This window comes from Solanum dulcamara, chromosome 10 (genome assembly GCF_947179165.1).
Source record: "Solanum dulcamara chromosome 10, daSolDulc1.2, whole genome shotgun sequence".
Classification (NCBI taxonomy): domain Eukaryota; kingdom Viridiplantae; phylum Streptophyta; class Magnoliopsida; order Solanales; family Solanaceae; genus Solanum; species Solanum dulcamara.
Window position 1 is genome coordinate 70,129,513 of NC_077246.1, and position 126,099 is coordinate 70,255,611.

The 126,099-nt window shown below is 34.2% G+C and overlaps 12 protein-coding genes across 24 annotated transcripts; 6 read left to right on the forward strand and 6 right to left on the reverse strand.

Annotated features, from left to right (window-relative positions):
• The first annotated feature begins 6,838 nt into the window (after nt 1–6,838).
• Nucleotides 6,839–13,836, forward strand: LOC129870649 (low-specificity L-threonine aldolase 1-like). Of its 5 annotated transcripts, none has more exons than XM_055945478.1 (11): nt 6,839–6,860; nt 7,496–7,556; nt 8,891–9,343; nt 9,817–9,928; nt 10,733–10,783; nt 11,002–11,073; nt 11,146–11,278; nt 11,356–11,414; nt 11,897–11,997; nt 13,432–13,498; nt 13,596–13,836. In XM_055945478.1, the coding sequence occupies exons 3-11, from the start codon at nt 8,901–8,903 to the stop codon at nt 13,635–13,637; spliced, it is 1,080 nt and encodes a 359-aa protein (XP_055801453.1). In that variant the 5' UTR covers nt 6,839–6,860; nt 7,496–7,556; nt 8,891–8,900; the 3' UTR covers nt 13,638–13,836. The 5 variants fall into 5 exon arrangements, with proteins under 5 accessions (XP_055801453.1, XP_055801452.1, XP_055801451.1 ...); XM_055945477.1 differs by lacking the exon at nt 6,839–6,860 and adding an exon at nt 6,902–7,049; XM_055945476.1 differs by lacking the exon at nt 6,839–6,860 and adding an exon at nt 7,184–7,413.
• A 2,465-nt stretch (nt 13,837–16,301) lies between these two features.
• Nucleotides 16,302–24,580, forward strand: LOC129870497 (uncharacterized). 2 transcript variants are annotated; one of them, XM_055945305.1, is made up of 6 exons: nt 16,302–16,655; nt 19,586–19,867; nt 21,602–22,253; nt 22,333–22,532; nt 22,620–22,864; nt 23,123–24,580. In XM_055945305.1, exons 2-6 carry the CDS (start codon nt 19,599–19,601, stop codon nt 23,914–23,916), a joined length of 2,160 nt encoding a protein of 719 aa, XP_055801280.1. In that variant the 5' UTR covers nt 16,302–16,655; nt 19,586–19,598; the 3' UTR covers nt 23,917–24,580. The 2 variants fall into 2 exon arrangements, with proteins under 2 accessions (XP_055801280.1, XP_055801281.1); XM_055945306.1 differs by having other exon boundaries at nt 16,302–16,517.
• Nucleotides 24,581–27,461: 2,881 nt separating this feature from the next.
• Nucleotides 27,462–29,340, forward strand: LOC129870764 (protein LIGHT-DEPENDENT SHORT HYPOCOTYLS 1-like). The gene is made up of 2 exons (XM_055945626.1): nt 27,462–27,958; nt 28,770–29,340. Exons 1-2 carry the CDS (start codon nt 27,777–27,779, stop codon nt 29,155–29,157), a joined length of 570 nt encoding a protein of 189 aa, XP_055801601.1. The 5' UTR covers nt 27,462–27,776; the 3' UTR covers nt 29,158–29,340.
• Nucleotides 29,341–33,545: 4,205 nt separating this feature from the next.
• Nucleotides 33,546–42,887, reverse strand: LOC129869990 (lysine-specific demethylase JMJ18). Of its 5 annotated transcripts, none has more exons than XM_055944546.1 (13): nt 42,803–42,887; nt 41,444–41,486; nt 39,989–40,287; nt 39,846–39,917; nt 39,438–39,515; nt 38,807–39,292; nt 38,484–38,705; nt 37,667–37,828; nt 36,954–37,322; nt 35,268–36,624; nt 35,079–35,182; nt 34,293–34,490; nt 33,546–34,114 (listed from the first exon to the last, which is right to left on the reverse strand). In XM_055944546.1, the coding sequence occupies exons 3-13, from the start codon at nt 40,277–40,279 to the stop codon at nt 33,824–33,826; spliced, it is 3,630 nt and encodes a 1,209-aa protein (XP_055800521.1). In that variant the 5' UTR covers nt 40,280–40,287; nt 41,444–41,486; nt 42,803–42,887; the 3' UTR covers nt 33,546–33,823. The 5 variants fall into 5 exon arrangements, with proteins under 5 accessions (XP_055800521.1, XP_055800522.1, XP_055800523.1 ...); XM_055944547.1 differs by lacking the exon at nt 42,803–42,887 and adding an exon at nt 42,150–42,196; XM_055944548.1 differs by lacking the exon at nt 42,803–42,887 and adding an exon at nt 42,080–42,147.
• A 6,040-nt stretch (nt 42,888–48,927) lies between these two features.
• On the forward strand, nt 48,928–54,417 carry LOC129871194 (uncharacterized). The gene is made up of 6 exons (XM_055946075.1): nt 48,928–49,221; nt 50,017–50,194; nt 50,979–51,076; nt 53,427–53,523; nt 54,005–54,090; nt 54,175–54,417. The coding sequence occupies exons 1-6, from the start codon at nt 49,009–49,011 to the stop codon at nt 54,226–54,228; spliced, it is 726 nt and encodes a 241-aa protein (XP_055802050.1). The 5' UTR covers nt 48,928–49,008; the 3' UTR covers nt 54,229–54,417.
• Nucleotides 54,418–62,797: 8,380 nt separating this feature from the next.
• LOC129871529 (anthocyanidin 3-O-glucoside 2'''-O-xylosyltransferase-like) lies at nt 62,798–65,507 on the forward strand. The gene is made up of 2 exons (XM_055946463.1): nt 62,798–63,680; nt 64,426–65,507. The coding sequence occupies exons 1-2, from the start codon at nt 63,176–63,178 to the stop codon at nt 65,298–65,300; spliced, it is 1,380 nt and encodes a 459-aa protein (XP_055802438.1). The 5' UTR covers nt 62,798–63,175; the 3' UTR covers nt 65,301–65,507.
• Nucleotides 65,508–67,365: 1,858 nt separating this feature from the next.
• On the reverse strand, nt 67,366–72,320 carry LOC129870420 (uncharacterized). 3 transcript variants are annotated; one of them, XM_055945209.1, is made up of 5 exons: nt 72,145–72,320; nt 71,741–71,852; nt 71,411–71,551; nt 69,124–71,312; nt 67,366–69,038 (listed from the first exon to the last, which is right to left on the reverse strand). In XM_055945209.1, the coding sequence occupies exons 3-5, from the start codon at nt 71,471–71,473 to the stop codon at nt 67,925–67,927; spliced, it is 3,366 nt and encodes a 1,121-aa protein (XP_055801184.1). In that variant the 5' UTR covers nt 71,474–71,551; nt 71,741–71,852; nt 72,145–72,320; the 3' UTR covers nt 67,366–67,924. The 3 variants fall into 3 exon arrangements, with proteins under 3 accessions (XP_055801184.1, XP_055801183.1, XP_055801185.1); XM_055945208.1 differs by having other exon boundaries at nt 71,735–71,852; XM_055945210.1 differs by having other exon boundaries at nt 67,366–68,996; nt 71,735–71,852; nt 72,145–72,318.
• Nucleotides 72,321–77,361: 5,041 nt separating this feature from the next.
• Nucleotides 77,362–82,604, reverse strand: LOC129871387 (transcription initiation factor TFIID subunit 9). The gene is made up of 3 exons (XM_055946295.1): nt 82,497–82,604; nt 80,840–81,117; nt 77,362–77,894 (listed from the first exon to the last, which is right to left on the reverse strand). Exons 2-3 carry the CDS (start codon nt 81,098–81,100, stop codon nt 77,604–77,606), a joined length of 552 nt encoding a protein of 183 aa, XP_055802270.1. The 5' UTR covers nt 81,101–81,117; nt 82,497–82,604; the 3' UTR covers nt 77,362–77,603.
• Nucleotides 82,605–83,905: 1,301 nt separating this feature from the next.
• LOC129870369 (diphthine--ammonia ligase) lies at nt 83,906–89,823 on the reverse strand. The gene is made up of 12 exons (XM_055945130.1): nt 89,484–89,823; nt 89,325–89,396; nt 88,678–88,757; nt 88,117–88,342; nt 87,988–88,020; nt 87,689–87,771; nt 87,539–87,611; nt 86,621–86,966; nt 86,136–86,467; nt 85,602–85,939; nt 85,003–85,339; nt 83,906–84,272 (listed from the first exon to the last, which is right to left on the reverse strand). The coding sequence occupies exons 1-12, from the start codon at nt 89,559–89,561 to the stop codon at nt 84,057–84,059; spliced, it is 2,214 nt and encodes a 737-aa protein (XP_055801105.1). The 5' UTR covers nt 89,562–89,823; the 3' UTR covers nt 83,906–84,056.
• Nucleotides 89,824–91,072: 1,249 nt separating this feature from the next.
• Nucleotides 91,073–107,426, reverse strand: LOC129904945 (serine/threonine protein phosphatase 2A regulatory subunit B''beta-like). The gene is made up of 13 exons (XM_055980354.1): nt 106,941–107,426; nt 102,534–102,776; nt 102,337–102,442; nt 98,504–98,603; nt 98,013–98,118; nt 97,633–97,723; nt 96,233–96,374; nt 95,424–95,571; nt 95,184–95,293; nt 93,340–93,496; nt 92,562–92,687; nt 92,315–92,479; nt 91,073–91,606 (listed from the first exon to the last, which is right to left on the reverse strand). Exons 1-12 carry the CDS (start codon nt 107,088–107,090, stop codon nt 92,339–92,341), a joined length of 1,620 nt encoding a protein of 539 aa, XP_055836329.1. The 5' UTR covers nt 107,091–107,426; the 3' UTR covers nt 91,073–91,606; nt 92,315–92,338.
• A 3,790-nt stretch (nt 107,427–111,216) lies between these two features.
• On the forward strand, nt 111,217–113,680 carry LOC129871379 (pentatricopeptide repeat-containing protein At3g04760, chloroplastic). Its single transcript, XM_055946279.1, has 2 exons — nt 111,217–111,302; nt 111,971–113,680. The coding sequence occupies exons 1-2, from the start codon at nt 111,260–111,262 to the stop codon at nt 113,485–113,487; spliced, it is 1,560 nt and encodes a 519-aa protein (XP_055802254.1). The 5' UTR covers nt 111,217–111,259; the 3' UTR covers nt 113,488–113,680.
• A 1,697-nt stretch (nt 113,681–115,377) lies between these two features.
• Nucleotides 115,378–122,923, reverse strand: LOC129870153 (pentatricopeptide repeat-containing protein At1g08610). 2 transcript variants are annotated; one of them, XM_055944778.1, is made up of 3 exons: nt 122,850–122,923; nt 122,229–122,271; nt 115,378–117,818 (listed from the first exon to the last, which is right to left on the reverse strand). In XM_055944778.1, the coding sequence occupies exon 3, from the start codon at nt 117,619–117,621 to the stop codon at nt 115,876–115,878; it is 1,746 nt and encodes a 581-aa protein (XP_055800753.1). In that variant the 5' UTR covers nt 117,622–117,818; nt 122,229–122,271; nt 122,850–122,923; the 3' UTR covers nt 115,378–115,875. The 2 variants fall into 2 exon arrangements, with proteins under 2 accessions (XP_055800753.1, XP_055800754.1); XM_055944779.1 differs by lacking the exon at nt 122,850–122,923 and adding an exon at nt 122,579–122,798.
• Between the last annotated feature and the right edge of the window lie 3,176 nt (nt 122,924–126,099).

Below are 126,099 nucleotides of genomic sequence, written 5' to 3' on the forward strand. Positions count from 1 at the left end.
GATATGTATGTTCTTGAAAATTAGAAACTTGTATAAGGTCATCTTTTAGTTGTAAGGGCAACATCCAAACGGACAGTTTAAAAGATCAAAATTAGGAACAGACTATTATAGAAGCTAGAGCCATGAGGTCTAAGGTGACATTTTCATTTTGTGTAAGCGTTGGCTGGTAAGTTGTCACGATTCAAAATTGGATGTGATGACACTCGTTCTATCCCATCGGGGCAAGTCAGCCTAAACCCAACAATTATAGGAAATGATGCGGAAATACTAAATATATCAAATAAGTAAAAGCGGAAGTATTAAATAAACTAGAATAACCCCCAATATTTTGTTGTCACGTGTACAAGCCATTAGTAAATACAGAACTGAAGATAATTACAAGTCTCGAATGTCTTTGTGTCTCAAATAGAACAAAGCATAGATAAAGGGACAAGGGAGATTGCAGGATGTCAATTAGCTACCTCTCAAAGTCACCTAGAAGCGTCAGATGAAAATGAAAAGACTCAAACTCACGGTTCGGGCTCAGAACCTACACAAGTGTAGAAGCAAAGAGTGAGTGCAAAACAACACAGTACCCAACAAGTCAATTACCAAAACTAGGCAAATCTAAATAGAATTTGGAAACTCCTCTCATCCTAACCGAACCTCCATAACTATAACCTGTATAGAAAACCAGCCCAACCTAGATTTCACAATACACTATTCAAATATGTTCCACAATCATAGTTAAGTCATCACAAGTATCAGAGAAATCAAATACGAGAGTCAATATACAACAAATAAGTATGCAAGAATACTTATACACAATCAATAATCGAGTATCAGTCATATTTCTCGGCAATGACCTCCACATCACACTCTCGCCGGAAATGACATCGGTATCATACTCTCACCGGAAATGACCTCGGTAACACACTCTCTCCAAAAATAACCTCGGCATCACACTCTCGCCGGAAATGACCTCGGTAACACACTCTCGTCGGCAATGACCTCGGCATCACACTATCGCTGGAAATGACTTCGACATCACACTCTCATCGAAAATTACCTCGACATCACATTCTCGTCAGAAATTACCTCGACATCACACTCTCGTCGAAAAAGACCTCGGCAACACAATCTCGCCGGAAAATACCTCCGCAACACAATCTCGCCGAAAAAGACCTCGGCATCACAAAATCTCCATCTCATCACAGTGTTCAAGAAAAAAAATACAATTGGCATGTTCACACAATAATGAAGAATGACAAGTTCAAAAAGTTCACAATCACAATAAAACTATCAAAGCATTTCATCAAATACACATTCATATCGAAATCAAGGCATTTCATACTTTCACATCACAAGATTAGAACACATTGCCTTTTTGTTAACTTTGTCTTTTAACTTAGATTAATTCATGTAAGAAACAACCCACGACCTCTTTTCCATTACTCCCAACACATACTAGAAAGGAAATTCGGAAATTCTACAAGATTTAACGGAATTTCAAAAGTTCACTTGCCTCAATTAATCGAATAATCATTTCGAGACTTGAGCCATCTCCTTCCGTTGGGCTTCCAAATCATTGCAATCTATTCAAATAAATAATTACGATAAGATTTCGAAACTAACAACACTCATATTACTATATGTCTAGCTTAGACACAAAAACTCACTTAAATCTATAATCAAGTTCTTATTCTTGATGCCAATTAATATGTCAACTCTCATGTTTTTTAAAATTCAAACCTAGGGTTAAGTTCCAATTTATCCAAATAACATAAATTTAAAGGAATTCATATAATGCAATATACCTAATATTTAATCATCTATCTCAGTATATCAAAAATTAAATCATAATATGATAACCATAAGAAAAATTCCAACCCCAAACCTATTAAGCCAACAATCTAATGTCCCCAACGATTAACTCATTATTGGCCATCATTAATTTTCTAGTTCAATAATTGTCATCATAACTTAACTACTGCAACTATTTAGTTCACTAAGTTTGGCCATAAATCAAACGTAACACCTATATGCTTTAGTATCTTTTCTAAAAGAAATAATATTATATTAATGTAGACATAGTATGATACAATTCATAAGAAGTTAAAGAAGATGGGGCATTAATTATTGCTTACAATTGCTTCATACAAGCATTGTGCTTCTCTTCTGTTGTCGAGAAATCGATCGCGGATTTCTATTCTCCCATCTCTTTCTTTTCTTTTCTTTATAAAATAATTATATAGTAAAAGTGACAAGTCCTATTAATTTATTTTAATAAATAAAGTGATATAGAATATTATATAAATTAACAATTTAATCCACCAATTAAATTAATTATCTAAATTATTCGTCAACTAATTTACGTAGTTACCGAATAGTCCAAAATATCCAATTTAAATTTACAAAAAGTATCTTTTATGAAAGAGAGATAACTCAATCTCAAAATAACCTAACGGATAGTTATATAAGTTATCCGGTACTTGTTAATCAAGTTACTTGATATATATATATTAATAGGAAAATAATAGGTATTCGACAGAATAATTGAGGAGACATAGTTGGTTCATGGTTGTCGATAAAGTTACCTGATGTTTATACTGATGGATGACTGTAAGCATCTGATGAAATTGAGGGTAATAGGTATCATTGGAATATATGATTGGGAGGTAGTAGGTAGTGGGTAGAGTTGTTCAATATGTAGAATGGTGGGGAAATAGCTAGTAAATATATCTTAGTGAAATAGTTGAGTTGATGCAATTGTAATAAGTGTCTAGTAGAATAGTTATAATGAGCGCAAACTAATGAAGTGATGAAGAGGTAGTATGTGTCCACTAAAATACTTGTGGTGAGTGTAAGTTGACGAGGTGATGAAGAGGTAGTAGGTAGGGTTACTTTTTTTTTTCCTAGAGTAGGTAGAGTTACTCCATCATTTCTGGATTGGATTACTCTATTTTATCTCTATCGTTCTCGTTATTTACTTTCTCATATATGCCTTATCTAACCTTTTTTATGCTTTTATGTTTTTATTGAGCCGAGGGTCTTTCGGAAACAGCCGTCCTACCTGGGTAAGAATCAGGTCTGCGTACACTTTATCTTTCCCAGATCCCACGGTGTGGGATTTCACTGAGTTGTTGTTGTTGTGGAAAAAATGTTAGGCAAAAGTTAGATTACGTTTTTATTCCTATATTAAATTTTAGATATTATAAACTATTTAATAAGTTAAATATTAAATAGTAAATTATCATATTAGTACATGAATCAACCACCATAAAGTCTCTTGAATATGTATTCTTTGTATTAATCTTTGTATTAATTCTGTGTTAAAGTTAATTCATGAATATTTTGTTTTGTTCATCTTCCAATTGGAAATATGAATGGTTATGTTTGTCCTTCTCAAAAAGAAAAAAATCATACATATCTATATTATATTCTTTTTTATATATATAAATATTTCTATTAATGGGAAGTACATTACATAAATTTTATTTTTACTTCAGAATCATATGATTCAGATACCTGACGATCAAGCCACCACTGTTTTTTGTCAAGCTTAATAGTGATGGTAGCTGTAGGAAGCTTCTCCTTTACTTTTTTAGAGCGGAACTAACAAGTCTATTAAAAAGTCGAATTAGCAATTTTTACACGAATTTCATTACATAAATTTTATTTTCACTAACTCTTCATTATGTAAATATACGTAACTCCCACTAATAATTATATTCATTATGGTTTTTACTCTCATCTCTCATCTATGATCTCAAATGGATTAATGTCATATTCATGACAACCCTTTGTGTTCTTCAATCCTATCCTATAAATAGAGACATTTGACACTATATTGTACAAACTTAAAATAGTTGAAAAAAATATATGAGAAAATCTCTATGCTCTCTTCTCTTATCTCTTTTTGTTTGTTTTGTTTACTGTTTATGTTTCGTATTTGTTTTAATTGTACAGATTTCTATTGTTTTGTTATTATTATTGAAAATTTACAATGGTTTGTTGTTTTGTATACATTAGCCTAACATGTAGTATTTTAGTATACTCATTTGAATATTGTATTTGTACAATAGTTAATTATTTTTACTTTACACATTTTTAATGAATTTTATAATTAAGGATGTATTCTTTTAATTAGAAAGATATATGTATTTTCTATCATAAAAATAATAGATTTTTTTTAGTAAATACCAATAGATTTAAAGGGGATAAAATATGTCATTTGCAATACAAAATTTATATGAAATATTTTGGATAAACGCACAACGCACGTTCCCAAGATTAGTATCTAAAATGGTGGGAAAATAGTACCTATATCAAATGAAATAGTTCAGGTGATAAAAATGTAATAAGGTGTCTAATAGAACAGTTATAGTGAGAGTAGCTAACGAGGTGACAAAGAGGTAGTATGTATCTAATTTCTCACATGACGAAGACATTTTTTACGTACGACATATTTTTAATTTAAGATTATAAAATTTAAAAATCCTTTTTACCAACTTTAATTCCATGTCAAATTAAAAAAACAGATAAATAAATTAAAACGAAATATTATATTTCCAAAATGACTCAAATCTTTCCCACTTGATTAAATTGAATGAAAAAAGACATGCACGATAGGCCATATACCAAGTGTTCATGAGTCATGACTAACCAATCCAAAATAAAAGACCACAGAATAAAAAAAAGCCTTTGAACAAATATTTTTCTAGTGGACAAGAAAGTCCTTACATACAAAACCAAACACGTCATTACGTACGTAACTCTAATGTTTTTTGGTCTAACCAAACTTCTCCATCTTTTGTACTTCTCCAAATTAATATATAAACGTGCTTTTTTTTTTAACCTGACATCACTTGAGATTTATGCCATTTATTTTTGAACGTGTATAAATAGACACTCAAAATTTATTTAAAATTAAATAAGTAAACACTTAAGTTTATCTAAGTTGAAGACACATGTACATTAAGTTCAGTTGACTACACATACAAATGATATTTTCACGTGTATATATATATATATATATATATATATATATAAACATTCAACTTTTAATTTTAAAACATATATATATATATATATATACGTATAACATTGGTCACACATACATTCAGGTTCTTCTTTGAAAACATAATATCACACACTTATATAACTAGCCACACATACATGGTACAATTATAATTACATATTATATCGGAGCGATTTCACTTAAAGATGAGATATTATATGCGTACGGATACAATGTATTTCAAATTATGCTTTTTTGTTTGTGGGCCCAAAAAGTGGAATGAAAAGCCCAAATCAAACTGATAATTCCAGATTCATTGGAAGTAGCTTCTTTCTTTATCTTCCACCTAAGGTTAGCATCATAAAGTTTTCAAAACATATCTTCTTACATGTTTTACACATTCCACCAGAAAAAAAAAACAATCAAATTGAATTATAGTATTACAAGTTGAAATTTTGAGGATTAATAAAAGAGTCATCGTAATCTAATTGAGCCCTTAATTAAAGCAAGCATTCTTATATAACCACTTAAAATTAAATTTTATAAAGAGGTCTTAAATTTTTTAAGAAAAAATATACAAGATTTTCTAGATGTGAATCATATTTTCTAGTTGAAATATTAAATGAATAAATTTTAATAACAAATCATAAGGAATATATAAATATGGAGTAAGAATATCAATAATAATAATTTTTTTAATGAACAAATATAATATCAAATTAGAATAGTAAAATCTGATTCAAGAATTTAGTAAGTTGATATATTGATATCAAAATAGTATATGTTGCTTTAATATAATAATTTGGTTGTTGCAATTTTTAAAATTTTGTAGAAGATAAGAGTAATTTAATAATAAAAGAATAAAAATAGTGAAACGAAAAATGAAAAAAAGATAAATTGAAGGAAAATGTGGGTTCATATTAGTTGTAACAAGGATATAAAACAGACAACAAAATAAGTATCCACGTAAAAAAAAATATTTCTTTTTTTCAATTATTATAACGGTCCCACAGTAAAAGATAAAACATTATTTTACTTTCTTCCCAAAAAAATTTCTTCAAATTTAACAATACATAAAATTTGTTTTGATAACTATATATATATATATATATATATATATATATATATATATATATATATATTAAAATGGGGCTTTTAAAAAATTGAAACAGCAAGTCATTGTTTTAGTGGTTTTATGTAGAACCGACTCTCACCAAACATAAGAATATTACTAACACACAAAAATATGTTTTCTCAATCCTCCCTAACCAATTAGCTTCTTTTTTTTTTGTGGGCAGGGTTAAATTTCAGAAATTTGACCTAACTAGTCGTTCACACAATTACTTAATATTAGAGATAGATAGATAGAAAAAACAAATATCGAATCGGCCTAATTTTTTTTCTCTTTTTCAAAACTAGGGTAGAGGGAAAGAAAATTGAGGAGATGATTATAAGATGGAGGATCGAACTTTCACCAACAAGATGAAAGTTCAAATGGTTAATTAACTGTACTACTAAGATTACCGTAACCGGGCTCAATTTCATATCTAGTCACACAAGGAAAAAAAAAGGAGTATTAAATAAGTTGTCATTGTGTTTATCCCTTGTAATATAGTATTGCGACTTGTTTATTGGGAACACGTTATTTTGAAATTAGTTATTTTAAAATTGTTGTTTCATCCTTAATAACACCACAATTTCAAAATAAGTTTTTTCGAGATAAATTTATTCTAAAATTAATTTTGAAATTAATTATCCATTATACAACGAGTCCTAAGAGACAAAATCAAAATGAGCAACTATAAATACGAAATAAGTGGAGAGAATATAATTACTAAACAGCCAATTCATTAAATTTAAGGTAAAACAAACCTGAAAAAGCTATAAACTTGCCATATGGATCTTTTTCTTTAGTAACAAAATCTTGTTTTTCCCCCCCTTCCATTCTTGCTTTTTAGTGACAAAATATTGATATGACCCCAAAAAAAATTAAAATTGCATGCATGTGATTAAATGTGCTTATTTGCTGTCTCATTTTCAGACGTTACAGGTGTTTGATGATGTTTTTGTTCATGTGATAGTACTTCTGTTTCACTGTTTTTTTCTGTTTTGTATCACTGCAATCAGTCCAAAAGTTGTTATGTTTAAAATTTTTCATCTTTTTGTAATTTTGGGGTTGTGGGGTTTGGTTTTTTGGGAAAAAGATTGAATTTTTATGCAAAATTCCAAATCTTGATTACTGGGTATTGTTGGTAATTGTTTGTATGTATGTGTACTAGTGCTATTTCTCTTTGATTCTTGAAATTTGTGGCTTAGAAGACAGACACCTATTGAGTTGGAAAGTGAAAAAAAATTGTTTCTTTTTTGTGGTTCTGGTTTTTTTTTTCCTTTGAAGGGGGAATGCTTCTTTGTATGTGAGTTTTTTTTTTTTTTGAAGGATTTGATGATTATTTTTTTTGTGGTTGTGGTGATTGACTTGTGGAATTTGGTTTGCAGTTGAGTGAATTGTCTCTTTAGCATTGCTATATTGAAGAAACAGAGCAGAGAAGCTTACAAAGTATGAACTTTTTCCGTATATCTATTTCCTTTAGCATTTATGTTTGTGTTAAACTGTATGATGTTATGAGTATCTGAAAGAGTTTTGAATTATATTACTCCCTCTGTTCCAAATTATGTGTCATTGTTCTCTTTTGGAGATTTAAACTATGTGAACATTGACCAACATTTTAAAATGTTTTTTTTTCCATCAAAATTGCAACTTATAATAGTTTTCGTATGGCTTTTGAATGTCAAAATTTTAATTTTAAAATACAACAACATACCCTGTGTAATTCTACTCGTGGGGTCTGGGGAGGATAGAGTGTACATAAATCCTATATTGAGTTGATTTAATTCAATTTAGTTTCGAAGATTAGTCAAATTGACCCTCGAAAAGGGAAAATAGACACTTATTTTGGGATGGAGGGAGTAGTAGTATATAATGTCCCTTATTCGTGTAAATAAGATTGAGGTTATCAAGATATTGAGCTCTCTATTCTTTAACTTTAGGATTTGAGTTAAATGCTCATATTGTTTGTGTGACCTAACTGTTACATCATTTATCTTTTTTTTTATATGTAAAGATAATGGAACTTAGTTTTATCTTGCTAATTTTAGAGAAGGTTATTCACACTAACATGGCTTATATTACTATAAGTTACCAGAGCAATTTGTTTTTCTTTTTGTGGGAATTTAAACACTGTTAGGGGTGTGCTTCCACACTATTAAAGATAATGAGCTTTTCCGGTTTATCTAGTTTGTAGATGATTTTAGTTGACTCCAATTAGTTTGGGATTGAGGCTTAGTGAATGACAGTTGATTGTAAAGTAGAGTATTCCTTTCCGTGGAAAAGCCACATTTTTCACTAAAGAGAGTCAAAATATAGAGGAGTAAACACACGAAGAAGCCAAGGGGATTCAACATAGTTTATATATCTATAAAAGTAATTTTACCGATCTACACAGTGTAACTTTCCAGCAAAAGGGTGCCAATTGACACTCCTTGGACAAGGGTAGCTCTGTCACTAATTCCTTTACCATTTGTATTCAAGTTTCTTCTTGAGACAGGTTTACTTATTGCATGGTGAGTGATAAACTATCTCTTTTTGTTAACTGGTGATCGTACTTCATCTGCCGTGTTGTTTGAGTGCCTATAGGTCTGTGTTTCCTAGACACTTTCTGAAATTCCAGCTAAGAATCTTTTTTGTCGGGTGTTGATGTTTTGCTGCTGAAAAAGTTGTTTGCAATTTATTTTATTTTTTTATTACATGGGCATACTAAAGCTAGATGAATGGTTCTTCAAGAATGAAATTATTTACTTATAGGGATATATTGATGTGTTTCTGTTTTCTAGTTCGGTGAAGATGGTGGTAAGAACTGTAGATCTTCGCTCAGACACAGTCACTAAACCAACTGAAGCCATGCGGAACGCAATGGCCAATGCTGAAGTGGATGATGATGTCTTGGGTTATGATCCAACAGCCCAACGCCTTGAATCTGAGATGGCAAGGATAACAGGCAAGGAAGCAGGATTATTTGTTCCTTCAGGCACTATGGGCAACCTTATTAGTGTGCTGACTCATTGCCAAATTAGGGGCAGTGAGATTATTCTTGGTGATTATTCCCATATCCATATTTATGAAAATGGAGGTATTTCCACCCTTGGAGGTGTTCATCCAAGGACAGTGAAGAACAATGAAGATGGTACCATGGATCTTGATCTGATTGAAGCTGCGATTCGAGATCCTAGATTTGAAATATGTTACCCGACCACTAGGCTGATCTGCTTGGAGAATTCACATGCTCAGTAAGAATATTCTCTCACCGTTAACTTTTTTTACGGCAACCCTCAAATTGGTGTATTATCTGGTAATGCTTTGGATTTGTGCTAGTTTTTGTTAGAGCTGTATATATCTAGCATATCGTGAACCATACAACAACAACTATGCTTCACTTCCAAGCAAGTTGGGATCGGTTAAATGAATCTTCACCGATCATGTCACTTTGTTTAAGCCCATATCAGTCCAATATTATAAAAGAACTAGTGCCTCTAGCATTATAAATTCTCTACGTTTCAATTGGCATAAACCTCTAGCAAGATTAAAAGACTCCTAGCAAATATTAGATACAAAACATGACTAAAATCTGTGTAGATCTTTTTCTTCAGATTGCTGTAGTCAGTTTGAGTATAGATCTTTTTCCTCAGATTGCTGTAGTCAGTTTGAGTATTGTCTCTCTTTATAATGCAAGTTCTTAATCAACAACATTCTATGAGTGCAGCTCAGGAGGCAGATGCCTTTCTGCGGAGTACACAGACAAAGTCGGAGAGCTAGCAAAGAAGTATGGTCTGAAGCTTCACATTGATGGAGCTCGTATATTCAATGCATCAGTTGTGAGTACACAATTTTTTTGCTTGTTAGGAAATAACCTTTTGTCTGGAGTCGGTAAATAATGCTACCCTGAATTGGATGGATCTTCAAAAATGAGTGATTTTCAGTAGTTTCTGGAAGAATATCCTAGTATTGTTGATTTTCAGTAGTTTCTGGAAGAATATCCTAGTATTGTTCAATGCTATGTGAAAACAAGTAGCACCTTTGTGAATTGAGATCTCATGGGACTTGAAAGATAATTAAAGAGCTACATTTGAACTAGGATATAGAATTGAAATTCTGAAGAATTGGAGTACCGTGTTGTTGGAATCAACTGATCATATTAATGGAATTTTCGGAAGGTTACAACAGAGTGAAACTTAATTTCCTCAATTAGACATAGAATAAGTTTTCTCGAGGACGGTTATTGAAGTTAAAAAGAAAAATTATGTATTTTATCGGCGTGCTGATTTAAGAAGATTAGCTTGTTTCACTTGGATGTTCAACTACAGGTAGTTCAATCTTTCTCTGCTAAACAACTACAAAATGATTGTGAGTGGTTAAAATGATAAATATTAGATTCAAAGCACATTTTTATTCTAGAAGCATACTTATGCACAATAGCTTAAGTGCCTGCTTTGACTTTTGACAGATCTAATAATCATCGTTCTTTTCTATGGACATATGACTTCATGGATTTTTGAGTTTTATAGGAGTCTAAATTGTAGAGTTGTCCATAATTACTTTTAAGGGCTTATACGCTTGTCTTTCTGTATGCCTTCTTTTTTTATGTTAATTCTGATTAACTGAATTAATCTGTCATTTAGGCACTTGGAGTGCCTGTTCATAGGCTTGTACAGGCTGCTGATTCAGTTTCGGTAAGTGATATTATCACCAAAAATCTAGATGACCTTTTCTCTTTATTGTCTCTAGTTGTTTCTGATCCACTTATTGAGTAACGAACAAATACATTTTATTCATAACATGGTATCCTAAAGGAGAAACAAAGAGATATTTCTATGCTTTATGTTGTAATGTATGACAAGTTTGTTAGTGTATTTTTCCCGAAGTTCTGCTCATTTAAGAGTCTGTGCAGATATGCTTATCAAAAGGTCTTGGTGCTCCAGTTGGATCTGTAGTTGTTGGTTCGAAGAGCTTCATTGCCAGGGTATGTATGCTTTTGCATAAAAAAAGTTATTTGTTCTTTGACACATAGCTCATTGTTTCCTTCGGTTTATAGGCCAAAATCCTGAGGAAGACTCTAGGTGGTGGAATGAGGCAAGTTGGTGTCCTTTGTGCTGCTGCTTTTACCGCTTTACAAGAGAATCTTGTTAAGCTGGAAGGAGATCACAGAAAGGCTAAGATTTTGGCCGGTAATATTTTCTCCATTCGATAAGAGTTTATTAACCAACTGTATTCATCTGTCTAATGATTCCCATTTGCTTCTCAGCTGAACTTAACAAAATCAAAGGGCTTAAAGTTGATGTTGCTACTGTAGAGACTAACATTGTAAGTTGAAACATCAGAAATGATGCTTAATTTTCTTTTAATTTAAAAGATGATGCTTACTTTTAAGTTTTAACAGCTGATAAGTGTTTTCGGAAATATGTGCAATTCAATCAGATGAACCATTGCTGCTCTGACATTGATTAAAAAAGCAGCCCGGTTAACCCTCTCTCCTCATAGACAACTACCTCACCTTGCTTGTAGCCCGACCTAGTTCAGACTTAATCACCTAAAATAGATAAATCCAGTGATACAAAACTTCTCATGAGCTAGTTACCATATTCACTAACTATTTTACATTCGAAAAAAGCTACCTGCATAAAGCTGAGATCTAAGTGCATGAAGGAAAAACTGGCTTCCGGGGAGGATTTCTTTCCTCTGAAAGGAATCTCTCCTCTCCAGTAGTCCACAGAGAGAGACCCCATATTGCACTTGCAATGTAAAAGTTTCTTTCAGCTCCTTACAGTTTCTTTTCTTATCATCAGGTATATTGCGATATACTGAAGGGGTCAAAGATCAGCGAAATAGAGTTGATCAAGACTTTGGAACAATATGGTTTACTTTTATTACCAGAAGGCCCACTGAGGTGCGCTTGCCTTTTGTTCTTTAAATCTCTATCTAAGCATATCTACATATTTTCCTTGATTGTTTATGCATGCTAAGCTCGTTTGGAGTTCAACTAATGAGAAATTACATAACATGCATGTTCAAGAGGTACAAACACTTGGATTATCACATCCATAGTTGGACCTTGAACTTTCATAGTGTACAAGTAGACACTTGAACTATCCCATGCTTTTGAACTATCCCATGCTTAAACAAAAAAACACTCGACACGTGCAACCTAAATGCGTGTAAGGCAAACGCTGTGACGTGGATTTATTAGCCATTCAATGGCTGCCAACTAATTTACACGTAGATTTTAAAATTTAAAAATAAAATAGTCAACTAATTCACCTTTTCACTCACTATTTTCTCAAAATCGCAAACCCTAGCTATAATTTCTTCGCAAATCGAAGGAAAATTTGTTCAAGATTTGTGCTTTCAGTTGATATTCTTGGATGTTTGCCTTTTCTTCTTCATCAATTTAGTCCAGGTATAATTAATTTTTTCCTTTTGAAAGTTTATTATTGATAAATTGTCGAATCTTTTTGAGACCATAACTATAAATTCGTTCCTTTTTACAACTTTGGTCATATGGGTCATCTTCATTATAGCTCTTTCTCCACAATGACAAAAAAAAATTCGAAGCAATTTCCATTAAAAATGATCAGAAATGGTGGGGAAAAAAGAGCAAAAAAAGCTTGAGTATAGAATTAGAAAGAAGAGGAAAAAAATGGGATTTTGATTTGAATAAATAAAGGATATATATATAAAAGGGATTCATTAAGGGCATAAGTGTCATTTCCGCTTTTTTTTTTTTCCTGTTATTGGCCTCGAATTTTACTCCAGACGCGCCTGAATTGCGTCCCGATCAAGCGTTATGCCAGGTCGGATTCACATGTTTTTTTTTAATTAAGAGTGGGGTAGTTAAAGTGCCTACCAACTTAAAATTTAAAGTTAAGTTTGAGGTCCTATTTATGAATTATGCCTTTGTATAATTGATGTTTCAAAAATGATGTCGAAACAAACACTACTTTTGGAGAATCTAACATTTGACTTTTTTGAAAAGTCTGTGCAACAGTGTATAATTGAGATTGTTAGCATTTCTAGTAGATGATACCAATAATCTTAGGCACTTGTAGTGCCTTAACTAGTTTTTCAATTCAAAATCTGCTAATAGTGCTCAAACTTGCATTTGTTGGTACTTGGTAAGACAGAAGATTGACAACACTACAATCGTTTTTTCCCTCAGTTTTGATATGTTTCGAAAGATTTGGTTGTTGTCTATTCTCCTTTAGTCAACTAATTTATGGAAAAAATGAAGCCTCAAAATATTGGTATCCTCCAGCTTGTAATAGACCTGCATTCTTTATATCAAAGCCAAAACCTACTGAGATGTTGCCAATTCCGATTGCAGAGTCAGATTTGTTATGCACCACCAGATTTCAGAAAGTGATGTGCACTATGCTGTGTCTTGCCTTCAGGTAAGAAGTTAAATAAGTCGAAGCATCTACATTAACTAATGATTGCCCATAAACTCAATAATCTTCGCTTACCTTTCTTCTCGTTAAATATCTGCAGCGAGCTTTAGCAGGAGTAGCTGAAGAAAATGGTGACAAGTAACCGGATAAACGGTTTCAGACATGATCTCTTTTTGTTAGAAGCTGTTTCAAATGCTACACGGGATAAGCCAGTTTCATTTGCTAATTTAGTCAATCGTTAAACTTTTCATTTCATGTCCTTTTAGTGATCAAAAAACTTTGTTTGTCTTCATATGTTTATGGTTGGACTAGTTTTAAAATTTATCCTTTTGATTTAGTAAGAGATGAATGTTGGCTCATAATGTTGTTCCTTTTTGAATCATTATTTTGTCCTTTAATTCACAATTACAAGTATATGTTGTCTCTATAAGGTGAGAGGAATAGTGGTGATAGGGCTGATGTGATATCTCGAAAACTACTCTACACAATCTAACGATACAACCAATGCCAATGATTGTTTTAAGGGACTTTTTTATGCTATGGGGTACAACCTAACGATATATCCAATACCAATGATTGTTTTAAAGGACTTTCTTATGTTATAAGATACAACCTAACCATCGGGGAGGAAACACTACAATTAAAGTTTGATATGATAATAAATAATGAAAATAAATTGGACACGGGAATTTTACGTGAAAACCCCTCAAACAGATAGAGGGGAAAAATCACGGGGTAGAAGTATCTTACTATGATAATATGAGAGTACACTGCTCTCAAATACGAGGAGAAAACAACAATTAACACTTCTCTCTTGTAAAAGGAACAACTATTAAAGAGGACACTCAACACTACAATATTTATCTTGGTGTATAACTCTCTTTGTATTTTTACTCTCTCTTTTTCTGAATGAATTAAATGAGGGTACAAGGTCCTCTATTTATAGGAGAATGAAAATGTGTAAAAAAAATTACGCGTTAATTTTCTTTGCGTTTTTTCTATCAAAAGAGGCAACAACTTTTTTTTCAAAAGTTGCTGCCAACTTTTTCTTGGACTGTTTTTTTTTTCTTTGCTGCTTTTCAAAGGTTGCTGCGTATTTTTTTTCTTTCTTTTTACTTTTTCCTTTTTGACTTTTCTTGAACTAACGATACATCATGTACCAATGATTGCTTTAAGGGACTCTCTTATGTTATGAGATCTCGAAGAGTGAATTTAGTTGTCAATTCTAGTCAGCAAGTTGTTCATCTGATTTTAATTTACAATTACATTAGTCTAATAAAAGTGATTCTCAACTTCAATTCCACAAAATTTGAAGGTAATTTTATGATGATTAAATTTTATAAATTTTAATCATTTTTAAAATGAAGACGTTATACATCGCTAGATTTAAGCCTGCAAGGATATTTCGTTTAAATACTTGAACTAAACTCTATTTCTATTGAAAACCTGTGCTCTGAATGAATTGTTCTTACAATTTAAACTTTAAAAAAAATTGTATGCGCGATCAAATGCTTATTAGGTTGTATCTTTTAACAAATAAAAGTGTGCCCCCTGTCTAAGGTATACACATCAAATTATAATCAAGTATTTATATATATATATATATATATATATATATATATATATATATATATATATATGGTGTTGTTGACTTAAGGCAATAACTAGTTAAGATTAGTGATTGTAAATAAGTGAGTTAAATTAAATTTAGAGGAATTAAACGGACTGAAATAATAAAAGAATGATTTAAATAATCATTTTGAGGTTATTATTGAAATAGATTGAATCAAAATGGGCTGAGTAAGTCATATCACAACTAAGAAATTGCACACAATGACCCTAGAAAATGAATACTCTTGAACTTTTAACCCCCGCTTACTTCATAGGCAAACCTTCAACATCAAAAACTGAAACATATTAAACTTGAAGTTTCGATACATGACATCCACTTCCAAGGTCATTCTTGTGAATCACTATAGCACAAACCGCTAAAGCCCTTACTAAAGGTGTGTTTGGCTAGTAAAAATAAATGATTTTCATGCTTATTTTTATAGTGTTTGGCTAGTAATAAAAAAAAATTATTTCCAAAACATGCATAGTATGAAGAAAAAAAAATAGTGTAACACCATACCTGAATCCCCACACTTTAACACGGACCAAAATCCTATTCGATTCCTGACTCCAACCTCGACCTCGACCTGAGAGCCGACTTTAGACCTCGATCTAGTACCCAACTCCCACACTGATTCCGGAGCTAACTCCCTATTCAAGCCAGGATCGAGAGTCGGTTCTCGAGTCAATGGGAGTCGAAACTTGGATCAAGCTTAGGTCCCGAATTTTAGGTCAAAATCGGATAGTGAGGTTGAAAGAAAATTTTGAAAAATGTAATTCTTAGTTTACGTAGAAAAGTCATTTTTTAAAAAAAATTGAGAAAAATAAACTTATTTAATAAACATTTTTTAAATATGTTAATCAAACATGAGATAATTTTAGAACTTTTCTGAACAATATTTCCATACGCACCAAACTCACCTTAAGTTCTATATTTTAACACAATTTTCTTATAATTTGCTTATTAGTTAATAAAATTTTCTTCTTGAGTATAATTATATATGTAAAACATTAAATAAAAAAAAGTTACACATATTTTAATAAAATTTCACATGAGTCAACAAATCAACCCGACTTTTTATTAAGTTAAATTAAACAAATCAAAATTAACTGAATTAATATATAAATAAATCAATCATTAACCCATTCAAATTTAAGTAATTGAACGAATCATATTTTTATGAGTTAAATTTGTCACCTTAAAAGTCAAAAAACCAAAAAATGAATAAAAATAATTTTTTTTAAAAAAAAAGAAAAAAGAATGATCAATAAGCAAAACCTCCTCCACATTTCTACTGCCGCTGCTGCGCCTTCATCCCTATTACTCCTTCCCCACGCAAAAAAAAAAAACATCTTTAATACTCTCATAGTTTGTTTAGTTCTCCACAAGAACAAGAATTTCTCTTCTGGGGTCAGTAAAAATGCTTTCTTTTTTGGTTCTTTACTGAAAATATCATTGTTTTTGTTTTTTTTCTTGTTCTGAACTCTGGCTATGTGAGTTAGTTTTGCTAAAAGGGTCGGCCCCAAGATGTTGAAATAGATGTTCACTGTAAGTAATATGAACCCTTTTGAATACTGATTAAAATGGAATGAGTTTGGTGTTTTCATGTAGCTGATTTTTGGGGTTTGAGGCTTTATTGCTATTTGTTGGTTGATTTTGTTGTTGTGTTTTCTTCTTTATGCTGTAACGAATTGTTTGTAATGTTGCTCTGAGCATTTTTCTGTGTTAATTTCTTGCTCTTTCTGTTCTTTTTTTGTTAAAAAAGATTCAATTTTGGTGCCTGAGTGGAGCTTGAATATGTTTCTTATTGTGGGGATGTGATGTATGTAAATACCCTTGTTTCTGCTGCATGTAAATATTGTTTTTTGTTCTGAACACTGCCCATGTTAGCTAGTTTTGCAAAATAGAGTCGGATCCGAGATGTTGCAGTAGATGTTCAGTGTAAAAGTTAGTGCAAGTAATATGAGCCCTTTTGAATACTGATTAAAATGGGATGGGTTTGGTGATTTATGTAGCTGATTTTAACTAATTTTGGGGGTTTGGGGTATAATTGTGGTTTATTGGTTGATTTGGTTGTTGTTGTGATTTCTTGTTTTGTTCTGTTTTTCGACTGTATGCTAAAACGATTGTTCCTAATGTTGCTCTGAACATTTTCTGTGTCAATTTCTTGCTCTTTCTGTTCATTTTTTGTTAAAAAAATTCAATCTTGGTGCCTGGGTGGAGCTTGAATATGTTTCTTTTTGTGGGTATCTGCTGTATGTACATATTCCTTTTTTAGAACGGTAAAGAAATGGACCTTGGGCTTGGTATCAGAACAGTTCCCATCCCACACACTAGATGTCCAGCACTGGGCCTGAGGTGGATGTTGAAGAGTACCACATCGGATGAAAAGGGGTGGCTTGAGCAACCCTCCCCTCAAGAGCTAGCTTTTGAGGTGTGAGGTGGGCACGTTGTTTTTTGTTCTGAACTCTGCCCATGTTAGCTAGTTTTGTAAAATAGAGTAGGTCCTGAGATGTTGCATTGGATGTTCAGCTTAAAAATTAGTGTAACTCTATTATCTATATTTAAATTTCAAATTATATACCTAAGACAAGAACAAATTCGTTTTATTTTCCTAATTTCACGAGAGGTAGAACACACTTCAAGTATAATGAATCCTTCTAAGTACAAAATAAGATGGTATGGGTACAGAAGGCTTCATGTAGCTGATTTTAACTACTTTTTGAGGTTTGAGGTTTAATTGTAGTACATTGGTTGATTGTTGTGGTTGTTATGATTTTTAATTTGCTCTGTTATCGTCTGTATACTAAAACGAATTGTTCCTAATGTTGCCCTTAACATTTTATGGGTCAGTTCCTTGTTCTTTCTGTTTCTTTTTTTCTTCTTTTTGGAGCCTTGGTGGAGCAAGAATTAAGATTTCTTTTTTCTGTCTTTTGGTTGGAAACTGGAAATATTGTTTTTTGCTCTGAACTATGTCTATATTAGTTAGTTTTGCTAAATAGAGTCTGTTCCGAGATGTTGCAGTAGGTGTTCAACGTAAAAAATAGCGTAAGAATAATGTATCCTTTTAAATACGGAATAAAATGGAATGGGTAGAGAGTCTTCATATAGTTGGCTTTAACTATAGTTCGCTAGTATGCCAAAACCAAATGTTGCCTTGAACACTTTCTGTTTCACTTTCTTGTTTTTTCTGTTCCTTTTTTTATAAAACCTTTTGGTGCCTGAGTGGAGCTTGAAAAAGATTTTTTTTTTGTGGGTTTTTTGCTGTATGTAAATACTCTTGTTTTCTTTTCACCTTTTGTTTTCCTGGTTTTTTCTTTTGGTATTACTAGTCGTATAAATTTTTGGCCAAGGTGGCCGCAGACATGTTTTACCGATTTTGACCTGTTCATCTGATACCCTTTTCCTCTCTAATTTATTTATTTTTAATGGCCTAGTTTCGCTAAAAGATAAATTAGTTGGTATTGGAATGAAATGGTTTGGATAGAGCGGAATGGATTCATATAATGGACCATAGCTAATTTGGGATTGAAGATTAGTTGGTTGATATAGTTTGGATTGGGGATGGGAGGAGGGCCTGAGAATCAGAGGTACAGAAGCACCGAAAGGTCAACACCATCATTTCCAGTGCCTTCAACTTAAATGACAATGATGACCTCCATTTTAGTTGGTTTTAGGAGCCAAAATTTTTTTGCTTTCTAATCGTTTTCTCCGTCTCCCAATTTCAGGGACTGCTCTGCTTATCATTTCTTATTGTTGGTTATGATTTTTTGTCATTTGTCAAGATGTTGAGAGAATTTGAACTGTTGATGTAATGCTAAAACTGCCATCAATCTTCCAGCTCGAGCTACATCTTCATGGAGATATTATAAATTTTAGTGCCTATGAATTTTCCAAATACATGTCTTTCTATTTGACTTACCTCTAATGCTTGCTGTTATCTGGCCTTTATCATATACCGTAGCAACTGATTTTATAAAGTCTATCGCTACTTATCAAAGGTGTAGTAGGCTATAAAGAGATTCATCTTCATATTAAGGCAAGTTTATGCGGATTTGTCGATTGATCAATCTGCTGGAAAATCTTACTTTTAAGCAAAATCAAATCAAGATTTTCCCACCTCTCTTTTCATTCACCTTTATCTGTAGGTCACTTCACATATACTTTGGATGGAGAATGCCCTTTTGCCTTCTGTCTGTTTACTATTATGAATCTAACCACTTATGTCGTATTCACCTTTTAGCGGACTCCAAAATAGTTGGGAATTCGAGGCTTAGATAATTGAAATGTCTTCTTCTCCTTCTCTAACCCCTGGCAGTTATTGAGTTGGGTGCTTTCAAATGAAAATGCATGCAGATCATGTGGTCCAATGGAGGCAGCTAGCCCCTGTTATCTTTTTTTTAATTGACTTCCTTCTTGAAGTTGATTGTCTGTTGCTAGTTTGACCGCCTTAGTAATGTGCCTTACTAATTATTCAGAATATTTTAGAAGATGGAGATAGTTGAGTCCATTCTTGAACTCCCCGTGCAAGATCCGCCCGGTGAAGACTTCTCAGCATCTGATTTGAGTTGGATCAAATTCGGAAATGAAGAACGTCATGATGATGTTGCCCTTATTCATTATGATCGAGTTGATGCTTTTATCATTGGAGAGTGTTGTAATGTGGAATTCCCAACAAGGTTTCACATAGAGAGGGGAAGGAAAAGAAGCAAAGGCAGTTTAAAGGAGTATAAGCATGATGAATATTTGGAGTACAGGCTGTAAGTGCTTCAACCATTTCAGGATAAATCATTTGATCTCTTCTTACTTTTTTTTTTGTGTGAAATGAATAATGGTCATGCTGACCTCTTCTTTCGTTCTATTTGTTTTAACAAGTAAACTACATACTTGTTTGAATTTTTTATTGCCTGATCTTTTGGTGGATTAACTTAGGAATGAATTTTCTGGGCAAATAAGTCTGAATGTAGAGGATTGTTTGTAAATGCTTAACTCTTCGGGGTGGGTGGGGGGACATGGCAAGAATCAAGGAAGTGGAACTTCCTGTTTTCAGACAAAACAAAAAACTAATTTAAAGAGCTAACTATGAGGACTTTGCCTAATTTAAACGATGGAGGATGAAGCAATACTCAGTCTTCCTCAGTAACATTTGAGTTGTATTAGTAGTTTAAGCTTCATAAATTTACTTTATATAACAAAGTTTTATATCTGACATATGTTGGTAAATTCTCACTGTCATGTAATTGTTTTAAGGTCATATCATAATCCTGTATGTCATTCATGTATTTAGTCATTGTTGGGCTTGAAGTTTTAAGTCTGCATCTAGTCAAAGATGACTCAAAATTTATCCATTTTCTGAATCTAGTTGGAATCCAGTGCCGAAAAGTGGTACCAAGAAGTACTCTATCAATAGAGTACAAAATCCAAAAAGTACAAAAAATAGATTACCCTAAGCTACAAAATCCAAAATCTTTAAGGACTGAGTCGTATCTTTTACCATGATCTTCTTACAACAAAAGTACAAATTCGGTAACGTCTGTTTTTAACAAAAGATATACGTTGTTGTTTCCCCTCAAAACATCTTCTATTCCTTTCAAACGAAATAGTTCACAAGATACATATAGGGGTGGGCCTCCAGATCTTCATCTTCTTTTCTACCTTATGATATTGCCAGCTTGTCATAACACCAAAAAGATTATGAAAAAGTGTACCAAATCTGCCATATCTGGCTGCAATGTGAGAAGAATAGATGACTAGTAGATTCCACATAATCCGTGCAAAACAAATCCCTGCTGCAGATGACATGTCCACTTCTTTGTAAGTTTACCTGTGTCAAAGATTGCATTTAAAGTAGCAGTGTTCATCCAAAGCACGCAAACTTTGGAGGAGCTTTTGTTTTCCACAACATTTTCATGCTCAATCTATTCCCAGACCCCAGTCAGCATCTTGTTTCTGGATAAAATTGTAACAGCTCCTTACTGAATTTTCCATCCTTGCTTGGCAACCTGATTGGAGAATCCTTTTTGGTAAAGAGGAGAATTAATTCAAGATTCCTAGGTCGCCACTATTATCCCTTGAATACTTACTATTTCGACCAATATGTTATTCCTTTGCCCATAATTGTTTAGTATTTGACTTTCTAAAGTCAAACTAGATCAAGGTCATCTAGGACTAAATTTTGCAACGGCAAAGAATAAAGCTCATAATATGTACTATCGTAAGAAGGTTTTTAACTTTCTACCACATAAAATATGTAAAATATCCTCTTTAGTGAAAACCTGCTTGACTATTTAGGGAAAAAATCATGGGAATAAGAGAGTAACACCTAGTTGTAGCTGTTTGAGAAGTCATGAGATTTCAATAATCGTAAGGGCTGCTCTTATTACAGAATATTGCGGAATAGATTACCTTTTTGATAACTTTTGGTATAATATGAATGTGAAAGCTGAAATTATTTACGAGTATCTCCTTCATATTTTGTCATGCTGTTATTTCAGGTATTGGTGTTCCTTTGGCCCGGAAAATTATGGAGAAGGTGGTGGTATTTTACCAAGTCGACGATATCGGCTTAACACTCGAAACCGTGCCGCTAGACCCCAGTCCATGAGGGGCTGCACTTGTCATTTTATAGTGAAGCGTTTGTATGCCCGTCCATCTCTTGCACTTCTTATATATAACAACAGGCGTCATGTTAACAAGTCCGGTTTTGTATGCCATGGGCCACTTGATAGAGATGCTATTGGCCCTGGTGCAAAAAAGATTCCTTACATTTGCAATGAGATTCAACAGCAAACTATGTCTATGATCTATCTTGGCATTCCTGAGGAGAATGTTTTGGCAAAGCATATAGAGGGTATTCAACGCTACTGTGGTTCTGATGCCAAAGTGAACAGCCTTGCTGCTCAGTATGTCCACAAACTTGGCATGATTATTAAAAGATCTACTCATGAGTTGGATTTAGATGATCAAGCTAGCATAAGATTGTGGGTCGAGCGCAATAAGAAGTCTGTTTTCTTTTATCAGGATACATCAGAAAATGATCCATTCATCTTGGGTATCCAAACTGAATGGCAGTTACAACAAATGATTCGTTTTGGGCACTGTAGTCTCATAGCAGCTGATTCAACATTTGGTATAAAGAAACTAAAGGTAATAAAGCAATTGTGTCTTTTCCTTTAAACCTTGACGACATATCCATAGTTCTAATTAAATCTGTGTAAAATGGCAGTATCCTTTGTGCACACTTCTTGTGTTTGACTCAAGACAGCACGCCCTTCCTGTTGCTTGGATCATCACCCGCACAATTGCCAAGCCTGATGTGAGTAAATGGATGAAAGCTCTAAATGATCGTGTCCATGCGGTTGATCCAACATGGAAAGTCAACGGTTTTCTAATTGACGATGCTGCAGCAGAAATTGACCCCATAAGGCAAAATTCTTGTAGTCTACCATTTCTCTGTATCTGGTCAGTCATGTGGTTCTATAACTAATTTACATGATCTTAATGTCTTTCCAGGGAGATATTTTCATGTCCAGTTCTATTTTCACTTTGGCGGATCCGTAGATCATGGTTGAGAAATATCATCAAGAAATGTAGTAATATTGAAGATCAAAGAGATATATTTAAGCGTCTAGGAAACATAGTGTACAGCATTTGGGATGGAAGTGATCCTTTTGTTGCTTTAGAAGAACTTTCTCAAGATTTTGTTGATCAAATGGCCTTCTTGCAGTATTTCAAAGCCACATGGGTGCCTAAATTTGGTTAGATCATCTCTTTGTTTGTTATCTACTTTTGTTACCTAGAAAAGTTCTTTGGTCACAAAGAAAGAAGAAGAAGAACATAATCTTACACAAAACATATAAATCAGATAGAAACAATATAACTATACTATATATGCACCCCATTATTTACATTTATATTTAGTTTATTTCACCTTATTATATAAAATCATCTGTTCAGAATATTTTTCTATCTTTTGCCGGTATTACCCTGTAATAATTGCTCTTTTCATAGTACAGAAATGTGGCTTACTACAATGAAGACATTACCTCTTGCGAGCCAGGAAGCATCTGGTGCAATAGAAGCATATCATGTCAAGCTGAAAGTCAGACTATATGATGATTCACATCTTGGAGCACTCCAGAGGGTTGATTGGTTAGTTCACAAATTGACAACTGAGTTACACTCTAGCTACTGGCTTGACCGATATGCAGATGAGAGTGATTCTTTTCAAAATGTGAAGGCAGAGTATATTGCCACCACTTCTTGGCGTAGAGCTCTGCAGATTCCTGATGCTGCTGTGACCTTGGATTGCAAGGATAACTCCTTCGCAAAAGTTTTGAGCCAGAAAGACAGCACTATAGCACGACTAGTTTGGAATCCTGGATCGGAATTTGCCCATTGTGATTGTGAATGGTCAATGCAAGGAAATCTGTGCAAGCATGTTATTAAAGTCAATATGATATGTGGGAATCTTGAATCTTATCGACCTTCTATGTCATTTCAATCATTCAATGAGATTCTAGATAGTCTGTCAAAAAAACCGGTGGATGATTCAATCGCATTGGATTTGTCAACAGCATGGACGCATCAGATGCTTGATCAAATTCGGAAGCTTGTTGAGCTAAACCAGTCTAATGATATTGGCACCATAGTAAATAATATGCCTTTGAGATGGGTTGCTAAAAAGGGCAGAACATCTGTTGGCAGACCATCAGCTCTTGCTCTTCTCCCCTCCAGCATCAACAATAATTCAAGTAGTTCTGCTGCTAAAAAGAAGCAAAAACGGAAGAGATTATCAAGATTATGCTGATTGCTTGTGGAAGACGGACAAATTCCTCAGACGGAACTTTGCATGGGTGCTAACTTTTTTCCCCATGAAGCTACCACCCCTGGCCGTTTCATTTGGCAATGACTATTCTGCGCTTAATTCCTTGATCATATCCCATCAGTTGGTTCCCTGAATACCTAATATCCCCATTCATGATTGTGGGATTGGTTTTGGTGCTGTTTTAACCAACATGATGCCACTAGCACCCAGACAGTCAGATCGATGCCAATCCTCGTGTATCAAGCAATCTGCTGGTTTCAGGAAATGACCAGATAAATTTGCTTATCCAGCAAGAAATCTACCGGTGAATGTAAAGGCCAGGCTTCATTGGTGGAGATGCAACATGATTTTATGGCTACATCAGAAATTTTCCTGCGAGTCAGTCCACTTCTAGCTTGAGATAAAAAAAATTGACCTTTGAACTCGGTACATTTTTAGCTTGTCCTAATTATCTGCACAAATTTGGAAGCAGATATTTTGTAGAGAACGAATGTCCATATGGATAACTATCTTATTGTTGAACACAGTTGTGACTTACAAGTTACAACCATTAGAATAATTTGTTCATGATACACTGTACATATGATTGTATATGGGCTTTGCTCCAGATTCAATTGAGGAAACAGCAGGTCTAATTAGTTGAGCATATTGATTTAGACACAAGTTTCACTATAATGTCTTTGAAACTGACTTTTCATGTTATGTTATATATTCTCTATAACAACATTTTGCTCTAACATCCAAAATATCTTAGCAACAATACCGTTATAGAGAGGTTTGACTGCATTTGTTTCCCTTCTGGATGGTCTGTAAGGGAGAAGTAACTTGTTCTTTCAGTAAAAAAACGAGACTGAAGATATTGTTTTGGTAGCGGTAGAGTTGTATCATTATGTAAATAGATGCTTGTGGTTCAGCCTTCTTTCAGATCCTGTGTATAGTAGGAGCTTAGTGCACTGAACTGCCCTTTTATGTAAGTTATTGCTGTCACTATTGTACCATAATCTGTAACCAAAGCAGTTGCATTAAACAGGTGTGAATTAAGCAGCCAAAAGTTGCAGGACAAGTTCTGTGTTGAGAGTACAGAGGTCAAAGTATTTAGTTTGGACAGTGAATTTCTATACTCAAGGCTGCAGTTACCAACAGCTAACACTTATTCGTTGGAAAATTACAGTGAAAATAGATTAAAAAATATATATTCTTATGTATATAAATATATGTTAAATCCCTTAGTTTATCTCTATATATTTACTTCTCTAGATTTTAACTTTTCTTAGTAAATTTATAGTCATTTACGGATTCACGTGAATTTCGTAGCTTTTTTCCAAATCAAATACATATATGTTAAGAAATCAATTAAAAATTTGATATACATAGAGATAGAATGGGAGAAAATAGTATCTTTTTAAATTTGTATGAATATTTAATTACAAATTTAGTTATTTTTAAAATAATTACTTGAAGATATTATAAAAATTCATAAACTTTAAATTTTAGATTCGTTTTCGAGTCAACCGGACTGGCTAGTAACAATTAATTTAGATGGTTTAATGAAGGTGGGGGCCAAAAGCAGTGATTTCAGTTGAAATTAGCTGCCAATTTTAAAGACAATTTATAATAGTACTTTTTTGTTGTTTTGTGCTATAAATTGTAGTATGCATATCTTAAGAATGAGAAAATTAAACCACAATTTTTGCGAAATTTCCTCAAAATGGTCCCTATAAAATAATGCTACTCAATTAAATAAGTTGTACTAACACTTCACACGTGTGTATAATAGTTGTGCGAGTCATACAGTATAGTTGGTCTAACAACCATACACTCAATAGAAATAGGATTTCTTTTTCGTGTCATATGCGCTTAGACTTTACTTTTTCTAACTTATATGGAAGTCTAGTTGACACATTCTTATCATATAGGATATAGGATGTGAGCATTAATTATATCTACCCCAATATGATGTGCGACGTTTTCATCGATATCTTAATTTTCTTGTATTACAGACCCAAGATACTTGAACTTTCTTCTCTTGACAATGAGTTGTGTATCAATCCCAATTTTCTCATCCTCTCCAGTGATGCTATACTGAACTTGTACTCATGTACTTTGTATTAGTCATGCTCCTCCTGAAGTGGTTAAACTCTTGGGTTTGTCTCCAACTCTCGAATATATTGTTAACTTCATTTGTGTATCGTCAATCAGTACTATATCGTCTGTAAATTACACACACACTATGCTACGTACTTCCTCTTTATATATCGTGTGTATTCATCCATCATCAAGACAAATAAAAATGGAATCAAAACTGATCATTGGTGCAATCTTGTCTCGACTAGGACGTGTTTCGAGTCTCCTCTCATTGTCCTCGCTCGGGTCTTGGCTCCATCGTACATGTCCTTAATCACTCTAAATATGCAGTACACCTCTAGACTCCAAACATCTAAATAAAACCTTCCTCTGGACTTAGTCATATATATGTATTTTCTAGGATGATGAACTCCATACATAAGTCTTTCCCCTCCCTATACTGCTCCAATACTTTCATTGTCGATCGCTCCAACCTGAATCCGAATCGGTTCTAGAAAATAGACATATTCATGATCCTTATTCTCATCTCAACCATACTCTCTCAAACTTTCATAGTGCGGCTTAGTAGTTTGATGCACCTGTAGTTGTTGCAATTTTGAATATCATGACCCTTGTTCTTGTACAACTGAATCAGTATACTTCACCTCCATTCTTTGGACATTCTAGTTATCCTAAAAATGACATTAATCAACCCAATTAATTAGCCACTTCAAATACACTTTGCCTATGCTTCCTTCGAAATTTAACTGGAATTTCATCTAACCAAGTCACTCTTCTCCTTCTCATATTATGGATTACCCCCTTCAAACTCAATACATCACTCAAAATATCGATGACTCTCAAAGTACTCTAAATTATCCAGCACAATATTCTTGCATCCCTCTTCATTTAAGAGTATGAAATTATGTGCGTCGATCTTCGTTTAACGTGTCGCTATACAACAAAATTTTTCTTCTTACCAAACACACCCTACATGTATTAATTGCCATGAAGTTTCCTTGGAGTTGTTGGATTGTAGTTATCCTTATAGTATTGTTGCTTTCAAATTATACACGTGCCCTCATATTGAGTAATACTAGTAGGGGTTACAACTTTTACAAGCAAAACCTAACATTTAGTAGATTACATTTATGCAAGTTGAAATAAATGACAAATTAAGAACATTTCCCTTTTTGAATCACAATATAAACTCTTTCTACAAATGTCACTCTCTTCACTTCTCACTATTTTGTCCCCCCCTTAACAAAAATTTCACAAATGAATAATATCATGTCTCTCTAAATTCCTCATTTTTTTAAAACAAAAAACACTACCAAAAAGTTAGGATACAACGACATTTATTTACTGATATTTTTTGTACGATAGCCACAATCTTTATACGCATATATATTTCAGTGTCATTAATTAGTACACCACTTAGACCTCTATAAATTTGATCTTCATTGGCTTTGTTATCCACAGATCGATTATATATATTCTCCAATATTTTTTCATTTTCATCTCCAACATGCTAAACTAACTAGGTCAACTACATATTTGACCCCCCCCCCCCAACCAAAACAACCCAATCCCCTACCCTCCTCTTACTAACCAATAAATTTTTCAGTCAATAAAAGGGGATTTTTCTTAGTGCTCTCTCTGTGACCCTAAAGTAGCCATTGGCTTTTTTAGGGTATATTTGTTTTCTTGCTCGTTAGCGTTTAACATATTATTATAAGATAGAAATTAAACCATATATCTAGCTCATTCAGTACCATATGGATTTTGCTAATATTGTTGATCCGAGTAACAACGTTAACACTCTCTCAACTCCTCCGTTGAGTCGATATGAGAACCAAAAACGTCGTGATTGGAACACGTTCTGTCAGTATTTAAGAAATCATCATCCCTTAATGTCACTTCTTCATTGCAACAGCATTCATGTTCTGGAATTTCTAAGGTACGTTCTGTTTGAATAATAATACTTAATACAAATTTTTAACCTATAATTCTTTTACAGTACTTAGTTTAATAGTATTATTAACACTTAGATGTGTATATATAGCATTAATTATTTTGTTAGCTTACTGTGTGATCTTGTGATAGGAGCATGTTGTAAAAAAAATTCATCGTTTCAGTTTGTTTATCTTACTTTTGTTTTTAGTCCGTTTCAAAAGGAAAGTCTCTTCCTAATTTAGCAACTCTTTAATTTCAATATCTCATGTCATGTCATATTTATGACAACAAGATTGAAAAATATTATGGTACATTATACAAAGAACATTATGGTACATTATACATATCATTAGTTTAAAACTATAAAATAAAAAAAAAATTACCTTCTTAAACTCTGTGTTAAATCAAACAGAAACAAATTAAACTACAACTTGAAACCGAGGAATATTAGTTTTGTTTTTTAATGTTAGGTTCTATTTTTCACAATTTTGTTAGTCAAAATAAGGATTTTATATATATATGTGCTTAATTAAAATTAGGGTAAAAGTTAAGGATTTTTCTAGATTTTATGTTTCGATGTAAGCCTATAAATAGGCATGTTTACTTTATTGTCTTTTACTCTTTTAAGTTATGGTGCAAAATTATAACTTTTTTTTGGTTATATAATAAACGGTTGTACCTCTTGACATAAGGAATTATTGTAGTGATATAAAGGAGTCTAAAATTTTGCTTTTGAACATATATTTTTTTTGAATAATTTTATATAAATTCCTGATTCCGCCGTTAAATATGAAAATATTTTCTTATTCTAATAGGTACTTGGACCAGTTCGGTAAGACTAAAGTTCATAACCAACTTTGCCCCTTTTTCGGGGTACGAGATCCTCCAGCACCCTGTGCTTGCCCTTTAAGGCAAGCATGGGGAAGTCTGGACGCTCTTATAGGGCGTCTTCGTGCTGCTTACGAAGAACATGGAGGGAATTCGGAAATGAACCCGTTTGGGGCTCGAGCAGTTAAGCTATTTTTACGCGATGTTCGTAATTTTCAATCAAAGTCTAGAGGAATTAGCTATGACAAAAAAAGGAAAAGATCAAGAACAAATCAGAAAAATATAATAGCAATGGAAGAAGTTCATCAGAATATTCATGATGATAATAATGTAGGTGCAAATCTTTGTGGACAGGCTAATATTGCTATTGAGTAATTTTCTTGAGTTTAATTATGTATTGGTACAATGTAAAATAAGAACTCATTTTGCATACATTAATTGACTTATGTATATTAAGTAACTAATTAGACAAACTAATTAAAACGGAGGGAGTATAATATATATCACACTCTCACGCTTGTTAATTTTTTGTTGTTGTTGTTGTTGTTTTTCTTTAGTGATAATTGAGATGGATATTGTTAGGTGTTTGCCCTAACTTTTCTAATATAATTAGATTTTCCTTTTTCTAAAAGGAAAACACAATGTCTCCATATTTGGCTAGTCCTTTTTCTTATAGGAAAATGTTTATGACTCTATAAATAGAAACTTATTCATTTTTAACTTGGTAGCATTCATAATGTAATCCTAAGGGCTTTGAGAGTTTTGTGCAGGGGGGAAACTGTGAGACACAAGTGTTACGTTAGCACCTGTGTGAACCTCTTTTTATTTCGAGTGAATTGTGTGGGGTTATTTCTCTCGATTATTTGTACTTTCATATTTATAGTGAATTGCTCATCTTCTCTTGTGGATGTAGGTTGGTTGATCGAACCACGTTAATTATTTGTGTCTCTTTTGATATATTTCTCGTTTTTGTCTTCTTACTTATGGTCTTTCGAGGTTTGCGTTGCTAGCTTCCGCATGACACCTAATTATTTTCGTTCATAAAAGATATATACTATAAAGATGTTATAAATTATAATGCTATAAACCTTCTTTCATGTCGATCACTTTTTTGTTACGTTTCAATTTATGTGATGGTATTAGACTGGAAATAATGGAGTTCAAAAAATTGAAATTTGTAATTTAAAAAAAAATCATATATATTTGTGCATCTCATTAATAAAGGTAAAATAAGAAGTTTAAACGGATGAAGTAGTTTTTAAATGGATTTGTGTTTTCTCTTTTGTTCTTTATCAAGGGTCAGATTAATAAGGTTTACTATCATTTTTCATGTTGTAAACACATGCCTTGACTGATCTCCCTTGATTTGATTGTAGTCTTTTCATGGAGATTATTAAGAACGAAAATATGTATGGAGTTAAGAACAACGATAAATTCGTGCGCCTTTGCTATGTTATCATGTAAACGATGAGCATTCGCCTTTAGTTTATGTAAATCAAGAGTCTAGCTAACGCGTAAAACACTCTCATAGCTGAAAAGTACGACTGCAAGATCAAAACTCAAAGGATTACTTAACAAGAGGCTATACACAACTGGTGAAGCATGTGATCATTTAATTCGATACAATGTACAAAAATTAGTAATTTATTTGGTAAACTTGGTTTGGTAATTGAACTCTGCCTCACGGTATTGATCTCCAGCTCATATAAAGAAGAAGGATCGCGATAAGTTAGCAGTCAACATAAAACTTATCAATTCATAATAACTCCTTGTTATAACATGTAACACCAATGTCTAAGCAATACTATCACATTAGTTGGTTATTGTTGTCAGGGCCGGTTCTATGTTCATCTGAGGGGGTGTCATGCCACCCCGTGGTCTCGGTTGAAAATTTGTACATACTTATATATTTGTATATATATATATATATTTATAAGGGAAGTATAAATATTAAACGTGACACCCTTAAAAATAATGAGATTTGTAGTACCAGTGGTTAAAGCTCAGGTTTACTACCGTAGGAATGCAAGTTTAAGCCCCGCTGTGGGGTGTATTTTCTTAAAACCTTTTTTACCATGCAAGACATCGTTAGCAAATTTATTGTAAAAAGAATTGTGAAATAGTAAATTAGAACCCTAAACTTCTTGTAAGTAAGATCTTAACTAAACCAACAGAATAAGTCTAAATTTTGTATACATATTTGCTAATAAATATTAAGTATTATCTTATTCTACGCTTGGTTTTTTTTGTATAGGTTACTGTTCAAAGTAGTATGGCACCCAAAGATTTAAAATCTTAGATCCGTCTCTGATTGTTATTATTGCTCCTTTTTTGAATATTATGTTGTGCTTTCTCTATATATTTTTTTTCTATGTCCTCTTTACTTCTTATTATTCTTTAAATAGTGTAATATGCTCACTACTTTAGTCTATGATCTTTCAAAAACAATTCGAGGTAAAAATAATGTTTACGTATAATCTATTTTTCTTAAACCTGGCTTATGGAATTATACCTAATTTATTATTGTTGTTGTAATGTCTATAGCTAAAACATCACTTACCAAGGATATATGAAAAAATGTGCACCTTTCAACCCTAAATTTGTCTCTTAAAGAGTGGCACAAATACACCAATATCCCACAAATTTATCAATCTCCAATAACATAAATTCCTCAATCTGCGGAACTGCCCTTCTGATGCTGACACGTGTCAATTGTGGGCCACAAAATCTAAATTCTTCCCACATCATGTACCACTTGTCGGGTAACAACAATTGGCCTCGTATTTCGAGCCAAAATCAATGGTTCTCCTTATGACACGTGGCAGTGTTGATAATTCTCATCCGTTGGATTTTGTCCGTGCAAACACTCGCATATTTCCATATTTAGCTTTATCGAATGTTTGCTATTTAAGTGTACTGATAATTATACAATTTTATTTAGTTTAGTTTATATTATTAAATATTACTACTTCTTCTTTTAGAGTTTCTATATTATTAATTTAAAATTTTTTTAGGGTTTTGGGGTGAAACAAAATGTTATGATTATTGGCATGGTTTGGTGTGGGGAGAATGTGGTCCTCACATCTTTGGAATTTGCTCAATGAAAAAAATATTTTTGAAAAAAAAATGGATAAAGTGCACGGACACCAATTTTGATATTGTTATTTAATTTATATCATTTTTTTAATTAAAAAAAAAAGAATATTACGTGTGTGTTCAATTCGAATAAATTCAGATCTACATATTCTAAATTTTTTTTTTCTAACTTCAGATATTGTGTGAGATTATGATTGAAGTTCAAGCAAAAATGGTTGAAGTTCATTTTACCTAAACGTCAAGCCAAAATAATTGAACTTCAACCTTATATAACTTCAAGCACTATATTTGAAATTGGACTTTGTCAAGCTTAACTTCATAGAACGCATATTTAAAGTGAGTATACATGCAAAAAACTTAAAAAGATGAATATAAGTTAAAAGACGATGTCAAAACATATTGTCTCGTAAAAATTCATAAATCTTAAGGGTGTAACTCATGCGGGTGGGGGGAAGGGGAAAGGAAAATTATTTTTAATAAGGAAATCATTTTCTGATGTTTAATTATCAAAAAGTTGGGCTTATTTATAGGTTGCAAAGTTGTTGGGCCAAATCCTTGTTGAAATGCCTAGCAAACTACTCCCTCAAGTTTGTTGAGCGAGCGCATACAACCTAACGTGATTGTATGTGTTGGTACATTAAAATTAAGTGAATGCATACAATTTATACAACTTAATAATAATTGAACAATAGCTACAAATAAATACAAGTGAGATTAGAGATAATGAATATTAATGATACCAGTTGATAACAATTGATATAGTATAGTGAATCAACATCAGTGAAATTAGAATAAATGAACACTATGAATATAAGCTGGTAATAATCTATATAATAGAGCGAATGAAAACAAGTGAAATTAGAGCGTATAATATAATCTTCTATACTTCTGTTGTTTCCCCTTGGTTGTATTCGCTGCGCAAATGAATACAGTTTATACATATTGTATATGTTGCACAAACGAATTCAATTGACACAAAATTATATTTGTTACCTTAAAGAATACATTATATACAAGCGTCTGACAATATAAGATTTGCTACAAATAATAAATATTGAAATAATAACTTTAGTTGTTTATTAGCTACCAAATTATAGTGGTTTTTGTAAGTTTCTTACTGTACTTGGTCTAACATTGCCCATAAGAAAGTAAATATTAGAAATTTATTTTATTAAACTAACTTAATTGATAATGTCCTGAAAATTCAAATTTGACTATTAGTATTTTATGTAGTTATTTAATGATAAAATAATATTGAAAAAAAAATGGAGGAAGTAACACTGTGATTTGCAAAAATAGGATGTTTACTTTTTTTCATTGATTGTAGAACGTTCTCTAAACAAGAAATTTTCAGAGAGTCCTTCTAGTCGTCTAAAGGCACAATGACTTTCACACCAAACCTAGATCAAGATCTCCCATACTACAGATGATATATCGATTTTAAAAAATTACTTTCAATTTAAGTCATTCACCCCCCTAGAAGATTAAAAATTTTAAGTCTTATTAATTTTTCACTTTTTCAAAATGAAATTAAAGATCATCTTAAGACCCATCAACAAGCACTCGAATCACGAGCCACGTAAACTCGATTTTCATGAGAAGCTCAACCATATGCGTTCACTCGTTCAGAGGCTTGTTTCAGACCAAGTTTATAACTCACATTTACAAGTATTAAATCCAGAACTTTCCATAGCAAAGATTGGAAAATGTAATTTTTCTATTTTCAATCACCCTCCTCAAAGAATTTCAAGAACCAAAAGTCCAAATGTTAACACTATGTGCCGGCCTTCTTTTTTTTTTTTTTTTCTATTAAGAGCCAGTGCAAAAATTCAAGAAATGGGGGTCAACCTAATGCAATTTAACCTAAAACTAGAATGTGACTTGAGCATTTACAGGGTTAACTCCTTATGAGAAGTCCAGGCCTCGACGAGGCTGAAAATCAAAATCATCTACCTCGTTTATCGATCTCTTCATTAAGAAGGCGAGTCATTAAACCTTGATTAGGGGTCAAATTATTGGTTTTGAGAAGATTGTTCAATGCATGAAGTTCTTCACAGTTTGCCTTCTTGAGTAGGCCACTCAGAACTGTATCAGCTCCGGTAGGATCATTTGAGATCTCGGATTTTATATTGAGTTTCGAACTGTCCACAGCTAGGGAAGATTGTACTGTCTGCATCAACGGTTTAGATTTCCAGAATTCAGAACATACCCGGTTTGAATCCATATCTTGAATGGCCTGCATTGATATTAAAAGATAATGTCAAGACGAGATCTTTTAGACCTCCCTTCAACTTTCATTTTGTTCCGCATTTTTTTGATCTACAAGATAATAGGCAACTGAAATTTTTCTCCAGATTAGAATTTTGTGAATCCTATGGATCTAATATTAATTTCAAGAACATATGTGAATGAACCTGTACGATTTCTGTTGTAGTAAAACCAAACATTTCCATGCCCTCAACACTTCCAGGTGGCTGCAAAGGAAGAAGCTTCGGCTTTCCCAACTTATGTTGCTTTAATATTTCTTGGTTCACTCTCTCGCGGACCATATCCCAGCATTTGACAGGGGATAGGTGAACAAACACCTCATTTGGACAACGCTCTAATGAAACCTGCCAGTTGATTTATCTGTTTTTAAAAGTGGACACCAGAATGGCAGGAAATAACATAACAGTATGACACCAAAATGGCAGGAATAACCAAATAATACACAGGTATTGAGATGCCAACTAAGCTGGGAAAAAACAAAAAAAAGGCAAAAAAGGGAAAACTGTGAAGTAACCCGCAATAGGCTGTGAATATTATCCCAATACAAGACTAATTCATTAAAGCTAATATAGACCTCTGGACAAAAGGGATGAAAACTTGTAGCAGTCGAACTTGCCCTCACAGCAAACTACAACCAAATAAAAACTCACAAAGCTTGTGAAAGAAATAATAAATCTGATTTGTAGCCAATACTTGGAAATCTGCTGGAGAGATAGCAAAGCTTCATGGAGAAACCCCTTGATGATAAATGTTAAATAGACATGTTATCAAGCTAATAAGAAATGAAGTGCGGCTCAACTCTACATGGAAAACTTAATGCAGAAGAAACATGAAAGAAACTGAGGCAGAATCAAATGCACCACAATATCCAAAAATAAGAATTAAAATGGCACAGGCACACACAAAAATCAAAAAATCAGAATATCAAATACCATAAACAATGGGCCATCTCGTCCTGCATCTAGAACTTCAGAAACATAGTGGCACATATTTGTTGGATCTAAAATATCAATGTATCTGACCCGGCTCCTGAATCCTGCATTTAACAAAAGAAGAAAGTTGTCTGTCATTACTTCCAAGAGTAGAGTAAAAATAATACGATTATTTCATATGTATTATACCCTTGGGATAAATAACCCGGTTGTCACACCATAACTTGCCAGGCTGGATAACTCCATAATCCAGAGGTTCCACATTGCAAGCGAATCTCCTCACAACTTTTGCAATACGAGGACCTTTCTGGCGAAAACATCTGTCCAAATTGTTTTGAGAGACAGGAGAGTCACTTGATAAAGGTTGTGCACACTCCATTGCCTTGTTTTGGCTATTTTCTTTATTTGGTTTACAGCCAAATGGTTGCCGGGACTGGGGACAAGTATCTGCATCTCTGATATTACCGCCTGAAGTCCCTTTTGTAACCTGACAGCCTTGAGCATGTTTATCAATATCCATATTTACAGACAAACCTCCAACGAAAGAATGAGTATCTCGATTAGGTCCAAAATGTATTTCATCTTTTGCATTATCCTCAACTTTCATGCTCTCTGAAATAGGTGAGCCATTAATTCCATATTCAGTGACTCTTGCATTATCAATGGATGTTGTTGGGACAGGTTTATCACTGTTACCTATGTTCACTGTCTGCTTTCCCACAGTATCTCTCGAAGGAATTGAATTGTTCGTCTCATCTCCCTCATCATCACTGAGCAGGATCACAACATCATCACCAAGACTTGAAGTTCCCTTCACTTCACGCTTATCTGTTGATAATTTCTTACTACATGAACCACCCTCAACGGACAGCTGAGTAAATTGAGTTCTATAAGAAGGAACCACCTTTATGGATTCATCCCTTTTGCTCTGAAAGCCATTCTGTGTCCCCTCAATTCCATGAGAAGTATTGTCAGGCATAGAGGACGTCTTGATTGATTCCAAAGCTAATGGCTCCTTGGATTGTTTATCTTTATGCAATGAAAAACCAGTGCTGCTGGCCCTTATCGAGAGTGTTGAATTTCCACCATCTTTTTCCTTTTTCACGGAAGTTACAGAGGGTCCTGTGATTGTCTCTTTTAGCACTGATTCCTCAGGTTTAAGAGATAATTTACCTGCAATCCCTGCAACTTGCCTCTCTTTATTTACATAAGAACTCAAAGCCAATCCAAGATCTTGTCTTGCCCATCGATAAATTGCACTCAATTTCCCTTCTAAAGCGTCAACTAGTACATTTAATTCATTGATGTCATAACGGAAGAGGAAAAATTTAGCACCCCAGGAACAAGTACACAGTTGCTTTGCATGGTTCAAGCATGCATATTTGTCGGGCGAACAATTGTGACAGCCGGCCGCGGACAGGTGTAGATCGAAAAAACACACACTACATTCCCTCTCATTAGTAGCATCAAAAGTGCTCTCCATCTTTAGTGCTTGTGAAGAATTGCAAAGAAACTCCCTCCTGACTCTCTCCATCTCAACACGGTTCTGCACAAAACATAACTCAGTAGTGAAGTTGAATAAAGAGGTACTAGGCTTAGACGCTTAGTAACAAAATTTATATGAACATAGAACTTAAATGTGGTATCAGTGGGACAACCTCTATAAGTATCAGTCTAACCCCAATCGCCCCTCACCCCTTCTCTTTTAAAAAAAATTACAAAGAAGAAGATAGGAAAATATACCCTCAATGTAACAGAAGAAAAATTAGAGGAAAATGGATATGGAGATTGAGGAATATCCATCGATAGAATATTGGTGTCACTATGTGCACATTCCCCTAAAGAATGCAGCTATTTTATTCTAAAAAATTCTACCTTTAATGCTTTTGACAAAATTCCATCTTTTCCGCAAACTTCTTTCCATCGTAAATTATTTGAGGTATTCTTCCTCAGTAAATTGAGTTCCCAGTGCGCTTTGACAGCATCTCGAGCTGCTCCTAGTAATAGTTTATCATGGGATATGGAAGTTTTCCGGCCTTGCTCACGGTAATGCTCAATTGCATTCTGCCCATGGGGTAACCAATCAACAGGAGCAACATTTACTGCTTCAGCACAATTGAAGCCACAATTGAAACCAGCATGATATGCTCTTGGGAAGGTCAAAACAAACTCTCCAGGATTTTGGACACAACGATAAACTGGGACTCCCTCAGACTTCAATATGGAGGGAGATAGTTGTGTAACCTGCATAAAATAATAGGTTATTATTAAAAAAAAATAAACCACCTATAAGAAGTTGTTCCAACTTGTGTGAAGCAAATTAACTGTCACCGTTTTGTAAAGAATACTCTACTACATGACTCAGCAGACAGATCTTCCACGAGAAGAGTAAGATTTACAGTAAGACAGTTTCTTGTTTACAGTTCAATTTGATGAGGACCCTATAGCATTGCAACAATATGAATGGGATCACATATTACCTATACCTCACAACCCTAAAATATGTCATTCTTGAACAGGTATTACCAACAAAGAGACATGTTATTAGGACTCAATTACTTTTTTGATCAAATGAAGATTGGGCTCACCAGTTTGTGAAGCAGGTCAGGCTGCTCTTCGAAGAGATCAGGCAAGTGTTTCCTCATAGCAGCCTCCAACTTCGATGCATCTGCTCCAGGCACACCGTACCACATTTTTGGAGCCCCAAAATGCATGTAATTTAATGAGTATAAATGGTGATCTTCAACATGCTGTTGGGTAAAAATTTAGAAAAGAGAATTGGTAAGTAAATAAGACAAAAGCACAAGGGTTGTTATATTTTCAGGTTATTAAAGAAAAGCATGATCATCCAAATCATATATTTCAAGCAAACTAAATTACACTGCTACCCAATTCAACAGAAAAGGATTATCAAGAGCTGTTCCAATAACAACTAGTGCTTATTTTCCAAAAATATGAACTCAAAAAGACTGCCTTTAAGAAGCTCCTCCTCAATGCAAGAGGAAGGAATAATCACAATCAAGCAATCGCTAATACCACCCATTGATAGTTCGAATAAACATGATCAAGAGCTTTGCTCGATCAGCACTTGTGCATATTTCTATTCTTATTGAAGGCTTTACAAATTCTTTTTCTGGAAAAAATATTATTTATTAGTTCTTTAGCAGCAGTAGAAAATTTTGTAGCAAAGAAGCTTACAGCTCAAAACAAAATTGTAGAAAAGAAGCATATGAAAAAGGTATGTGCTAATTATATTTCAACATGTCAGAGCAACCCTATTAAAAAGAAATAAGCACCTGCGGAGCTACACAATCGACAGAAAGACTTGATGAGGCAATTGCACCCAATAAACTTCAGTTTATTACAGTACATTATGAAGCAATTGAGGGGAACTATACCACTTACCCAACAGAATGATGAAAAGCACATTCCTATGTAAAGCCAAGGCACCAACACACCAGATATATCGCTGCTCTCATATGTAAGAACAGAACCTGTAAGCCTTGGAAAATTATTCAAGTTCCACCCTGAGTTCACATACTTCGTGTCAGAAGAGCCAACTTGATGGTCGTGTTTAGGGAATCCACTTCCAAATACTCCAGTTTCCAAGTCAGCCCCATAAAGCACCTGGGAAATGATGACAAAGGAATGACAGAAAGGAGGAAAGTGTTACATATCCAAGATGGTTTCCATAAGAAGAAAAAAAGATAATCAGCAAAGAATGCCACCTCAATCTCTTCAGTGGGTTTCTCGACCATCCGCCAATATTCACCCTCAATGTTCTCCAATGAGGGACACTGTCCTTCATTTTGCCTGAAGTACTGGGCCTTAAAATCATCAGCATATTTCTGAAATGCATCCAGAGTAAACTCTGGACCAGGTTCAAATCCAAACCTCTCAGCATCAAAGATAGCAGCTTCACCAGGGGTCCTATTGTCAACACTACCATTACCCAGGTCTACTCCAGGTTTTAAGCATCTTCTTCTTTTCTTCTTCTTATGAATATTAGCTTCCCACATCCTTCTCATCGAATCTCGATTCTGAAGTTTGTCAATCCTCTGTATACGGGTAGCAAATTTGGAGTTCTCCCATATAATTTTTTCCTCAAGACGGCATGGAGGTTTCCACGAAGCAGGTGGTACTATGCGACAAATACCATATGCCTCTGCTTTGGTGCGTATGCTAGCCATATATGTCAGGGTATCTTCAAATTCCTGGAGATTGGAAAAAGTTGTTGAGAAAAGTTGACCAGGCAAGACTTCATAAAACTTCCTTCAAATTATGGGATAAGAAAAGTGAATGTGTGATGTGATCAGGTAGAGATACTGAAAGTAGTTGATTAGCCAATTAAAATAGGACCTCTTCAGTTGGATAGAACACTGGAGCGTTCCCAAGATCGGGCCTAGAAGCTTCCTCTGGCCGCCATCTCGCAGTTACCTGTTCCAAGCTTGAAATTTTAAAACAGCATATACATGTAATAAACCTACAACACTCTATGTTGGCTTATATCTCCTTTAGCTTTATGTTTGTGATTTCAACTCCATTGGCAGGTAAACACTTTTCATGATCAGAGTATTAAGTGCTGCACATATCTTAATTACCAGAACGCTTAAATTATCCTAAATGGCTGCCATGAAGAAATGGTTATTTCTAAATACAATTATTGTTTGTAGATACAATTATTTATTGATACCTTCCTAGACTATAGTAGCCATGATAGGGTGATAAAATAAAACACAAATAAAGCAGTTCACTCCATATACTGACCATTTGGCAATTGAGACACCCTTCACATCCTCGGATGACCCCTTTTGGAAGTGAAGGCCTTACAGAGGGATTCTGCACAAGAGGAAGAGAATATGAGTGGTGCTGAAGTAAACTTTTTGGAAGTAATAGGCTAGCTACTCAACCTGATCGGAACCAGATTCATCTTCTGAGCTTTTCTCATATTTCCCATAGTTCACCCCAGGTTTACGCCTAAGTGACTTCATCATCTTTCCATCTTCATTACCTTCAATACTTGTTTCTACCTGACTTCGATGTAATTTTGACACACTCGCTGTGGATGACTGATTAATCATGAGTCGGTTATTTTCCACCTTTTTTAGGGTGAAGGGTGCAAGTGACTCAAAACCAGGCGGAATTGCTGAAATGTCCATATCTTCTTCTTTGATGCAATGTCTAACAAGTTCAGTCCCCATCCTCCAGACTGCGAGAAATCAATATACATGTCAGAAGTCAAAGCAAGCACTTCCGAGTTCCCTTCATAAAATATGGAAGAGAACCGAAGGTTTATATGGAGGCTCAAGAAGTACATATGACTACTTGTGGCAACAGTCAGACAGCCAGAGCTGAATGCACAAATTGATAATTATGATTATTCTCTGAGAATCTTTTTAATATAGGAATTCTACCACGTGAAGCTTAAAATCCACGTAAGGACAACAACCAAATATATGATAATCTTTCAAGAGAGGTTGCAGCTTGTGCACAAATATATACATACAAACACACAAAAGAACTCTTGAATCAGTTCACCCACTTTATCAGACATAGATTCCAAAAAAAGTATAGATCTATGAAAACCACGAAATGCAACAACATGAAGGCATGACCTTCTACAGTTGAGCAAATCGAGTTGTGCATCTAACCTGAACAATGTGGGTACAAGCTAGTTCTCGTTCGTTCAAAAACATGATAAGAGAATTTCATAGGATAGGTGCTAGAATAGACCCACACTTTGTAAATTATATGTTGCTTGGACTCTTCAAAACTATTGTTGGGTGTATGTTGGAACTGTGCATTTTTTGGAGGATCTAACATAGGTACGGCAACATAACTTATAATGGAATTAGCAAAAATTTACCCTATAACAGATTTTTCTAAAGGAATTTACCCAGTAGAGCTTTCAGCTATAGCACAAATTCATTACTTAGTAATAGCTTTCCTTAAACTAACAAACAACAATATACCTAGTGTAATCCCACAAAGTGGGGTCTAGCAAAAATAGAGCTACACAGACCTTGCCACTACCAAGAGGTAGAGAGGTTATTTCCAATAGATCCTGCTCAAGGCAATGCATATCAAAGCAGAACAAAAAAGCATGACAACACACACTAGAAAAAAAAAAAGAACAATAACAACAAAAAGTGTGATAATCAAAGTACAAGCGACAGTAGATAGTAACAAATAACAAAGCAAAACATTAAACAGTAAAACACCCTAATCAAACTATGATCAATTTTAGGATGATCATCAACTCACCAAAAATTTTCCAATTAAACAAAACAAACATTCATAGAAATAGTAAATTCACCAAAATAACCTTTTTCTTACAAATTCACAACAGATGCATATATACTTACATATTCTTGATCCACTGATCTAAGAATCTTCAATTCCAGCTCTCTACATCCATTAAAAAAAAACAGTTCAGTACCAAGAAAAAATCCAATCACAAAACAACAACAATAAACACACTGCAATCACACAAGTAGGGTCTGAGACGGATAACATGTACACAGACCTTACCATTACCTCCATCAAATCACAGAAACAGCTTAAACGAATAACTACATAAATTTAAAACAGTAAAAATCAAATCAAAAACCAAATATTCATAATCAGATTCAACAGATCTACGCTTAATCCTATATATTATTTTTTTAAAAAAAAAAAACCCTAACCCCGTACTGAAACAGAGATTGTACCCACCATATCAGCTCCCGGTCAACACAAAAAAATCCAATCCACTTGTAATTTGCTTTGAATTTTACATCCAGAATACCAAAAACCCTAATTTTTTAGATGAATCTGTAATCCAGAAAAATTAAACCCTAAATTATAGATTGTCAAAATAATTTAAGAAATCCAAATACAGATGAATGAATCCTCTATTTAATTTTTTCTTTTTTTCCTTTTTTTTTTCTTATTTTCGTAGGCTAAATTCAGATAAAGATCGGATAAAGGTGCACCGCTTGAAAGAATTATTTTCGATTTACCTTAACAGGAAAAAAGAAATTGTGAAATAATAATAATAGTAACAATAATAATGAAAAGAAGAATCTTAAGCATTATAAATGAAAAGATCGATGCACTAAGTCTTCCGTTATGTGTAAGATTTGAAAAAGGAATCAGGTTATAAAGACTTGTAACGATAAGTTAAAGTTCTCGATATATGTGAAATTTGAAGGAGAGTCGAATTATTTATCTATATCTCGTAAATAGAATAAAATTAAAAATTAAAAAAAAATTGTTATACAATATGTTTTCTGTGCTCTATAATCTATGGGCAAAAATTCAACGCGTGTTTGAACGTGCCCAATTTGTTTAGTGAAATGTTTTGTATTTAATTTATTAGTACTATTTCTGTACTTTATAGTTTTAATATAAATATAATAATAACTCATGTAATAAAAAAAATTGATATTCCAACTACTAGAAGGATTTGGTTGAGAAATTAATTGAGTATTAACTTACTTTGTATTTTATAGGTGTAAACCTTTTTTTATGAATAAAATAAATAGTTTTGAACGTACAATAATAATAATAATATAATTTTATAAGTAAAATCTAAAATGATAAAATATATATAGATCTTATTGATAGAAAAAATATTTTTGATACACTAATAATTTTTAGAAAAAAAATTAATATCTTAAAAGATATTTCATAAAATTTAAATATTTTTTAAAAAAAATAAAGAATTAATGAATTATTCTTACCTGTGGTTATTGGCATGAATTGTGAGGGGGGAGAGAGAAGAGTATGCTTTATTGAAATTGGAACCTTTGGTTCTAAGTTTTATAAAAAGCATACTATATAATATATGCATATGTGGATATATTCTTTATTTGTAAATAATAAAATATCTTTCTGAAGTGGGCAATGTTTTTGCTTGTTTAATAGGATGATGAAAACTTTATAGGACATTTTTTGCAAAGTCAAAATTGGTTATGGGCTTAAGCCCAATTGAATTGGGATTTGGTAGTTGAGCTTGCTTTGAACATGAAAATCAATTGGACTATTCTAAAGTATTTATTCGCATAGTGGAGAACAAGGTGAAAGTTCACCATTAAATTGTACGATTTATTCTTTAAATGGTTCGGTCTTAATATATTTACCTGTCATATGGGTTATTTTTTAAAAATTTATTATTAACAATTAAATTTATGTCTGGCATGACATAAATTCTTTAAGGACGTGAAACATAACTTGTGGGATATTAACAACATACTCAGTATAAGTGGGGTATGGAGAGGATAGAGTGTGTGTAGACCTTACCACTATCTCATAGAGATAGAGAGATTATTTTCGAAAGACACTCGGCTCAAAAGTATCAGCTCCAAGTAAGAGAGAAAATAAATATATAGCATAGCAGTTAAAACGAAAAACAATGCAAATTCTACAAGACAAGAACAATAACAATACCAAAATAATGTGATAATCAAAAGGCAATAACAATACAACTATAATGACACGACTAAACTTGTAGGATTATGATATGAAAATATAAACTTACGTTCCGCGAAAAAATTATTTGTCTTGAAAGGGTCAGCACAAAAATAGGCCAAAAGTGCAAATGACCCAAAGTTCTGTGCAAGGTATCTTTTTGTAAAAGTGCATATATGGTTTTCTGATTGTTATTTAACGAGTAGTCAGGTTTTGCTGTCTCATATTAGGATCTAAAGTTTCAAAGTTTCAATCACTTATTTGAAATTTCAATCGTATGTTTAAAGTTTCAAAGTTCAAAACGTTTATTTGAAGTTTCAAAGTTCAAATCGTTTAGTTTGGAGCTTTAGTATAGCGTAAGTTTAGACCTTTTTAACTGCTCAAACTTCACAGCTTTGAGTATGAAGTTAGACGTATTCAATCCAAAATGTCATATTCAAATAATAGTAAGAAGACGTAGTAGTAACATGGAATATTAAATATGTTTACAAATGGCTAAATATTAAATAATTTTAAAAATTGAAATACAAATATGTGTCTTAGAAGCGACTACATGATTTCATTTCTACGTTTCTTTTATAAAATTGAAATGTTACAACTAAAATTATTCATTTTCTATTGAAAAAGTTCATGCCAAAATAATTTGATATCGAGTGGATTATTTTCGAAGGTGAAAAAACAACACCATCAAACTAATGTAAAAGAGAAGCTACAAACTAGGAATGTGGGAAGGACGCGAAAATTAGGATAGAAGGTTATTAGTAGGTAGGAGTGTGTTCATGCTGGTAGGTTAGAGTGCATTGTCTTGGTGCCCTTACTTGTAGTCGACTAGTCGTAGTGCTATGCTTGTAGTTTTTTGTTCTTCAATTTTGTTGATATTTGTTGTTTTGTGTAAGTTCAATTGTAGTATTATTTGGTTGTAGTATTGTTCTGCTTCTATCTGTCGTTTTGTTACTACCTATTGTCTCTTGTATTTCTATTACATCTTTCGTGAGTCTATTTTGTCTTGAGTCAGGGATCTACCGAAACAACATTTCTACCTTATATTTTGGTAGAGATAACAGGTAAGGTATGTGTACACTTTACCCTCTCTAGACCTCAGTCTGTGGGAATACATTGGGTATGTTGTTGTTGTTTGTTCTTTAAAACTTACCTCCCACTTGATCATGAGAATTATTCCTTTTTTCATTATTATTTTTTTACTTTATTTGAAAGTCGGCATTTTGATCATGAAAATTTCAAATACAACTTGAAGTTACTATATATTTCCATATTCTATCCTATTATTTTATGATAAAAATGACCCTATTAAAATATACTTCATGTTCAAATTATATTTCATGATTTTTAGGAAAAGTGCATTCAAGCAACCAAGTATTATTTGCAAAAATTATAACCAAACACGACTCTATCTTCAATTCTAACTTCAAAATTTTCAAATAATGTGAAAAAATATTTGTGATAGTATGCACTTGCTCGTATATGAGATATAACATATGACATCATGTGACTATCTATTTCGAAATGTTACTCTTTTAAAGCAGAATTGATTATATGTTTCAAGTAAATTAGTCAAGTTAGGTGATTTTGTTAGTTCTTAAAACTTAGGCGTATAATCCATATTTAAAAAAAATACATCAAATCCTAAATATTTTTGGGTTAGTTTCAAATATATACAATAAAGTAATTAGTTTACAATAAATATAACTATATTTTATTTACATTAAAAAATAGTCAAAAATCATAAAAAGTATATCTGACTATACAATATAACTTGTCAAGAATCATTATACACTAACTATAAAATATAGCTTACCTATACACTCAAAAAGCTATAATATAACTTAATTATACATAAAGTATATACATATACTATTCAATTTTTATTAACTCAAATTTACCTCTAAATAGTGCCAAAAATTTTAGCTATGAAATCCGTTCTATGTTTGGAATCTTTTCCTTTATAATTCGATCAAAATGATTCTACAGGGATTTATTGATTCCATAATCTCACTCCCTTTACAATATTCCCAAATTCCCCCCAAATCCACAATTTTGCTATCGGAAAATCCTATTTCTTTCACCAGTGTTGCTATGTCTTCAATGCCGGCGGCAGGACAAAGTTGGCAATATCCTACCCTGTCGGAGTGGCCAGAGAGTAAGCCTAATTTCCTGTTAGTTTCATATTGTGTTGTATTATATTGTATTGTACTATATTATTTTGATGAATATAATGTTTGAATAGACTATATTTTCCTTAGTTACATAATGCCACACTTCAGTATTGTGTTTGACAAACCAACAAGAAAAGTAGGCTACAGGTAAAACTATTAGAAAAGAAGGTCGGGTGATCACACCAAATCGATCATTATAGAAAATCAGACTTTTTGTTGTTAGATAATGATGAATTTAACGATATGATACAATAAAAATTTAATTAACAATCAAAACAATCATTGTATCCAAACAAGCTATTCCTATTCTGGTGTTTTGTGTGTACTACTCTTCATGAATTCAGGCAAAGGTTTCTTATGAAGTGGTATATGAATGTAGATTATGGTTCATTTATACTTCATCAAAAACAGTTGATGAACCCCATTTACAAAGAATGAGCTTTATCAGTTATCCTGCAATCAGTGAGGTGTAGGTAGTAAAATATATCTCCAACTTAGGGTAAAGCTTGCATTGTATTTCGAACAGCTCCAATAGGGCTAAAGTGTATGTGTTGTTGATATCATTTATCTTTTACTGTGGTCGGCCGTTCCCCGGATCCTGAGCATAGCGGGAATTTTAGTGCACCAGACTGCCCCTTTAATTATCTTTTACTGTTGGAAAATCTAGAGATCCTTCTAAATGTGCCAACATCTGTTAGATAGTCAGGGACGGATTCGTGATTTGAAGTTTTTGCACTCTTTCAAAGACCTCAAATTAATATACAATAATAATTGGGTTCACAATCAGATATATATAAATATTTAGTGAATTTCTTATTACATATACACGATCTGGGCAAAAGCTACTGGATTCACGTGAATCAATAAGTTAACTTATGATCCACCTCTAGTGATAGTCCAGGTGCATCTAAAGTGATTTGCTTGCATGCACTCAAGGACTCAAGGGTGCAGACATGCATGTTGACTTAGTTTTGTATGTGCCTCTGTGTATTTACATAAATTGAAGAACATAAGCCCATAAAAGAGGGAGTGCTAGGCTGCTAATTTTCTATAAAATCATTATTTACATGCTAAGCAAAACGAGGGTAAGATATTTCCAGTTTTTGAATAGCTAAAATGGTGAGCATCTAATTAACGAGATTCAAGATTGGTGGCATCTAATTGAGAATAGTAATGGTGGCATCTAATTTAGATCTAACATACGAACTCTGTTTAGCTGTTCTTTTATTTATATTAGTTCCAGGCTATGTCCTAAGTTTAGTTATTATTTCATTCTTCATAGAAAGTTCATCAACAAGTGTTAGAGATGTGGGTAGTATTTTGTTAAAGTCAGAGATTATTTTGTACAGTAACATTCTTATTTGTTTCCAAGTAATGTAACTTTGTCTTGCTTACACAGTTATTCTATTATATGATTTTGGTAATAGAAGTGCATTTTGGGACGTTGGTATACGAAGAGCTATAAACTAAATCAAACCATCAAATAGCTTGATCTTGTTAGATTTGTAAGACGTCTAATGTTGTTTTAATGTTTATATCAATTAATAAATGCAAGATCGAAGACGTATGTCATATGAAGCTTAAGATTTGATGGACAAAGTTATTCAATTCCACTATATTCATGTTAGTGAAAGGTAACAACGGTTAAAAACTTGCATGCACCAGATATTTCACCAAACTGATAAATGCAAGAAGTGTGTCAATCATATTCCCATTGATCACCTAATAATTGCAATGTATTTTTCCTTGGATCTTTATCATGTGAAAATTAATTATCCCTTTTTTTTTGGAAGACTCTATCATGCCAAACAAATTTGTTGTCGAATTGATTCATTAGAGTATGAAGAAACAACACCATCAAGCTAATGCCTAAAAGAAGTTACAAGCTCGTATTTTTCAACAGATATTACTTTTAGCAATATCTTTCATATTTTGATCGAAATTTAGATCTCATGTCTAAATTTAAATTGAATTCAAACAAACTTTAAATCCAACATCAAATGTGAACTATGAAGTATAGTTTGACATTATCATGATTTAAAGTTAGAGCCGATTTGAATTGGCTTATAAGTTACTTATAAGCTATTTTCAATTTTTTGCAGTGTTTGGATGGTCAATTTAAAGTCATTTTGTGCTTAAAATAAACCCAGTAAATAATTGAGTTTATTTGAATGGGCTTATTTTAAGCAACTTATAAGTTGAAAACAACTTATAAGTAAAAAAAACATAAGTTGGGTTGTACCTACTTATTTTTTTAAAAATTATAAGCAATTATCAGCTTATACGTTATTTAAAATAAGTCTATCTAAACAGGCTCTTAAAAACTTCATGGAAATTACTTATGAAATGACTTAATTTTTAAGAATATATATTTTAGCTCTTCTCATTTTCATTGTTTTGGGCTTTAGCGTATTTCTTCAAAGTGTCCACTCTATAGTTTAAAAATAATTAATTATTGTCTCATTAATTAATAATTTCGTATCAAATTTTAAGTTAGATATACCACTCTTTCAGATTCAAGTCAGATACACTACTACTTCAGATTCAAGTCAAATACATATATAAAAAATACTAGATACATGTATATTTGATACATATACGTTTTGAAATACAAATACATAGATGAGAGGCGAGTGAGAGAGGAGAGAAGAGAGAGACGAGCAAGATAGTCAATATGTATCTTTTGGTACTAGATACATGTATCTTTAATACCAAGTACATAGAAAAAGAGGTGCGCGAGGAAGTCAACATATATCTTTTGATACTAGATACATGTATTTTTAATAACAATTACATTCTGAAAGCCAAATACATAGGAAGAAAGATGAGCGAGATAGGAGAGAGGCGAACGAGAAAGTTACTGTATTTTAGATACATATGAATCAAGATTGGATGCAGTGCCTCTGGAACAAATTACATCTAATTTGATCTGCATGTATCTAAGTGCGCTAGGTACATATATAAAATGTGATACAGAAGGTAAATACGGAAACTAAAATGAAGGTACATAATTAGGTCCTAAACTAATGAAATTTATTGTACATAAGGTAATTTCAAAAACTGAAGACACGTAATTAGGCTTTAAATTAGTAAGATTTTATTATTTTGGGCTTTCAACCAATTACTTTTCATTGTTATGGGCTTTAGCCCATTTATACAAAGTATACTGTATACATTCGGACTTTTTGACAATGCATATTTATTTCTTGATTTCTTTTTCCTCAATAGATCTCGCCCTTTTTCCAGAATTTTCAATCACAATAATTCCCAATTAAGCGATCGGAAAACCCTAATCACCGGTTGCTATGTTACCTTCAACGTCGGCGGCAGCTACTTCATCGTCGTCGCAATTCACCTACTCGAATGGCACCTACTTTCCGACGCCTTTTCATCTCCAACAACAACCTCCTCAGCCGTACATAGGCGCTGCTCCTCCGCCTGTGCAACTTCCTGCTCCTTCCGTCTATCCTGCTCCTTCTTCTATTCCTGGCGTTTACACTTTGCCTCAGTTTCAACAAGTAAGTATTTCAAAGATCAGCATATATTGATGGCCGACAATAAACACTAGTATCTGAATTTCGCTCTTTGTATACCCGGGAAAATTGAAATTGGTTGCGCTAGAGTCAGGCTAACATCCATAGAAAGTTTACTTACATGCTAAGTTTGCATTTTTCCCATCTCAAAAAGTTGCCTTTATGTAGTTATGCAAGTAACTCTTTTGCCTTGCTCCCTTTGCTGGTTGATTGGGATAAAAAAAATTAGAATTTGGCGGGTACAACAAGTGTATGCATATCTTACCCTACCTTGGAGGTAGAAACATTGTTTCCAATAGACCCTCGGTTCAAGTAAAAAAAAAAAACAAGTCCAGAGCAGTATAGGGAAAAAAATAATGGAAGTGAAAGAATCAAGGAAAAATACTATAGACAACCTCACAAATCATTTTGAATAGTTATCATAACAAGATAAAAGATAATCGAATTTGGCGGGTAGTTTTGTAAAATTCCCTATGAAATTGTCGAGATAATTTTCTTTTTTTTTAAATAGATAAATAAGTGTGGTGTCCAGACAAGCTTGCTTCTTGAGATTATATTTTCTTCTATATGTGTGTATATGTGCATGATAAGATATCATGACAGCCAATTATAAGCTTGTTAGTTTCCTCTAGGAGGAGAACAGAAGAAAATTTTTCTATAGAAGTATTTGCAGATGACCTTTGTACATCTTTAGCTTTGTCATGGTAAGCCAGTGAGCTTGTTTGAAAAAAGAAGACGTTATATTTTTTCATGCTTGTAATGTTGTAATTCTTGCGGCAGGCTCAACAGTTATTCCAAAGAGATGCACAAACGATCACACCTGAAGCACTTGAAAATGTGAAAGCTGCACTTGCGAGCAGCGAAATCGAGCACAAAGCTGAGGCCAAGAAGAAAGCTGTACCTCGTAAGGCAGCAGGACAGAGTTGGGAAGATCCTACTCTGGCAGAGTGGCCCGAGAGTAAGCCTTATTTCCTATTTCTTTTTCTTTCCTGGACTGTCTGTGCCTCATGCCGTTCAAGTCTGTTTATTTATTATTCTGAAGTTTTGTGGGATTACTCTAGTTCTCTCTCCTCTTGTAGTTATCAAAGTTTTAGCTATCAATTGAAATGGATACTAATATATTACCTCGTGCTGAAGGGTTTGTGCATTATGAATTTGGTTCAAACTGACGCAACAACTATACAATTTGGAATTTTGGGAAGAATTCAAAGACCCCATATCTATTAGCTTAGGCTGAAGTGCTTAATATTATTGCAAAAAATTTCTTGTCTGGATGATAGATGCATGATAATATACTATATGAATTTGTGTTAGTTAAATTATGGGGAGTTTACTGTCTTCTCTTTCTAAATGCACTTCTTTCTCTGCCTTTTCTGAAAGTTTTTTTTAGCAAAAAAGAACTCTGCGAAGTAAATTATCAGATGTTACATGTTTGAGTATTTATGTTTTTTTCTGATAAGATGTTGAAGTATTATGCTTTTTTTTTTGAAATTAGTAATGTTTAAGTATTCTGCTTTATTGGTCCACTTTTACCGATTACGGTCTTGCAAGTGATTGTATTTGCTGCCGGTCGATTTTCTTACCCAATTATCTTTACTATTGATTCTCTTAGTCACTTCCTTCTGTGATGGCTGTTTGTACCTGTTTCCCATGGTATGGTTACTCATTTGTGCCTTTATTGTTAGAATTGGTGCAACTTCTAGTATAGTGGAAACTAAGTTACTGTTCTGATGGTGTCACAGATGATTACCGTCTATTCTGTGGTGATCTTGGGAATGAGGTGAATGATGATGTCCTATCAAAAGCCTTTTCAAGGTTTCCAACTTTTAATATGGCTAAGGTATGTTCCATTTATATTTTCCAATAATTTTACATGTTTATGTTTTTGATTGTTATACATGAGTACCAGTATTTCTGGTCATGAAGGGAGAGAGAAATCCTTCTACATGCTTAGACATCTATTGATAGTGTGGGTACATCGAAAATGGTGTGCATGCATCTAGTTTTGAGAGAGACTTCTCCTCACTTTTAACTGCTTTCAAATTGGACTTTAATACCTTTTTAGTAGTATCATTGTAGGATTTAGAAAATGTATTCCTAAGGTTGTATAGTAGTGGGGTGGCCGGTGGGGTACACTGCAGAGTGCAGACATGAAGAGAACACAAGCCAATAGTAAGGGTGTGAGATATTGCTAGTTTTTGGATATCTAAAGCAGTGAGAATCTAATTAGGGAGATTGGTGTCTGTTGAGTCCCTTGTTGGTGGGACATTAGGGTCCTTGGTCTCCTTTTCTTTTCTGGTAACTAATCCTTCTCATTACCAAAAGTGAACATTACATAACATTGTAGAAGATAAACGGTTGGACATAGCCCCCACAATTATCTTATCTAAGAATCATTTTAAACTAATAACAAGAAAGAAGCAGTGGCCAGCACCTAATTATACCAACACCAATTAAGTTTTAGCTAGGATAAAAGTTAGTCTTGCAGCCATGCTGTAAGTCTAGCTTGTTTTGCAGCTCTAGCGTGGAAGTCCTGTATGATGAGTCTGATCATAGCCTGAGTATTTTTTCCTTTGCTTTGAAATACTCGAGTATTCCTTTCCCTCCAAATATAGTATACTGAAGCAGCCAACATCATTCTGTACACTCAGCTTGTGTGGGGTTCTTCCTTTAGCATGCATTTCAGCCCATTTCAGTTCCTCTGACCATTGAGTAGGGGACTTCCTGATGCCGATGCACTTCAATAACTGTTGCCATACTTCATTAGATACCATACATGCAAAGAACAAGTGATTTAAACTTTCAGGTTCCTTCTCACACAGAGGGCAAATATGATTTGTAGTGACACCGCACTGAACTAATCTATCCCTAGTGTTTAATCTTCCAAGTGCAGCCAATCTCAAGATAAAAGTCCATCTAGGTAGGCCACCATTGTTACAAACTCGTCTTCTCCATGATACCTTCTGAAACTGTTCTCTCAGCTTTAAATAGAACTGTTTAATTGAAAAGTTAGGTATATTTATGATGTCCTTAGCACCATATACAGCTTGAAAAAAGTATTTGGTAGCCTTAAAGATCCTTTGAATGACCCATGAGGTCTGTTTAGGGATGTCCACCAGCAAGTCTCTATTCCCATAATAGGAGTGGATCCACTTTACCCACAGCTTATCCTTTTTTGTGCATATGTTCCATAAGAGCTTACTGATTGCAGCCTCATTCCTGTGGACACATCTAAGATATTCCGGCCCTAAGCAGCTCTTGGGTAACATACTCTTTCCCAGGCAAGTAGTGCCCTTTTTGATAATTTAGTACCCCCAGTCCATAAGAAGGATCTGCAAGTGGCTTCAATGATCTGGATTACCTTCTCAGGTAGTACAGAAACTTGTGTCCAGAATACTTGGATAGAGAACAACAAAGATTTTATCAGTTGGGTTTTACCTGTATATGACAAAAACTTAGTAGTCCATGATTTAATTCTACCCAACATTTTCTCCAGCAATGGTTGACATTGGACGATAGATATGGTCTTAAGCAGCCCTCCCCTCCCCTCATGAGCTAGCTTTTGGGGTTGAGTTAGGCTCAATATCCATATTTTTATCATGGTATTAGAGCCCAGCCCAGCCCAATTCATTATTTCATCCAATGTTGGCCCCCCATCTTTTGGGGTTGAGTTAGGCTCAATATCCATATTTTTATCATGGTATTAGAGCCCAGCCCAGCCCAATTCATTATTTCATCCAATGTTGGCCCCCCATCTTTTTTTGTCCAAGCCCCAGATATCCAGTTCTGGGTGTTTGGGAGAGTGTTGAATCTTTGGTCTCCTTATATGGTGTTGGGCAATCCTCCCCTCACAAGCTAGTTTTTGGGGTTGAGTTTTGCCAAGATCCATTTCCTTATCCGTGGCATCTATCTAATTGAGAAGATTGTAACTGTGGTGATAAATTACCTCTTCCTTGGAGCATAGTCTAATTGTAATTTGTTTATTGCCCAAAAGTGTTGTAGTTATGTGTAAGAAAGAACTGTAGTGCAATGCTGATGTTTACTAATTTTGTTCTATCCTCTTTCACGTGAAGAAAAAGAAACAAGAAGTATTTTATATTCGCCTTGCTCTCGTGGAATTTTATTGTATTATTGTGTGTTGTAGCTTACAAAGTTCAGTAACAAAGGGTGTCTACAATGCATGTTGACAGGTTGTGAGAGACAAGCGGACTGGTAAGACCAGGGGATATGGATTTGTGAGTTTTTCCAACCCGTTAGACCTTGCTGCAGCACTTAAAGAAATGAATGGTAAGTTATCTGTTAATCTTTATATGAATGTGTTGTCTCTTATTATGCTTAAGCTATGTCAGCATAATCAATATATTAATATAGTGGTCTGTCACAGTTATGTGATCAGCTTTTACCTTCTTGAAGACCACCTCTCATGAATGATATGGATGGTAGCTTTTAGTTGGATCTAACATTTTCCTTGATATACTGTTTGGTCGATGCGATGTGTGGGTTTCTTCGTTCCCCCTTTCTTTGATATCTTTATGTCAACTGATTCAGATTGATTTTAGGAGTGCCCTCTATTGGGCCAATGGTATTTGAACTTGTAATCCTTCTCCCTCTCCCCCTCCCCATCCCCTCTCCTCCCTCCATGAAAAAGAAGGAATAGTCAAGTAGGGAGGTACATGATTGTCTGAAGTAGCAGTTGTTTTAGTTATTTAATTGGTATAATATTATATCCAGATGCCTACTAATGAGGTAGTATTCATGCTATTTTCAGGAAAGTACGTAGGGAACCGGCCTATTAAACTTCGCAAGAGTAAGTGGCAAGAGAGGATCGACTATGAGGCTCTGGAAAGTCACAAGGTGAGGGTTTTTATCAATGGTGATTGTTGTACTTATATGATATTACATCTTGATAGACTTTTTGGATGTTGGATCTTGTGGCAGAACCGATCACATAAGAAACCGAAGCAAGCTAAGAAGGGTATATTTCACAAGTGAGCACCAACCATGATAATGACTCAAGCAGCAAGATACTTTAGATGATGTATTTTAAATGTGTAGTAAGCAATTTCTTCACCATTGCCTCTACCTGGGAAAGAAGGAACAAATGATTGTCCCAGGATGCATTACTGTTTGCACACATTTTACTGTACTTCTGCCCCCTGAAAGTCTCCCCATTGATCTTTACTCTGACTTCAACGGTTTTCCTATTGATTCGCCCCGCCAGTGCTAAAAAAAAATAACGACGAGCCGCTACTTTTACAGGACACTCTTCCCTTTTTTAAATAAGTTAAATTCTTTCCTTTACAATATATTTACAGCCTCTCTATCTCCATGAGATAGTGATAGGATTTCTGCGTACACTCTATCCTCCTTGGACCCTATTTGTGAGATTTCATTGGTATGTTGGTATGTTGTACAATATATTTTTCTTCCTAGAGCTTCTCAAGATTTTTACTTTCGAAATCTCCTGTTTCCCTTCATACCAAATCCGGCATATAAAAGTGGAAGTTGAAAAGAAAAGTCAGAAAGCCAAACTAAGGCACACATTGAAGGTGTGGCGATTTCAAATTAAATGGTAACAGAGGGATGGTTCACTACAATGTCAATGCCAAGCTTGAAGCAGCCTTATATTCTAAGGGGTAAAAAGCTTATGTGGTTGGTCCAATTGAACATGTGAATCTGATTTATTGGAGGACGGGGAGGAGAAGATAGCAAATAGAGGTATTGATGATTTTCTTTTCATTATATAGTGTATTTGTAAGATGAAAATAAGGATATCCTTAATCCTTTTTGTCCAGTTTTGGAAGGATTTGAAAGCCAAATATAAGAGGTATCCTATATTGCAACTCCAATACAAGTTTTAGAACTGATGAAATCAGAAGTGCTTTTGTGGAATTGCAATTCCAGAACATGTTCTCAAGTTTAGATGCATAATCAATCTTCTTGCTTGGGAGAATTTTTGCACGGTAAATAATTCCATTATGTTCTTGGGTCTCATCAAACATATATATGAGGTACTCAAATAAGTTGTTGATAGCGCATACGTAGTAAGTGTTCGGACGTTATAATATTTGCCCTCTTAATTGTACTAAGAGGTTGCCTTTTGAGAGATTAGGCTCAATTTTATTTGGGTGGAAACTTGAAGTCAAATGGATTGTAGTCCATGCTCGTAGGGAGAAAAAGGCAATTTCAATTGTAATAGTGACCATTGTTTAGATTATCTAAACTAATAAACTTGTGTTACACGCATTTATTGTGGCATGTATTGCTTGGATGTTGAAGGAAGGATAATATTATTTAAGAGTTAGGATGAATACACTAATCAGGTCCTACAAAAATAAACATCTCCTTCTAAATATTAGATGAAAGGTCACAAAGAATGCGAACAATAGATGATTTTGAATAAGAAGACTTGCCGAGAATGAATCGTTCTTCATATGTTATTTCATCAAATTTCAAGAGATTAGGTATGTAGTGACGTTGAATAAAATAAAAACTCCCGCAATCGATGAATAGAATGTTTATACCACTTTTTGAAAAGATAAATAGGGAGTATGAAATAATCTTTAATTTCTTCTCTTCGTGAGTAAGGGTCCGTTTGGATTGACTTATAAGTTGTTTTCAGTTTTTTTGAAAAGATATCATGTCAATATATTGATACTGTGATGGTATCTAGCTCACAAATCTCATGCTTTGTGGGACATGGATTGTAAAGGGATATTTGTTTGTAATTATTTTGCTTTTATGGGGCATGAACTTAGTTTTTCCTATTTTTTTAGCTTATAAGCTGCTTAAAATAAGTTAAGCCAAACAGACACTAATTTAGCTATTACTATAAATATTTAAATATATTTAGGCTTGGGCTTTTGTGTCATTTCGTGTATCCGAACCCATTTATACATGGGAACCGAATAATGTGTGGATTATAAAACGCTTCCTTTATCCCAATTTTTTTTAGGATTTGAGTTACGAATATTTTTTGTGTCAAAAGTATGGAGGTAAGTGAAGCGAAGGAGAAATCCGGTAGATTGTATGGTGATGTAAAACAGGAAACCGAATCCGAGCAGTAGTTCTTTGACAGTTGGAGTTAGTTATCATCATCTTGTTGCTTAGTCCCTATGTTTTCCTTATTATTTTCCTGTTTTGTATTTTAGTCTTTCTTCTTTGATAGAATATATCTCAGTTACAGAAGTGGAAAAAGGCATGAATGATATACAATCAACAACTTACGCTCTGATACCACTTTGTTGGGAAAAGCTAGCACAAACAAAGGTGCACGATAGGACAATAGCGGAAGACAACCCAAGTCTAAATTTTTCCTTCTATTTGAACCAAGAGGAGGCAAATCAATACAAGCATAAATAATATTTAGGCAGCAAGTATATCAACCAAACTAAACAAGTCAAAGCAAGAATAAATCAACAATATGAGATACTAAATTTATGTGAAAAACCTCTTCGGTGTGAAGAGTAAAAACCACAAAGCCAAAGCTCAACTATAATAAAAAAAAAGTTACAAATGTTCTCCAAAATGATCACCAAAGAAGTGTCAAACAATGAGCAACAACAACTACAATATAACATCAAAGAACTAGAGAAGAAAGGAGTAAAATCACCAAAAATACAACTACTGTTCACGACTAGAAATCTGGAGCTACAGTGGTCCAAATCTACCTATGTCAGTTCCCAATCAAAGATTAAGTTGAGAGGAACAATATGTCCAAAAATCATCTCAATCAAAGAAGAAACGAAGCGGAAATCGCGATTTGAAGAATGACTCATACGGTTGGAATGGGGTGCAAAAATTTGCCTCTTTTCTCACTTTTTTTCCTCTCTTTGACTGCTATTCTTTCTCTTGTGTGTGTGCTGAAAATAAGATTTACAAGTCTTACATATGCATCATAAAAAAAATTGGGCTTATGGGCAAGAGTTGGCTAGTCCAAATTGAGTTTTTATTTATCCACATAGGAAGGGAAAAAGATCAAAACCCAACAGTTTGATGGTTATTTCAGGCTCGCTTCTAATTCCCATTGAGTTGTACACAAGGCATTTGGAGTAGTACTTTGGCAATTGGAGTTAGTTACCATAATCTTGCTACTTAGTCCCTATGTTTTCCTTATTATTTTTCTATTTTGCATTTTAAACCTTCTTCTTTGATAGAATATATCTTTGTAACAGAAGTGGAAAAGAGCATGAATGATATATCTCTGTATCAGAGCATTTTTCTGACTCTACAGTGGCCCATGACGGAATTGCAAGACATACCGGTTAAGCTAGATCGCATAGCCACTTACATGGCTAGTATCGAGCTGGGATAAATTCAGTTGGAAATTGGGTTGGGATGGAACGCACTTCGAATAGGCCCTAAACTAATGAAATTTATTTTGTTCGCCCAAATTAGGTTCTACACATAATTTGTGAAGTTGGGACTTGGGCCGGGATGGATATTTAGCCTTTTGGACTTTTGTGTTTACGTCTCTCTCCATCATTTGTCCTAATCCATTTATACATTAATAATGAAGGGAAATTACAAAATCTCATTAATTTATGAGCTAATTATTTAAATACACGCTAAGTTATAAAATTACAAATCTTATTAGATTTTGGTGCGTCCAGTTACATGTTTGAGATACATGAGATCAAAACTAATTGTAATTTGTTCTGTAATTTGCTCTAGATACATTGTATCCAAGTGGATTCACATGTATCTGGGATACATAGATAAATCTCTCTACCCTTCCATCTCACTCGCCACCTTCCTATGTATTTGAGATACGAGATACATGCGAATCACACCAGATATATGTGATTCGCATGTATCTAAGATACATAAATAAATCTCGTTCGTCTCCCTTGTGTTCTCGCTGACCTCTCCCTTTTTCAATGTATATGTTAGCAAAAAAACTGCGTCTAAATGTATTTGACTTGGAATTTTATATGAAATTATTAATTAGTGATATAAAATATAATTATTTCAACCTATAATATAATGAAAATTAGTAAATGTTTCGATTATAAAAGGCTTTCTTTACACTTTGTTTGAATGGTGGTTTCCATGGTTTCACAATGTATGATATTGTATGGTATAGTACTATACTGTATAATATTATATTTGGATAGACGGTATGCTTTTCTATTATTTAATGATAATTTTGTTGTTTGGTTTAACTGTATTGTGACTGATAAATTTACGAAAATATTCTTAATTATTATAAATATTAAATTTATCATTTTCCAGCTCTAATTTTACATCCTAAGACACCACAAAGTTGCTGGAGGTTTGGTTTTTAAAAATCTACAGGGCCTTGAGTTGAACCCCTTTGGTAAATGTGGAATCTTTTACTTTGTTAAAGGAATACAGGCGGTGAATAATTGTTACCATTTACTCTGGTTAATTTTTTTTTGCCATGATTACTGTTATTACTTTCTAAAGTTTGTGTTAGTCTTAAGCATATTATGGTCAAAGTGCTGATCTTTTGTTGAACCTTGTTGCAGAGAGCTCAACACTCTGGGTCTGACAAATTTTGTAATGAGACTCATCGAGAAGAGGAATCACGTTGATAGATGGATCAAATATGTTGAGATGGTCTTAACAATCGTAATTTTGTCTTAATAATCATAATTTTGTTTTTCAATTTGAAATCCCTACGAGCTTTAATGAGTAATATGACAGTGAAAGCAATAGATATATTTGGGTAGCGTTTAATAAAGAATAAAAAATAAATTAAAATTATTTAAAAATTAAGTATGAATATAATTGAAAAAAAATGAGTAAACAAATACATCAAATTGATGATTTCAACAAGTGATGATTTTCATTATTATAAAATCATGAAATCAAATTATATCATATTATATAATTAAAGAAACGATAAAAACAAAACAAATGTTGATTGCGTTAGTCACACTAATGCCCATAGAAAATTTAATTGATTAGTAATTTCCCGTGAAATTGTTGAGATTGTTTCGTGTTTGCTTGTTGAGAGTATATCTGCATCTATTTGTGTATATGTTCAATATCATGAGGTCTTACATTCAAATATCTATTCGTGTATAAGTTCATGATACTCGTAGCCTTGCTTACTAGTCAATTAAATTGGTTCGGAATCATAAAGTCTCACGTTCAAATCTCTATTTGTGTTTATGTTCATGATACTCGTACCCTGGCTTAGTGGTCAATAGAGGGGGTTAGGAATCGTGAGACTTCACGTTCAAATCCCACAGGCAACAATATTAGGTGATTTCTTCTCATCAACCTTGGTAGATTGATGATACCTTACCTCTTCCTTGGGACATATCTAATTGTAATTTGTTTAGTGCCAAAAGTGCAGTAGTATTGTAGTAAAGTGTTATAAAGAAGTGTAGCTTAGTTATATTTCGAGATCCATCATGCTGATGGTATTACTAATTTGATTCTTTCCGTCTTGACCTGAAAAAATGATTAGAAAAAAATTAAGAAGTATTTTATATTCACCTTGCTGTCTTCGAACTTTATTGTGTAATTTTATCTTATAGCTTACAAGGTTCAGTAACAAAGGGTTTTTACAATGCATGTTGACAGGTTGTGAGAGACAAGCGGACTGGTAAGACCAGTGGATATGGATTTGTAAGTTTTTCCAGCCCATTAGACCTTGCTGCGGCACTTAAAGGAATGAACGGCAAGTTATCTGTTAATCAATATATGAATGTTTCGTAGTTATTTTGCTTGGAGCTACACCAGCATAATCATTATATTAAATGACAACTTGATATGGTGGGGGTCTGTCACAGTTATGTGATCAGCTTTTACCTTCTTGAATAAGGACTACCAATCATAAATGATATGGATGATAGCTTAGAGTTCGATCTACAGTTTCATTGATATGCCATTTGGCTTGATGTCCTTTATGTCAAATAATTCGGGTTGATATAAAGAGTTCCTCTATTATGCCACTGGGTTTTGTATTTGAAAGTGTAATCCCTCCCTTTCCCTTCCCTTTCCTCTCCCCACGACAATGAAGGAATAGTGAGAGAAACAAGTAACAGAACTATGTACTGAAAACAACATTTAGAACTGCTTTTAAAACCGGTGTAGGTAAAGAAAAAATTTAGTAAGGTAAAGGAACAACATCAACCAAACTTGTATGAGAGAATTTCACAAGTCTGGTTCCTTGTGGAGTGGAGAGTACATGAATGTCTGAAATGGCAGTAGTTTTAGTTATTGAATTGGTGAAATGTTGTTCCCAGATGCCTAATGAGGTGGTAATTCATGCTGTTTTCAGGGAAGTATGTTGGAAATCGGCCGATTAAACCTTAGCAAGAGTATGTGGCAAGAGAGGAATGACAGACAATGAAGCTAGCTCAGAAAGTCACAAGGTGAGGTTTTTCTCATTGTTATTGGTCTACGTATAGATATTACATCTTGATAGTTAGCATTAACTAACTAATATGAACTGACTACGTTTTCTGGATGTTGGATCTTGTGGCAGAACCGATCACATAAGAAGCCAACGCTAGCAAAGAAGGGATATCACAAGTGAGCACCAACCATGATAATGACTCAAGCAGCAAGATACTTTAGATGTATTTTAAATGTGCATTAACAAATGATAATGTACTAAAGATGATTTAGTTTTAGCACTTAGCAGTGCATTCCAGTGATTCCACATTAGGGCCGCCGCCGCGAGGAGGGTTCGCATGATCGACGACGGGCGGTTTGCAAGGAAGGTTCGCAACGACGACGGCGAGGGCGAGGATTAGGCGACGCCGCGATGGTGAGGATTAGGCAACGCCGCGAAGGTTCGCAACGACGACGGCGGTTTGCTACCCTTCTCTATTTATCTTTAATCTTCTTCTCTAATCTCTACTTTTTTTAATTTCTCTTCTTGTCTAATCTCTATCCTTTTTTGATTCTGCTCTTCTCCATAGTTCGTACTTAATTCCTAAAAAAAATTGATTTCACCCGTAAATAATGTACCCAACTCAAATCAAATATTCCAATTTGTGTTAAATCTGATGAGTATTTGATTGTTTTCCACAAGAAATTTATTTAATTTCTCTTTAGTTTATCTTGAAATTATTTCATGATTTGTTGCCTGATTATTGTCTAAATCATATTTTACAGAGACATACATATGGCTGAAAATATTTCAACTGATGGGGTTGTGAACCTGGGCGATGAAAGTATTAATTCAAATGTTATGCGTCAAACACAATCTGTTCAGTCTAAACTCACACATTTAGTGAATTTCCTACCATATATACCAGATTTGGACCAAAGCTAGTGGATTCAATTGAACCTATACCGTAAAAGCCTACATCCAACACTATGTATATGTGGAGTCAGATTTAAGATTTGAACTTTATAAGCTCTGCGCCGTAGAACAACAACCTCAAGTTCTAAACTCACACATTTAGTGAGAATATATACCAGATTTAAACCAAAGCTAGGGTATTCTACAGAAACAATACCCTAAAGCCTACATCCAAAGTCGGCTCGACCAGTGGCTCAAAATTACAAAATCCCCCAAAGAACTAAAAAGCCCCAAATTCAGTTCAAATAAACACATCCGAATCGCACAAAAAAGAAAGAAATTAATTGGGTTAAAGGAAGAAGAAACACAACAGATACATACAATACATACATACCTGAGATTGGGAAGGAAGAGAAAAAAAGTGACAAACCAAACAAATTCCTTTGATGAAGACGATGTAAAGTAATCTTGGCCGCAGTTCGAAAACCATGGCCCAATATATATTATTTAAAAATTTCTAATGAATAGAGTTTTGAGTCAAAATTTTTGCTTGAATTTTCTTAACATGACTCATTAAACAACTCCACACATGGATGTCATAAATCTATTGACATTGAATAGATAATCTCTTTTTACATTAAGTTAATTGTGCAAATTTGTTTGTTTGTTCATTCATATATCTTTTGTTACCCAACAAGATCATTCGAGTCGGTTATTTTCTTATTAAGGAAGTATGATAATCTAAAAATATTGTCATATTAAAAAAAAAATTATTAAAGGTGACAAAAAAATTTAAAATTAAGAAAAAGTAACACAAGTTTTAATTATTAAGTAGATGTGATAGATTTTTAAGATTAATGTTAAAACACTAATTTTAAAATGCTCAAGTTTTATTATTTAGACAAAGACTCTATTTTTTATTACTCACCACCACCCCCTCCTCCTCTCCTTCTGCTGCCATCGTTATTCCTACCCCTTCTAAAAATCATCACCATAACCACCGCCACAACAACCATCACCTCTTCTTCCACCGTCACCAACACACCATCAACCTTCTCCTCTACCACAACTACTATCTCCTTCACCAGCTCCTCCTCTATCGAACAATTCTTGAAATTGTTACAACAACTATAGAGAAGTTGCTACAATATTTTAATAATTGTTGTAGCAACTCAAACAATTGTTGAAATTGTTTCAACAATTCAAGGAACTGCAATAGCTAATGCAATAATTATCATAGCAACTATAGTAATTGTTGTAGCAATTACCATAATTGTTGTAGAAACTATTGTAATTGTTATAGAAATTACCATAATTGTTACGGTAACTATTGTAATTGATGTACCAACTATCCTAATTGTTTGATTTTCTGTAAAATTTGTTTCAATAACTTAGATATTTTTTTTTGAAAATTTTCAAAATCAAAGGAAAATAATTCACAAAAATATAATAAAATTAATAAAAACGTGATAGAAAGAATAAATGACAGCAACGACGACGATAACGACAATAGATAATGAAAAAGAGAGAAATTTTCAAATTTTAAAATTTGAAATAAGAGGGATGATTTTTAAAATTTCAAACTTTTAATATGCATTCTAAAGTTTTTAATAACTCTAATTAAATTCATATTCCATTTAATCCCATTTGATGAGGTCAATATAATTTTTTTTAATTGAGAATTTTTGTCACTCAATTTTCTCAAGAAAAATGGATTCAAAGCTTCAAATAGTCATGTTCCCATGGCTTGCTTTTGGCCATATAATTCCATTTCTCAACCTCTCTAATGAACTTGCTAAAAAGGGTCACAAAATCTCATTCTTATTACCCAAAAATTCACAAATTCGACTTCAAAATCTCAATCTCTACCCTAATCTCATCACTTTCCATACACTTAAAATCCCTCATGTCCATGGTCTTCCATATGAAGCTGAAACTACAGCTGATGTGCCTACATCTTTGGAAAGTCTATTAGCAACAGCTATGGATGAAATGTATGATGAAATCAAATTTTTACTTCAAAATCTAAAACCCCATTTCGTTTTCTTTGATTTTGCTCATTGGGTTCCTGAAATAGCATTAGAAATCGGGGGTATCAAGACTCTTTGTTATAAAGTTGTTTCCCCTGCTACATCAGCTATTTCATTGATTCGATCACCGGAAAAGAGTGTTTTTATGGCATCAACCGCAGCTGAAAAAGTTAAGCCACCACCAGGTTATCCTTCTGCTCCTCTCCCTTGTTTTTTGGGGGGGGGGGGGAATTTCAGAAATAGCAATAGTTTTAGGCTAATTACTAAACATAGCAATAATTTGGATAACAGTTTCTGAAAAGTTCGCTTTGTATCAGTGTTGTTGCACAAACAAGAAACTTAGTTGTTTAATTTCTATTTCATGAATATGGTAAGGGAGTGACAATTTACGAACGAGATTGAAGGAACCTTTGGTGACTACATAGCAACACAATATAAAAGGCCAGTCCTTTACACAGGACCTGTTTTTCCTGAGCCTGAAAAAGGCCTTTTAGAAGAACATAAATTATCAAGTTGGCTCGAGAAATTCGAGCCAGGATCAGTAGCGTTCTGTACATTTGGGAGCCAATTGAATCTTGAAAAGAGGCAGTTTTAAGAACTTGTCTTAGGCCTTGAACTAACTGACCTACCATTTCTTGTAGCTGTTAAACCACATGAATCCCTTGACATAAGAAAATTTTTGTGTATGGTAACGACTTAACGGAATTTCAAAAGTAGTTTTAGTTCACAAATTTGAATTTCAGCTATATTTTTGAACCCTTTATATGAAAAATTGACCCCGCAACTGCTTCCAGCTTGATCAAAACAAAGAGGGAACTGTCACTTGTAACTTTAGTACCAATATTATGCATCATATAGTGCCATGCTTTGCTAGTAAATTTGCAACTTTATTATGCTCTCTAAAGATGTGCTCAATTGGTGGATCTCCAGGTTACCCTTCTACTACTGTGGTGTTGCATGAACACGAAGCTAAGTTGTTATCGTTTCTGTTTTATGAATATGGCAAGGGAGTGACAATATACGAACGATTGATGAAGGGAATGACACTATGTGATGCAATAGTTTTGAAAACATGTCGAGAGATTGAAGGAACATTTGGTGACTACATAGAAACACAATTTAAAAAGCCAGTCCTTTATACAGGGCCTGTTGTTAATGAACCTGAAAAGGGGCCTTTAGAAGAACATTCATTATCTAATTGGCTCGAGAAATTCGAGCCAGGATCAGTTCTGTTCTGTGCATTTGGAAGCCAATTGATTCTTGAAAAGAAACAGTTTCAAGAACTTGTTTTAGGCCTTGAACTAACTGGCCTACCGTTTCTGTTAGTTGTCAAGCCACCTGAAGGGAAAAATTCAGTAGAAGAAGCCTTGCCTGAGGGATTCAAAGAAAGGGTTCAAGAAAAAGGATTGATTCTTGATTGTTGGGTGCCACAATTGAAGATTTTAAGTCACAAATCAGTTGGTTGTTTTGTGTGTCACTGTGGGTATGGATCAGTGTGGGAGTCTTTAGCATTGTGTGATTGTCAATTAGTACTTTTGCCTAGTTCTAGTGAACAAACCTTAAATGCTAGGCTTATGGAACAAGAACTTAAGGTTGGTGTGGAAGTGGAGAAGGATGAAAATGGTTGGTTTTCAAAGGAGAGTTTGTGCAAGGCTGTGAAATGTGTCATGGATAAAGATAGCCAAGTTGGTTGTTTAGTGCAAGAGAATCATAGGAAATGGAAGGCAGTTCTTTCAAGTCCTGGTTTCATGAGTGACTATATTGATAATTTCATTCACAACTTGCATGAACTTCTAGTTGAATAGACCTAGAATTTGCAGGCGGTTGAAGTTACGGGTTAAATTTTGATAAACTTAAAAACTCTAAATCCGCCTCTGATTGTGACAAATGTTTTGTACATTGTGTCATACTCCGTTTTCTGAATAGATGTATTGCAGTACAATAATTGTGCTAATGTTGTTATAATGATCAACCATTTTTGACTTGATTTATTAATAGTTCAAATTCGTCTTGATTCCATGGGGAATTTTGAGTTTTATGCTATACATATGCTTCTTGATAATACATCCCAAAATTAAACCCTCTAATGATATAACATTGCATTTGCATCGGACGTTTTAATGCGGAGTTATAGAACTTTCGTTCAGAATATTTTCTATCTGTCATTGGACTGGCATTTCACTGATTATTTGTTACCTCCGACCAACATATATACTTAGCAACTCTACTTATCAAAGTTTAGGCAAATGAAAAGAGAAATGACTGCTTGACACGTCTCAGGACGAGACAAATATATATTACTCCATTTCTTTTATTCTAATTTATGTGAAACAAATGAAATTTCAAGTCAACAAAATTTAATTTTTTATATTCTTTTTAATTATTGCTTGTTATATAATTTTCACATAATATACGTTATGCCTTTTGTTTCAATTTATGGTACATAGGAAATTTCAAGAGTTCTTTTTCAACATTGAGTATTAGTTTGAATGGTCCTTCTTCCAGTGTTTATAGACACAATTAGCAGAGTGTTGAGCTGTGAAATGAAGAATTATTTTGGCATTATCAATAGTTTTCCAACATATTCATCTGATAATGGTCATTCTGTGGGATATTTTTGTTATCTGTTTGGCCACACTTGATGTGAAAGTCATTAAAAGAATCAACGATAAAGTTATTTCTATGTGATCTACATATAGGTTATGAATTCAAGCTCCGAATTTGAAAGAAAAGATTACTCCCAAATTTATAGATTGCTTTCAAATTTATCATCGAGCATTAATTTTACAAATAAGGAAACGATTTCTGGAGTAATAATTCTTTTTTAGGGTTAGTCTAATAGTCCTTTTTAGCAATGATCGTTTAGTTTATATTGTTTCTATCCAATTTTATTTGTTCATTATACTAAAAATAAATGTCCAATAATAGTTGTTCAGTTTGAAAAATCAATGAATTATTTACCCATTTGTATCTATTGTAACCTTGCTATTAGATACTATTTAATATCTAATACATTTCTCAAAGCATTAAATTTAATATATTCAAAGGGTAATATAGTAATATAACTCCTATTATTTATTGTTTCTTAAGGTGTGTCAAGTCAATAATGGACAACTATTGTTGGACGGCATTCCCACCATCCAACGTAAGATTATAAAAAATAAAATAACAACACAAGTCTGGAAAAAAAATGCATTAAGGCTACTGGGTATACAAAGAAATGGACATCCTAATAAATATTCCAACATCTAACATAAAACAAATTAACCAGACCACTTGCATATACTTGCCAACCTTAGATTAGAAATTATGGAGTACACGGATTAAGGTTAAATATTAGTGGAGAGTTGAGTGTGGTGTAACTTATTCTATCATAATACTCTTGTAGTTTCTTTTTTCGATTTATTATTTCCTGTATTTCGATTTATTGTTCAATTTTACTTTGGTTACTGTCCCTTTGAGAATGTTGTCTCTGTCTTTAATATTTTACTATGTCTTCTTCCTTTTTCTTGAACTGTTTTGTTGTGCTTTTTCTTGAGCTGAGTAATCGCAAATAGTCTCTCTTTGGTAAGAATACGATCTGCATACACACTATCCTCCCTAAACATTTTCAATGAACCTACACAGCGCAAATCAGGATTAGTTCTCAATGATATTGGTTCTCATAGATGGTGTTATTGTTATATCATACTGAACATCTTAACCTGTAAAATTCAACTTGGACAATTTCCTATCACCAACCTATTTGTCTAAATGGCCATCACCAGCTGGTTAAAACACACTTATAAACCAGTCATTTACCCCGCGCGATTAGTCTTGGGTAGTTGTTACTGCTAGGAGTCAATTTAAGTCTCTCTGCTCCATTCCAAGTATGTTACGGGCGGCAAAAAACTGCGTTTAAGGCCTCATAAACAATACTCAAAACCAGCATGCACATTAGCAACATAAACTACCAGTATTCATGCCAAGCATAGTAGAGCATCTAAAAATTAGTTCTTTTCTCCTTCTGGAACAACAAATTGCAGATAGCAATGGTAAGAAGAGCGTTTCTTGGACAACCTACTTGCAGCAAGATTGAAGCAAAAACATGTATAGATGCATATTTCCCCATAGTTTCAAGGTTTGATGAGGTATTAAGTCAAAAACTGCTCTTCGTTAAGGAGATACCCACTGTGTCTAGAGTCACGTTCTTTCTCTTCAACAATTATCATTCATCTAGATGCATTCAGACGTCTGTCTTACTTCTATAATACAAGAGGATGTTACTGTTACCCGTCTCTGTCTGCAAGGCACAAGAATTCTCTTTCAGGAACAAGAAGAAATAGTGTTTCCCATGGCAACTGCATATTACAGGTTCAGTGAGCTATCAAGTCAATATCTTCTTTTCTTGAATCTGGAGACATCAAATTCGTCTTCATGCCAAAGTTGTTCACTGTCTAAAATTACCACCTTCTTGCTCTTCAACATTTCTCATTTTCCTAGGTCCCCCTTGCCTCTCGCCATACTTCCTTCTTTCATTGGTATTTTCACCACTGTGAAGCTCAGGAAATCTACCAGTGTGTATCGGCCCATCAAAGTACCCATTACCATCAGTCCTCTCCCGATGATCTAAAATCTCAACTCTCCTATTGGTACTAGTAACTACCCGATCAGGTGGACTTCTTCTGCTAGAAAGAGACCTCGGATGCCTGTGCTCCTGTACAGAATTCACATCCCTCATATCATTCAGACGACGAGCAGTATAAGATGGAGAGTCACGCCTTTGAGGAGATATTACTACTTCAGTAAAAGAAGTTCGTGGAGAAGACCTCCTTCTATCTTCTCTGTACATAACCGGAGACCTGTGCTGAGATAAATCTTGATGACCATTGAATCCTTCCGTCAATCTCCTTCGAGGAGAGGACCAATTACGGTATCTAACAGGAGATTTAGATCGCATTCGAGGGAAACCTCTTCTCTGCATCGCAGTAAACTTTGTATTACCCTGAACAAAATGACCATCAGGTCCATCGTACATAGATTGCTGGTGACTATAAACAGGATCACTAATATCAGCTGGAAAGTCTCTATTAAACTTCTCGCTATGCCGAAGAGCAACATATGCAGAGCCATCTTCACCAGTGCATCTACTTGGGCTGATATTCCTGGGAGCTCTACGAAGCATTTGAATGCCCATCATTGCAGTATCATCTCTTCCATTGGGGGACAGTCGACGTGCAGGTTGATGCCGAAATGAAGGCAAGGTATCATTTAGTGGCTTCCTCCTATTACTAGCAAAGGCAGCACCATCTAGTCTACTAATATAGTCATTACGTTCATTTTCAGATTCCCCAACAGCAGCTGTACGTTTATGTCTAAAGCGATAATCAGCTACAACTCCACAGCTTTCAAAATCACGCCCAGAATCCCAATCTCTACGTAATCTGTCAAACCGGCCAGAGCCCCTCCCTGTTCCACGCAAGACGTTCCCCCTTGAGCTACCAAATGAATGGTCCTGAAACCTATATCGCACAAATTTAGAGCCATAACCATAGATTTCATCTCTGGAAAAGCAGTAAGAAAAAGTCAAGAGTTGAGCAGCATTATGAAAAAAATTACAAATCAAACAGCAATAAAAAGAAAAATCACCTATTCCTCCGTAGATGGAGTTTCTCCTCCTCCATATCAGAATACCTCTCTCTTCCACTTATTGAAGACAGAGACCTATCTGTTACAGGTCTGAAATTACTACAAAATGTCACATCGGATGCACGAGGTAAACTGATGATCCGGCTCTTGCTTCCAAAATTTGAAAAATCTTTACTATAGGTAGCATTAACAGGTGTTTCAGCATTTTGCAAAGATGAAAGGGCTGTTGGTGACATATCAGATCTTCCAATATACTCGTTATTAGCCCCACCAACATTCCTGCCAGCTCCTCTGCTCCCAGCAGATGGTCCGACACACAAGACATCCTTTTCACATCCCTCCTGAACATCTGCTATTCCTGATCGATCAACTGATCCTTGGTAAATAGCGCCAATAAGCCTCTGCTCATCATCTCCAGTCGTTTCCTCTTTATCTAATAATGGACTTTGTATATTAATGTCTTTGTGATCAATTTTGTCAGCTTTGTCATCACAGCTTTTCACAAAGTCATCATTAGACTCAGTATGAACTGGCATACTGTAACCTTTTTCAACATTAGTGAAGCAGTGAGATTCCCCAACCCCAGAAAAGCCAGAAGAAGATTGAGCATTTTTACTTGAATATTCATTATTTTTTTCTGAATCCATCCCCTCAGCAATTGGATCTTCTGCAATTGACTGCATCATTGGTTCTCGGACCTCCCCGTCTTCATATTCCTCATCCTCTATGACACACCCCACACTCTCAGAGTCAACATGTCCCGCAAAAGCATGATGACCATCAGATTCATAATCAGAACCATAACATTCTTCTTCTGTACCAGCTGATATCTTATCCTCATCATTTGCCGACCCCTCACCACTTGCAACCAAATTATGTGGGTCTTGTGTCTTTTTGTATACCATGTGATCTTCAATATTCATGCCTGCCGAAACAGATGCCTCCACTTTATCACTGGATACATTTAGTTCTTTAAGGTCAAAGTTTGCATTTTTAGCAGCAATATCAGCATTTGCCTGATCTAGAGCATTTTTACTCCTATTAGCTTCATTAGTATGATCAGAGTACTCAGATGGAGTCGACAAGTCCCCACCACTCACAGACAAATCTGAACAGGTAGACAATCTAGAAGTGCATCCCTGTTGAGGGGTCAAAGGCATTGGCAGTGTAGAAGAAGAAGAAGAACTCTCCTGAAGCTGCAAAATCCTTCCAACTGTTTGGGTCGCAATCACATCTGATATCATGGATATTTCCAGGCTAACTTCCTGGAGTGGTTCACAATTCATTGGTTTTTGCTCAAGTATTTCCGGAGGGCCCTTAGCTAACAATTCAATAGACTGCAGATTCTGCCTCACACTCCCAGTTTTTACAACATTAGCCTCGAGTGTTCTACCTGGACGAGCAGCAGTTCCAGCATTAGCTTGTACCAAGGTTTCTACAACAAGTTCTGACTTAACAGTTTTACAAGTAGGGGAATTCAAGTTTCTATTCAATGCCAGATTTTCCAGCAAACTCGAGTTTGGACTAACCCTGCTGGAGTCTACTTTAGCCAATGACTGCAGTACTGAGGAGTCAAACCCTCGTAAAGTATCATCAGCATTCTTGCAACTTCCTTCCTGAGAAAGCAACAAAGGATTTACAGTTCCACGCATTAGAAAACTCTCCTTAGTATTTGGATCAACCAAAGAAGAAACATGAGGTTTCTTTGGGCCTAATGACAATTCCATGTCCCCTGAATCGGCAGGAAGTTCAAGTTTACTGTGGCTTTCCCCTTGTTTGGCAACAACTTCCTTCTTGACAGAAACTTTTGTCGTACCTATAGCTTCCCGGCCAGCAAATTTTTCGGCCAATGCTGGTTTCACTAGATCATCAACATTTCTTGAAGGAGAGGAACTAGTATTAGGATTTGCTTCCGGATATATGGATAAAAATGATAGCATAATAGGCTGAGAGTCAACTTTCGCACCCAAAGGTCTTTCTTCTTTTACCTCTAGAAGAGAGTTATTGGGAGTATCAGATTTACCTATACTATCACAAGAATTCAAGCCAGAATCTTTGGTCTTGGATTCATTTTCATTAGAAAATGAGCGATCAGGATGGAGAGGTGCACGACCATTGAGCATAGAGTACCTCTTCTTAATAGGAAGAACAGACCAAGAGTTACTAGACTGCCGGGCAACAACTCCTGGCTGCAAATACATGATGAAATAGAGTAATATTAAAACACAATGCAAGTATTACACAGTTAGACCAATTTTCAGCAGCAAATAAGAAATCAGATTGAGACCTCTTCGTTCCCGGAAACTGGCATGATACCAGAATCAGTAAAAGCTTTAGCTTTTTTTTTCATCTTGAATCGATATCAATCAAGAACAGTCAAGTCGTTGAACACAACCGAAACAGTAGATCACACTCCTCTAGTAGCACCCTGCAACCATATATGCCAAAATTCAGTACAATCCAAAAGAAGAGAAACAGAACATTCATACTCCCAAAAAAAAAACATAAAAAACATTCATACAAACATTCGACCATCCAAACACTTGATATAAATTACAGGAAAATCGGAGAAAATCATCAGAATTCTGCAAAATAGACAGAAAAATCCTACCATTACCAGCAAATTCAACTAGTTTCGGATTGAAGCATAGTTGATTGATTGATTAAACATATATAAATGCTAGTTGATAAAACTTATGGCGATTTTCCAGCTCTACTCTTCTTCTTTTCTGCACATATGAAACAAATCAATCAACAAAGATGATATAAAGACAGTCAAATAGTCCAAAAACTAATCAATTTCCATGAAACCCCATATCAAAAAAACCTCCATAGATAACAACAAAACCAATATTTGTCACTCATCAAATCCTATATCAGGTTAAAATCTAAAAATTCAACAATAAAAAACAAAACTTAACCTGAAAAAAATAAATCAAAAACACCCCCACCCCACCACCCCCCAAAAAAGGAACAATTAAATAGCACATACATATATATATGTAGGAAACAAATGAGAACCTTTTTCTCTGTTCTTAGCAAAAAATGAGTGCAAAACCAGAGACAAAAAGGGGGGGAAATACTTAGGTTGCTGAATTTTCTTTGATGTTTCCTTTTAGTATAATGTGGGATAATTCTTCTTACATATTTATATACAAATCTTAGTTAGGGTTTGTGGATTTGTCAATAATTGCAAACTTCTCTTATTTATGGCCTTCATATCCGTTCCATCTCAATTTCTTTTTTTCTTTTTTTTTTATCCTCAAATTATTCAAAATAACTTATATTTATCTTTTATTTATTTTTAATATAAAAAATATTCTTTCCATCTATTTTTTAGACCATAAATATCCTTATAACTAACGGATGTCATTTAGATTGGCGACATAAAAGTCCTTTTGTTTGCTTCTCGTTTCAAAAATACCCCTGTCGTCTGATTTTTGATGCATTTGATGGAGTTATTTTCTTTTGTTCGATTTTTTGATGGGTATAATAGAATTTTCTTTTTTCATACCAATGTTGGAATCTTTTTTTAAAATTATAAGTTCAACTAAAAAATTTTCAAGTTTAAATGAATTTAAGCATTTAGAAAAGAAAGAGTTATTTAAAATTAAGATATATTTTTAAACCATCACAAATTAAGTTCGAGTTTAAAATTATTCCAAAATTAAACCCTCACAAATTATACATACAATTGACCAAGTATACATACATGTATAAATACAATCTGATAATGTATCCACATGATTTTTAGTTAGAATGATATAAATGTATACGCGCGAATACATGAAATTTATAGAAAAATCGAACGCAAACGATCACAAATGGCAACATCCCCTCTCTCAATGTGGCCACCGGCGCCGGAAAAGGGTTGAAGAGTAAACTGTAGCACAAAACAATTAAGGGATAGAAGAATCAAGTGTAAAATGTGGCATTGGCAACTAATTTCAAGTACCTTTTTGTTTTTCCCATTTGTCCTATGAGGTTAAATAAATGTCATATTTTTCCTTTATAGATTTATATATTTTTTAATCATTACATAATGTTAATTTGCTAGAAAAATAGGATACTAGTAGAACTATTATAAATGTATATGATTAAATATGCGAAGTGGAGTTGTTGTTATCGTAGATAAGAGTGACAAAATTGATAGAGCAAAATTCAATTTCCTAGCTAGATTTGAAAAGAAAGAGGAATTGTAGCTCGATTTGAGATGAAATATGACAATAACTCTAAGACATCGTACTGAGGGGATACGCACTCGGCTCGCCTAAGATTTTGTCTTTAGTCGGTTGGTAATTTTCTGAGAGTTAGTGCTCATGGCCTTGCTTCCTTTGCACTCACCAATGAGCAGTGAAAGTTTAATTTGAAAAGAGAAGTTTCGAGGACACTTTCTACTCCAATTTTAGAAAAGCTTTTGTATTTATTCTCAAATATTCATTACGTAGATAAACTAATCATATAAAACCTATCATATTTTTTAATTAATTAATATACATGTCTTTCTCAATTGAAACAAGTCTGCAATTCTATGACTTAATAATGCTAAAGTGTATAATTAAAATTGACAACATATTTTAAATAATTAATTTATGAGAAAAATGTATTTTTAATCCTTAAGTTATTGCTATATTCCTATTTTAATAGCACAATCAACCTTCAATTAAATCAAGTGTGCATTTTAAGTCCTTAAAGCTAATAGTTTATTTTGAAAAATACTAAAATATCTTCTTCTTTTTTATCACAATTCTTCACCCTCATCCAAAATTAAAGAAAATATAATAAGACGTACACGGTACAATTATACTTTCACAACATTTATCTATATAGTATCAATAGTTCTTTTTGTTCGATATGATTAATTTAAATTTACGTTGAAAATTTCGAGGGATAAAATATTCTTTACTAAAGATAATTTAATATTCAGGACTCAAACCTCACGGCGATCGATATCAATGGTTACATATTCACACTATATGTCCAACAAATAGGGCTTCACTAAATGATTTTCCGTAACTTTTCTCTCTATTGCATTTTCTTATTCAATAACTCATTCTACATACACTTTTAGGATGAGAGATCGTTCAGAATGAAAGAAACTCTTTATCGATAAACTCTCGGAACAAAAGATCAAAGAGGAGCTAGAATAGGTATTCAACACATTTTATATAAACGGAGATGAGAAAATCTCATCATTAGGAACCTAGTTTCATCATGTCCAGTCTAAAAAATACCGTAACAGAAGAAGCATTGCTAATAATAATTAATTAAAGGATTAATTGTAGTTAACGCCGACATAAATAGATCCATTAATTCACGGAACTTAACACTAGTTGATTGATCGTCAACTGCTTGTGCCTTGCTAATCCCCGAAAAATATACCAATTTTGCTCCATTCTCTACGAAACACGATAAATCCGGTAATTATTAGTTCTGTCGTCTGTGAGCGTGGTCAGACTTAAAATTGATTGAAATAGCTGTTGATGTTCTTTTTATACATATGTTTAGAAAGCACTACTTCACCCTAGTCGAAGACCCCACCGTGATGATCAGCACCTTTTGAGAAGAATTGCACCGCCACGTCGAGACTCTCTTTCGCTGCAACTTGCTTGCCTAAAATGAAAATCCTTACTAGCCGAAGTAAGGGACTTTTTTTACTGGGCCCTCGGCTATTGAGAGGATTCCTATTGTCTTTCTTCGAAAAGAATTTCATTTCATTTTCCCCGAAAATTCTTCGTCAACTGGACTGAACTAGCTGTGAACCTTTTCGATTATTAGTAGCGGCTCGTAAAGTAGCCCTTTTCCTTCTTCTGATGATTGCTCCTATAACTCGGGCTCGGAGACCAGACTAAAGTAAGGCCTAACTTGAAACTATCTTGACTTAAATAATTAATCCGGCTTTATTAACTCAAAATGTTGACTTGATAAATCCTCCAAATTAGCCTCAAATGAAGCTAACTCTGTTAAGGTGTTATCAACTTAAGGACTAAAAATGCATATTTGATTTAATTGAAAATCGAATGAGCACTAAACTATGAATATAACAATAACATAAGGACTAAAAATGTTATTTCTCATGGATACTTGAGAATTCGAATAAAAGTTTTTTTCAAAAACTAAATCAAAAATATTTTGATATGAATACTATATCATATTATCGTGCTTTTTGATGGTTAATTAAAACATATAGTATAATTCAAATATCAAAATGAAATACATTAACAAATTTAAGGATTGTCGAAATATTTCACCAATTATAAATCTCGAATATACTATTTCGAGTTACTATTTCCCACCTGCCCTAGAGAGAGAAAAAAAGAAGTTCTAGTTTTGGAACCTATTTGAGCCACAAAGAGATAAAAATGACACAAATAAGCCACATTTTTGAAATATAACTAAAATAGGCTTAGTGTAGAATTTTATTCCGTTTTATAAAAAAATATTAACAGCAGCCGTTAATGTGAACATCTAAAATTTAGTATAGAACGGAACTTTTTCTTACGCTTTATAAAGTGTAAACTATTTCTTACACTTTATAAAGTGTAATTTTTTCTTACACTTTAAAAATGAAATTTCACTTTACCCAACAAATGATCTCCAATCCAAAAGGATCAACCCCACATCAAAAAATTGAAGGTTCATTTTGAAGATTTTCGAAAAATTGGAGGTCTGTAGCACAACCCCACAAAATTTTTAAATTAGGTATGTAATTCTTTTCATCTTTTATTTATTGATTCAAGATTAATATATAAATTAGTGGAAGATTTGAAATGATATTGTTCATGGATATTGGTCTTGGTGATCGATTGGGTGTCAAAAAATCATCATTAGATGATGCCTCAAATGGGACATCATCTCCTGATACCTTTGCATTAGGCAGATCATTACTATCATTCGCCGAAGGTGAGCCATAATTTGAAAAGTCACGATCATCGATATTTACCGGATCAATGGGCTCATCTTGCGTGATATTTTCCCTATATACGTAAAAAGTATAAAAAATTACCTTATAAAATATAATTTACTTTAATAAAAAAATCAAGTGTTCGACGTACCGATAATAGTTATTTGCATCAAAAGTAGGTGAGTCATGAAAATTCGAGGATGTCCCAACATTTTCCGTCATTCCATAGTGTGATGGCTGACCAAATTCTTTGTCTAGTCCATAATTTGAAGCAATTTTCGTCTCATGCTGAGGTAAACCGCTACAAAAATATATTATAATAATAAACAATATAAATTAACAAATAATAATCAAAATCAAGAAATAATAGTCAAAGTATGATTATTGAGCATTACTAGTCACTTTAATTTATAGTTTTGTTCAAATCAAAATCATATTGACCGATAAAAATATTTTGGTAATGAGTCATGATAGGAAAATCAATGGATTGGGTTATGGGGAATTCATCAAGATTATCACGATTTCTAATTGAGGATGTACATCATCCGATAAAGGAGAATGTTGTCGACTAGTCTTAGGTTCCTTCCTAACATAGATTTCAAGCACAATTAACTTGATTTGATCTATGTAATCACTTGGAGCCCTCAAAAAGTCGATCAATGATTCGTCATTATAGATAATCCACTCCCCAAAATTTAATTGTCCTTGTGATAAAAATAAAGTTGAGTACTTTTCGACTATAATAAATTCGTAGTTGGTACTATTTACCCCATCCTTTTATAAATTGATGAAAGAAACTTTTAAAATTGTACATTAAGTGAATACTTAGCATTGTGTTTGGGGACAAAATTATAATGAATGGTATTTCCGTCGTGTATAATTTCACCTTCCCAATAAATTGAAACTCTAACTTTTGGTTCAGAAGATATTTTTGAGATTGAACTTGAAAAAAAATGAAGGATTAAAGATGTTGAAGGTGTAATTTTTTACCATCCTTCGATAGAGCTTTGTGGAGCTTCGGAATTAAACAAAATAAAAATATATAACATAATAATTTTTTTCATTTTTTTGATATGACAAACACTACAAAAGCTGCATAAAGAGGTCATAAAGAGACATAATTTATAGTGTAAGAAAAAGTTCCGTTTTACACTAAAAATTACTGCTGTTAAACTTTTTTATAAAACAGAATAAAATTCTACACTAAGCCTATCCTAGGTACATTTCAAAAATATGACTTATTTGTGTCACTTTTATCTCTTTGTGGCTCAAATAGGTTCCGGACTCACAATAAACTAGAATAAAACAGATCCCACAGAATGACCATTATCAGATGAATATGTTGGAAAACTATTGATAATGCCAAAATAGTTCTTCATTTCACAGCTCAACTCTCTGCTAGTTGTGTCTAATAAATACTGGAAGGAGGAGCATTTAAACTAACACCCACTGTTACAAAAGGATCTTAAAATTTCATACTTGATGTTTAAACAACAATTATACAATGTTTATGATTAAATACATAGGAAGCCGGATACAAAGGTTCTTGAGACTAAAGCTGATCTAACGTAAGACATCATCTTGGACGTTTAGCGCCAAGGGGAAAGGATACTCGTTGAGGAGTACCTTGAGGTACGTCTGTCTTTTCATGAGAAAGACTTGGATTTTTGCTAGGAGCTGGGTTGGGATCAGCGCTTTCTTCGTCTTCCTCCGTTTCTTCTGGTTGGCTAATTTGCTTCTTTGCAATAGCTAGCTGATAGTTAGTGTTGATCAAGGTATCTTGTTCAGGAGGGAGTGGTACTCCAGACCCACCAATTGATTTCGGCAATGGAATCTTGTTTCTGTTCCTAGCCAACTCCAGGAGGACCTGATAAACAAGAGAATACTATAATTTTTGAAATGCAGAAAGAGTAATAATTTGAGCAGGGAAGACAAGTGAAATTGCTCCAGTAGATAGAGCACTTCCTTTCCAACTAAAAGATTAAGAGTTTGAGAGTCACGAAAAGCACTTTCAGAAAGGAAATACTCCTAGGCAATGGTTTTCATTTTTTTGGGGTGGGTGAGGGGGTTTCGGTCTACCATATCCGAAAGAGAAATCATACATACATGCAATGGGCAGTACTAACTGGATTTAGTTGGAGGTATCTACTATGAGGCAGAAGGTGTCACATGTTGTTACATGAAGCTAGCTCTGTCTAATGGATCCATATTTACTGAAGAAGATATAGATGATTTCTAATACTGCATTAAAAACTAAAACAGAAAAAGGAGGTTTCAAACTGCTAAAACTTCAGCTAAGAAAATAAAAATACAAGTTCCTCAATGTCCTGTTATTTGCGGTTGCTTCCCTTTAATAGCTCAAGTCATGAAGTAGTCTACCAGGCTCCCACTCATCATAATCTGCTAATATTTTACTGGGTTGTTAGACCTAGTACTGCATCTTAATTTATATGCAGGCCCAAGTTGATCTTCATGCTCTCCAGGCCCAACCCTTGAGTAGAGTTCATAACAATATTTGCGCACTCAATAAGAACCTTGTCCTCAAGGTTCAAGTCAGAGAATTCGTACTCACGAATTTTCTCAGCTTCATTGTGCATGGTGAATACATCACCAAAATTGAATTCATGTCAAGGAAGTCTCAAGGCACAATCTGCCACCATAGGAACATAATGCACTACTGAACCTTCACTAATATAATTCATTGTTTGTAATTCTATTGGACTTTTTCTCAATGGGGCCCCACGCTAACATGATGAGTGCCTGAATCATTCTGGCAATATCAAAACTTGCACCAGTAATAGTCATTTCTTCTAGCATCACAGCAAAGACATTTCTTCCTTCTTCTCGTTTCTCATAAGCAACAGATATATATCTTGGCATATCTTCTACTAATTTCATCATTGCGAATAAGAGGGAATGAATAGTCTCCATAACTCTAACGCTACCTCCGCTCAAATTGTCATGGTATTGAAATAATTCTGTCTATCCAGTGTCTCAACGATTTCAAAAATAGTTACGAGTATCCTAAGAGGGCCCTTTGTTCACATTTGTAGCATCATGAGCAACTCAACTAAAACTAGCTAGTGATGCACCAAAATTCACCTAGCCAGTTGTACTATATTGCTCGAAAGAACACCCCAGCAAAACACAAGTTATAAATGAACCTGTTAATACCTAAGATAGACCGTGCCACATTTACCAATCCAAGAAGAGAAACAACCTCATTGAGGATCATAATATAGTTCGTCAGATAAAAAAAGCATGTGCGGAGTCATCCAATTGTACAACTAAGTTGTCGAACATGATATCTGGAGGAACCTTCAACTTTCCAGGGAATACTAAGTAAAGCAAGAGCAACATATCTGGAGGAAGCAGATTGTTGCTAGACCAGTCGAATCCACCGAGCACTAAGAGCCATTGGTGAGCAGTAGCCTTCCATAGCCTTACATCCAATTTGTATGCATTGTAGGTGCTCTTTCTCTCCTCCGGACTCATTAAGGAAGAAATATGCAAATGGATACTTAAATAGACTTGGATAGTGAGCAAATAGCCAGGATATGAGAATAAAATCCTTCGGTGTAAAATGCGTTAATCCAACTAGGTAGTGAACTGGTATAGCATAGAAAAGAGCAGCAAGTCTGTCATTGCAAAAGCCAACACCCAACTGACTCACCAATAGAGGGATGAACCCTATTATTGCAAGCTAAACATCCAGTGTCTATCCTCAGTAAGTTCAACAAGAACTAGCAGAAAGGATTGGGAGAGCAGATCAATTCAAATCACCTGGTTCACACGTTCAAGCTTACTAATAATATTCAAACGAACTTGAGAAGACTCATCCATCAGAAGAGAAAGGAATATTTGGAGAAGATGTTCAATAATTGTATTTTTCCTTGAAATACGCGTCATTCCCATCATAACCAAAGAATTAACAGAGAGAGCATGTTGGCAAGAAAAGTCGTGCATAGTACTGCTAGTTGCTCGTGAAAGAGAGCATCTGGTATAACTAGTGAATTACAACTCTACTGTACAGCAATTGGGGCATTGGTCTTTGCAGCGTTAATGCTTTTTGCTGGTTGGTTTCATTCTCAATAAGCGAGCTTGGATCGAATGGGTGTTGATCAAGTTGTCATTGCTTATTTCGTAGTGTCTATGCAGCCTTCTATTGGTGATTATTATAGGAAATTCTATGCAGATTAAAAGTGTTTATTTTACATTTTAACCAATCTTGTTATAATACTTTGAATGGTAAAAACGGTTAGTCAGCTAGCATCAGAAAGTTGATCCAGAACAGAAACTGTTAAGAACTCCAATAGCCAGAACCCATTCACTCCCTAAAAATTTTCCTGTAGAACCTTCAGCATCTTCTGTTCTTCATAAGGCTGAAAATTTCTACATCACTACCCCAGCATTCAGCCACCAATACCTCCTGTTCAACTTCTCAAAGCCACGGTAATAAACCACATATAATAGCACCAGACTATGACCTATTTTTTATTTTTTTGGGAAACAGGTAACTTTCCAAACTATGACCCATTAGTTTGATCTTTTCATTGTTTTCAGTAACAACTAAAAATATATAATTATGCCGAATGTCAACCAAAGTTGTAGGTACACCAAGACAAATTTTTTAGTCACATCATATAATTCTTTGATTCAGAGTCTCCATTTTACTTATCTTTCCTAGACAAGAGAGGGCTAAAGGGTATCAGTTTCACCACACACCAAAAAGGTCTCTAAGAAAGATATGAATTCATTATTGGAAGAATGAATTACCAGCACAACAATGAAGGATCTAATAAGACTTAGTACCTCACGTGGCGGGGGTTGTGAGAAGCTGAAATTAACTTTCGACTGAATGGCAAGCTTGATATCATCAGAGTCAATGGAAGCCTTCCCTGCATGCTCTGAGTAGACTTGAGCATCCGTCAGTACATCAACAACATAGCGATACCACAGTTCCAAAAATTGATGCACAACTCGAGGCTCATAGTCATCAACGCCCATTGATTTTAGCAACGTTTTGACAATCTTTGCATCCCTTGGCAAGTCCTCTTCTCCACCTTCAGCCATTTCTTTCAATGTTCAACCTACAAAGAACCATTAACCATCAGCATCATTTCATACACGTCAGTAGTGCCAATATAGAGTTGCAGAAACCAGATAGAGATGGAGATGTGATGCACTATGAGTTGTTATCAGGAAATTGTACAACATAATAGTAAATATTCTGAAAAGCATCAGAGTGAAAGCTTAAGCAGAAAGACATCCATCAAACAGACAAGCTATTCTCCATATAAGCAAAAGAGCAATCCAGAAAATACTTAGAGCAACAAACTACAAAGTAAGAACACTATGAAAAGGAAAAAATAAAAACAAATTAAAAAGATAAAACAATACCCAAATTCCATCTGTCTAATTGAATCCTGTTGAGGTCAAACAAACACTCAAACACAGCATAATACCAAAAAGTACATTAAACGGAATTAATTAGGTCCCTTTCTCCACTTCAAGAGGGGTGGTAATGGAATCATAATTGTTTTGAAATTTATGAGATGGAGGAACATGACGACATTGGACATCCTTAAATTTCAGATATAAAACCATTGCGGGAGAGTCAAGGAATAAAAATCAGAGACAAGCATTACTATCATTCGCTAGTTTCAAAAAAGGAAGCAGTGACAAGAATTATAACACACATTCCTCACAAACTATCTTATGCATTTCCCTTGCTAAACACAGGAAAGGAGCAATCTTTTCACCTTCTTCAACTTCTTATTACTACTAATTTTAAGATCATCTATAAGCTTTCACTTCACGAAGAAATGGAAAATAAAACACCACAAGAAAGGTAACCGGGACAAGAAGAAAAAACACCAAGAGTAGTCCATATCAGCAAGCAAACGAATAAAGGTGCTACTTTAAGTCGACCAATTTCAACTCCGCCAATTCGATTATTAGAATGACATAGTAAAAATACTATATAAGGTATGACTTTCACCCCATATTTAGAGGCCGAATAGTACATGACATCAGAAGCAATTAACAATGTAAATGAATCTGTAGAACTCAAAAAAACAGCAAATTAGTCCTGAACCTTTAAGCCTGCTTCAAGTTCAAAAAGTTTTAACCTTGAAGGTTTGCTCATAAGTAGCCACCTCCAAATCCATTCTTTTAAATCACTCAAAAGAAAGAAAAAAAACCTAGCAACAACTACATACCCGTGTAATCCCACAAGTACCTGACCTCAGGAGGTAAGAGAAGCTGGCAGTTTGAAAAAAGAAATAATGGGAGTGAAGAATCTATGACTGGAGTTGAAGGTTCTGTATGCCCTAGGGCATACACAACACTGCAACCCCCAAATTCAGAATTCGTACTCTACCCATAAAAATAGTAATTGGATATGGGCTTAATATTAGGGAATAGGTAAAGGAGAAAATCCGGCGAGGAGGGAGATCGGAAAGCTTACCGCAGATTTCTTTGCCGGTGAACGATCGCCGGGAAGAAGCAGAGTCGACTGGTGAAGCTTTGCGATGGAAGAAAAAAAGAAGAAAACAAATCTTTTTTTTATATAGTGAATCCTAGTTGGCAAAGTGGTGGGGGGATTAATCTTAGTAATTTTTGGGTTGTTTGGTCTCGGAATAATGGCGACGATATTTTTATCCAAAAATGTTACGAAAGATATAAATAATCTATATGATATAGTTTAAAAATAATTTTGATCCTTTTTCATTTTATAGATATTTCGGATGAAATTTCAATTAATTCTATTCAAGCAAGAGTAAAGCCATTAGAGCTTTAGATTTAACAATTTTAGTGAATTTCTACATATGTATTTATACAATGTATTTGAGATTAGATTTAAAATTTTATTTCTTTTAATTCTATCTAAACGATGTTAAAACATTATATTTACCTTTGTTTTAAGGTTCGAAATTCAAATTTCTAATTTAGGTTGAAGAAATCAAATTGATTTATAACAAAACCCTATGTGTTACTTACAAAGTTACTTCTTTAATTCTTTTTTCTTCGAGTGACCTGTTTCCTACGAATGGTTGATTAGTACTACACTTTTAATTATTTTTTTTCAATTATATACAATAATTGTTATTAAGGCCAAATATACTTCCGAACTATTCAAGACAAGCCAACATTACCCTTCGTAACATTTTTTGTTCAAAAATTTGCCCATTAGTCATTTGCCTATTGTCTATCCTTAAGTTCTAAATCTTGAAGTTGGTTAGACTTAAGATTGTAGAACCTTTATACAATTATATTACTTTGTTCATTGTATTGAATATAAATACATGAAAATATGTACACAAGAAATAATCAAAATAAATATAAATGAGCTTTGACTCTATCTCTATTGTTCGATATGGTATCAGAGGTCAATCCAACCAAACCGCGATGTATTTTAATTTATTTATAATCGATTTGGATTGTTTTTTAACCAAATCGTGAACAGGGACTTAAAAGTACTGAAACCAGTTTCAAAAGTAGCCACTGCACCAGCTAGCTTCTACCAACTTACCTGCACCAATTATTTATACCAATCCAATGAGTACATAATACATGTCTTCGCATACGCTCTCATCATTGAACTATAGATAATTAATACACATTCTCCGAAACCACGGGCAGCGGCTAAGTTTTTTCCATTCAATTCCATCAGTAAACTCTTTGGTGTAAAAATTTACCTTCAAACCAAATGACTTGCACCAGAACTGAGAACAATAAGAAACATTTCTTGTGAGTCTGAAATTTTCCCCACAAGGAACAGTCAAGAGTCACCATCTCTTCAATTCAAGACAAAACAGTCATGCAGAACATTGACACAAAGTGAAGCAGAAGAGAGATGCAGCAACTTAACAGAGATTTGCAGAAATGAGATCCAATTCATATATTCATTTTGTGTGAAGTGTAAATTGCAACAATTGGTCAAGTTCATATATTCATTTGGTCAAGTTCAAAGCTCTCTTTTTCTGAATTGAACATATAATATATCATTCCCCAACTAAAATGAGAACTAACATTTGCTAGCAATGAGTTCACATGTGAATATATCATCCAATGTCGATAAAGAGCTCCCAGCACCCAATACAGGAACTATATTTAAAATAGGCTCAGCGTCTACTTTATTTCTCCGACTCATCTGAACAAGTTCATTAAACACATCAGAGAAGATTTGAGACAATGTTCCATGAGAGATATTAAGGTAACTCGCAAAGTAGAGCCTGAAATTCTGCAAAAAAAAAAAAAAAAGAGGAGATAAAGTGGTAAGAGGACTAGAGCAAAGCAAGAAAAGGGGGTCTAGAAAAGTACAGACTATAAAGAGAAAATCTCCAGCTTTAGTGGCTCAAACTTTGTCCATTCTCTCCCTACCATTACTGAGAAGTAACCGCGTTTCACACAGTTTTATTCCAAAGGATTGAAAGAACAAGAGATTTCGTTTTCCACTGTCTACTTTTTTTACCACTTTCTTATCCTTTCAGTACCTTTGCTTAAACAACTAATTGCTCATAGAAATAGCTATAATATGCTCAAGGCAGAATCTCTTTCGAAAAAAATCTGTGTAGGCATCTACAGAGAACATCCCCATATTTCCAGTAACACGTCTAATGCCAAGAGAGACTAAATATTGAAGTTCATTCCCGGATCTTGCTCTTCAACCTCCAACCCCTGAAAAAAGAGGATATACTCGTCCGCAAACACTCCAATTTCACCTATGTAGTTTATCAACTACAAACAATTCTATCCATATTGCATGATAAGGTCAAGAAATGATTCCTAGTCTTCTTTTCTTTTTTTTTCCCTGACAAGTATTTTTCCTGGTCATTTCTTGAAAAAAAGTGAAACTAATATTTTTAGTTATTTGACCGAGGAGACCTTGCGCAGATTTATAAGTAGATGTAGGATATCACTCCAGGAAAATTTGTGAAATAAATCAGTTTGTCCAGGAAAAAGAAACTAACCATTACGTCGTTCCAAGAGAAATTACTTTCCAAAAGGACTTCATCGAGACGAGAAATGCAAAATCTTGCAATCAGTATGACTTGTTCCTTTTCAACAAGACCTTTGGACATAACATTGGCAGGACATGCAACACTAGTGAGGGAGCAAATTTTTGCCGCAAGCTCTTCAGTAACTGAAAGAATTGTTGTGCATATTTTGCCGTAAACAACACATTTCTGAAGGCAAATGTCAAGCCCCCAATAACCTTGTCCTGTGGATTGTGATTGCTTGGCAAAGTCACTTGGACCTGACACACACTCTCCCGTGTAAAACATAGGTTTCACTTCGACCAGAGCTCTACATAAAGGAAGTGCAATTAATTAATTTATTTTACGAGAAAGATAAATAATAGGCCCACTTTATTCTCATGTCATACTGACCGGAGATAGACAACATATGGCATAACAAAAGAAGACACACAAATACAAAGGGAATTAAAATGACGATAGCAGATATCCGATTAGTCTACAGCTAACTATTCACATCACAGTTCTTGGAAGCACAAATATTAGAGTGTCATTTATATTGTGGTCAATGGAGGCACCCAGACATAAATTACCTTTTCGGCAGATCAGGAACAAGAACATATAGGAAAATTGGATCTAGGACTTTGGACTTCTTTGTGCCCTCGGCATGGTGCGACTTCATTTGATTGAGAAGTGTTTCTGTTTTCTTTTGGACAATAATTCTTTCGGCTTTTTCTATAGATTCTGAACAATATATCACAAAGACTATGGCTGACATAGATATTGAACAGTTAAAGCTTCTAGCAACTGCTTCACTGTTTTCCAGTGCCTGTTCAAGTTCCGCAACTGGACCTCCTTCACAGAGCAACATAGTTGCTGGGTCAAGCCCCAGCTGTCCTGCCATGTGTAGTATGTCATTGTGCAAAGTTGCCTGCAACATAATGATGTGGTAAATAAATCAGAAGCAAATTTTCAAGATGATGATTCTCCTGATAGTAACAGAAACTAGAAATATCTAGTTAATTATATGCTTCATATTCAAGTAAAATAGCAAGACAGATTATAAATGATAATCGTGCTAGTCCCAGAATAATATGAATGGTTCACTATTTAAGAAGATCAGTTACCTGACTGTATGGACCAATACAGCTAGGAGCCCAGCAAGAAATACTTTGTACATGCAAGACCTTTTTAGTAGAATCATTTGCCACTAAAACTTCAATATATGCCCTCCCTAAACCAACTAGCAATAGAGGGAGCTCAATGGTGGACCGTGATGGTACACCATAACGACACTTCTCTTGAGTAATAAATCTGACATAGGTTTCATTTGCCACAGCAAACTCATCCATATCAGCAATATAGAGATGGATATACAGTACATTTTCCCAAGAGGAACCATTTTCCACGAGCAGAGCCTCAATTCTCATCAGAACAACCTCCAGATCCTCCTGCAGATCTGTTAATAACAAGGCTAAATCCATTGAAAACAAAAGGATCCAAAAGAGACATGGAGACGAACTAGATCATAGAGAAAATTTAACATATAACAGAAAATCCAATATGATTCCACTTACAACATTAACCTTCTACAGTAACTTCAATGTTTTACCTGATGAATTTTTACAGGAGTCATGGAGCCAGCAAGATATAGAAAAGACATTATCCTTCATTGTTTTAGAAACTTTGAGCTCCTGTTTAGTAACACCTGACCGCTCAGAGCTTATAGCAACAAATTCTCTAGCAGCTTCACCTTCTTGTTGGACATCTCCTTGCACTTCAACTACTGTGTCCACGTTCCTCTGACAGATATTGCTGCCTTCATCAACGCCATTTGAAGATATTGACTCTACCTTATTTTCCAGATGGAATGCCAGGGGGTGGAGGATGCCAACAGGGGCTATGGAATCTGAAGAATGCAAGACGATTTGAAATTCATCCAGCACAATTCGAGCATTCTGGGAGAGTTGAAAAATTAGACGAGTGATAAAAAAAAGAAGAGGGATGTAACTTTTAAGCACTAAATTCCTACTCAGCGTCACATCATTTTTGCTTCAGTTGACTTTGAGTGTCAAATTTAGCTTTCAATTCTCTGTCTCACATCTGGGAGAGTTGAGAAATTAGACATGATACACAAAGAAGAGGTATGTAATTTTAAAGCACGAAATTTCATTCTCTGTCTCACATCTTTTTGCTTCATTTGACTTTTGAAGTCACAATGAGCTTCACTAAATCCATTTAGATACTACACTCTAATTTTCCCACCAAAAATTTAAAAAATAATGAATCTCAACAAAAAATGCAAAAATAAATGCATAAAGATGTACTATTATGCCACTACGAAAATGCACTTTTTAAAAATGCAACATAAACAAAAACCATGGATCAGATGGATAAATATTCTCCAAAGGTATTTGGTAATACATTATCACTGTAGTAGAAAAGCTAACTTTCTTTTTGAGACCATATAGTGCAACCATATATTCTCTGTGCAGAACCATCCGAAAGGGGAGAGAGATGGAATACTTGCCTTAAATAGAGGGCAATCAAGGGTTAATGTTTCATATTCTCCACCTTCACCACAGACATTTATTCCATATAACCTGCAAAAAAAATAGAAATAAAAATGCGAAAAAAGTGAAGTAAAACAAAGGCAAATTTTTTGCTAACCATATCATACTCTTTTAGCTTGTGGAGATGGGGCTCCAGGTATACTATCTCTTTTCCCAAGTGTTTTGAAGGGTTCAGTCCAATAGCAGCAACCTGAAAAGATTCAGAAGTATAGCAACTAAACAAAGGGAAAATCATCACTTTTCATCCCATGTAAATGACATTTTGATGTCGTTGTCAACCTAAATTCAAGTGCTCTCCAAGTCATCTATTGATTTCTTTTAGAGTGACCAAAATAAAAATCACGAATCCCACAAGTATAATATTTACATGCTAAATCACAAGTAGAAAGACCTCAGAGATTCCTACCTTCACTGCTATTGCAATAATTCCATTTCTTATCTGCCATGGGAGTGGAAGGACAAAACAAAAGAAGAAAACTTCAGATTAAAGTTGCAAAAGCAATTATTATTTTCTCTATTTCTAACACAAATTTACCATTTCTTGCAGAAGAAATGATTGATCTTGCTTCCATAGGTATGCCAATGAAATGAGCCCTAACCTTGAACATACACTTTCCACTCGTAATCTCTGGTAGTCAGATGCAATTGCACCAGAAGATACTGCTGTAACAGAGGGTATCTGTCTTTTTACTTCATTCAACAATATAAACATATCTTCAACTTCATCACCAGGAGTCATACTGTAGCTTAGGTCATGATGCCTGCGAAATCCAACTAGAAAAGTTATAAATAAAACATTGTGTTGTAGGTATGAAGCTACTTCTAAATCTTTATCATATGCAAGTTAACAATTACATTAGTATAACATCTTGCAGAGATTATTCATGTAAAAGTATTAGGGAAATATTATTTGCCCATTCTATCTGCTTTTTTATATATATAAAAAAAAAGCAAACCAAAACTAAGACAACTTCACATCCCTATCCTTCAACAAGAAATAAACTTCACCTCTCTGATTCTTTAATGTAAACCCAATAATAAAATTTTCAAACTTAGGCAATTGACAGCACAAAAGAAATCCTGCGAAAAGGCTTGCCTTGTGGATCCTTGAATTCGCCTCCGGAATAATGGGAGTCCCATGCATTTAGCATAGCTAACAACTATCTGGTGCCCAACCTGCAGATACAGTTACCGAACATTCTAAATAAAAACATGGTAATTAAGGAGAAAAGGAGAATATCATTTATCTTTCTTATTAAAAAAGCTTATGACCAGAATTCTTGTAATTCAGAAAAGAAATTTCCAATAATAGATAGGAGACATCAAGATGCTAGAAAATGGATCAATAAACTATAACTCAATCTGAAATTAGTTCACCTGTGGCTATATGAAATTCTCAGCATTCAGGTTCTATCATTCCAATACTAATTAATTTGTCTTTTACGTAAATGTTGGATTCTCTAAGTCAGTCTCATACTTATTCACAAAAAAAGAGGAAAGAGATACTTTTTGAAACGGAAGAAAGTAAGACAAACAAATTGAAAGGGGGAGTAACAATTTGTACATTTTCAATGAAAATTATAATATAAATACAGGGTTTGGACCAAAGTTACTGGCTTTGGCCGAACTCATAACCGAAGCTCTAGTTCCGCTCCTGCTTACAAAATTATCACCTTATGCATAACTATGCAACAAATAGATGTTTTTTCAGCATTTAAAGAGGAAAATAGAAAAAAAGCTCACTGTTTGATACATGTAGCTATCAAGCTCATCGGTTGCATCATCAGCGGGAATCAAATTAGCCAACGCAACAATCTGAAAAATTATCAGAATAAGAGCACAATAACAACAAGTGACAGATTCATCAAACACATAATAGGCAAAGAGACGAAAATTGAAAACCTCGTGACCATATTGAATGCATTTCATCATGGCATAGCAACTGTCTTTGCCGCCACTGACTAAAGCGACGACTTTCATATTGGTTACCACCGCCGCCGACCAGTAACTTTCTCCGGCTCCGACAAGATGGCGCCGGCGAAGTAGGGTTTTTGAAAAAAGGGGAGTTTATGCTTTGCTTATTTTTGTCTTTGTTTGAATTAAGAGTAGTAAATATGTTTGCGTGGATTTTTTGGGGGGTTTTGTGACGTCTCCGTTTCTTAGGTCAATCAACTAAGCCTTTGATTATTTTTTTTATAATAAGGTGTCGGCTGAGCTCGCGAGGACCTTGATTAATTATATAAACATCAAACTAACATCAACATAAAAATACAGAGTAATAGATACGAGTTTAAAGTTAAGAAATAAGAGATATTTCAAGTGGACATGGAATAAGGGATATTTCCTTCCTTTTTTTCATTAGTTGATGGACTTGACTTTTTCTCTAGTTTTTGTCTTCGAGAAGTTGTGGATACAATAATGCTTTCTTAAAGCCCGTAACTTGCTTGATGTAAGAGTCAATTTCAAGTTTGATGAGAGGGAAATAAAGATTAGTATCTCGACTAATTATATGAATATCAAACTATAATCAACATAAGAATAAGGAACAAGAGATATTTTCTTCCTTTTTCATTGGTTGATGGACTTGACTTCTTTTTTTTTTTAGCTTTTGTCTTCGAGAAGTTGTAAACCCAATAGTGCTTTTCTTGCTTGACGTAAGATCCGATTTCAAGTTTGATGAGAAGGAAATAAAGACATGGTGAGAATAGTTGTAATCTACTAGACATTGAATCGGTGGTATTTACTCTTTGAATCTTATCTATATTTAAGTAAATATTTATTTGTCTCAATTTATCTACCACACTTATCTTTTTAGTTTGTTAGTATGCCTTTCTATATTTACAAATAAATTAGCTTTAAAATTCTTAGCTTACTCCAACCAGATGATTTATTATCACGAAGATGTCTAAAAACTTTCATTAAATTGCAAATTTTAAAAGTTTTCTTTTCATTCATAAATTTTGTGCTTCGGTCAAATAGTATTACATAAATTTCAAATGGTGGGAATATTAGTTATTGATTATGCTATGATCTTTTCTTCTATGTTATTAGCTTATTGATATATATGTTAGCCAACATTAACCTAGTTTACCTCTTGATTTGTGATAAAGGTTAAGCTTAAACTTAGTTTGCAAGCTTCAAAACATAATCTCTCCTCACTCTTCTTTGTACGGAATATTTCTTTATGATGCCGATTTTACTATAGAACAACATACCCCCAATGCCAATATACTCACAAGTGAAGTCTGAGGAGGGTACAAGGTAACTCACAAGTGGAGTCGGGGAGAATTAGATGTATGCAAACTTTACCCATGTCTTTGTGGGGTAGGGAGGTTGTTTCCGGTTTTACTATAGTAATACATAAATATGCTTTGTTGTTTTGTCCTGATGGTCACCATATGAATCTTGATGCAGATGTGTTGATGGCCTGTAGGCTGTAACTGTTCAAATACCATCAGTCTGACATTAAAATCAGATTGGAAAGGCAGACATAAATAGAGAAGCCATATCATTACACAGTCAATACTGAACTACCATCATTCACATGCCACTAAAAGAAGTCTAATCCACAAAAGAATAATAAAAGGAACAAAAAGCTGATCACATGGACTGTGGGACTAGCCATACTAAACCTCTTCAAGAAAAAACTGTATTTGCAACCACCAAAAATCGGCACTAGAACAAATAAATAAGAATATGGACTTCGTACAGCTAAAGAGGGAACAAGCGCGGACAGAAGTTCTGAACTACTGGAATCTAGTTTTTTCATTAATCATCTATCACCAATCGGCGCACTTGCAAAGCCCTTGATATTTCAAGTCAGAAGTTTCCAACACTAGCATGTCCTTATACTTCATGAGAGCATGCTCTATGCAGACCAAACAAACATTTCCTCCTCGGCTATATCATAAAAACATCTTGGTGAAACACACGGATAAGCTTGTCCCACTTGACTGTTCCGTGCAAATTAACTCTTTGTGACTCAATAGCCAGCTTGAAACAAGATTTGCTATAGGCACACCTGGCTGGAGAAAGAACAGAGGTTTTCAGAACAGCATGAGGTCAGGCTGCTTGACAAATGGAGAAACAATATATCCACATCATGTCTACCGTCGTCATTTCCAACTACAACTCACATATCAAATAAGAAAAAGTGGTAATATAATCTACAAGCAGGAAGAGGCCAAGTCATAAAAATTCTACCTACCACATAAAACTAACTGCATCCTGAATGTGACATGAAGAATAGATGTACTTTATGTAGACTGAAAAATCAAGAAAACGTGAATAATATCCTGAGCCACCTAAAATCTCTTTTAAAAGTGAATTCACATTAACTTGACAGAATTTTCATGAATTTTCAGTAATTGACAGGATTTGATATTGATGCTCGGTCAGGGGTATGTATTTTTCTCCTATATTCAAGTAATTTAGCAAAAGCATCTATTTTTCTGCTATAACAGCATGCTTTAACATTATATGCAACTCCACAAACATGCATCTTACAGATACGGTTGTGCATCTGTCAAGAAAGTCTCACTAGCTGTTTTCAGAGAGAAGTTGAATCTAGTCAAGTATTAGACTTTCTTCCAGAAGTAGTATTATGCATCGACAACTGAAAATGTTTTATAGTGTCATCGGAGACATGGCATGAGAAGAAATAATGGTTGGCAGAACTATCGATGTATGTAGATGCAGGCTTAGGTTATTCTAAGTAACTGCATTCTCCATACCATTCTATCTCACAAGTCTAGAACTCAGAAGGGAGCCTCAAGTGATTCATCCCAGACATCTGCACTTCCATTGGAGGCATCCTCTGCATCTTCCTCCATTGAGAGCCTAATATATTCCCTGTGTGCGAAGCGGTCCCATTCAGTCAGATTTGGGTTCTCACGCTCCTGGAAACAAGATGAAACTCATGTCAACCATTGGTAACAACAGCCAACCAACACCAGAACTACATATTAGCCTCTCAATTACCTGACGAATTAGGAAGGGATCGCGGGTTTCAAAGGCCATGAACTTATTGAGGTTAAAAAGTACGTTAAAAACACTACCGGAGAGCCTGCTTCCCTTCAAATCACGTAATGTAAAATAGCTTTCATTCTGCAACAAAGAAACTTGAATTATATCTTTATTGTACTTGGAGAAAAGAGCAGATGATACAAATTAAAACTACAGGTTTTTTAAAACATGGATTACATCTTGTCAAACAACCTAACAAGTTCAAGTTAGTCATAACATACATCTCAAGGCAACAATAGCAACAATAACTACACCTCCATTTCAGAATAGTCGGAGTAGGCTATATGAATCCTCAAAATTCATTCTGCTCCATCTGGGCCTCATTTCATTTCAATACTCAATAATTTGTCTTTTAAAACCAATTAGGGTAGTACTAGAGATTTTGAGATTCTCTACATTTAGTATTAACATACAACAAACAACATCCCCAGTGTAAAAAAAAATAGAATTAACATACAAATTCTCTAAACAAATTTTAAAAAACATATAATAAGACAGAGACTTAATCCCAACAAACATTAATGAAAACACATATCTAAATGCAATTAAAAGAACCTCTCACCACACCCAAAGGGATTATATAGACAAATCTTACTCACAATATTTAACTTGGCATTAAAAATGTCCGATCATTGCAAGTGTTCTTACAGATCAGATGATTAACGAGCAATAATTACAACATGGAAAAGACATAAGTAAGAAAGATGCGAAATGTGAAAAGTTCCAAAATTACCTCTGGACTGATCATGTCAACTATTTGACACAAAATATCCTCAAAAAGCACTGGCTCTTGGGCCATGCATTCCATTCTATGCAACTGCTCCTCATAAAAGAATTGCATCTCATTCCTAGTTATAACCCCATTTCCATCCATATCTATGCATTTAAACCTGATCAAGAAAGAAAATGACAAACAAAACAGAAGCAGTGTCAACAGTGTATGTGTGCATACATTATAAAACAATACACTTCCCAAAAACTACTGTTCTGAAGTGAATTGACCAATCTGTAACAACTCTTCTCAGCCTAACACACATCAAAGAGCTTTTGCCTGATGGTTGCAACAAGTATACAAGGAAATACCCAAGATCAGCAGCACAAAACCAGCAATTTAACTAAGCGCATTCAAACAAGTCATATTGTTTCACCAACACTCAACAGAAAACAAACAGGAGAGTTGCAACAATGCTTTTAGTGCAATTAAATATAGAAATTCCTAAGTTACAGTTTCAAAAAAATATAGAAAGTCCTATTTGGTTATCAAATCGTCTGCTTCAAAAGTTTTTTGTGCTACTTTACGGATAATTAATTTACATACAATCAAAAAATTAACCACTCCCTCTTAGTGTGTCCCAAAAAATGGCATCTTTCTTGTTCTAAGCAATTTAACTTTAAACTTTCAATTTAACATTGATGACATTACTTGATGGGATCCCCATACCCACTCATTTGAAAGACAATTTTGTACTGTAGATATATTTGGCTTACATGTCAAAAGTCCTTGTTAATTTCTCAACTCTATTCCCAATCAAACACCGTCACATAAAATAGGAAGGAGGGAGTATCCTTTTCTTTGAGAAGGGAAAGAAATAAAAAGTAGTTAATTTCTTTGATAGTATATACATTAATGGACCGGAAAGTAGCAAAAATCCCATCATAAGGAAATTAACTGTTTTTTATAGATATTAAATTCTATCTATAGCAAATATTTTGATGAACTTTGTTTCATGTCTGAATTAAATCACCACTCGTATTTTCTATGAAAATCCTCTCTTCCTAGTTTTTTTGTTTTGTGTGTGTGTTGTAGGGGTGGTGGTAGGTTGGGGGTGGGGGGTTAAGATACTACCTCTGTCCCAGTTTATGAAGTGGTGTTTTATTGAGCATGGTGTATAAGAAAGAAGACTTTTGAAACTTGTGATCTAAAATAAACATTAGACATTTGTGCAGCTATAAATCATCTCATTAGGGGTAAAATGGAAATTTCAAAGTTAAATTGCTTCCAAATATGTATGACATTCTTTTTTAAAGGGACGAGAAAGGGAACGTATGCCTCATAAATTGGGATGGATGGAGTGTTAAAAATTGCTTGGATTATCATCTGCAAACTTATAACAATTCGGTTCCAAAGGTGCTTCAATCATAATTCGATCTTGCACCCTATAAGAATTATTCCATGCATCTCAAAATCTTGATAACCAAACAATAGCGCCTATTAGTAGGCATTTTGCAAGGAACTCATATGAATCCTTATGAACTATGATATCTAAGTTACTCAAACATATATGGTTAGGAACTAATAATTAATGCATCCATTATCTAACGCTTTCAGGTATCTCCGAAAACCAAATGACGGACAATTGTATATTCCAGAGAAATATCTTTTTTACGAAACATTCCACCATCATCTCTTCTCTTGTCTTTCACATTCAATGAATTAGTGAGCACAATACAGAAGTAATCCACAACCAACGTCAGTCACTAATATTTATTGGGAAGGGTGATCTCTACTCAGCAGAAACCAAACTCTTGAGTCACACTAAGATTGCAAGAAAGTTGGATGTCAATTCAGAAACTGACCAGTATTCAAGACTAGGCTCTGATGATTTATCCTCCTCTGACAATATAAAGTAAACAAAATCTTCGTAGCCCATCTTCCCTTCAACTTTACTGGTGAACTTCCTTGGAACCTAATAGCAAATTAAATCATAGAACTTCTTATGAAGTGATGAGCAAGCATTCTTACGAATACAAGAGTTATAAACTCAAAACAGGCAAGATAAAACTGCAAACAACAAACAGTACATGAAACACTCGAACCTGAGAAAATATTCTATCAACAATCCTGTATGTAAGGGCGTGATTTCCATAACGAATGAGGTTCTCTTTATCAATGAGAAAATCATGATCGGTGTCAAGCTCCCAAAACTTGCAATATATCACGTAAAAATGTTCATAGGAGAAGTACCTGTAGCAAAAATAAAGTGCTCAAGAACTTAATATAGAAGATGTCAAGCTAGATTAACTACATCAAACTCTAGAAGAAATATGAATGTATTTAATATCTGCCTCAGCTGCCGCAAAAATCCAATATTTTAAAGAAATCTGCAAAAACATAGTTTATGTAGTTTTCAAGCGCCCACTTTTCAAACTAGTGTTTGATCTTTTTAACAACCGACAAATTTTCATGTGCTGATGGCGCATGGCTCGAAACTTGACGGATAATGATCGGCGCCATCTACCTTCCACAATTAAATGCCCGACTTTTGTCTATGGAACAACCGAACCCGTGTAGTGCACTCTTAACCCACACATTACGAACTACACTCTTTAAGTCTTACCACTAGACCAAGACTTGGGTGGCAAAAAGAATTTTGCAATTTTAGTGGCATATATCTGTTTTTCACACATCCTATGGAGTATGATTTCCTACAATCAGTGTCTCACAAATATGCTTGTAATTAAACTAAACGGAAAAGAGATTTGAATAATTACATCATCTAAAAAAAATACATGGTGAAATAATATTGAATAAATGATATCAAATGATGTAAAAGAACTGAATCTCTTAAACTTCTCACAAATAAATTTAGCATTCATTTTGTGTCCATTTTATAAGCAAGTATTACCTTAGGACCTTGTTAATGTCATCTTCTTCATCCGCATGTTGCATTGCAGTAATAAGGTCAGAACGTCTCAGCTCCCTGAGGGTAAGACGGCCATTACCCGATCGATTCATGTAATAAAATATTCTGTATACTACAGTTTCAGCTGGCAAATGCAACAAAGTTAACTGATGAGAAAATAGGCTGCTGCCAGAAAGAAAAATGAAGGCAGAGTTATCCAAAAAATAGAAAAGACAGAAAAGTGAAGGCAGAACAAATTAGCTAAATTTAACTGGAAGATGATTCCTTTAATGGGAGCAAGTAATGAAAATCCCCAAGGACTTAAATAAAAACATTAAAACAGGGGATGTTATAGAATACTTATATAGAAAAGGAATTCTCGTAAAGATCTTCTAAAAAGGTCTTTGACAAGAAACAGTTTTTCCGGTACAAGCAAGTCAAACGTGTTGTAATTGCTACCCATCTCAAAAGTTCATTTATGATGTAAGCAACAGATGACATAAAAGATGGAGGCAACAGAAACAATATCGAACACACATAGAAACATTTAGGAAACAAGAGAGTACAAATGGATCTGTCAAAAGCAGTTTATCAGTGCTGGAGGCTGGTAGTCAAGACCCACCCCTTGTTCTCCAATATCATCGAAGACCAGTGTACAAATCTAAATTGAGGTAAAAAACACTAGTTGATTTCTTCCTACTTACCCAAGCTTGGTAGACAAAGTTACTTGGTTCTTATGCGGGTGAGAGGTAGTTGTTACCAGTGAAATAGTCGAGATGCATGTAAGTGCCCGTTTGGATTGGCTTATTTTAGGTGCTTTTAAGCCAAAATAGCTTCTAAACAATTTTGAAGTGTTTGGGTAATGTTAAAAAGCGCTTATAAGCACTTATTTTAAAGCCAAAATAAAAAAAATAAGACAAAAATCATAAGTTAGAAATCCTAACTTATGGCTTTTGGCTTATAACTCATAAGACAAAAGCCAATCCAAACAGGCTCTAAGATGGACCATACACCAACTTTATAAAATTTTATAAATAAAAAAAGGGAACCCTTATGTCCTTCATCACCTTCTTTACATCCAATAAGTGTTAGTACACATTCACTCAATTCAAGTTCCAATGATCTAGTTCCCGATCCCAAAAAAGTCAACCTCGAGAATTAATTAAGCAACAGCATATTTTTCTTCTTTTTTTGAGGGGGTGAGGGGGGTAGAAAAGATGCTTTGTGTTAAACATAATAGTCCTCTCAAGAAATAAATTGATCAGAACCTCCATTGAGAACTTCTAACAGTAGTTATAAACATTTGAAGACATTAACATTCTGAAGCCCAAAAAGTCCACCTGCATCTTATGAGTGAAGTGAATCATATTGAATCAATGCAGCATGTGAGACTGAGAAGGTACCATAACGCTCTTGAAATTCAGGTGTGCTCTGTAAGAACTCCAACCCTGGATGTGTTGCCAAAAGTTCCCGAAGAATGGGTTTGAAGTCATCCTGCAATCCAGTTGATAGAATTCATTGGAAAGAAGAGGACAATTTGTTTTCCAAACAACTACGCCTTAGTCCCAAATAAGTAGGGGTCGGCTATATGAATCCTCATCATTTAATTTCAAAAGAAGAGGATAATTTAGGAATCCACAAAACCTTAGTGCTCCTTAAACAATTGTGTAAACAGAATCATAAATCAAACCAAAAATTTTATTATCTTTTGAATTACAACACTGGATACAGTGCGAATGATTCAGAAAGAAACTTAAACATCAGCAGGAACTAGAGAAAGTACCTGCACAAGGTATTTAAGGTCTGGTTGCTTCAAGATTGTGTACATTTGAGTTGCTATATCTTTTGTCAACATGTTGCCGTGTATCCAATAATCAACAAAGGCATCCCTGCAGTCATGTGAAGTAAATTGCATTTCGACTCACTCCTCAAGCGCTTCAGAAATATTTGACATCAATTAAAAAATGCCTCAGACACAATACATGTAACTCTCCTACATTTGGTTTCATTTCATGGATTTTCTTTCTGCCTCTTAAATGTTCATTTCGAATATAACACACCACGAAGGTGATTCAGGTGGGCATAGTTTGGGAAAAATAGAAATCTGAACCAAAATGCAATTTTTTGAGATTTTTGTTTGAATTGTACGATTATGGATTGAATCTCGGATTTAAGTTGGATTTTGGATTGCACTTCGAATTTGGGACTTCCGATTTGGGATGTATCGGAAAGTAAATGAATCATCCGGATACTTAAAAAGACAGAAACATGTACCTGGTTATGACGCCAGTGCTGTCAACATCAATCTTCTTAAAAAGGACTGCAGAGAAGAACGATGGCAGCTTGCATATTTCCTTTGTAATTGGTTTAAACTCTAACAACCAATGAAAAATAAATAGTGTTAAGTTACAATTCAAATGCACAACAAATAAACAAAGGGCTCTTTAATCAGGTGACTTCATTCCAACAACATGACACCAACACTTGTAAATTATGAACTGTGAGAAATATTGGAGAAGAATATTATTGAATTTGTGTATCTACATTATTACACAGAAATCCTATTTATAGACACTACATTAGACTCCTTCTCCAACTAGGACACTACAATACAATCCTTTACGAAGTATGATACTATTTACTATTTCTATTTCTATTACTATTTATATTCCTATTCTATGTAGGATTGTATATACATATTCCTACTCTAACACTCCCCCTCAAGCTAGTGCATACAAGTCATATGTATCTAGCTTGTTACATATGTAATTAATATGAGGACCAATGAGGGGCTTGGTGAGATATCTGTAAGTTGATCACTCGACTTCACAAAATTGACAGTCAATCTCAATGTGCTCAGTCTTATCATGAAATACTGGATTTGATGCATAATGCCAGTCAATTTCAATGTGCTTGGTCTTCTCATGAAATATTGAATTTGATGCATAATGTCGATAAAACACAGAGTGATAAATTCTTGAATTGCAGTGTTGAACTTCTCAAACCAAGCTTGAGAAGACTGTTTCAGACCATAGAATGACTTACACAATCGACATAAGGCTACCAGACTCACCTTGAGCAACAAAACTAGATGGTTGCTCCATGTAGACTTCTTCAAGGTGCAGCGATCGCCGGAAAGTGCTCAAAATTTGGTATAAAATATATGGATCGTCTTGAAATCAATGCACGAGTCGACATTAAACATAAAAGTCACGAAAAAACGGGTCGAAACATACTCATGTGTCAGAGTATTAGATTTGATGGCTGAAAATGATCACAAACTAGGAAATTAAATTATATGAATAGGGTCGGAATGATGGCACGACCCTACACAAACAAGAAAGTAGTCACCGAAAAAATGACACGGTGCTACACAAATTGGATATGAGAAAGTAGTCACCTGAAAGATGGCATAGTTCTACACAAATAAATTATGAGAAAGTTGGCACCGGAAAGATGCACGGTGCTACGCAAATTGAATATAAGAAAGTAGTCACCGGAAAGATGGCACGATGCTACACAAAAACAGACGGATATGGGGTTGACACAAAAGAACCCAAGAAAGTCACTAGAAATTGATGCATAGTGACCTGTCTGATTGAGTTTTCTTCGCTTGAATATGAGATTCATACATATATCATTGGTCCTACTTTTGTTAACATAACCATTGGCCAGATGGGTGACATATATGAGTAATAACCGTCCACCGACAACAGAAGCTCTTTGATTCTCTACCAAGATTGTAGAGGCTCTGATACCATGTGAGAAATATTGGAGAAGAATATTATTGAATTTGTGTATCTACATTATTACACAGAAATCCTATTTATAGACACTACATTAGACTCCTTCTCCAACTAGTACACTACAATACAATAATTTACCAAGTATGATACTATTTACTATTTCTATTTCTATTACTATTTATATTCCTATTCTACATAGGATTGTATATATACCTAATTCCTATTCTAACATGAACAATATTGAAAATTTCAGCATTGAACAATTTGCCCTTAAGTTGTACATAGTTCCAAAAATTCCAATAAAAATGCAGCAATTATTCCAATGCAGTGCTTCCACATGGCAGTCTTTAACCCAAAAATAATACTCTTCCAAGGGACTAACTTGAATGAGATGCCACTCAAATGTGAAGGTTCCAATGAAATCAAAAAGTTGATAAAGAATAATCTATATGAAAGACCTGAAAAAGTTAAAGTGACAACAATAACATACCAGGTGTATTCCCACAAGTGGGGTCGGAGGACGGTAGAGTGTTCGCAGACTTTACCCCTACCTCGGGGAGATAAAGAGGTTTCTGAAAGACCCTCGACTCAGATAACACATAACAAAGCAGTTGAAAAGGCGAATACCGCAGTAAATAGGACATAGAAACTAACTCATAGCAATAACATGGAAAGCATAGCATAGCATCCAGAGAAAAATTATGCGATAACTAAACGTGAAACAATAGGTAAAACAGAAAAAGCGAGAAAGGAAATGCTTATCGGATTGGTTTTGTAAACAAAATACTAGAGGGCTCCTGAATAGAGTTTTTGTCTACATGAATAAGGTTCCTAATTCTCAGGGATTTTATTTATGGCCTAATTGTTTTTATAAAAAAATATTGTGATAGGTAATCAGAAAATTCTTTATTGTTCTCCTGACTAACATAACAATTGCTATCTAAAGTAAATGATATTCTTTGTGATTCTCATGACTTTTGCCAGCTGATGCCATCACAGCTCAGTATAAAACAAATAATAGCTGGGACAAAAACTACCAGTGCTAGAGAGTGGACAGATAGGTTCAACTTGGAAAAACTGTAGGAGCTAACTTTTAATGAGACTCACTGTACGGGAAAGTAGAGAATACGGGCAGTTTTACTCTGAGGTCATGCCACAACATATTGTCAAACTTGACTGTAGCAAAACAAAAATGGGCTAAGAGGAGCAATGCATCTCTAAAGGTGGCACACTTTGGCACTGGACATTCCCACATTGGAGACTATCGGGTATGCCAGCACGCAACTCATAGTTAGCGAATTGGTGGGTTCAATTCCCATGGATGCACGCCAATGGGACCCTCCAATAAGTCTACTGGAATTGGCTTTGTATCAATGGTATCTCATTGCCATACATAACGAATCGATGTCAATAATTCCACATATTATGGATAACATAATCGACATCTCTAAGTTTCCTCGGGGGAATCTTTAGAATACACTGCTTTGGCTGGATTGCAATGCAGTCAACATGCCACAGATCGACTGGGATAGATGTTACATGTATGAGGTTGAGGAACAAAATTTTCTGCAAGACACTGAAGTCAGGCGAACTCGAAACATATTTCTAAACCTGTTTGGAGTTTAGTGGGTAATGACTAGAACATTGAAAGATGCCCTAACATGCTCAAATGGAAGGATACTTTTTTTTTCATACCAACAATAAGATACATGTTTTTACTTTTTTCCAACTTAAGTTAATTTGTATTTAGAGGGTAAAGTATTATAAATATATGGGTATACAGAGGTACTTGATTGGTGACTTGTTTATCCCATCATAATCTATGCATAGTGCTTTATATAACCTTGTACCAGTCCAAAACCATGCCTAATGCATTTTATTCCTTCTCTTATTTCATTATTGTTGAGCTCAATGGATTGGAAACAGGAAGTAATTATTTTCTCCAAATGCAGGTGAAATTTTGGCTTAAGAATATCAAAGGTGGCGGTCCATTAGAGACTTCTGGAATAAAAATGTGTATCTTGTGGGTGGTAGGGGAAGAAAGGATTCACAGCTTCTCTGAAGGAAGAATTGAAGCACTACATGGTTTGAAACTCAAAGCACTATATACTATGATGAACTTCAGTTAAAAGGGAGACAGGTCATTTTTAGCAATTTTGTATTGAACTAGCAATTAGTTGGTGTCGTTTAGTGAATGAAATCTCATCACAGATCAACCCGCCCCACCCTTTTTTTTTTTGCAAAAGAAAACAGTTAAAGTGGATTTAATCTAGAACAAGAGGTCTCAAATCAAAGGTCTCTAACAGATCCATAATCATCTCAAAAGCCTTCATAGAAATCAATTCATAAAGTACAACTTACCGTTCATTTGTAGTCCATCCGTGTGACCATAAAAGAACTGGTTTATCCTAAACAAGCAGCGTTCCTTCAATTCATTTGGAGGGGGGCGGCCATTTTGAAAGTAAAACTGCCATCATAAGCATTTTCGAGAAAACATCACAACTACAATCTCAACAGCTTGCAAATAAAAGAACCACTCAGAATTAGGTATTCCAAACCTGGGGTATCAGTTCTTTTGCTGGCTCATTAATTAATTTCAAAGGAGACCCTAATGAAGAGGGTCCAGCCCTGTGCTTTGAGATTCGAGGTGAACCAGATGAACTTCTTGGAGAAAGTGGAGGTGTACTTCCAGCAGGAAACATGGACGGCAAAGAATTAGTTGCAGCAACATTTGTCCCAGAAGATGTGGTAGACGCATTCAATGGACCGCCACCTTTGGCATTCTTAAGCAAAGATTTCACCTGCATGTGGAGAAAATAAATATTTTCTGTTACCAATACATAGTAATCAACAAATAACAAAATGAGAAAAGGAATAAAATGCACCAGACATGGTTTTGGTAAAAGCACTATGCATATCATTATGATGAGATAAGCAAGTCACTGATAAAGTACCTCTCTATACCTATATATTTATAATATTGTACCCTCTAAATACAAAGTAACTAATGTTGGAAAAGTAACAATTTCGTACAACCCTAAGAGGTGGAAACCATTGACGATCGCTATATCAGCTATCTGTTTAACAGTGTACATTTTCTGTCTACAAATCTATTAAATACATGAATAAATGCAGTGTTTCTTCCAAATAATTATTAAATTGATTATCTTCAGAAATATAAATGACTTTAAGAATATTAAATGATGTTGCTTCCAGAAAATAATTAATCTCTAACCACACGAAATTTGTATTTCATAAAATATCAGCTATTAGACTCTTTAAGCAAAGGAACTGCAACTGGGGCTTCAGGCCAAGACGTCTACTCGAACAACTATAGGATTTGAACACTTTGAAGGACCTTCGTTCATTTTTTGTTAATCCAGAGGATTAGTAAACATGCTGAAAACTACCAGTACAACGAGCAAATTCCAATTCTTTTGTGATGAAGCGAATTGGAACATTCTGAATAGTCCCCAAGACCAGAACTGAAAAAGACATAGCAACCCACTATGATGAGCTATTGAGCTGTCAGTGAGTCAATCCTTCAGTCTTTAAAATGATTAGTAACAGAGATTAACAGTTTCCTCCCCTTTTATATCAATTCTTTGGCTAGAATATAGGCAGGAACTATTTCCATTATTGAGGATTTCACCGCAGAAAAAAACTCAAATTATCCATGAAACTATCAGAGGACAAAAGTCATTTAACTTGCCAATAGAATCTTCTGCCAACAAGAGAGATAATTTCAACCCCCAATCCACATACATAATTTCTCGTGTTCACTCTCCCAGAACTTTGTGCATCCTAAAGAAGCTTCTAACACAACATTCCCAAATCGTTAGATACCTTTGATAATGCTCGTGCAAGTGATGCAAGTGAATAAAGAAGGTAGAGATCTTCAATTTCATAATGTTATTGTTTACAACCATGTTTTTTGAATGCTTTTGATAACGATGTACTACTTTCTTCCCTTATGAGAATATGAGCAATAATTTAAGTTTCTACTATTAGGGTATTTCAAACTAAGTTTTGACGAACATTTTTTGATAAGGAAAATTGGAACGAGCTCTATCAACGAGTCCTAGGTAAGCAATTTGATTTTTTAAGAACATAATTTTATCCAAAGGTCTACTTGTCTAACAAGTCGGGCAATAAAATTGTATATGTTTTTCTTGGTAAACCTTCCATACTAGTAGGTAGATGATTGGCGTATCAAAATTCTATAGTTCACCAAATAAATAAATAAACGACATCTCAATCCCAAACTATTCAGGGTCGACAATAAGAAACCCTATATATGTTCTGTTGTATATGAGCCCAATTCATTCCAACACTCAATAATGTCTTTTAAGATAGGTTAGAGGTTCTACAAAACTAGAAGTTCGCTAAATCACCTTTGTACCTACACAGACATCCAGACCTTTCCTCATATGCTAAAACGACTTTGGACAAACATAGGACCTAATATAAGTGTTCCAACAAAACTAAGCTTAAACATAATTGGCAAGGAAAAGTAGTGTCGCCTCTTCATGATTACACTCATTGGCAAGGAAAAGTATGACTTATAGCCTTGATGATGAAACTAAAGTGTCCATGACGCAAGGCGAAGAATTCAACATGTTTTGTGCCTCGTCAGGGTTAAGCGAGCCTTTGACAAGAGTGGTTTTTCGAGACAATTCATCTATAAGTGATTTGAAGCCTATCTCATTGCAGTTTAACACCTTCAATCATCACATATAACCTATTTGCTTATAATAAAAAAAAGGCAGCCCGGTGCACTAAAGCTCCCGCTATGCGCGGGGTCTGGGGAAGGGCCTGACCACAAGGGTCTATTGTACGCAGCCTTGCCTTGCATTTCTGCCAGAGGCTGTTTCCAAGGCTTGAACCCGTGACCTCCTGGTCACATGGCAGCAACTTTACCAGTTACTCCAAGGCTCCCCTTCTAACCTACTTGCTTATGCATTTGGAATTTACACAGTACATTAACCAAACATCTGGAACGATTTTCTTTGGTTTTATCCTCTGTGTCATTAATGCATTTGAAGGTCCATGTTCAGCATGATTAAACCATCCTGATTTTGTGTTCTTTCGAGGTCCCTATGTATAGAGGATTGGACCTCTTTTGTTGAGAACCATATTATGGTGTAGGTTCTCCTTTTTTTTGAGTATATGGCTTGTATATGAGGCCCCACAATTGTTAGTAAAATTATTTACCTTACCACAAAATTGGTGGAAAAGTAACTATCAAGAGAATGTTGAAGAAAAGTAAAGGTCCACTAAAAGCTTTTTTAGATCAGGGTAATTTTTTTATCAGGATAAAGCTCCACTATAAGTGGTATGCTTTGGTTGGATTGCCATCCAAAACCTGCAGGAAAGGTGGTAATCACTTGCAGTGGTGCATGAGAAGTCCACCAAGCCCATAAACCATTTGTTCCTGCATTACTCTCCACTCTCCAGCTTGGCAGTTCCTTAATCTCTTTGGAACCCAATTGGTAATTTGACGGACTCTGAAAGAATCTGTCACTAGCTTAAGTGGTCAAAGAATAAGGAAGCATCTCTGAACTTATCGGAACACTGCTCCTTCTTACATATTTGTAGTCTTTAGAAAAAGGACTAAGGTTTTTTAACCAAAGAAACCTTCTGTTCCCAACAGCTTCATCGACCAGACTGAAAGTTCTTAATGGCTGAAGATTCCATGATTTGATCACTTCCAATTATCTTGATAGTTGATACTAAGACAAACTGTCCAATCCCTATTTTGGAGTAAAGATAATGCCACATGTAGGAGTCCCATCTCTGAGAGCAATTCTCTGAGTTTATACGTGAATAGAATTCATAGATTGCTACCATGGTTTTCTGAGCATAGCTAGACAATTGTATAGTAGGTAATGTTCTTAAAGAAGTGACGCTCTTTTGCAGTACCAATTGGTGAGCCAGGTCATTTACACTAGTTATTAAAAGATGTTACCCACAGAATTCGGCATATAATTGAACTATGAAAGTGGAAACAACCCAATAAATCCACCGAGATCAGTCACCTTAATGCATATTCATAGCATAAGAGAACCCTCTTATGTAAAATGATAAAAATGGTTTCAAGAAAAATAAAAGGATATGCCAAAAGGCCGCCAAATATAATAAACTAATGATTGGTTAGTTCATCCGGATTTTAATGTGAAGTTTACCATGTTTGAAGACAGCTATGTTTTTGATAAATGTTGTGGTGTCTAGACCAGTTTGCGCACCCCCCAACTATTCTACCTGATACATGATACCTTCCACTAGCACAACTACCAGGTAATCTACCCCCAAGACTAATCACCTAGTGTTATCACCCTCAACTAGGATAATAACACACATATTGTTATGTGAGATTGCAATAGAAAACTCAATAATTAGTTTTAAGGGTATTTTTAGACATTTCATGTACTCTTATCCTTGTATTGCAAATACATCTATTCTTAACGTATTTTCTCCCACATAAAATAACATATAGATTCCACCATAAGTTTTGAAAGTGACACTTACGCATAGTTTATACTGGATGTCAAGCATTTCATTAGTAGTGCAGAGTATTACATCAAGATTAGTTTTTTCCTTATACAGCACACCAACAAACCAATGGTAACCTATGAAACAGTAAGGACTCCCACACAGTATGGGTGAACACATTTTGAAATAAATCTAACTGTAAAGTTTTGAAAGTGACACTTATACTGGATGCCAAACATTTCATTAGTAGTGCAGATTATTACACCAAGATCAGTTCTTTTTCCTTATACAACACACCACCAAACCAGTGGCACCCTATGAAACAGTAAGTACTCCCACGCAGTAGTTAACACATTCCGAAATATATCTACCTGCCCACAAACAAATCCAAATTGAAATTTTGACAGCTAAATCCTACTACTACAACAACAAAAAATTTAAAAACGTAGCGAAATTAGAAATGAGGAAATTACCAAAGCAGCAGTATCAGGAAGCGAAAGCCATTGATCAAATAGCTTCTCGGCAACAAAAGGATTAGTTTTAATAGCCAAAGGAGACACCTCAGGTAACTGCAAAAGCTCGGCATCCAAACTCGCTACATCACCATTAAAATCCACATCCATCGCGAATCGCTATACCTCTTTTTTTTTCAAAAAAATCAAATCGAACCCAACCAAACCAAAACCGCAAGATCTTCAAACACCTAAACGAACCACAATTGCTCTTCGCATCGCATGAAATCTTCCAAATCCTTAAAAAATTAGGGTTCCGTCACCAAACAACCAAAAAAACAAAAAAAATGCAAACGGATCGGAAGTTCGCGAAACTCTAAGATGGATTGAAAATTCAATGAGAGATAGGGAGATCGGAGAGGAGAGAATTTACAGAGGAGAAAAAACGAAACCCTGGAAGCTAAGTATTTGTGTGAAGGGAAAAAAAGAGGAGAAGAAAAAAAAGAGGAGATTTTGTAGCACCCAAAGGTGACTCCAAAATATAATTTGTATATTGATCATGTGACTAGCATGTGAACAAAAATATCAAACTTTTGGAAAACATTCTTTTCTGTCATTCGTTAAAAGCTGGGATTCATCAATATTATTGTCGTGATCCAAATCGTCAATGAAATGTGTCATGTCATTAATTTAAATCCATCAAATTAAAAAAATCAGACCAAAAAGAAAACACTCATCCAAATTTAGTTAGTATGTACCAGCATATTTTTAATCCAAATCTCACGCTTAATCTCTGTCAAATTTAACAGTTACTATCGAAATTTCTTGTTGAGAACCTTTACCGTCACTAGCGATGCAAAATCGGTTGAGAAAAAAAACATATAATTTAACTCGCTCGCAATCATCATCTCTTTAGTTGAATCATAAACTTAAGTTTTGTATACTTATTATTGTATCATCCTTTTAAGTGTTACATTACAATTTTGGGATAAATGATGTTAGTCAGCTCGCATAAAGGTGCAATTACAATGTCCTATATTGTGATCGCATATCTTTTTTGAGAAACTTACATAGATATGCTATATTAAGAAAATATTTATTATTTATAGCAATAATATATTTTTTACTGAATACTTATAATACATATATAATACAGTTTTAATACATATTACAGTCTACAGAGAATAATTTATGAAACACATATAATACAAGTTTTATTCATGAATAGTATATTTATCGCACAATTTAATACATTCATAATACATTGTGACAATTTCTTACGAAACAGATTTATCATAGTATTGCTTTAAAACATATATAAATATAATATATTCTGTGTAATTCATTTTTAATAACATCTAATCAAAAGAAAAAAAAATTATGCAAATTGAGGCACGGATCTCTTATTCTCTTCGAGAAGATTTAAGTTCACTACAATTAAATAATCTTTGGTCCATTAATAATATTATGACTTATCCCCTTTAGAAAATAACAGCTTGCAAATATCATATGAGTCAACTAAATTATGGACTAATTTTTTACTTCAAAATTTCACCAATAAAAACATATTTCTTTAATAAGTAACACCTTATTTTGAATTATAAAATATTAAGTTCACATAAATATGTTTCTTCTTTTTCTTATAATTATATTGTAACAAAAAAAATGCATGGTATATTTCATAATTTAATATAGACAACACATACTAGTAAAGGGGACCAAATACAAATATAGTTTTGTGAGAGTGTGACGTTACAATAAAAACTAATTGGTTGAGATTCATAGGGTATACTAAAATAGTTTTTTTGTTTTTTTCGAAATTTTTATTATTGTGAATATGTGACTTGATTTTTTTTCTCTAAAAAGTTTAAATTCTGTGAGTTGTTGTTGTATAATTTTTTTTCAAACAATTTTTTGTAGCAAGTTAAATATGTTAATTTCAAAAATGGAATAGTAACCGGTATAAACAATCAAGGAAAAATAATCAATATTACAAGTTTTAAATGTAGTTTTAAGTATTTATCATTTATAACATTTTATTTACACGTCTTAACATATTTGTATTTATTTAAAATTAATTTAAATTAATTTTTTTAATATATTTATTTAGAACATAATTAATAAGAGATAATTATGTGGAGAGAAATTGTTACATTCTGATTTTTATCTTTAATAAGAGATAATTATGTGGAGAGAGATTATTACGATTTTTCAGTTTCTCTTTCTCTTTCTACTTCACATTCTCTCTTCAACTTCATTCAAAATAGTTTTCATTTCATTTCAAAACATCCGTGTTCAACACAATTTCAACGGTTCTTCTGAGAATTCAACTCCTCTGAAGATTACACCCAAGAAGAGGAATATCCAAGTGGAGAACAAAGAAATCACAGAGAAGGGGGAAAAAAGGAAAAGATGTTGGAGTGTCACTCATCCGATTTTCAAAAAATGATATTAATTTTCAAAAAAAAAAAAAAAGTGTTGTAGAAAGAAGGAGGAAAGAGAAACTAAAACAAGAGATTGATACTATTAATTAGGATATTAATTAGGAGATTGATAACAATTAAAATAGTGTCCAACTAAATGGAGAAAATCGAGGATTGATATATCTCGCCATTTATAAAACATTATATTTATGAAAAAATATATTGTTATTTAATTACTTAATAAAATACAACCAATTAATTTATAAATTAAAACTAGATTCCTGATTGAATGGTAATTCGGTATTACTATTAATACATTTATTGCATTTTTTTAATCCATTTATTAATAAATTAATTATTGCATTATATTTTAAAATTTGTTAGAATTTGATAGAGTTTTACTATTACAACTTGAAACTTATAAAATTCTGTTATAACTCAAAATATAATATCTTAATAATGGCATTTTGAAAACTTTCACCATTAAAATTTATATCTTTTATGCTTGTTAGATGGAGTATTTTTGACAGTTTGTATTTAGTTAATCAATTTTTTAAAAAATATTAGAACAATAATTAAGTAAATTTTGTGTGTGGGTGAGGGCGGTGGCGGCTAATCATAAATCTAAAATATTTTTTACTTCATTTGAAATTTATGAAGTTGAATTTAAAGATGGAGTTATGTTTGATTATGCTTTTTGCAAAAAATATTTAGAATAATATTCATGCTTGTATGTGTTTAAGTACAACTTCAAGTATGAAAGGTTAGTTGAAAAATAAGTTATAAGATGTTTTTCAAATTTGAAATATAACTTCAAGTTAAATTTGAATATTTCATGATCAAATACTAATTTTCAAATAAACTAAAAACTTATTTTGAACATAGATAAATACTTTTTATGGCCCACAAGAGTAGACATTTTTGACTCAATGCAATTACCACAAAATATACAGATTCCAAAATCAATACTGTAATTAAGCAATTCTCAAAACTTAGCCAAACAAATTATAAGTTAACTTGATAATATATAATTTTTTTACAATGTTAGTGCATATGACTTTTTAAAAAAATCAAGGAAAAATGGTAAATGTACCCCTCAACTTTTTAATTTAGACCGGATATATCTTTTGTTAAAATAATAATGTGTATATACCTCATTCGTCCAACAAATGGTATATATATATTTATTATTTTCATTAACAAATATATATTTATTGCATTAAAAATAATAATCTTAAAATTGATTTTTTTAATTCCAAAAATATTAGGTGACTTTAAAAATTCGCTTCACCCATTTTTTTCCATCCCTTCAAATCCAACCCAAATAAAAACTCAATTCCTCTCCTACTTAGTCATCAAATGAGTTTGGATGGGGTCTAAATAAAGAGGGATTGTTTTTTTTTTCCATTGAGTTGGATTTGGAGGGGTAAAAAAATGGGTGAGGTAATATTTTAAAGTTGCATGACATTTTTTAAATTTAAAACCAGCTTTAGGATATATATATATATATATATTATTTTTTTTTAAAAAAAATTTAGTCTCTTAACTAAAAGAGTAAATATGTATCATTTATTAGACGACAAGAACATGTATGTACTTATTAAATGACGAGGATATATATGCATTTTTTTAATGAGGCACATATATATCGACTCTAAAACTATATAAATAAGGGATATATTTGTCAATTTTTCCTTTTTCTCAATTAATATAAGAACTAGACAACTTCAAAAAAGTGCAAGCCACAAACTAGACCGACCCGGTTTATCCAATGGGTTAACCATTTGTGGCCTTATCTGAACTTACTTATCCAAAAAGAATCTATAGCAAGATTTTTCAGATGTGCAAAAAATAAAATAAAAATACCAACATCTCTAATTCAACATCTATTTATTTTTTTGTACCATACTTCATTTCATGGCTCATGTTCAATTTTCTCTTTTACAAACAAGAATAACAGGTACTTTTTTCTCTTTTTAATTCAATTCAACATGATTTGTCTTGAATTTATATAGTCGACTCCAACTTATCTGAGATTGAGTCGTAGTTGTAGTTGTAGTTGTATCAAGGGGTCGGAAAGTCTTGTATAGCGGACTCTAACTTGTTTGGAATCGAGGCGTAGTTGTAGTTGTATCAAGGGGTTGGAAAGCCTTGTCTAGTCGACTCTAACTTGTTTGGAATCGAGGCGTAGTTGTAGTTGTATCATGGGGTTGGGAAGCCTTGTCTAGCCGACTCTAACTTGTCTGAGATCGAGGCATAGTTATAGTAGTATCAAGGGGTGGGGAAGTCTTGTATAGTCGACTCTGACTTGTTTGGAATTGAGGCGTGGCTTTTTTGTCGTTGTGAGAGTTGAACTAATCAATATTGCACGAAAGACTTTCACTGATACCACTAGACTACTAATGAGTAGGATTATTCCAGCTGAAATATTTCTTCAATGCCCCTTTTTCTCCAATAATTTGAAGCCAAAATCATCTTCAAAGCACAATTTTGTTGTAAAATGTAGTAGCAATGACCAAAACAAAGTAAAGACTAGAAATCCTCAAAGGGTCAAAATTTGTACTGAAAATAGACCTACACATGTACATTCAAATGATATGAAAGTGCTAAATTGGTCATGTAAAGCAGGTAAATATGATGAAACTTTGTATCTTCTTGAATGTAAGTTGAAGAATGGTTATAAACCTGATGTTATTCTCTGTACAAAACTCATTAAGGGGTTTTGCAACTCGAAAAAGTCGGACAAAGGGGTGAAAGTTATGCAAATTTTGGAGCAATTTGGTGAACCAGATGTGTTTGCATATAATGCACTTATTAGTGGATTTTGCAAAACGAACAAGATTGAAGAAGCTAATAAGGTGTTGAATCGGATGAAAGCTCGTGGCTTTCCTCCGGATTCTGTTACGTATAATATCTTGATAGGCAGTCTTTGTGATAGAGGGAAATTAGGATCAGCATTGAAGTTGTTGGATCAGTTGAAAGAAGAAAACAATTGTAAGCCTACTGTTATTACATACACAATCTTGATAGAGGCAACGATTCTTGAAGGCGGAATTCATGAAGCAATGAAGCTTCTCCATGAGATGTTATCGAGAGGTCTTCAACCTGATATGTACACTTATAATGCAGTTATCAGGGGAATGTGCAGAGAAAAGATGATGGATCAAGCCTACGAGTTCGTTAGGAGTTTGCCATCTAAGGGTTGTAAGCCCGACGTGATCTCCTATAACATTTTGTTAAGGGCGTTGTTGCATCATAAAGGGAAATGGAGTGATGGGGAGCAGCTAATGAATGAGATGTTATCTGCAGGATGTGAACCAAATGTAGTTACTTATAGCATATTGATGAGTGCTTTATGTAGAGATGGGAAATTAGACGAAGCGATTAACTTGTTAAAGATAATGATGGATAAAGGATTAACACCTGATACATTTACTTATGATCCATTGATTTCTGCATTTTGCAAAGTAGGGAGATTAGATTTGGCTATTAAGTTCTTGGATTACATGATCTCGAACGGTTGCTTGCCTGATATAGTGAACTATAACACTATACTTTCTACAATGTGTAAGAAGGGGAAAGCTGATGAGGCAATGGAAGTGTTTGAGAAGCTCGCGGAAATAGGATGTCCTCCTGATGTGAGTACTTATAATACATTGATGAGCGCGTTATGGAATAATGGAGGGAGAGCTAGGGCCTTGAAAATGGTATCAGAGATGATAGAAAAAGGTGTTGATCCTGATAAGATAACTTATAATTCATTGATTTCATGTTTATGTAGAGATGGGATGGTAAATGAGGCACTTGATTTGTTAGGAGATATGGAAGGGAATGGTTTTCCACCTACTGTTATAACTTATAACATTGTTCTTCTTGGATTATGCAAAGCTCATAGAGTTGATGAGGCAATTGAAGTGCTAGCAGAGATGGTAGAAAAGGGGCGTCGTCCAAATGAAACAACGTATATTCTGTTAATTGAAGGTATTGGTTTTTCAGGATGGAGAGTTCAAGCAATGGAGATGGCTAGCGCGATTTATCATAAGAATGCTATCTCGAAAGAATCACTTCAACGTTTGAGAAAAACCTTTCAAGTACCTGATGTTTATAGTAAAGATATTACTACTATCTTAGAAACCAGAAAGTAAGCTTCTTGAATCTGTTTCTGATATGTTCTCTGTATCGTTCCAATTTTATCATAAGGTCCGCGAAAGGACAAGTTTCGTTCATATCAATGTTCAATACTTGTACATCAATGACAGTAATAAAGATCTCAGGCTTCTCTGTCTGCACTCTTTACATTGTATTCGTAAACTAACAAGCATGTACCCATTTGCTGTATTTTTGTACGTATAATATTTTCGTTTTTTTTTTTTCAGAAATGCATTAGTTCGTTCTGGTTTGAGAGATTTTTTTATTTAGTTGTTGGACTTTGTATATTTTGTTTGTTGAGAATATTGTATGACTTGACAAGTAGTTTAAAGATCTATTCAACATTATGTTTTAATTATTCGATATGTGAAGCTCATTGGTCTGACTAATCCGGATTCACATTGAGTAGTAAAAGTGCAGTATTGCTTGGGGAAATGATGGGACCTTTTGCCAACATTTACTCCCAAAAATACTTGCAAGTTCACTGCTTATCATCTGTAAAAGGCACTTCAACTTTAAAAAGGACACCTCGATGAATCTTACATTCAATACATGCTCAAAGAACTAAAAGAAAATTGATCATATTACGTGGATATCTTTCATTTCCAATCAGATAAGTTGCTACCATGGCAGCACCAACACAACTACAACATATCCAGTGTAATCCCACAAGTCGAGTCTGTAGAGGACGGTGTTTGCGCAGCCTACCCCTACCTTGGAAAAGTAGAAAGACTGTTTCCGATAAGCATCAAATGGTTCTCTTGGAAGTGGAAGAAAACCATTACATGTTCGCGTGATCTTGCTAATCACAAGCTATAATATAATGCTGAACAGTCTCCACCAGGCCTTGACCTGTGCCATAGATGAATGAATACAGCAGCAAATTTCCAATTGTACTCCAGAAGATTGTGAGTATATGCTGAATAAAGTAGTCCGTGAACATCAAAGTCACTCATTACCAAAATCAGAAGAAACCATCTTCTACATTACGAAAAGAGGTCGACTGGTGAAAGGGATGATGAATTTTTTACATTATAGTGGTATTCGGGTCAGCTTGGAACACACCTCCACTATTCCATGGGAGGGGGGGGGGGGGGGGGCACATGCTACCTCCTCACCAACATAGCTATCAAACAATTTGTTCACCAAGGCTTAAGCACATGAGAAGAAATCATCTAACCGGAGAAAGGGATGATTAACTTTTTTCATGACACTGGTGTCCAGGTCAGCTTGGAACGCACCTCCACTATTCCATGGGGTGTGCACCTCCTCACCAACATAGACATCGGACAACTTTGATCACCAAGGCTTAAGCACACGAGAAGAAATCATCTAACTGAGAAAGGAAAGAAGAACTTTTATCATGATGGTGGTGCCCAGGTAAGCTTGGAACGCACCTTCCACTATTCCATGGGGCCTGCACCTCCTCACCAACGTAGACATCAAATAACTTTGATCACCAAGGCTTAGGCACACGAGAAGAAATCATCTAACTAAGAAAGGAATGATGAACTTTTTTTATGATGGTGGTGTCCGGATCAGCTTGGAACGCACCTCCGCTATTCCATAGGGCACTTGTTACCTTCTCACCGACATACGTACTAGACAACTCTGTTCACCAAGGCTTAGACACACGAGAAGAAATCATCTAGCTGAGAATTGAACACGAGATCTCATGGTTCTCCCTCCACTTCATGGATTACCTGGCCATACCTTGGGTGCGGTGAAATAAATGGTGGATTACAAGCTGTTACGGGTCTTAACATCAAGAATTCCTGAAAAAAATAAGCTCAAGATATGCACAGGTATATGAACTTTATATGGGCAGTGGTGATGGAAATAGTAGAGTTACACAACTAAAAAGAAGATATAAAAACTTTGGAATGTACGATGTTAGAAGTCCACATTGATAACAAGGGTACTGGGAAATTTCACGAAGGCATTGTACTAAAACCCAAGACCACCTAGATAAATTCATGGCACATGATAAAATATGCCTCAAATGCACTGATCCATAGCTTTTTCTGTATGCGAGTGATATTGAAATAGAAGAAGTCGCCATATGAATTAGAATACATAACTAACCAAAACTCTGTCAAGCAGGTATGACATGGTCAAAAATTTCACCAGCATAAAATAGAACAGACAACGGACATGGAAAGAAACCTAATAAGGAGTAAATTTCCATTTGTGCTGAGGTGATATGTCGAATGATTTAATATGCTGAGTCAACGATACTCTTTCCAATATGAAAACCTCTACTCCACGAGATTTTTCATTCCCTCAACTTTTTCCATGTTTCTGTTGCTGCTTGTTCATATTTGCACCAGCTATGCCACCAATTATAATGAATGAGTTAAGGATACTGTCTAACTGGAAAAAATCTATTCCTTGAGAACTTTCCATTCCCTCAACTTCTCCCGCAATTCAATAGCTGCTTCATTCATACCCGCACCAGCTATCCCTGCAAGAATATTGGAATATACGATGGACTTAAGCTTGTGGCAACTTGATATCATCATTTTCAGCACTTGTTTTGCAGAGTCCAGTTTACTGTTTTGACATAATCTGTGAATAATAAACCTGTAACAATTATCTCTGACCCTGTGTCTGCTATTACCCATCTCTTTTAGTAGCTCCACAGCTTCTTCAATAAGATCAGCTCGACAGAATCCCCAGATTAGACATCTATATGTAACATCATCAGGACAAGTCCCATGCTTTTCCATTTGACGGTATAATTCCATAGCTTTCCCCATAAAACCATGCTTTGCAAGGCCATCAATGACTATGTTATAAGTGATTATACTAGGAGAACAACCGCTATCACTTAAACAGTGAACAATTTGGATGGCCTTGTCCACCATTGCCTCCTTACAAAGAGCACGCAGAAGTGTATTATAGGTGATTATGTCAGGTGTACAGTTTTCAGAGACCATCTGATTAAAAAAGTCAATTGCACGATCCAGAAGCCCATGCTTGCACAAGCCATTAATTAAAATATTGTAAGTCACAACGCTAGGAGGATGTGAACTTTCATTCATGACGGAAAGAATCTCATCTACTCCATCCCAACATCCATAGGTAGAGAAGGAATGGAGAAGAGTATTGTAAGTCACAGCATTGGGCTCAAGGCCATGCGATAGAAGATTATAGATTAGTAAAGCTGAATCTTCAAAATTCCCTTGCTTACAAGAAAAATTTATCATGGAATTGTAGGTCACAAGATCTGGACAACATCCCTCAACTGCCAAGTCCTCCATTACCTCAAGGGCACGAATAACACCACAATGTTTGCAGACTAATTCAACAAGAATTGTACTGGTGATCAGATAAGGAGGACATCCTTTTCTTAACTGATCCTTCCAAAACTGAATTCCTTGATCATATTTACTACGGTCAAACATTGCACGCAGTATAGTATTATAAGTGATAACATCGGGAAGGCAACCACTCAGGCTCATGTAGTCCAAGAAATCAATGGCAGAGTTCAAAAGCTCTTTTCTACAGAGACCACTGATTAACATATTATATGTGATAATATCTGGAGTCCCACCAGACATAACCATGGTTTGTAGAACATTCACTGCTTTGCCTGGCTGTCCAACATTGACGAGGCCCCTAATCAAGTTTATGCAGGAAGGATAGTCTGGAATTTGGTTTTGACGAGACATCAGGTCAACTAATTTTGACGCTTCAAGCAATTTTCCGTGACTGCAAAAACTTCTAAGGATTTTGTTGTTAGTTGTCTCATCATTTTCAACCAATGGTCCATGTAAAGTCAACCTTAATGAACTAGAAAGTTTCTTTAACTGTTGCTCATTTGATCTCGTCTCAACGTCTCTGTTTAAGCTCCCATTAGTACCCTCTTTAACTCTATCAAGGCAGATACTTCCCTGCTTGTTACAGGATAATATATAACCAGTTTTTCCTGAACCAAGAACTCCATGCCATTGCAGAGAAGATTGATTACTGAAGTTACCCCTGAATGAATGTCTTAACAGAATTGCTGGAGTTTTTATTAGCAAGGATTGACTACTTCCAGTTTGGAGGTCTATATGGCTGGAACTTGAGTTCTGTATATGTAAGGTAGGAGCTCCAATCATCAGTTTCGGGACAAGTGTAGCCATTGCTTTCTTCACGACAACACCAACCTTCAAGAGAAAAAGAGCATTTCTTCAGAAACTACTCTGTTATTCCTGTGAAATGGAGGTACGCAGGATCACAGTGGCACATGTGCCATACTTGAATAGCATATCTTCAAGGTGGGGTGCAATCTTAGGCAAACTGGTAAAAATAGAAGCACCACTGATCCCAGTCTTGTCAGCTGAAAAAGGTAAGAAGAGGTCAGGGGGATGTAAGAGGACAATTGTCTTCCGAATAAAAACCATTAAGAGAGAACAGAAAATGCAAGACAACTTTTTGGTGGAGAAGGTTGAAACTTGACATCTTTTATCTACAACATCTTTTATCAGGAAATCTTTTTAGATACTCCATATCTAAACTTTTATCAGAAAGAGAGCATTCTTTAGTACCTAATGTTAGTCTACTCCCAGATGTATCTATAATGCCTACTATAGTACTAAATACTTGTAACTCATGTCTAAGTCACACCGTGCTCCCTTGTAGTTTTTTGTTATATATATGCAATATCTTTTCATTACCAAAAAAAAAATAAGAACTCTTCTGCCAAACCAGTAACTCTACACTCGGGAAAAAGAACTTCATATTCAGATTCGACTTGATTCAAAAAACTTCTCAAAAGAGAAAAGAGATGATATGAGTATCAGTTAAGGAGCTCCATGAGGAAATTCATCCATCACTCATAAGGGAGTCAAAATGCCATACAGTAACATCACTCAATCAACTTACATGTCAATTCCAAACTAGCTAGAGCCGGCTATACAAATCATTTTTAATCATTCAGCTCTATGTGAGGCCATATCATTCAAAATGCAAAACAGTAACATTACACACAAACCATTTGCTCACATGGAAAACACAAAGGGAATGGAGTCATCAATTTGTTCACCTTTTACAACAAATTTAGCTAACCCCACAAAGAAACACTTAAGTAACATCAATTTGTTCACCTATTACTACAAACTCAGCTAAAATTCAACAGGAAATCTGATATCCAAAACCATAACTAAGCTTGTGAAAAAATGACAAAAAAACTAACCCCACAAATCACCCTTTACAACAAATTTAGCTCAAATTCAACAATCTGATTCCGAAACCATAACTAAACTTGTGAAAAAAATGAGGGGGGGAAAACCAAATCCCACAAAGAAACACTTAAGTAACATCAATTTGTTTACCATTTACTACAAATTTAGCAAAAATTCAACAGTAATAGCTGATATCCGAAACCATAACTAAGCTTGTGAAAAAATGACAAAAAAACTAATCCCACAAAGTTTCACCCTTTACAACAAATTTAGCTCAAATTCAACAATCTGATCTCCAAAACCATAACTAAACTTGTGAAAAATGAGGAGGGGAAACCCCCAAGCCCACAAAGAAACACTTAAGTAACATCAATTTGTTCACCATTTACTACAAATTTAGCTAAAATTCAACAGTAATAGCTGATATCCGAAACCATAACTAAGCTTGTGAAAAAATGAAGGGGGGGGGGACCAAACCCACAAAAAACACTACAACAACAACAACAACAACAACCCAATGAAATCCCACAACATGGAGTCTGGGGAGGATAGAATGTACGCAGACCTTACTCCTACCAAGGTAGGACGGCTGTCTCCTGGAGACCCTCGGCTCAGTAAAAGCATAAATGCATAAAAAATGTTAGATAAGAATAGGAAATTAAAAGCTTTATGAGAAAAACAACAAACAAATAACGAATAGATAACAAATAAATACAAATAAATAAATACAAATAACAAATAACAATTAAATAAATAATGATAGCATCACAGGTAAAATAGAGTAATCAAAGCATAGAAAGTAATAAATAATAACAGAAATCAGAAGTCACAGCGCAAGAGATCGTAATGCACTACTACGCCTATGAATAGAGAAGAATAACGAGACTATGAACTAGCATTCTACCCTAATGTGGGTCCTCCACACTCTCCTATCTAAGGTCATGTCCTCCGTAAGCTGTAACTGCGTCATGTCCTGTCTAATCACCTCTCCCCAATACTTCTTGGGCCTACCCCTACCTCTTCTGTAACCATCCATGGCCAGCCTCTCACACCTCCGCACTGGGGCATGGGCATCTATGTCTCTCCTCTTCACATGTCCATACCATCTCAGTCGCATTTCCCGCATCTTGTCTTCCACCGAGGCTACTCCTACCTTGTCTCGAATAGCCTCATTTCTAATCCTGTCGCTCCTGGTGTGCCCACACATCCATCTCAGCATTTTCATCTCAGCAACTTTCATCTTTTGAATGTGAGAAGTCTTAACTGGCCAACACTCCGCCCCATACAGCATAGCCGGTCTAACCACCACTTTGTAGAACTTGCCCTTAAGTTTTGGTGGCACATTCTTGTCACATAGCACTCCGGAAGCGAGCCTCCATTTCATCCACCCTACCCCAATACGATGTGTGACATCATCATCAATCTCCCCGCTGCCTTGCATGATAGACCCAAGATACTTGCAACTACTTCTCTTTTGGATGGCCTGAGCACCAAGCCTAACTTCAACGCCAACTTCCTGAGGTGTCTCACTGAACTTGCACTCTAAGTACTCTGTCTTTGTCCTACTCAACTTAAACCCTTTAGACTCCAAGGTATGTCTCCAATCCTCCAGCTTAGCGTTAACTCCGCGGCGAGTCTCATCGATCAGGACTATGTCATCCGCGAAAAGCATACACCATGGCACCGCATCTTGAATTTGTCGCGTCAATCCATCTATCACTAAGGGAAATAAAAAAGGACTAAGAGCTGATCCTTGATGCAACCCCATCACCACTGGAAAGTGCTCTGAGTCCCCTCCTACTGTCCTTACCCTGGTTTTGGCTCCCTTGTACATGTCCTTGATCACCCTAATGTATGCCACAGGTACACCTTTAGCCTCCAAACATGTCCATAGTATTTCTCTTGGGACTTTATCATAAGCCTTTTCTAGGTCGATGAATACCATATGCAAGTCCCTCTTCCTCTCCCTATGCTGCTCCACCAGTCTCCTCATAAGATGGATGGCTTCTGTAGTTGAGCGTCCCGGCATAAATCCAAACTGATTCTCTGAAATAGACACGTCTCTCCTCACCCTCATCTCTACCACTCTTTCCCACAGTTTCATAGTATGGCTTAGTAGCTTAATACCTCTATAGTTGTTGCAACTCTGGATATCCCCTTTGTTTTTGTATAGAGGAATCATTACGCTCGACCTCCATTCTTCGGGCATCGTTGCCGTTTTAAAGATGACATTAAATAACCTAGTCAACCACTCCAAACCTACCGAGCTCGTGCTCTTCCAAAATTCCCCAGGAATCTTGTCAGGTTCGGTTGCTCTTCCCCAGCGCATCCTACGAACGACACTCTTAACCTCCTCGACCTTAATACTCCTGCAATACCCAAAATCGCGACGCCTCCCTGTATGTTCTAAATCTCCCAACACAAAGTCTTTGTCCCCTTCCTCATTCAATAGTTTATGGAAATAGGACTGCTATCTCTGTTTAATGAGGGTCTCGTCTACCAATTCTTTTCCATGCTCGTCCTTAATGCACTTCACTTGATTCACATCGCGTGCCCTTCTCTCACACACCCTGGCTAACCTGAACAATTTTCTATCCCCACCTTTCTCTTCTAGTTCAGCATAAAGGCGTTCAAAAGCTGTTGTTTTTGCCATCGAAACCGCCGACTTCGCCTCCTTTCTCGCTATCTTATAAAGTTCCACCACAAAAAACACTAATTAACATTAATTTGTCCACCTCAAATTCAACAATCTGATCTCCAAAACCATAACTAAACTTGTGAAAAAATGAGTGGGAAAAAACCCCAAGCCCACAAAGAAACACTTGAGTAACATCAATTTGTTCATCATTTACTACAAATTTAGCTGAAATTCAACAGTAATAGCTGATATCCGAAATCATAACTAAGCTTGTGAAAAAATGAGGGGGAACCAAACCCACTAGAAACACTTAAGTAACATTAATTTGTCCACCTCTTACTACAATTTTAGCTAAAATTCAGCAGTAATATGATATCCGAAACCATAACTAAGCTTGTGAAAAAATGACCAAAAAAAAACAACTAACCCCACTAGGGGTGTGCATCGGTCGGTTCGATTTGGTTTTATATATTATCAGTTCGATTTATCGATTTTCGATTTTTAAATATGCTAAACCAATAAGAACCCAATAAGATATTTTTTATTGGTTTTCGATTTATCGGTTTTTGATCGTTAATGGTTCGGTTTTCGATTTATCCAATAAGAAAATGGTCATAAAATAGTTACATGACTTCTCACTTCTCTAACAATTTGACACAATGCTACATATCTGATGTTAATCAAATTACAAATGTTTACAAACTTGCAAAAAGTGTGATAATCAAAGTACAAGCGACAGTAGATAGTAACACATATCAAAGTAAAACATTAAACAGTAAAACACTCTAATCAAACTATGATCAATTTTAGGATGATCATCAACTCACCAAAAATTATCCAAGTAAACAAAACAAACATTCATAGAAATAGTAAATTCACCAAAATAACCATTTTCTTACAAATTCACAACAGATGCATATATACTTACATATTCTTGATCCACTGATCTAAGAATCTTCAATCCCAGCTCTCTACATCCATTAAAAAAAAACAGTTCAGTACCAAAAAAAAATCCAATCACAAAACAACAACAACAATAAACACACTATAATCACACAAGTGGGGTCTAAGACGGATAACATGTACGCAAATCTTACCACTGCCTTCATCAAATCACAGAAACAGTTTAAACGAATAACTACATAAATTTAAAACAGTAAAAATCAAATCAAAGACCAAATATTCATAATCAGATTCAACAGATCTACGCTTAATCCTATATATTATTTTTTTAAAAAAAAAAACCTAATCCCGTACTGAAACAGAGATTGTACCCACCATATCAGCTCCCGGTCAACAAAAAAAAATCCAATCCACTTGTAATTTGCTTTGAATTTTACATCCAGAATACCAAAAACCCTAATTTTTTAGATGAATCTGTAATCCAGAAAAATTAAACCCTAAATTATAGATTGTCAAAATAATTTAAGAAATCCAAATACAGATGAATGAATCCTCTATTTAAATTTTTTTTCCTTATTTTGGTAGGCTAAACTCAGATAAAGATCGGATAAAGGTACACCGCTTGAAAGAATTATTTTCGATTTACCTTAAGGGGAAAAAAGAAATTGTGAAATAATAATAATAGTATCAATAATAATAATAATAATAAGAAGAAGAATCCTAAGCATTATAAATGAACAAATCAATGCATTAAGTCTTCCGTTATGGATAAGATTTAGGAAATGAGTTGGATTATAAAGACTTGTAATGTTACGTTAAAGTTTTTGATATGTGTAAAATTTGAAAAAGAGTCGAATCACGAGAATCTATCTTATCTATATCTTGTAGATAGAATAAAATTAGAAATTAAAAAAGATTTGTTATACAATATGTTTTTTGTGTTCTATAATAAAAAAAAAGCAGTCCGGTGCACTAAAGTTTTCGCTATACGCAGAGTTCAGAGAAGGATCTGGCGTTTGAACGTGCCCAATTTGTTTAGTGAAATGTTTTGTATTTAATTTATTAGTACTATTTCTCTACTTTATAGTTATAATATAAATATAATAATAATTCATGTAATAAAGAATTTTGATATTCCAAGTACTACTAGAAGGATTTGGTTGAGAAATTAATTGAGTATTAACTTACTTTGTATTTTATAAGTGTAAACCTTGTTTTAAGGATTTGGTTGAGAAATTAATTGAAGTGTAAACCCTTTTTTATGAATAAAATAAGTGGTTTTGAACGCACATTAATAATAATAATATATATTCAATATAATTTTATAAATAGAGTCTGAAATAGTAAAATACACATAAATTTTATTGACAGAAAAGATATCTTTGATACACTAATAATTTTTTTTTTTAAAGAAATAATATCTTAAAAGACATTTCGTAAAATTTAAATATTTTTTTAAAAGATGAAGAATTAATGAATTATTCTTACCGGTGGTTATTGGCATAAATTGTGAGGGGGAGAGAGAGAAGAGTATATGCTTTATTGAAATTGGAACCTTTGGTTCTAACTTCTAAGTTTTATAAAAAGCATACTATATAATATATGCATATGTGGATATATTCTTTATTTGTAAATAATAAAATATCTTTCTGAAGTGGGCAATGTTTTTGCTTGTTTAATAGGATGATGAAAACTTTATAGGACATTTTTTGTAGATTCAAAATTGATTATGGGCTTAAGCCCAATTGAATTGGGATTTGGTACTTGAGCTTGCTTTGAACATGAAAATCAATTGGACTATTCTAAAGTATTTCTTCGCATAGTGGAGAACAAAGTGAAAGTTCACTATTTAATTGTACGATTTATTCTTTAAATGGTTCGATCTTAATATATTTACCTGTCATATGGGTTATTTTTAAAAAATTTATTCTTAAGGATTAAATTTATGTCTGGCATGACATAAATTCTTTAAGGATGTGAAACATAACTTGTAGGATATTAATAACATACTCAGTACAAATGGGGTATGGAGAGGATAGAGTGTATGTAGATCTTACCACTAACTACCTCATAGAGATAGAGAGATTATTTTCGAAAAACTCTCGGCTCAAAAGTATCAGCTCCAAGTAAGAGAAAAAAAAATGTATATATAGCATAACAGTTAAAACGAAAAGCAATGCAGATTCTACAAGACAAGAACAATAACAATACCAAAATAATGTGATAATCAAAAGGCAATAACAATACAACTATAATGACACGACTAAACTTGTAGGATTATGATATGAAAATATAAACTTACGTTCCGCAAAAAAATTATTTGTCTTGAAAGGGCCAGCACAAAAATAGGCCAAAAGTGCAAATGACCCAAAGTTCTGTGCAAGGTATCTTTTTGTAAAAGTGCATATGTAGTTTTTTGACTGTTATTTAACGAGTAGTCAAAATTTACCCTAAAAAAAGTCTTTGATGTCTCGTATTAGGATCTAAAGTTTCAAAGTTCTGATTATTTATCTGAAATTTCAATCATATGTTTAAAGTTTTAAAGTTCAAAACATTTATTTGAACTTTCAAAGTTCAAATCGTTTAGTTTGGAGCTCTAGTATAGCGTAACTTTAGACTTTTTTAACTGCTCAAACTTCACAGCTTTGAGTATGAAGTTAGACATATTCAATCCAAAACGTCATATTCAAATAAGAGTAAGAAGACGTAGTAGTAACATGGAATATTAAATATGTTTACAAAATGGCTAAATATTAAATAATTTTAAAAATTAAAATACAAATATGTGTCTTAGAAGCGACTACATGATTTCATTTCTACGTTTCTTTTATAAAATTGAAATGTTACAACTAAAATTATTCATTTTCTATTGGAAAAGTTCATGCAAAAATAATTTGATTTCGAATGGATTATTTCGAAGGTGAAAAAACAACACCATCAAACTAATGCAAAAGAGAAGCTACAAACTAGGAATGTGGAAAGGACCCGCAAATTAGGATAGAAGGTTATTAGTAGGTAGGAGTACATTGTCTTGGTGCCCTCACTAGTAGTCGTTAGGGGTGTACAAAAATTGAATCAAAAAAAATATTATTGGATTTTTGCTAATGGGTTATTGAGTTAACAGGTTTTAATGGGTATATAAAAAAAAAGTTATCGAATTAACGGTTCGGTTTCCAGTTTTTCTTATTGGGTAAATCGATAACCCAATAAGAACCCTTCATAAATATTAAATATTAATAATTAATAATTAACCCAACAGATATCACTATTTTAGTACTTTATAGTTTACCGCCTTAGACTTTACTCCTTCTTCACTGTTTGTTGTTGCCATGTATTTTGGGGAGGAATATATGTATCTCTCTATTAATTTTTAAGGTGTTGAATAAGCCACTCTTGTCTTACATCAAGTTGTTGGTCTATATTTCCTAGAGAGTTTGTGGCATGTAGTAGTATTGAGCAGATACGGTAATAGTTTAATAGAAATATGAGGATTGATAACAGACGAGACTTATTATATTTTGTTCATTTCGTGTTGATTTAGTCATCATCTTACAGTGTTCATTTGGGGTGGGTGTCATGTATTCATATTTGTCCAACTTGATATGTTCATCATTTTTACAATTTCTTATCTGTCCATTGAATTTGAGAACAAATAAACAAATATTGAAAATATAAGAAAGTGAGTTAAATCTAATTTTCAAAAGCATTTTGGCATTAAATGTAAATGCTACAGTAATAGTTAATTAAACTGGTGGTTGTCTTTTTCTTTTAAGCTTTCTGATTATCTTGATTAGGAACTTGGTCAGAATTTTGCTGAATATTCGCTGGATCTGGCAACTGTTGAAGTTGTCTTGTTGGACTACTTTAGTTTTTGTTTTAGTTTCTAATTGTAGATT

What these genes read in the sequence shown, in the direction of transcription:
- LOC129871387 (XM_055946295.1), bottom strand. Translation starts at nt 81,100, where the DNA reads ATGGCTGAAGGTGGAGAAGAGGACTTGCCAAGGGATGCAAAGATTGTC. An exon ending in CACAACCCCCGCCACGTGAG is followed by an intron (nt 77,895 to 80,839) that starts GTACTAAGTCTT and finishes CTTGTTTATCAG; the next exon opens with GTCCTCCTGGAGTTGGCTAG.
- LOC129869990 (XM_055944546.1), bottom strand. Translation starts at nt 40,279, where the DNA reads ATGGGGACTGAACTTGTTAGACATTGCATCAAAGAAGAAGATATGGAC. An exon ending in TTTTGTCAAAAGCATTAAAG is followed by an intron (nt 36,625 to 36,953) that starts GTAGAATTTTTT and finishes TGTTTTGTGCAG; the next exon opens with AACCGTGTTGAGATGGAGAG. An exon ending in CTACAACAGAAATCGTACAG is followed by an intron (nt 34,115 to 34,292) that starts GTTCATTCACAT and finishes ATATCAATGCAG; the next exon opens with GCCATTCAAGATATGGATTC.
- LOC129871379 (XM_055946279.1), top strand. Translation starts at nt 111,260, where the DNA reads ATGGCTCATGTTCAATTTTCTCTTTTACAAACAAGAATAACAG. An exon ending in TTTACAAACAAGAATAACAG is followed by an intron (nt 111,303 to 111,970) that starts GTACTTTTTTCT and finishes CATGTAAAGCAG; the next exon opens with GTAAATATGATGAAACTTTG.
- LOC129870153 (XM_055944778.1), bottom strand. Translation starts at nt 117,621, where the DNA reads ATGGCTACACTTGTCCCGAAACTGATGATTGGAGCTCCTACCTTACAT.
- LOC129871529 (XM_055946463.1), top strand. Translation starts at nt 63,176, where the DNA reads ATGGATTCAAAGCTTCAAATAGTCATGTTCCCATGGCTTGCTTTTGGC. An exon ending in AAAAGTTAAGCCACCACCAG is followed by an intron (nt 63,681 to 64,425) that starts GTTATCCTTCTG and finishes GTGGATCTCCAG; the next exon opens with GTTACCCTTCTACTACTGTG.
- LOC129870497 (XM_055945305.1), top strand. Translation starts at nt 19,599, where the DNA reads ATGGAGATAGTTGAGTCCATTCTTGAACTCCCCGTGCAAGATCCGCCC. An exon ending in GAATATTTGGAGTACAGGCT is followed by an intron (nt 19,868 to 21,601) that starts GTAAGTGCTTCA and finishes CTGTTATTTCAG; the next exon opens with GTATTGGTGTTCCTTTGGCC. An exon ending in GCAGAAATTGACCCCATAAG is followed by an intron (nt 22,533 to 22,619) that starts GCAAAATTCTTG and finishes ATGTCTTTCCAG; the next exon opens with GGAGATATTTTCATGTCCAG.
- LOC129870369 (XM_055945130.1), bottom strand. Translation starts at nt 89,561, where the DNA reads ATGAAAGTCGTCGCTTTAGTCAGTGGCGGCAAAGACAGTTGCTATGCC. An exon ending in ATAGCTACATGTATCAAACA is followed by an intron (nt 88,758 to 89,324) that starts GTGAGCTTTTTT and finishes CTGTATCTGCAG; the next exon opens with GTTGGGCACCAGATAGTTGT. An exon ending in GTATTGGTCCATACAGTCAG is followed by an intron (nt 85,940 to 86,135) that starts GTAACTGATCTT and finishes ATTATGTTGCAG; the next exon opens with GCAACTTTGCACAATGACAT.
- LOC129870420 (XM_055945209.1), bottom strand. Translation starts at nt 71,473, where the DNA reads ATGAAAAAAAAAGCTAAAGCTTTTACTGATTCTGGTATCATGCCAGTT. An exon ending in CAGTTTCCGGGAACGAAGAG is followed by an intron (nt 71,313 to 71,410) that starts GTCTCAATCTGA and finishes ATGTATTTGCAG; the next exon opens with CCAGGAGTTGTTGCCCGGCA. An exon ending in CTCCATCTACGGAGGAATAG is followed by an intron (nt 69,039 to 69,123) that starts GTGATTTTTCTT and finishes CTGCTTTTCCAG; the next exon opens with AGATGAAATCTATGGTTATG.
- LOC129870764 (XM_055945626.1), top strand. Translation starts at nt 27,777, where the DNA reads ATGGATTTTGCTAATATTGTTGATCCGAGTAACAACGTTAACACTCTC. An exon ending in CATGTTCTGGAATTTCTAAG is followed by an intron (nt 27,959 to 28,769) that starts GTACGTTCTGTT and finishes TTATTCTAATAG; the next exon opens with GTACTTGGACCAGTTCGGTA.
- LOC129871194 (XM_055946075.1), top strand. Translation starts at nt 49,009, where the DNA reads ATGTTACCTTCAACGTCGGCGGCAGCTACTTCATCGTCGTCGCAATTC. An exon ending in CTTTGCCTCAGTTTCAACAA is followed by an intron (nt 49,222 to 50,016) that starts GTAAGTATTTCA and finishes TTCTTGCGGCAG; the next exon opens with GCTCAACAGTTATTCCAAAG. An exon ending in CAACTTTTAATATGGCTAAG is followed by an intron (nt 51,077 to 53,426) that starts GTATGTTCCATT and finishes GCATGTTGACAG; the next exon opens with GTTGTGAGAGACAAGCGGAC.
- LOC129870649 (XM_055945478.1), top strand. Translation starts at nt 8,901, where the DNA reads ATGGTGGTAAGAACTGTAGATCTTCGCTCAGACACAGTCACTAAACCA. An exon ending in TTGGAGAATTCACATGCTCA is followed by an intron (nt 9,344 to 9,816) that starts GTAAGAATATTC and finishes CTATGAGTGCAG; the next exon opens with CTCAGGAGGCAGATGCCTTT. An exon ending in TTACCAGAAGGCCCACTGAG is followed by an intron (nt 11,998 to 13,431) that starts GTGCGCTTGCCT and finishes TTCCGATTGCAG; the next exon opens with AGTCAGATTTGTTATGCACC.
- LOC129904945 (XM_055980354.1), bottom strand. Translation starts at nt 107,090, where the DNA reads ATGGATGTGGATTTTAATGGTGATGTAGCGAGTTTGGATGCCGAGCTT. An exon ending in GGATGGACTACAAATGAACG is followed by an intron (nt 98,604 to 102,336) that starts GTAAGTTGTACT and finishes ATTGGTTGTTAG; the next exon opens with AGTTTAAACCAATTACAAAG. An exon ending in TGAATTTCAAGAGCGTTATG is followed by an intron (nt 96,375 to 97,632) that starts GTACCTTCTCAG and finishes TGCATTTGCCAG; the next exon opens with CTGAAACTGTAGTATACAGA.